The 144,179-nt window shown below is 34.3% G+C and overlaps 1 protein-coding gene across 1 annotated transcript; it reads right to left on the reverse strand.

Annotated features, from left to right (window-relative positions):
* Positions 1 to 45,390: 45,390 nt before the first annotated feature.
* LOC131855694 (uncharacterized) lies at positions 45,391 to 108,134 on the reverse strand. Its single transcript, XM_059206994.1, has 3 exons — positions 107,955 to 108,134; positions 59,403 to 59,460; positions 45,391 to 45,540 (listed from the first exon to the last, which is right to left on the reverse strand). Exons 1-3 carry the CDS (start codon positions 108,132 to 108,134, stop codon positions 45,425 to 45,427), a joined length of 354 nt encoding a protein of 117 aa, XP_059062977.1. The 3' UTR covers positions 45,391 to 45,424.
* Positions 108,135 to 144,179: the final 36,045 nt, after the last annotated feature.

The following is a 144,179-nucleotide window of genomic DNA, read 5'->3' on the forward strand; positions in this document are numbered from 1 at the left end:
CTGTGTGCTAAACCGCTAGACCACACAGGCTGTCACTAAGGAAATTACTACGCTTTCTATCTATGACACGTAGACCTTGTGTTTACGTGTACTTAATATGCCCAACTTATACTTGTATATCACTTCTATCTGGAAATAACATATCCGAATTTCACATATTTTCAATGACGTAGTAGTTATCCAGGAAATAGTCATCCTGATATGGATAGTCTGAAACAAAAATGCGGTTAATTTAATTTATTTTAGGCAATTTGTATTAGAAAGATATTTACCGTTTTATATATACTTTAAAACTCTCAATAATAAAATCAAACTTGTGTATTCCATGCATTTTATGAGATAAACGTTAATAATTAATTTAATTTACTTTTTATTCTTATTTATAATAATAATAATAATAATCTCAGGACAATTCATACAGCGCCATTTATACCCAGCTTGTGTTATGGGTACTAGATAACTGATACATATACATAGATATATTTTTTGTTTGTAAATACATACATATCATAAATAGAAAATACACAGACCGATACAAACAATCATACTCATGAATACAAAATGTTTGTGCCGTGCGTGGAATCGAACCCGCGACTATCGGTCGTAAAGCGGTGTGCTAGACCGCTAGACCACCGAGGTCGTCATTTATTTATTTATAACACTTTATTGCACCAACATATAAAGGACATGAACAAAATTAAAAAATATAAAAAAAAATAAAACTAAGTACAAAAGGCTGTCTTATCGCTGATGCAATCTCTTACAGACAACCTTTGGAAAGAGAGTGATTACCAAAAATAGAGTAGGTGGCGCATTAGTGGAAATAGTAGAGCAACACACAAGTTTCTAGCTCATTCTTCTTGTGATGAATCTGCATTCCGAATGAGTGGTAGAAACAAAATATGACCATTCAAAAGTGCTTGCAACGAGTTTATTTGAATAAAGATTATTTCTATATCTATTTCAATATAAAAATATATACACTTATGTAAATAAAATATATAACAGCGAACATACACAGAAATAGTTTTACTAGTTAAGTAAAGTAAATTAAATTAAATATAATAAAATAAATAAATAAAAAAGCCTTTTATTTTCCAAAATAATGATATTGCATTATACATGCATTTCTTTAATTATATTACTATTTAACTTATATTATTCTGATAATTTTTATTCACTTTATTTATATATTTTTGTTAACTCATTATTAGCATGCAATAATTATTAGAATTACACCAATTATCCGTTTCTCTTTTTTATTTGGGTATCCATTTAAGAATATAGGCCTCTTCCGACCTTTTCCATTTTACCATTGGCAATTTTTTTTTTTAATTTTAAGTTTAATAGTCGCACACAAGTGACTATAGACATAAAATTTTATATGTACAGACATTAAATCATTTGTTTTCATTTTTTTTTTCATATTATTATTATTATTATTACTATTTATTTAAGTTTTCTGTTCAATTTTTGCATATTGGGGTGCGTAAATATTTACAATTTATTATCTTAAATTAAATATACTAAATTAATATGTTACAATGATTTAAAATGTAATTTACAACAAACTAGCTGTACCGTGTTTTCACCCGCGTAAAATATATAGTCTATGTGTTATTCTGATGTATAAGTTATATTATTGTAAAGTTAATGTCAAAATTTATTAAGTAGTGTTTGCATGAAAGAGTAACAAACATCCATACTCATAAACTTCCGTTTTTATAATATTAGTAATGCAAATAGTGTGCAATCTTTTTTATCTTTTTTTTTCCACGGTAAACATTCGTGCATTTCCCACCATATTTGATTCAAGAATACATATTTTCAGTCGAAAATCTAAGAAGATTTATACAAACTTTCATCCCCTATTTTATCCCCTTAGGGGTGGAATTAATCAAACTCCTTTTTTAGGGAATGCCTACGTCATAGTAGCTTTATGCATGCAAAGTCTCAGCCCGATCGGTTTAAATTTGTTACAGTTTCATACAAACTTTCATCCCTTATTTTAGGGGTAGAATTAATCAAAATCCTTTCTTAGCGGATGCCTACATCATAACATCTACCTGCATGCCAAATTTCAGCCCTATCCGACTAGTGGTTTGGGCTGTGCGTTGATAGATCTCTATGTCAGTCACCTTTGAATTATATATATTTAAAAGAAGAAGATATGGCAACAGAATAATTATATACAGCCTAAACAAATAGCATCGAACCAGCGACCATAACAAAAAGTATTCTAAATCCCTACTCTACAGAGGTCATAAATATTCAATGCAAAGAAAAACAGAACATTGTTAAATGAAATTTTAAAACATTTATAATTTATAGTCTGAATTTTGATCGCCAACCTGCTACAGACAGGCTTCATACGCAAATATTTAAAACTAGCGACCCGCCCTGGCTTCGGGTGCAATGCTGATACTAAATATATCTACCTACTACAGAATATCCTCATAAATAACGTTTACAGCTTTTTTGTCGTTAGACAAACAAACATGTTTTGTTTAGCGCCGCCGGCCGGGCCGGTACCGCCGCACCGCTATGTCCCTGCATTTTAAATCTGTAATATCTTCAGAAATATTCATTTAAATTACATGCTGTAAAGGCCATATTGAACTATATTAAAAGGATAATGTATTTAAGGTACTCGATTGCATAAAAAATAATGCTGTATTGCTTAAAATTACTTCGTAAATAAGCCATTTTTTCCCGTAAAATGTAAAGGATAAATATGGTTATTGTGGGTTAGCCTTAAGAGATAGACATATACCATCACGGACCTTTTATTGACCTTTTTTCGGTGTATAATACTGTAGTACATTATTTTGATTTATCTAATGGGGTTCAGCCAGCGTTTGTAAGGTAAGCGTATAAAAATGTGTTTAATTACGACACACATTAGAAACTTCTAAATTTATCAGTGTTTCTCTACAATATTATGCATGTATTATACATATAAACCTTACTCTATCTATTAAAAAAACCGCTTCAAAATCGGTTGCGTAGTTTTAACAATTTACGCATACATAGGGACGTACAGACAGCGACAGCGACTTTATATTATACTATGTAGTGATAACCTCCCCATTTTTCCATTATGTGTTACCTCGGGGAGGAAAATGTGTTTCAACTTCAGTCAGCGTTTTGATTATATTTTGTCATGATTCAGGTAAAAATTGAATTAAAACAATATTACGATATACAATGTTGATTTTTCATTATAACAATACCAGTGCAGGATTTTTGAGATATTATTGTTATCAGAGCAAAAAGGTTAAGGTACCGAGGCAAAGTTTAACTGTTAGCGATAAAGGAAAACAGGGAAATGTCGTAAGATGTATATAATAATAATGATAATAATAATTGGAGATTTTTACCCGCAATGATCAGTCTATTACCCCATCAATGGGAGATATATAATACATATATAAAAAAATAATAATAATAATAGTGTGGCGAAAACCAGCAAAAGCTGAGAAAAAAATAAATAAATAATAATAAGATTAGATTAGATTCTGCCCGCATTGTACGCCGGTTTCTCTCCCTGGGTCCCTGAACCCCGACCGACTGTGCTTCTACCGGGGGTAAGTTACTATCTCCTCTCCTTAAGAGGGGAGATGATTATTAAAAAAAAAAAGAAACGAGAGAACACTTTCGTTTTACGAGCATGTAAATCCTTTAACCAAGTACCACATATTGACCTGTTTTGTTCCAGCACTGCCTCAGTTAGGAAACTCATATGTAACCAATTCTTTAATGGTACATAGCCGTACTTTATTTGTGTGTTCTGTGGATACATCGCTACTTGTGGGTATGTTAGTCTATTTACTTGTACTCTATAACTACAACTGAAACACTGTCACGTGATTACTTCGATATGTTAAAATTGGATAATGAAAAATATAATCTGGTAATACTATTGGCGAAGATTATTAATTGGCATAGGAATAGAATAGAATAGAATAGAATAGAAAATCATTTATTCAAATAAACTTACATTGAAGCACTTTTGAATAGTCATAACATTTTTTAGTCTACCGCTCGTTCGGAAAGCTGTCTCATCACAAGAAGAACGAGCAAGAAACTTGCGTGTTGCTCTTTTAAATAATTTTATTATTACTTTACATTTTTAAGTTTAAGTGTGTGAATACAAACCACCAATTAGCACAATTAATAAGAGGAAATCAGTCATAGTGATTAGAGCAGACCAGTCCCTACAAGCAGCACCCGTTCACGAGTATGACGGATGAGCCAGCCATCACTGCGCTCGACCATATTTTAGGGAGCCCAATGACCCGGCCCACCACGCCGCCACAAGTCTGGACATTTTAGTGAGCATGACTACTCAAAACACCAGACTAAGTCAAAGCTACTTACAATTGCTATCTGATAGTTATAGTATTCACATTTTACATAAGAATGCATGCGGCAATCAATACAAAAACCGCTACGCTTTCATATTTCTAAAATCAATCAATTAAATCAAGAAAGCAATGAGAAAATTAAATTAAATTAAGGACAATTTGATATGACAAGTAACGTGTAAAATTAGACAGTTAATCTTCCTAAATAAATAAACACTTATTTTATTTATCCACCTATACCTACCTATAGATTATTAAAACATATATAAAACACATATATAGGATTGACATATATGTAGAACCTTCTTTTTAAAGTCAGTTAACAAAAGCTTGCAGCAAAAACTGTAGAAAATTCCATATTTTTTACTCAGTTCTTTGTTTCATAAAAATCAAGTGAAAGCTATAAATTAAGAAATAAAAGAGTGCCACGACCAGAAGATAACTTTGTTAATAGAAAAAATCTAGATTAATTAAGTTCGCACTGTCCGGGACAGCGTCCGGGACAGCATCCGAGATGTCCAATGTTCTTTGTTGTTAACTCTAAACGTAATTTGGACAAATCAAAATTATTTTTTATATCTGGAATGCAAGCAAGTTGACACCACAACTGATGGTAGATGGCAGTTTTATTTTGCTTTTGACAGCGTCAGTGGTTTATTAGTTTAGCATACCGCTTTACTAGCGTTGGTCGCGGGTTCGATTCCTCGCACTGCACTAACATTTATATTCATGACTATGATTGTTTGTATCCGTCTGAGTGTTTTCTATGTATAATATGTATGTATGTACTATAAATCTAAAAATAATATATTCTTTTATTTCTTTAAATCTAGACTAAATAAAATTAAGCATTTCTATATAATTGGATTACAGCGTATAAATACTGAAATTTATTGCGAATTAATTTTAAAATACAGATGGGTGCTGTAAGAAAACTCTTCATTAATGTAATATTAATAACTGCTTCAAATCTTTGGGAGTTTTTCGCAAAAAATCTCCTTCGCATTGCCCGTTCGTAACTTCTTTTATTGAAATATTTTATTAAATTCCTATTTCGTACACTGTTCTAATTTGATTGTAAATTTTTTTACAGCAAAAAAAAAAAAAAAAGGAAAAGTCTAATGGGAATTTAAAATTACTTCTAATTGATTCTTTTTAAACGATAGATTTTTCCGTCCGTTTTTTATTACAAATTGAGTTTAAAAATATTGAAATAGATAAAACATACTATTCAAAGGGGGAACGAGACCAGTATCTTCGGAACTTTGCCTAAAGGGACTTCTTTTAACAATATATTTTAGTTATTTTATTATATTTTTTAAGGTTTTTAAATTTAGGTTCTTATTTGTACAATTAAGTTATGTAAATAAAGTAAAGTTTATGTAACTATTTAAAGAAAAAACTTGTGTGTATTAGAGCAATTCCCAACTCAATTAGGCGACGATTTCATGTTTTAGTGATCCATTTATACTTGCGGAAGTTGTTCAAGGTCGATTTAATGTTAGAGAATCGTATCAATAAGAGAATAGAATTGATAACGTCAGTAATTATTTATGAATGACTGATAAATGGTATGATGTTCTGGTATTATTTTATATGTTCCACCTACATGGACAAAAAATAAATAATCATACTTTATTTGTACAGGGAAAAAAAGTGCTATTGAGAAGGATATAAAAAGCGCCAAATTAACATATCAGACGACCCAGGATAGAACGTCCTGGCGAAGACTGACCAGACGGGCCGACCCCAAAAAATTGGGATCAAGGCCAGGCAAATGAAAGAAAGATACAATAAAGGAAAGACATAACAGACAGGATAAAGCATGAGTATGAATGTAAATTATGAATGGAGAATGACGTTGGACCCAACATATATATTATATCAGGACAATTCACACAGCGCCATCTAGTCCCAAGCTAAGCAGATCTTGTGTTGTAGGTAATAACAATTGATACTAATACATTGATCCTTTTTTATAAATGGATACATCATTACATAATCTGTACATCTATACATCTATACATATAAATAAAATTGGAGTGTCTGTTTGTAATATTGAAATAATAGTTTTTTACTACATGCATATGAATATATATACAGTACATATACCAAAATAACATTTTTTATAATTTTTGTCTGTCTGACTGTTTGTTCCGGCTAATCTCTGAAATGGCTGTACCGATTTTAACAGGAATTTTTTTAGCAGATAGCTGATGTAATAAGACTTAGGCTACTCTTTTTTAGAAAAAAAAAAAATTTTAGGAAACAAAAGTATAAAGATAAATTCAACGCGGACGAAGTCGCGGGAACAGCTAGTATAAAATAAAGTCGCTGTCGCTGTCTGTCCATCCCTATGAACCTATGCTTAAAACTTTAAAGCTAGGCAACAGATTTTGAAGCGGTATTTTTAATAGATAGAGTAAATCATGAGGAAGCTCTATATATAATACATGTGGGTGTACATTGTACGAAGCCGGGGCAAGTAACTAGTAATATATATTGAAGACACCCAGACTGATACAAACAATCATTGGGTATTGGGTATATAACAGTATATAATCTTTATTGTCTAAAAATTTTTCAAATCATACTCATGAATAAAATGTATGTACAGTACGTAGTATATAATAATGTACATGTATATATGTATAGAGAAATGAATACTTACGTTTGTAATCTGATGCATGTTTAATCGTATAACATTCTCCCATATGAAGTACTTGCCATACTAAAAAAAAACACATTTTTAATTTAAATTTTATATATCTCAAAATAAATTCTAGTATCTCGCTATTTCTAAAGTTCTGGTACTCTAACTGTAATTCCTACTTTCCAAGTTCCTTTACTTATTTATTTCACATTATTTCGTTCAGTTCATTTTAGTTTATAAAAAAAAAAATTAAATGCTACATTATTCACCCTCGAGGACATATCTGAAAATCAGTGTTTTGCTCCTTCAGTGATTCTCCACACTGAGCTATGTACCAGTTTTGTATTGCTGTAGCACACACGTGCAGGTTTACCTTTATTGAATTGTCATATTATACTTGTTATGTGATGTTATAATTAAGCCTATATGTGTGTACTAAGATACAGAAAAAAAACCTATTATCTATCTATCTAAATTGGTTGTATTAAACTTTGTTTAAATTTAAATATAAGATTATCTCTCTGCGGATATAATACAATAATAACAAATTAATTAATATGAGAGATGTAAAAATTTGGATGGATGTAAAGGGAGGGGACGCCCTGAGAAAAGATGGATGGATTGTGTGAAAGATGATATGAATAAAAGAAGAGTATGTTTAGATATGACGACCGATAGAGTGCAGTGGAAGAGAATGACATACTGCGCCGACCTCAAATAATGGGATAAAGGCAAGGCAATGATGATGAGAGATGTCAAAATTTGCTATCTATAGCCGAGTTTAATATTATGATATATGCCTTGATTGTTAACTTCTACGACAAAAGAGATTTAAATGGGTGCCAAGTTCAATGGTCAGTCCTGAAATATATTTATAACAATATAAAATATCATTTCTTCTTATAACTTAGGATAATATGCTGTAGCCTAAGGTCAACCTATCTGCTTGCCAAATTTGAACTTCCTAGGTCATCTGGAAGTGGGTTATAATTTTGATCTATAGTTGATCAGTGATAAAAATGGCGATATTTGGACGTTAATATCTAAATAACCGTTTGAGATATGTTTGTGAAATTTATCTCGCAAGTCTCAATATATGAACCAAATTTGACAGGTTTATGTGAAAGAGTTTTTGAGTTATGAGGGGGTCAAAAGTGACTCCAAATGGTTCGTGTAAATATACACACGGTGCTGCTCGCCAGTTACTTGAAACTCGGCTTGACACGCTACCGCGTATCTAGATAAAATAAAATATATACGTTTAGATTTGACATGGTAATAGGGTCATTAGTCCACATTACTAACAATCCCCCCCCCCTTCCCCAGGGTGTAGGTTTCCCATCATACGTCAACACTTACCTTCATCGCTCGTATTTCTCTCCGTGGTCATTAAATCTGGTAGGAGCCTGCTAGTGCAGTTTTAGATACACATTCTAGTATATAACTTACTGCTTCCACTCCCAAATATGATACCTATATATGTATTTACAAATACACATACAATGTTTGTATTTCTCTTAGTTGTTGGTTGTTGTAATAATAATAATAATAATAAACTCAGGACAATTCACACAGACCATCGCCATCTAGACCCAAGTTAAGCTAGCTAAAGCTTGTGGTATGGGTCCTAGACAACTGATACAAAAACATAGATAATTTTTTTTCGAAAATACATATTATACATAGAAAACACCCAGACCGATACAAACAATCATACTCATGAATACAAATGTTTGTGTCGTGCGAGGAATCGAACCCGCGACCATAGGACGTAAAGCGGTGTGCTAGACCGCTAGACCACCAAGGTCGTCAAATGTTGTGTTATGGTACAAGCTCTGCTTAGCTTGGGACTACATGACGTTATGTGAATTATCCAGGATTGTTATCAATTTATTTAATCCTAAAGCTAGTTAAAAATAATAAATAAAAATATATATTACGTTCATATCTCTCCATACAATTGACATAATCCAATAAACAGTAGTTCTTGAACGTACTGTATATGTAGTAAAGTGTTCGACCACATAATGTTCCGGTGCTGAAAACACAGGTACACTTAAATAGATAGATGAGATATATTTTTTTTAATTGATGATAATGGAATAGTCCAGTCTACGCTAACGGTACACGCTGGCTCGATACCAGTGGAGGATGATAAGATGAGCATGAGGTCAGGACAGTTATCTCATCGTGACAAATTCTACCTAACGACGATTTTACCTAAATGTCGTTTGGCTAAAGTTAGTAATTCGTTTTATGGCAATTGCGTAAGGTTTTACAATAAAATACCAGAGTCTGTTATAAATCTGCCTGAAAAAAGATTTAAATGTCAAATAAAACAGTTCCTTTGCAAAAAAGCTTACTATAAAATTGAAGAATTCGTTAACGATAATAATGTTTTTATAGAAAAACTTTAAATCTATAGCACTGACAATATTATCTGATTAGATTAATAATGAGTGCGTAGCGACTTCTATGTTGATTATCGCATGCCTCTTACTTGTTATACTGTAATTATTTATATAAAAAATACATCTATTAAAAAGAGCAACACACAAGTTTCTTGCTCATTGTTCTTGTGATGAATCTACGTTCCGAATGTGTGGTAGAATCAAAATATGACTATTCAAAAGTGCTTGTAATGAGTTTATTTGAATAAAGATTATTTCTATTTCTATTTCTATTTCTATTCAACAGCTCTATTAGTTTCGTTTTTAAATTAAATATCGACTGCAGTTGTACCTGTCTCAACGACAAGCAGACTCGTTCATTATTTTTGCTCAAATATTTTTGTCAAAACGGCACCGAAAATCTGTTAAGCTGTTTCAGAGATTAGCTCGCTCAAACGGACAAAATACTAACAATTGTTTGTTTTGTATTGGGTTCTAATATTTTGATAAAATCCCAAAATAGTTTTTCAAGCATTTCTCATGTAGAGACAGCATTCTATCGTATGAATAGACTAGCCGTTACTCGCGACGTGCGACGGGCGCGTGTGTAAGTACCGTATATATACGTTTTTGATATAAACACCATATATATATATATACCATATATATAGACACCATATACTTTCACATGCATTTAGTAAAAAGCTGTTAATTTGAGAACAGAAACACAACACATCAATTTTATTTATTCGTATATATTTGTCGAACGTACATAAAAGATTCTAGTCTGATTTGAATTCGTAACTAAATATTCAGGAACATGCCAATGCTCAGCGTCTACCAAAGGAAGTGGCAGATAGCCAAGGATATGTCTATTTCAATCCACTTATTCAGCTGAATAGAGGAAATCTGAACGAGCACATCAAGCCATAAATGCTGAATAGTCTCATCGATATCTTTCTCACTACATAATATAAAACAAATCGCTGTCGCTGTCTGTCCGTCCCTATATATGCTTAATTCTTTAAAAATACGCAACGGATTTTGATGCAGTTTTTTTAATAGATAGAGTGAATCAAGCGGAAGGTTTATATATATAATACATGTATACCCGTGAGAAGCCAAGTGTAAGTTAAGACAAGGGGTAAGGAGCTAGTCTATATATATATAAATGAATTGCTGTCGCTCGCTAAAACTAAGGAAGTAAGGATTATGTAAATATGTTTAATAAAAATTTATACTCGTATGCCTTCATGCAGTATTTGGCGAGGTAGTCGCAGTCTTCCCCAAACGAAATCCTTTCAGGCGTCGTTCTTTTCTTTTGCTTTATCATCGTTGTCTTCTTCGTAGTGAATCTAAGAAAATGCATATATATAAACAACTAGCAGACCCGGCCACGCGTTGCAGTTGCTAAGGTTCTTGAATAAAATAATATTGCGACTATAAATTGAGATGTAAGCTATCCTATCTTTCAAGTTGGATCAAATTGCACACAATGTGCAATTGAAATTTGCAATCGGTTCTGTAGTTTAGGAGTCCATCGCGGACAAACAACGTGACACGTTATATAAATATATATATAAATACTAGCTTTTACCCGCGGCTTCGCTCGCATTAATTTATCCCCTTAGGGTGGAATTTATCAAAATCCTTTCTTAGGGGATGCCTACGTCATAGTAGCTTTATGCATGCAAAGTCTCAGCCCGATCGGTTTAAAATTGACAAAGTTTCATACAAAATTTTGTCCCCTATTTTATCCCCTTGGGGGTAGAATTAATCATGCGCTGATGATATCATGACCAATGATTCGATTCTGAATGCGGTCAAATGGAAGAGTTATCAAAAGCGGTTCAGTACATCCAGAGATTACCTCTACAATCTCACAAACTTTACCTGTTTCGATATTAGTATATATATGTATATTGTAAAATAACACCTATTGTCAAAACGATTTATTACGTGATAATATTATAAATGTAAAATCAAAACAGATATTTCGAGTGCTGCCGCTGTAATCCCAATAATCCACAAATATCTAAATATCTGCGTAACAACTACACCAATATAGTGTTTTGGGAAAGAGATAGTAATGTGAACGGTACCTATGTACTAAGTAAGATTGACTTCCACGCGGTTTCCCCTGGAAACCGTCGTGATAAATTCAAATTCAAAATATCTTTATTCATGTATATCTATTACAGACTTTATGATGTTAAATCTACCGTCAGTTCGGAATGATTTCGAGATGAGAACTGACAAGAAATTCAGCTCGTATTCTTATATTGTATGAAGTGAAGTATATTAATTTACTTTTATGTCACTAATTGGATAATGATTTCCAAATTTTACTAAACAGAAGAGTGCCAACGTTCCAAGAAACTGCAATGTCTAGCACCCATAACACAAACCTGCTTAGTTTGGGACTAGCTGGCGCTGTGTAGATAGTTTAAAGTTATTATTAGTATTTTCTTATTAAATTATAGGGGATGGATTGTGTGAGAGATGATATGAATAAAAGAAGAGTATGCTCTCTAACACTCTTCTTTTTCCTGATCTCTATCTGTCCTATCTCTATAGGACAGATAGAGATCAGGAAAAAGAAACTCAGCTCATTGTGAATTTGTTACGATGAGCTAACCGATCTGACCTCATGATCATCCTATCATTCTCCACTGGTGCTCCACCAACGTATATCGTTAGCGCAGACGGATGCTCAAATCTATTATCATCCAATAAAAAAAAATGTGTTCTATTATTACCAGGGTATCAAGTCTGTTCATTAATATTTTCAGAATGTTGTTGGCGCTATCCCGCGTACTATGGTTTACACATGCAAGTTTTAACACATTCTATTGTATTGGTCGAAATCATTACTAATATTATAAATGAAATAAACGTAACTCTGTCTGTCTGTCTGTCTCGCTTTCACGCCAAAACTACTGAACCTGGCTACTTTTGAATAGGATAGAAGGGTTATAAGGTGTTGAAAGAGTTATGTATGGAAATGTCGTCATTTTTGAAGATGAAACAATGAAATTTTTTCATTTGGCTTTTATTGGGTTAGGTCATTAAATATTTTTTTCATTATTTGGTCAAGGTCACTATTTTCGCGGACGAAGTCGCGGGTACAGCTAGTATTATATAATGATTTTTAACTTTTATGATTGTCGTAATCATAGGTCTCGGTCTAGCGGTCTAACACACCGCTTTACGTCCGATGGTCGCGGGTTCGATTCCTCGCACGGCACAAATATTTGTATTCATAAGTATGATTGTTTGCATCGGTCTGGGTATTTTCTATTTATAATATGTATGTATTTACGAAAAAAAAAATTCGGGACAAATACACCAGCAATTTATCAGGATGGTTTCCAGCGGGAATCGTGTGGAGAGTAGAATAGAATAGAAAATCATTTATTCAAATAAACTTACATTGAAGCACTTTTGAATAGTCATAACATTTTTTTTTTGATCTACCGCTCATTCCGAATGCTGTCTCATCACAAGAAGAACAAGCAAGAAACTTGTGTGTTGCTCTTTTAAATAATTTATTCTTACTTACAATTTAAGTTTAAGTGTGTGAATACAAACCACCGATTAGCACTAATTCAATGAAATAATAAAATAGAAAAAACATTCAATGTACAACAACTGGTTAAACAATTAATAAGAGAAAATAAGTCATAGTGATTAGAGCAGACCAGTCCACACAAGCAGCACCCGTTCACGAGTATGACGGATGAGCCAGCCACCACTGCGCTCGACCATATTTTAGGGAGCCCAATGACCCGGCCCACCACGCCGCCACAAGTCTGGACATTTTAGTGAGCATGACTACTCAAAACACCAGACCACGTCATAGCTACTCACTATTGCCATCTGATGATTATAGTATTCACATTTCACATATGAATGCCTGCGGCAATCAATACAAAAACCGCTACGCTTTCATATTTCTAAAATAATTGAATCAAGAAAGCAATGAGATAAACAAATTATAACGTTGTATGCTAATAAACTAATTATTTACTTGATATGTTGTCGTCTATGAATTCGTCTATCCTGTAATAGGCTTTCTTACACAAAAATTGTTTAATATAAGATTTGAATTGCCTCTGTCAGATTTAGTGCAGATTCTGGCAGTTTATTACAAAATCTTACTCAATTACCATAGAATGAATAACTGACTTTGAATCAACCTGACATGGCACATTGCTAGTAAAATGGTTATTAGTCCACATTACTGACAATCCCATCATCATCTGCATCTTCCTTATCCCATTTATTTGTGGTCGGCGTAATATGTTTTTCGCTTCCATTCATCCCTGTTCGCAGTCATCGCGTTATTTACTTCCTTTCTTACCATATCATCTTTCACACAGTCCATCCATCTCTTTTTCGGCTTTCCTCTGCCCTTATAACCATCCACATTCATATGTAACACCTTTCTTAAAATATTATCCATTACTGACAACCTCATTCTATTTATATTGTGAGTTTACCTTTCAACCACGGCATCCTGTTCCTTTTGCTTCCTCGGTTTCCTGCTGCTCGTAGGTGTCCTGGATCCAGCATATTCCATGTACGGGTTGGTCTGGAGGACCTTCTGATTGGGGTTTGTGAGTAATAAAGCATAATCAATGCTCGCAGTACCTTTGTTCGATGCCGGTAATGTACATTTTACCGCGCACAGAAATATAACTGAAAATTTGTACTTAACTATAAACATGTACTAGCTGACCCCACAAATGTTGTTTTATATAAATTAAAATCGTTATTAAAAATAGGAGTTGGTGATAGAAGAGTGGAAATTTAATGTTGTATGTATTTTTTTAATGCCACATTATAAAAAAAAAAGTCAATTATTAAAAATAAATGTTAGGGGTGAACAACCCTTATCACTTTGGGTATGAAAAATAGATGAGATCTACTGAATCCTTGCTAATATTATAAATGCGAAACTAACTCTGTCTGTCTGGCTCGCTTTCACGGCAAAACCACTAGATCGATTTAAACGAAATTTGGTACACATATAGTCTATACCCTGAGAAAGGACATAGGCTACTTTTTTATGCCAAAAGGGTTGTAAGGGGTTGAAAGTGTAAATGAATAAGGTTTGTATGGAAAAATTGTCATATTAAAAGCTAGAAGCTTAAAACTTATTTTTTAAGCTATTGATTAAATATAAATAAATATGATATTCAGAATTTATAAAAAACTTACCCTTAAGGGGATACAATGAAATAGAGGATGAAAGTTAGTAGGTAAAATCGTTATTTTTGAAGCTAGAACGATGAAACTTTTTCCTTCCTTTTGGTTAGATTATTGAATATTATTTTTTTATTTCGTCAAGGTCACTATAACATGCGGACGAAGTCGCAGGCATAGCTAGTACGTATATAAAATTCCATAAAAATCGGTCAAGCTATTCCTAAGGACTATATCTGAATTGAGAGATTGATGTACTTACATAAAACACAATATATAAAGCGATCTCTCATAACCAACTTTATAATTAATAGAAGCTAATGAATATATCTCTCAAACGATTTCAAAGCATATTACAAACGATTTAATGATGAATTTCTTTTGTACTGTACGTACGTTGACTTTTATGAGAACTACACATCATGCGATTGATACATTGTGTCTGTAAGGATTCATCCACACTGAAAAATTATTAAAAAATAATGATGTATTTAAAATAAAAGTGTTTGTAATTAAAGTGATATGTAAAGTAATCTTTTAACCCAGTTAAGGTTTAAAAGAGACATATATCGTCTGATCAAATTCATATTTCGTGGTTAATATTTATTATTTAGCTGTTCCCGCGATATCGTCCGCGTGGAATGTAACTTTATTTTTCTAAAATAAAACATTTTTTTTAAATAATTGTAGCATAAGTTATTATATTAGACACTTATTACATTAGCTACCTACCAAAAAAAGTCCCATCAAAATCGGTCTAGCCATTTCAAAGATTAGCCGGAACAAAGAGACCGACAGATAGACAGACAAAAATTTGAAAAAAATGTTATTTTGGTGTATGCATCGTATTTATATTCATATGCATGTAGTAAAAGACGGTTATTTCAGTATTACAAACAGACACTCCAATTTTATTTATATGTATAGATATTTTTTACTAAATTTAGTGTTAATTTGAGAAAGTCAATTTTAACAAATTATTAATGATTGATTAAATTCAGCTATAATCAGGATGATACTGACCACCACTAGAATGGTTATAGTATCGTGCTTTCAGATTAATTTGACTTGTTATTGATTTTTCCATCACTGGAAAGTCAATCTGAAATATAAATTGAGACAAAAATTTTTTTCGGCCGGATTAAAACTTACAACCTCTCGGTATAAGTCGGGTTAGCAAACCACTAGACCATTAAGCCAAACTGAATATTTAGACATTATTATTTCAATAAATAATTTCAACAAACAGATGACATAATGTCGCGTTTTGTTCGCCGAAGAGTCAACACTAAGCTTCCAAGCTATATCCGAACTCTTTTCAACGCCTGATGCCTCGTTCAGAAGCGAAACACGTATCGCAATATGGGTGTAGATTCTATAACGGTCGGAATTTGATCGCCATTAGAGAAGGTCGTAACGGTAGGAAGTTTCCGCACCGAATATTTGTGGTCACATGCTAATTGTAGCGGAATTAAACAAAAGCGACAAGTGTAGATTCTATAACGATCGGAATTTGATCGCCATTAGAGAAGGTCGTAACGGTAGGAAGTTTCCGCACCGAATATTTGTGGTCACATGCTAATTGTAGCGGAATTAAACAAAAGCGACAAGTGTAGATTCTATAACGATCGGAATTTGATCGCCATTAGAGAAGGTCGTAACGGTAGGAAGTTTCCGCACCGAATATTTGTGGTCACATGCTAATTGTAGCGGAATTAAACAAAAGCGACAAGTGTAGATTCTATAACGATCGGAATTTGATCGCCATTAGAGAAGGTCGTAACGGTAGGAAGTTTCCATACTGAACATTTGTGGTCACATGCTAATTGTAGCGGAATTAAACAAAAGCGACAAGTGTAGATTCTGTAACGATCGGAATTTGATCACCATTAGAGAAGGTCGTAACGGTAGGAAGTTTCCGCACCGAATATTTGTGGTCACAAGCTAATTGTAGCGGAATTAAACAAAAGCGACAAGTGTAGATTCTATAACGGTCGGAATTTGATCGCCATTAGAGAAGGTCGTAACGGCAGTCAGGTATTTGTGATCTCAAATATGCTAATTGTAGCGGAATTAAACAAAAGCGACAAGTGTAGATTCTATAACGGTCGGAATTTGATCGCCATTAGAGAAGGTCGTAACGGTAGGAAGTTTCCGCACCGAATATTTGTGGTCACATGCTAATTGTAGCGGAATTAAACAAAAGCGACAAGTGTAGATTCTATAACGATCGGAATTTGATCGCCATTAGAGAAGGTCGTAACGGTAGGAAGTTTCCGCACCGAATATTTGTGGTCACATGCTAATTGTAGCGGAATTAAACAAAAGCGACAAGTGTAGATTCTATAACGGTCGGAATTTGATCGCAATTAGAGAAGGTCGTAACGGTAGGAAGTTTCCATACTGAACATTTGTGGTCACATGCTAATTGCAGCGGAATTAAACAAAAGCGACAAGTGTAGACTCAATAACGGTCGGAATTTGATCGCCATTAGAGAAGGTCGTAACGGTAAGAAGTTTCCACACCGAATATTTGTGGCCTCACACATGCTAATTGTAGCGGAATTAAACAAAATAGTATAAATCAGTCAAGTAGGCAACAACTCAACTATCGGTCACTGTGAATGGTCCCTAATACAATCTCATTGTAGGTAAGCCGACGTTATTATGATTTATCGTTAAACAATAAAGTTAACTAAGCTGAAAATTGAAAAATGCTTACTATTGCATATAAAGGATGCAGTATTAACTTATCTAATATATTGAAAAGACCGTTCATGAACAATGTTGCACGCTATAGCTGTTTCAGTTAAGTAACAGTTTAGGAGATTGACTTAAAAACAAACATACAAATAAAATCGCATTTTTGGAGTTAGTGGAACTAGAACATCTGTACGGCGCTTATATTGTCGTTAACAATGAGTCAAACGTATTTTTAAAATCGTTTAACTTTTTGTAATGGATCAATTAAAAACAAACATATGGTACATAAAAATAAATTATTATCTTATTATTACATTAGTGGTGTTAATAGAACTAGTGATCGCCCAGTAGTCGAAATTAGACCATGATAAAAATAAAAAATTTTTTCGGACTACTCTAATGCTGTTGGCCGCAGCTGGCCTTTACAGCTTCACGGACGATGGGGAGCGAGTGCAGATGGCACTCCAAACCCGCGGAAGGACTTATGGAGCGGCTGAAGGCCAACTCCCGCCTGACGGATACGACTTTAGTCTGAGGGCACCACTAGGGGTTCGAACCTCGGCTCAGGCCGTCGTAATATCAATCCCCGTTTGAATTGGACGAGAGATCGATCGGAGAGGTACAAAAGATCTGTGAATCAGCAAATATATTATAACAATAAACAAAAGTATATATATACATATATATGCATGGGTGTATCAAATACTTGGTAGTATATATAATGTATTTTTTATTGATTTTAAATAATTTAAAATTTATTGAAATATTTTTTTATAAAAAATATTATAATGTTTTTGTAGAAAATATCTAACTTAAAGTTCATAGCGCTGACAATGTTATCTGATTGAACAGAGATTAAGTGCGTAGCGGTTTCTATGTTGATTGACGCATGCCTAATCCTTGTTGTTAATTAAATATAAGTAAATCAATAGTTATTTAAAAGAGCAACACACAAGTTTCTTGCTTATTCTTCTGGTGATGAATCTGCATTCCGAATAAGCGGTAGAATAAAAAAACTTGACTATACAAAAGTGCTTATATTAAGTTTATTTGACTAAAGATTATTTCTATTTCTATTTCTAGCATTTTGCACTTCTCCTCTGTATAAACTATAAGTTTGCGAAATTTCATACTCTCCCGTACACGCAATTTCCGCAAAAAAGGGTACGAAGTTTTTGCTTCAGATATTAATATAATAAAATAGATTGTTAGTTTTAGATTACAAGTTTTTTTTAAGCTGGATGAAAATATTTTGAAGTGGAAGTCTACCATTGTAAATCTTTGTAATTCTTTTTTTAAGATCATTACATCTTTAGTTAATTGTTTTACTGCACAATAAAGTGTTACAAACAAACAATACAAATAAGAATCTCTAAAAGTCCATTGTATCCGAAATGCTATTTTTATTGTTGTTCAACCAAAAATTCATCTTCTCAATTCAGTCGTTTTATACGTTAAACATCGCAGATTGAGATTTCACTCTTATTCTCTCTGTTTAAAGGTTTAAAGTCGCACACTAATGGTTGTCACGTAGAATATAGACCAATTCGTCACGAGGTAAAACTGACTATAAGTCACCCCCGAAACCACGACCCCTCGACTCGTCTATAACACTCACAGAATATAATTTAATAGAATAGTTAAAATAATAATAATAATTATTAAATAAATACAATTTTTTTATGGATGATAATGGTACAGTTGCCTGCGCTAACGTTATAATACATGTACACCCATGCGAAGCCGGGGCGAGTAGCTGGTATAGTATAAAACAAAATGGCTGTCGCTGTCTGTCCGTCCCCATGTATGCTTAAATCTTTAATACTCGGATTTTGAAGCGTTTTTTTTAAATAGATAGAGTGATTCAAGAGGAAGGTTTATATGTATAATACATGTACTGTACTGTACTGTACTGTATTGACAGCCTCGGTGGTCTAGTGGTTTAGCATATCGCTTTACTATCCGATGGTCACAGGTTCGATTCTTTACAAGATACAAACATTTGTATTCATGAGTATCATTGTTTGTATCTGTCTGGGTGTTTTCTATGTATATTATGTATGTATTTACAAAAAAAATATCTAAGTATTTATATCAGTTATCTTAGTATTCATATCATAAGCTCTGCTTAGCTTGGGACTAGATGGCGTTGTGCGAATTGTCCTGTGATATTATTATGTACACCCGTGCGAATCCGGGGTGGGTAGCGAGTTCATGAACTAATTCCAATAGTTCCATATAGACTGGTGGTACGCGTTCAAGAGGGAAGGACACCGCTGAAGACGGAGAGCTGCCCGGCACCGAAGCCGTTTTTGTTTCGTCCGCTGCCCCAGAAGGGGGAGAATGCGAAAGAGGGGACAGGAGTAGAAATAATTTGTAGAGGTCAGATTCGGCCAGTATAACCGAGAGGTTGGAATGGCCATGGGTTGGTGGAGTTCCATATAGAGCTGGTCTAGGGCTGTTCTATTACAATGTATTCTGTACATATATGTCGCAGAATCAACAAAAATGAATCAAAGAAGAAAAGAGATTTAGAGAGACTGTGTGAATCAAAATAAAATTGTGTGACTTTGTTTTCATCATCATTACATGTCGGTCAGGAGGCCGAGCAAAGGACGTTTTACTTTCCGTGAATTCTTGTTTCAGATGCTTCACACGAGGACGTGTGAAATGTCAAGATGGCCGTGTCGCAGAATCAACAAAGAGGCTCAATTGATTAGTTTCTACTAGAATAGCGCCATCTATTATCGTTGTTGGAAACGTCAAGCGGTTTGCTTGGGGGAGGTCGGTACAGGGTAAAGCAGTTTTAACGGCAATTACGAAACGGCACTTTTGAATTGGGGGCGAGCGCGAGAGGTTGTTCTTCACTCTGTACCGAACTTGCCGCGTTTCCCTGACTTATTATCGGGTCGTCCGCTGATCCTTTATATGGACCGCTGGGTACGGGCCCCGAGCTTACGCTCCTTACCCGGGCATACTGCTGGGGTATACCACCCCAGCGTCGTTCGTTTACCGGCCGGCCTGCCGGCCGGCCGGAAGCCGGCTGCTTCCCATCAGCCGGCTGAGGGAGTCGTGTAAGAGGACTCTATAAGTCGCTCGCCGAGCCGGCTTAACGCCGCCACGTCACGTAAATGACGTGATCACTCGGTGGAGAGTAAGTCGCGCGGGAGCGCGCGAGTGGCGTCCGGTGGGCGCGCGTGGAGAGGGGCGAGGTCGCGCAGGTGTGCTTCGCGCCCGCTGTCCGCGCGCGAGAACATCGCGCGCGTCAACCGGACGACGAACTGCTCCACCGATGGGACCTTGAGGTCGCGGGCGATCACGTCATTACGGACGTACCGTCCGGCATTTGTGCACAGACGCTGTGAGGCCGAGCACAGTGCGTACCATGCGGGGGCGGCATATGTGAGCCGCGAACGAATGTAGGTCTTATAAATGCCTACTTTCGTCCGCAGCTGCAGCCTGGATTGCAAGACCGGTCGCAGCATAGCGCGCGCAGCCTTGGCTTGGGTAACAGCCCGGTCCACCTGCGGCGTCATACGCAGCGACCGGTCGATTTCCACCCCTAGGTAATGCACTGTGCGCTCCCACTGGATGGGCTGGCCTCTCAGTAAGAGGGGCGGCGGGCATTTGCACCCGGGGCGGGTAAGCAGCGCCACCGTTTTACCCACGTTAACGGTGGTACGCCACTTATCCAGCCACTCGGGGAGCAGGTCCAACAGCCGCTGCATTTTGCGAGCGGCTGCGTAGGCTCGGCGAGACGACGTAAGAAAGGCACTGTCGTCGGCGAAAAGAGCGAGGACGACATCCCTCTCTCCTCTCGGAGCTCATCCCTCAAGGTGGGGATGTCGTCTGTGTACGTCGCGTAGAGCGCTGGCGAAATGCAGCTGCCCTGCGGGACTCCGGCGGCAATTGGGCGTGTGGTAGAATCACAGTTCTCGACCGAAACATAGAAGCTCCGGCCCGAGAGGAACGAGTCCACTACTCGCACGTATGCTGACGGCGTGTTGGTGTCGAGCAACTTCGACACCAAACCGTCGTGCCACACACGGTCGAACGCCTTCTCTATATCGAGAAATACGCCGACCGTGTAGTGGCCGCGGTTGTGCTCGACAGCCATATGGTGGAGCACGCGCGTCAGCTGCAAAGTCGTCGAGTGTCCGCCTCTGAAACCGAACTGCTCGTCGCGAGGCGACAGAGTCGGTCTCAGGCGGCGGAGCAGGAGGCGCTCGAACGACTTTGCTACGTGCGAGAGCAGAGTGATGGGCCGGTAGCTTGCCGGCAGGCGCTTGTCCTTGCCGGGTTTCGGGAGGACTATGACTCTACCCAACTTCCAGTTGGTAGGGAAGTGGCCGGTCCGGAGTATGCCGTTGTAGAGCCTCGCTAGACACGCTAGGGCTCTACGGGGCAGCTGTGCGAGCGCTGCGGTGCTGATCCCGTCCGCTCCGGGCGCTTTGCGCTTCGGCAGGCGGCTGACGAGCCGCCTTACCTCGCCGGGCGAAACGAAGCTCACTTCGTTTACGTCCGGCGACGGAGCGGTACGGAAATCGCATACGCGACGTACGACTCGCTCGTGGTGCTCGACGACAGTGCTGGGTGCGTCGGCGGCTATTGGATTGGCCGTGAATTGCCCCTCCAAGTGCTGTGCCAGGATTTCTGCCCGGTCTTGGGCTGCGTAACGACGTCTGCCCGTCTCGTCAAGCAACGGGCAGACGGGGGATCGTGCATTGGTGAGCTGTCGATTGAGTTTGTGCAGGTCGGTATCGTGTTCGCCGGCCCGGGATATGACACCCTCCCAGGCGGCTCCACGCCAATCCCGCACTCCCTCCGACAGCTCTGCAGCCAGGCAGTTGAGCTCACGCTTGACCCGCGGGCAGCGGGTTCGGGCCCATAGGCGACGGAGGTTCTTTTTCCGGGCGAGTTTTTCGCGCAGATGGTGTGGCAATTCCTCTCGACGGCGAGAAGCCACGTTTATTGTGGTAGTTGCCGCCTCCACTGCGGTGCGAATTCGCTCCGTTATGAGTGTGGAGGCGGCTTCGACACCCGCTGGCGATGATAGTTCGCCGTCGAGGTGTAGATGCTCCAATTCTGCGCGAAAAACACGCCAATCCATCCGCCGCCTCGACGGTCTCGTCGGTGTGGTGGTGATGGAGAGGTCAAGCGTGGCTAGAACTGGGAGGTGCTGTGTGTCTAGATCATACAGCACCTCCAGTAAGACCGGGCAAGGCACAGCCTGCACTAGGGCAATGTCCAGAACGTCTGGGCTATGTGTGGGATTTGAGGGTACGTGGGTTGGGTGCGCTGGGCCCAACACCTCGTACCCGTGGATCTGCGAATCCTGGAGGAGTCTTCGACCTATCGGCGAGCACAGACGGGAACCCCAAGCCGTGTGCTTCGCGTTTAGGTCGCCCATAAGCAGGGTGGGACTCCTCCCATCCAGAACGTTCCGGACATCGGAGGGGCTGAATTCCAGTCCCGGGGGACGGTAAGCTGCCAGGACCTTCAGTTCCGCGCCGTCGACGTTGATGCTGACTCCTATGGAGCGCATGACGCGGAACTCGGGGCGCTCTAACTCCACGTGGACTACGTCCCGACGGACTAGTACCGCCGTACCGCGGTACGCAATGCCCGCCGGTGACGTTTCGTCGCGTCTATACACGTGGTAGTTAGGCACCCTCAACGTCTCCTTTTCTGTGAGCTTCGTTTCACCCAGGAGTATGATGTGCACATCCTGGGTGCGAGCTAGGAGAAGGTATCCCAAGTAGAGGAACTACCCTCGTTATATATATATGTACGATCCAGTCCTGTGCAAATAAATATTGAAAGGTTTTATTCTCTTTTGTTATCTTAACAAGTCATTCCAACTGAGTTGAGGGATGACATTCTTATACAAGTGTTTCATCAGAGTTGAAGGTGTAAGAAACTATTATATTGTAGGTTAAATTATTCAGGGTTCCACTGAAAATCAGCGTCGTGGCTTTTGTCATGGCATAATGCTGAGATGGGCCCCTTACACACACATCAGTACACAGTGACGCGGTGACGATGCTCCGCAGTGGTGGATAGGAAATGCATTTTTTACTTTATTATTATTATTTGTTTGTTACTATGTTGTTCTTTTATTTATTATTAATATTTTTTTTTCTTTGTATATAATGATTTCATCTCTAATTTAATGAATTGTTTTTATTTACGTTTATCTTATATAATAATTTATATGCAGCTGTCGGCATCGTTTTTATTGTGTTCAGATGTGTGATGTAATAAATGTAAATGTAATAAAATAAAAAAAATAAAAAATAAATTATCTACAATTTACGTTTTTTTTTCACGAGACTTTAAGCAAAGTCAGCTGTACAGACAGACCAGAACACAGACCAAAGCAGAGATAACCTATCTGAATGTACAGACATTCAGATAGGTTATCTCTGGTTATCTCTGCTTTGGTTAACGAGTGAGGTATAGCAGTCAAATTTCATGCTTGCGTTAATCCTAAAATCTTCAAATTTGTATGCATTCATGAGTACGATTGTTTGTATTGGTTTGGGTGTAGCCAATTTATAATATGTATGTATATTTACGAAAAGATATATCTATATCCTATATATACATAAATATATTATTACTAGCTTTTGCCCGTGGCTTCGCTCGTTTTAATTTATCCTTTTAGTGGTGGAATTAATCAAAATCCTTTCTTAGGAAATGCCTACGTCATAGTAACTTTGAGCATGCAAAGTCTCAGCCCGATCGGTTTAAAATTGACAAAGTTTCATACAAACTTTCATCCACTATTTTGTCCCCTTGGGGGTAGAATTAATCAAAATCCTACGTCATAACATCTACTTGCATGCCAAATTTCAGCCCGATCCGTCCAGCGGTTTGGGCTGTACGTTGATAGATCACTATGTCAGTCACCTTTGAGTTATATATATTTAAATATATAGACAAGACTCTTTAAACTTCCTATTATTGTGGGAACTTTGCAATGGAAAGTATATAAAAACACCTACTTACGTAATACAGAGTGTCCTAAAAAGTTATGTTTCCCCTTTGAGTTTTATATATTTAGATATATAGACAAGACTCTTTAAACTTCCCATTATTGTGGGAACTTTGCAATGGAAAGTATATAAAAACACCTACTTACGTAATACAGAGTGTCCCAAAAAGTTTTGTTTGAGAAATAATCTGTCGCATCTGAATTTGAATGTCGCCAAGATTTATGAACACTCGACAAAGCTTTTCATGTATAACTTTTTTCATTAAAACCGCAAGTCACCACGCAGATTTTCTGACGTATGCTTTTTAATTTATTAAGAAAAATTTAATAAACCTTTATTAAATTTTTCTCCATTTGCTTTGCTAGATGGCTTTTGTAGGGTCCTAAACTAAGGACTTTTAAATTAAAGGTTTTTGTTATGGACTGTAGATTAGATGTAAATATTTAAATATGAAATAGAAGGAATGGTAGAATATTGAGTGCGCGTGTCGTAATCGGTGGCAAGATCAGAAGTGAGGTCCGGTGCTATTCGCACCCCTACGAGCCGCGCCCCGCAGCACCCCTCGCGGACTGCAGTCCGGCGAGCCGACGATGTCCAAACAGGTTTATTTTAATAATTAATTAAATATTTTAAATACAGTGGACCCGCGGTAATCCGGCCCCTGTCTAATCCGGCCCCCTTGTAATCCGACATTGTCTATTATTTGTTATTGAATATTACTTTGACAATATACTTCAGAGTGCATATACATACATACATATATAACATAGAATCTTATCATTGGATCTGTAATTTGTCGGATTACAAGGTACTCTTTTGTAAAAAAATTCGGACTATAAGGGGTCTTAGGCAGTACTCTATAATCCGACAAATTCGATAGTCCGACACTGCCCTGCAAAATGATTGTCGGAGTACCAGGGGTCCACTGTATTATATTTAAATTGTGTTTATAATAAAAATATTAAATCAATATATAAATAATTATATATTCAATATTTTTTCTATTTGAGTATTTAATTGAATTAGTGCTAATTGGTGGTTTGTATTCACACACTTAAACTTAAAAATGTAAAGTAATAATAAAATTATTTAAAAGAGCAACACGCAAGTTTCTTGCTCGTTCTTCTTGTGATGAGACAGCTTTCCGAACGAGCGGTAGATTAAAAAAAATGTAATGACTATTCAAAATAAGTTCTAAGCTTCAATGTAAGTTTATTTGAATAAATGATTTTCAATTCTATTCTATTCAAAATATCTTCATTCCTGTAGGTCTATTACAGACTTATGATATGCCAAATCAACTGTCAGTTCGGAGTGGTTTCGAACGGAGAAGAACTGACAAGAAACTCGGCTCTTATACTTTTCAAATGAGTTTTCACAATTTCTGTAATCATGTACAAAACATGATTACAGAAATTCAATTAGGGAGAGTGACCGACTGACTGGCATATGTCACTGCATATTTATCAAGATAAGAAAACATATTTCCAAGGACTTTCGCTGATTATAAAAATAACATTAATTATTATAAATTCGCAAAAAATATCTTTATAATTGACTAGACTTGTTATTTTTGACTTGTATTTATTTGATGTATTATATTATATGTACTTTATATATATTACGTATTTGTACATAAGAATAATATATGTATAAGATATATATATAGCTGTGCTCGCAGTTACAGCGGCGTTAAATTTCAATGAATATAGCCTATGTGTTATTCTGATGCATAAGCTATATTACTGTAAATTTTCATCAAAATCCGTTCAGTAATTTTCGCGTGACAGAATAAGAAACATTCATACTCACAAACTTTCATGTTCGCTTCGCCCAGGGGTACATATATTATACATAAAAACCTTCCTCTTGAATCACTCTATCTATTAAAATAAACCGCTTCAAAATCCGTTGCGTAGTTTTAAAGATTTAAGCATACTTAGGGGCGGACAGACAGCGACAGCGACTTTGTTTTATACTATGTAATGATTTTTAAGATTAAGATTAGAATATATCTAGAACCGATAACAGAAACTCTTCTTAACTTAATACTGAACTGTTCAGCCTCAATATTATTATTACCACTAAAATGTGGCAATGGCCACAGTATCAATCAATTCGAACACAATCACACAGTGAGAGGTAAACTCTTGGTCGACACAAACTTAATCTGCGGTCCATCACTTAATGAACAGTATCGTCTCATCTTACTCCATTCAGATTCACTTACGAATCAGATAAATGTCGGTTGGTTTGAACATAATGGCGATAAATCTGTTTATTCATATCAAACCATTAACGACCCACGGGCGTCTGTATCAGAGTTTAAATTTACTATTATCACTGACTAATTTACAATCATCACGTTCGGGTATGGTTATCTGATTTTGTTAGTTAGTCGTAATATAATAAGGTCCTATTTACGTTTAGTGCAATGTATTTCTAATTACACCATGGACTAGCGCTCGACTTCGTCCAAACTAAAACTAGTAAACTTTACTTGTTAATGTAAAAATTTTTAATAATGTAAACCAATAAAAGCTACATATAAAAGTTTCATTACAAAAGAGGGCCATTCGCTCCATTTATGGTATGGGTTCCAGGGAGTCTTTGCGAGAGTGTTTTAAGGAATCAAATATCCTCACCGTTGCTTCTCAATATATTTATGAAAATATCATGTATGCCAGAAGGAATATAGACAGTTTCAAAAGAGTTAGTGATTGCACTAATAAAAGCTTACGTAACAATAACAAACTGATTTTACCTAAATGTCATTTGGCTATAGTTAGTAATTCGTTTTATGGCAATTGCGTAAGGTTTTACAATAAAATACCAGAGTCTATTATAAATCTGCCAGAAAAAAGATTTAAATGTCAAATAAAACAGTTCCTTTGCAAAAAAGCTTACTATAAAATTGAAGAATTCGTTAACGATAATAATGTTTTTATAGAAAAACTTTAAATCCATAGCACTGACAATATTATCTGATTACATTAATAATGAGTGCGTAGCGACTTCTATGTTGATTATCGCATGCCTCTTACTTGTTATACTGTAATTATTTATATAAAAAAATAACATCTATTAAAAAGAGCAACACACAAGTTTCTTGCTCATTCTTCTTGTGATGAATCTGCATTCCGAATGAGTGGTAGAATCAAAATATGACTATTCAAAAGTGCTTGTAATGAGTTTATTTGAATAAAGATTATTTCTATTTCTATTTCAATTTCATCATTCTTGCTTGCTTTAAAAAAGAGGAATGTTCATACAGAATTCCATACAAATTCCCGCATGACTTCATCTGCATGATATTTCCCCCGTTTTTAGTACATTTTTCATTGCAGCCAGCACCTATAGCTCGTAGCATAACGTTATATAGTCTTATAAAATTATTGTTTCATTGTTAGGAGGCATACTTCTCTGAATCAGCTTAACGGATTTTGATGTACTTTTATATCTATACTGGATAGTTCGTTATCGATACAACCGCCATGATTACGAAAGCGCGTCAAATTTAAAACAGTATATAATTTTATTTTCTCATTTATTTCAGATATAATATAAAACTGACACGAATAAATATTTTATCGGTTTAACTATTAGTTTTACTTAAATTTTAATATCAAGTGTGGTCATTACTATCAAAATATACTTACACAAAAGCTTCACCGCGACGCCATGTTTGCTTCATTCCACTCATTAACCTCGCTGCCGGCTGTCGCAGCAATTACCACCACCGTTACCACACTTAAATTATTTGTTAATTATTTTTAATTAGTTGGTAACAGTATTAAACGAAACATTTTATTCATTAACGGCCACGATGGTCTAGCGGTTTGAGTCACCGCTTTACTTCCTATGGTCGCGGGATAGATTCCCCGCACGGTACAAAAATTTGTATTCATGAGTATGATTGTTTGTAATGGTCTGGGTGTTTTCTATGTATATTATGTATGTATTTACCAAAAAAATATCTGAGTATTTATATAAGCTGTCTAGTACTCATAACACAAGCTCTGCTTACCGTGGGACTAGATGGCGCTGTGTTAATTGTCTTTGTTTATTTATTTCTAGCTGTACGTAATTTAACTTTATTTTTCTAAAATAAAAGTAGCCTAAATTACTCATTATCTGTTCTCTGAAATGGCTGGACCGATTTTAACGGGACTTTTTTTGACAGGCAGCTTACATCAGCTGAGAGATTAGCCGGAACAAACAGACAGATAGACAGACAAAAATTGTAATAAATGTTATTTTGGTGTATGTACCGTATTTATATTCGTATGCATTTAGTAAAAAACGTTTATTTCAATATTACAAACAGACACTCCAATATTATTTATGTGTATAGACTAATAACCCCTTTGCTAGCAGCGTACCATGTCGGGTTGACCTCCACGCGGTTCCTCTACTATTACGACGTTTAAAAATGAATCTGTATTTTTGTAAACATGTACAACAAGCATATTTGAAATGTAGATCTGAGTTTCTTGTAACCTCTTAACTCGATGCTCGATCCATAGCTTATACTCTGCGAACTGACGGTAATTTTTGACATATCATAAGAGTCAATAATAGAGCTATATGAATAAAGATATTTTGATTGGATTTATTATGATATATAGATAGATAATTCATTTATGTTTACATTATGTATGTACTAGCTTTTGCCCGCGGCTTCGCTCGCGTTAATTTATCCCCTTAGAGGTGGAAATTATCAAAATCCTTTCTTAGGGGATGCCTACGTCATAGTAGCTTTATCCATGCAAAGTCTCAGCCCGATCGGTTTAAAATTGACAAAGTTTCATACAAACATTCATCCCCTATTTTATCCCCTTGGGGGTAGAATTAATCAAAATCCTTTCTTAGCGGATGCCTACGTCATAATATCTAACTGTATGCCAAATTTCAATCCAATCTGTCTAGTGATTTGGGCTGTGCGATAATAGATCACTACGTCAGTCACCTTTGAGTTATATATATTTAGATTTACAGCAAAATATATCTAAATATTTACATCAGTTATCTTAGTACGAATAAAAACAAGTTATACGTAGCGTGGGACTAGATGGCGCTATATAAATTGTCCTGTAATATTATAAAAAATTAATCGCGTAGGGAAAGGTAAACATCTATTCGCATTCAACATCAATAAACTATAAGAAGATTTACCTAAGGACAGTATTAAAGGACCTTTCATAAATCTGTTGAGATTTATTACTGCGATGTTAGGAAAATATTTAGCCAAGTATGGCAGTAACGAGGGTCCAGCCCAGACGAGTATGAGTGGAATCCACTTGTATTCGAATGTCCAGAAAATTCGGTATCATTGCAAAAAATTGCTTATATCTATTGATTTATAATGACATATATATGAAGGTAATATTAGGTAAGAGAGTATAATAATAATAATCTCAGGACAATTCACACAGCGCCATCTAGTTCCAAGCTAAGCAGAGCTTGTGTTATGGGTACTAGACAACAGTTATAAATACATAGATGCATTTTTTTTTGTAAATAAATAATTTATTTGAATAAATATAACTTCTATTTTATTTGTGTTTCAAATTATAATTTTTTTCCTCAGTGCCGTATATAAACGTTACAACTGTAGACTCATATGTTACGACTACGTATTCCATTTTATTATACAATAAAGTACAGATATACACACAATGCACGAGTTATTGCGTAATAAATAAATTTATTACCGTTGTACTTGAAATTTCATATTGTCTCCTGGACTATTTGTTTCATTAATGGCCCAAGGCTTGTACAGCTAATTAATTATGATACATTATGATGTATTATTTATTATAGGAAAGATTACAGACTAATAACAGCAATGTTATTCAAGATAAAAATCAATGTTAACTAATCTTCTTCTAAATATATATAACTCAAAGGTGACTGACATAGTGATCTATCAACGCACAGCCCTAACTACTGGACGGATCGGGCTGAAATTGGGCATGCAGGTAGATGTTATGACGTAGGCATCCGATAAGAAAGGATTTTAATTAATTCTACCCACAAGGGGATAAAATAGGGGATGAAAGTATACATGAAACTTCGTCAATTTTAAACCGATCGGGCTGAGACTTTGCTTGCATAAAGCTACTATGACGTAGCCATCGCCTAAGAAAGGATTTTGATAAATTCCACTCCAAAAGTGACACTCGCGAAGCCGCGAGCAAAAGCTAGTCTATACATATAAATAAAATTGGAGTGTTTGCTTGTAATATTGAACTAACCGTTTTTTACTATATGCATATGAATGTAAATATGGTACATACACCAAAATAACATTTTTCACAATTTTTGTCTGTCTGTTTATTCTGGCTAATCTCTGAAATGGCTGAATCGATTTTGACGGGACTTTCATTGACAGGTAGCTGATGTAATAAGGAGTAACTTAGGCTATATTTATTTTAGAAAATACAAGATTTGTCAGTCTGCCTGTTTATTCTGGCTAATCTATGTAATAGCTGAACCGATTTTGACCGGACTTTCATTAGCAGGTAGCTGATGTAATAAGGATTAAGTTAGGCAACCTTTATTTTAGAAAAAGTTAAATTCACGCGGACGAAGTCGCGTGTACAGCTAGTAATGAATAAAACAATGTAATTATATAACTCAATTGTGACGGTAGTGAATTTATTTATGACGTTTTGAAGATAAAGAACGGGCTCCCTACAATAGCCCGGGAAAGATGTTATCTTAATATTCAAGAGTACATCAAAAGAATGTTTGCTTTCTTAATGTATTTCGTACAATAATGTTATAATATATTCATGTACAGGAAGGTCTTTGTGCACCGAATAGGTAATATAGCTTATTATAGTATATAAATAAAAAAAACATATTAAAGTTGATTGTAGATATATGTGACAAGAATGGATAAGATAAAGAATGAATACATTAGAGGAAGTATGAAAGTGGCACCGGTGTCAGAGAGGTTGAAGAGTAATCGTCTATCATGGTATGGACATGTAATGCGTAGGAACGAGGATAATATTTTAAGAAAGGTGTTACATATGAATGTGGATGGTTATAAGGGCAGAGGAAGGCCGAAAAAGAGATGGATGGACTGTGTGAAAGATGATATGGTAAGAAAGGAAGTAAATAACGCGATGACTGCGAACAGGGATGAATGGAAGCGAAAAACTTATTACGACGACCACAAATAAATGGGATAAGGAAGAAGCAGATGATGATGTAGATATAATATACGAGTACAATTTTATTTATATGTATAGATGAATTACAAAATACTTGCTACTCGCCCCGTGTTACACTTCGCTGGGTGTACATGTATTATATAAACCTTCCTCTTGAATCACTCTATCTATTAAAAAAAACCGCTTCAAAATCCGTGGTGTAGTTTTAAAGATTTAAGCATATATAGGGACGGACAGACAGCGACAGCGACTTTGTTTTATACTATGTAATGATGATGTGTACTACATACATGTAAATTTATTATTATCAAATTGGAATTTCTTTATTAGACATGTATTTATTTTAGACATATAATTAATTAATTAAAATTATTATACAAAATTCTACACAATGTAAATTGTTATGAATGAAATTATATTGAAATTAAATGAAATGAAAGAAAGAAAAAATATTTATTCAGTGCTTTTCAACAATGTTACAATATACGAAAAAAAAAGAATAAATAAAATGTATTATATATATAATTAAACTTAATTTACCATGTAGATAATTAAAAATAAACATAAAATAATCACTTTTACATACATATAGGCACTGAAATGGCTCCACTCAGCCTTAATGTATGTCCTATGTGAACATACAGCTGGTTTTCAGTGGCACCAAAAATATATATATAAAAGGGGGAGAGAGAGAGGGCACTATTTAAAATATTAATGATAATAATTAAAACAAAATTACAACTAATAAATACAAACCAATTACATATACTAGAAATAACAAAATAGAATAAAATGACATTAATAAAAATAAACATTAAACATATATATATATATACAACTTTGCCGTAAGATTTATAGGTTAAATAGTACACAGATAATTCTTGTATAGCTTTTTAATGTTGAATAGTGTTTTTGCGCCCCTAACTGGCGATGGAAGATTGTTCAAGCATTTTGTAGCAGCGTACTGGATGAAATGAAATGAAATGAAAATTAAAATTAAATATGGAATCCACGTGGCAGAGGACGACCCATTTTGTGCTTACGTAGGGCAAAATTGACCCTAAACAGCATAAAAACACAAAAATAAGAACGTGGCTGGGGACGACCTGTTTATGCTTAGGTAGGGGTAAGCAAAAATGACCCTAAAAACCATAAGGATAAAAAAACACCATTAGAGATAGTATTTTATAGCCGAGGGAGTTTGTTATCAATAAATTGCTTTTGCAACATCAAGACAAGTTTATAGGGGCACTTTTAGTTTTCATATAAATGGATATACTGATGAGATTTGTGTTGTATAGAATAGAAAATACTTTATTCAAATAAACTTAATTTAAGCACTTTTGAATATCATAGTTATCTTTCTTTTACATAATTTACTGATTACTTTCATTCGGAAAACTGTCTCATCACAAGAAGAATGAGCAAGATACTTGCGTGTTGCTCTTTTAAATAATCGTTGTAAGTTTACATTTTTAATCACGTGTGAATACAAACTATCAACTAACACTAATTTATTAGGGTCAAATATTACATACACAATAATATTAAATTAGTCGAAGTGATTAGAGCAGACCAGTCCCTACAAGCAGGACTTGTTCATGACCATATTCTAGGGAGCGCAATGACCCGGCCCACCACGCCGACACATGTCTGGACATTTTAGTGAGCATGACTACTCAATCCGCTCGACCATATCAAAGCTACTTAAAATTAACATATGGTAGTTATAGTATTCGCACTTTACATAAGAAAACAAACGACAATCTATACAAAACCGCTACCCTATCATATTTCAAGAAAGCAATAAGAAAAAGAAAGAATACTGTTGTACAAATGAGAGGTATTTCTATCTAGATTAATATTATAAATTCACATATCTAGTCGCCTTTTACGACTATACATTATACTCTGATTTCGGGATTTTTATTTCACCCTCTCACCCCCTTCTTGTCACAGCTACTTTCATTTGTTATACTCCCCCCTTCCTATTATTACATGTTTTGCAGTTTTTTACTACTAACTCGAATGTAGACTCGTCAATAAATAATGTCAGAAAAAATTTTGAGTTTTTCTTTAGTAGGCGAAATGTATGTTTTAATATTTTAAATGTGACATCACGAAATTCAGTACCCCTGTCATCACCATCTCTTGTCACACAGTCACACTTTATCTCTGAGCATGAGCTGACATCATCATCTTTGGGGGAGGCCTATGTCCAGCAGTGGACGTCTTCCGGGCTGCGATGATGATGATGAGCTGACATTTTCTGAGCCTCTAAACAACTAAAACTTGCTGTGGCAGTCAACGTTTTATAACTACATTACACATTGATTGTCACGGCAATTTTCAGTAATCATAAATGTATAATTATAATTTTTTTTTAATTTTCACTATAAAAAAAAAATCTGTTCACACGAGCCTACATTAATTTTATACACTGATATCTTACGAGTTTAATCGTTTTTTTTTCGGACTACTCTGAAGCTGTTAGTCGCAGCTGGCCTTTACAGCTTCACGGGACGATAGGGGGCGAGTGCAGATGGCACTCCAAACCCGCGGAAGGACTTATGGAGCGGCTGAAGGGCAACTCCTGCCTGACGGATATGACTTTAGTCTGAGGGCACCGCTAGGGGTTTGAATCTCGGCTCAGGCCGTCGTATTATCGATCCCCGTTTGAATTGGACGGGGGATCGATAGGAGGGGAGTTTAATCGTAGTTGCATAAAACTGGCAATCAAATACAGTACGAAACTACTCGTAGTTAGCAATGACTAGTCAATGAAATTTGCAGGCAGGAGTCGCGCAGGCAGCAGTAACGGCTGGTAGTACAATAAAGAAAACTATATAAATATTTGTGACTGATAAATTGGTCTTTATTTAGCTAGGAACAAATTGAAAACAACATTTAGTATATTATTTATAAAGTGTTACAATAATCGTAATATTGCTATTGTTGTACTTACAACTAAATAGTGTATTTCATGAAAATATTCAATATCAATTACTGGATATCGAATGCGCTCCTGGATACTTTTAATATAATATATTACATTTCTATACTTTAACGAGTATTTCCTTCGTGAAGGGACGTAATGTGAAAGGAAAGTTTCTGCGAAATGTATTTATTTCTTTAATTTGTGGATTATATTTCTTCCTACTAATTATATATTTCTAAGAGAATGTATTATACTGAGAAATATAAAAAAGTAATGTTGAAAATTATTTCCCATAGTAACAAATAATATAAGACTAAGAAAATAAATTAAGACATGATATAAAAACATACATGTATATTCTTGTAAATACATACATAATTAGCTGACCCTGCAAAAGGTTGTTTTACCATATAAATTAAAATCGCCATTGAAATATAGGGATTGGTGATAGAAGGGTGAAAATTTTTGTTTGTATGTATTTTTAAACCACATTATAAAAAATATAAATAAAATGTTAGGGGTGGACAACCCTTATCGCTTAGGGATGTGAAAAATAGATAGTAGCCGATTCTCAGATCTGCTGAATATGCATATAAAATTTCATAAAAATCAGTCAAGTCATTTTGGAGGAGTATGGTAAGTAACATTGTGACACAAGAATTTTATGTATAAAATATACATAGATAACACCCAGACTGATATCATACTCACGAATACAAATGTTTGTACCGTGCGAGGAATCGAACTCGCGTCCATCACAAAGTTAGGCGGTGAAACATTTATATTTATGTTATACATGTATATTTTGTTGTTATATTATACCTGCAGCTATTGTAAATTGACGGTTATTATTTTTCACAGAAATGTTAGTCATCTGTCAACTTGAACCGTAACCCGGATCGGAGCCGGTCCAATCTGTCATCCATATTTACGAAATACTAATGGATGATTCTATATTTACCGGAATCCGGGTACAACTGTCAACGGACAAAGTCAGAAGGACACATTTTTAACTTGACTCAGTTCAATTATATAAAATAATCATCAAAAAATAATAAAAATAAATATAAATAATATAAGAAGAATAGATAGTGTTTGATTGAGTTTGTTTTGTTATTAGATTACAAAACAAAATTAAAGTTATTTGCTTAATAGCTTAAGTTTTTTTATATTAACAAAAAATCCAGGACAATTCACACAGTCACCATCTGGTCCCAAGGTGAGCAGAGCATGTATTATATGTAACCTAAATAGATACATAATATACACAGACAAACAAGTACTAATAAGTACAAACAATAATTCATCATTAATACAAATATATGTATATATATACTAGCTGTCCCGGTAAACGTTATTTTGCCTTAAAATAAAAAAAAAATTAGGGGTTGACTACCCCTAACATTTAGGGGGATGAAAAATACATGTTGGCCGATTCTCAGACCTACTCAATACGTTCACAAAATTTCATGAGAATCGGTCTAGCCGTTTCGGAGGAGTATGGGAACGAAAACTGTGACACGAGAATTTTATATACAAGATGTATCCTGTGAGGAATCGAACCGAAGTAAGGTAGCTTGCATTAGACATGGTTAGACCATCGGTGGTCCCAGCCGTGAATTAAGGAAATCTTTATATATATATATTGTCTATAAATTGTATAAGCTGTACCTATACCTAAAATAAATAAATAAGTTGTCGTGTTTTGAATATTTCAAGCATAAAATATACACATTGATTAGGCTCCGATATAAAAAACCTATTTGAAAAATTCTATCACCATTAGAATCATACATTATCCCTGATGAAGATAGGGGATAGAATATTTTCAAAACTGTTAAGTATCCATATGAAAACTTCGATAATGTAACCCAACGTGTAAGAAATAAATCAAAAAGTCCTTATATCGCGTACCCTGCGGAAATTTTTCATTAAAGAGTAAAATTATGTGTTTTATAGAAGACATCAATACCAATATTTAAGCGTGTATGTGTATTAAAAATAGTAATTATTAAAACTTTTAAATAGGTTCGTTAGATTTTATAATAAAAATTAAAGAATTAAATACTTTCATGAAATACAGGTACATTTTTGTTATTTAACTTACACAACATAACTTCATATCAATTCAATGTGTCGCTATAAGTTTGTATAATAAAATACAACATAACATTATTATATACTTAACATAATATTTCAACATTTAAGTATAATATTGTAAAATTAATAATAATAACAAATTTATGCCAGAATAACTACATTTTGTAAATTCAGCTGTTATAAGTTAAAATATATTTACATAAATTTTTTTCGAATAATTCTTAGAATTCATCAAACGATAGGCGAGTGCAGGTGGACTTAGGAGCGGATGATGGCCAGTCGGGTGACGGATACTAGTCGGTACAGTTAGAAGTTCGAACCTCGGCTTAGGCAGTCGTAATTTCGATTCCCGCTTTTGATTGGACGGGAGATCGATCGGAGGAAATCGCTTCGCTTCTGTTTATATTCAGCATATGTTATAAGTGTCAACTAATAAATTAACTAAGTTGATGATTTGAACCCCATTACTGTTGATAACATTAAAACTCGTAATAAATCCAGACCGAATTCTTGATGAAACTGAGAAGTTAATGAATTGTTATGTAATGTAACATTACACTTAACACAATCTTAAATTAACAATTATTATAATCATTAAATTAAGGATACATGTATAATAATTTAACATTACAGCCTCGCAGTTTCTGCCTATTCGATTTTTTTTAGGAACATTTTACCACGCACAATCACATTATAGAATCACCTTCCAGCAATGCTACTTCCGAACCGATACGATATTGAAACCTTCAAGAAAACTCATTCCTTCTTAAAAGGCCAGCAACGCACTTGCAAGGTGCTCATGGACGGCGGTAATCACTTACCATCAGGTGAGTCGTATGCCGCTATGCTATAAAAAATATTGTGATAACTTCCCAGAAAAGGATTGTCAATATAATGTCACATGAATCATGTAATGTGAAGGAAAAAGAGCTAACGGAGAGCACGTGTAGTAAATAATTTATTGCTGTACACTTTTATATTCTGTTTTGCTTGCTGCTCTGTTCTGTTTGGTTGGAATATCGTATATTCGTAATGTAGCTACACTTTTTCGCTACACTACTAGAACATAATTTATCGAAATCATGCTTTTTATATAGAAGATAAGAAAATGAATTCACAAACGGACAATAATAGCCCTGGAGAATTCCCACAAGGCCATCTGGAGTCATCAGTTGTTTAGAACCCATAACACAAGCTAAGCAGAGCTTTTGTACTAGACAACTGATATAAGTACTTAGATTTTTTTGTAAATACATACATAATATATGGTTGAGTGCAATGATGGCTGGCTCATCCGTCATACTCGTGAACGGGTGCTGCTTGTGGGGACTGGTCTGTTTGGGTTACGAACACTGATTAGACTATTTGCTTTTGCGATATTCCGTAGTCATTCCATTCTCCCAAGTTCGAATTAAAAAATGAATCTGTATTATTATAAACATGTATATATAACATTAATTTGAAAAGAATACAAGCTGAGTTTCTTGTCAGTTCTTCTCATCTCGATATCATTCCGAACTGACGGTAGATTTGATATATCATAAAGATATTTTGAATTTTGAATAGAATACATCCAGATTTTTTAAGGAGGAGTAAATGACGCTGTGTTAATTGTCCAGATTTATTCATTTATTTATATATAGATGTAGTTAAAACCCAATTAAATTAAAACTATATAATAAATTAGTACCTACAGCGATATGCAGGTAGATTTCTTTAATCTATATTTTCATATCGCGCCACAAGCGATTCTTAAATGACATTCAATTTCCTTAACAAACACTGGGGGCTTACTTTTATAAAGTTCATTGTTAAAACAAAAAGCAACTTGGCTTTTACAAGTTCTTTAAATAAATTAATGCCCAGTATCTTTGTAGCGGCGTTATTCTGCTTCTTGTAAAATTATAATTAACTCTGAATCTGTTGCAAATTCTCATTCTTTGTACATTATTTCCGGGCTTATAATATTTTCATTCTGTATTTACTACATTGCTTTGTCTTAAAGAATGGATGGTTGTGTGAGAGATGGTATATATAAAGGAGTACAGTTTTTTGTAAATCAATATCTACACAATAACAACACCTACACATCTAAATAAACAGTGTTTTAAAAACAAAGAAATTCAGTTGGTTTTCTTGCCAGTTCCTCTCAACTGAACTGGACGGTAGGGAAAAATGATTATACAAAAAATTTGACGTTCATAAACTGCTAAAATGTCCTACGTGAATTGTTGATTTTGATTTGATTTTATTGTACATAGAAAACTCCCAAACCGATACAAATCTTGAATACAAAATTTTGGCCCGTGCAATCGAACCCGCAACCATCGGAAGACAATCGGCATGTTCAACCGCTAGACCACCGACGCTGCATCTAAAGTAATTAAATTTTAATGGGCTTTTAATTACGTTTAATTATTCTCCTCTCCTCTAACGTACGAATTCTTTCGTCGAAAGAGTCCTTCTTGAAGTCCTACATCTGTAATCCTATAATACTTACTGATTAAATTCATTATGAGATCTGAGACAGTAGATTTTCCTGTAAAACTTGCAAGGGTTTCATATTATTGTGAACAATTCACAGATGCGAGCACAAAAGGCGGGCTTATCGCTAGGCAATTTCAGAGAATCTCAAATATTAAGGAAAGAAATGGTTGCCGGCACTTATAACACGCACCCACACTCATATGTTATAATGAAAGTACATGAAATATAAACATACAATTGTGAGATGGATCGAGGGAAGTGTTCAAATTAAAAATATCTTTATTCATGTAGGTCTATTACAGACTCTTATGATATGTCAAATATACCGATAGAACAGACAAGAAACTCAGCTCGTAATTTTTTTTTCAAATAATAGTGGAACATGTTTATCTTAATATACAGTCATTAAAATTCAAATTTGGGAGAATAGAGTGACCACCAGCATATGCTATCGCAAAGAACAAAAAATTTAATCAGTGTTCACAACCTGAACAGACCTGTTCGAATACGAAAAATACATTTATGATAATTGAATGTAGTTGCTGGCTTGCTATTTATGTATTTTATGGAGTACTCAATGGATTTAAATTATTCTGATTAATTCCGTTACAATTAGCATGTATGGGACCACAAAAAATCTGAGCGGAAACCAATAGACGAAACAAAATATGCATATATATGTGTTCAAAATCTATCCTGTACCATCGTAAACACAGATTATTATATTAGAGTCCGTTAGTTTCTGTCCCCCCCCCCCCCCCCCCCCCCCCCCCCACCTATGACAGAACTGACCGTACCGTACGACCATGATGCACGCGCATTATTTGTATAATAAAATAAATTAAAACTGAGTTAAACCTACTGTGAAACTGGAAAGCTAGCGAAGATATCTTCGAGACCCTGAAGCCCAAGAAATTTGCAGAACCATACAGGTACGAGACAGACGCTTCCACATAACGTATTTTCCTTAAGAATATGAAATATATTTAATTTTGGTTAGGAAAGTTTGTTCGAAAATCGTATTGACCTCTCAAATGAACCACAAAAGTTTTATTTCATTTTTTTTTATTAATAATGGGATTGCGCTTGGTCTCACCTCATCTGATGGTAAGTGATGGCAAGACTTAGGATGTAGCGCGTTTACTCATTGATTTTGGCATAACTTTTATTTATACTGTTTTAAACTTGACGCGGTCATTTATACGTATAATTAGTAAAAATCACGGGATCTTACCACGTTTTATATTTCTTTGCTGAGTAAACTGAGTTTACCCGTGATCATGGTGGTTGAAACACTACCGAAATATCGGGAACTCAGCAAATAAATATAAAACGTGGTAAGATCCTGTGATTGTTACGCAAGAGTTTTATTTCATTTTTTTTTATTAATAATGGGATTGCGCTTGGTCTCACCTCATCTGATGGTAAGTGATGGCAAGACTTAGGATGTAGCGCTCTTACTCATTGAGTTTGTGGTAGTTATTCTGGCATAACTTTTATTCCAATAACTAATAATAATTCAACACAGAACTATATTATTCATAATTAAGATAAACATAATAATAAAGTATATATAGACTGTATTATATAAAGTACTATAAAAGCCAAAGTTAATATTGAGGTTTCACTTTAAACAACCGTTAATTGACTAGTTGTAAGCATAATGAAAGAAAAACTAAAACTAATCAAGATTATGAATAATTTAAATATTAATTTTAAAGATTTTAATTTTAAAATTAACAATATAAATATTAATTTATTAATTAAAGTTTATTTAAATTATATTAAACTAGCTATATTTATTATTTCGTTTCTTGTTGCACTATTTTCCGGTGTATTCATAAGCTTATATATTATTTTGTTAATACACACTAAGTGATTTCCCTATTATGTTCTTACTTACATTTTAACTATATCTATGTATAATTTATTATATAAATTTAAGATAATTTAGAATATTTCAGCTTTTAATAGCATTACGTGATAAAATTATAAAGCGTTTTAACAGTATAGCTTATTATTCGTTATTTTCTAAGCTTTCAGAATAAAAATATGCGAATTAGGTAAACTTCATAATCAATTTTATGATACTAATTATGCTATTTCGAGAAATAGAGAACCGTTGTACGGCAGGTTCGATACGCTACAGAACATCTACCACTCACTCCACTACATAATGCGTGGTCATTATGTAGTGGTGTGATAGGCAGATGTTCTGTAGCCTATCGAATAAGAAGAGGAATACAATAGAAAAGAATAGAAAGTAATATTCAATAGAACTTAATTTAAACACTTTTGAATCGTCATAGTTATCATACTTTTAATCTACCGCTCATTCAGAAAGCTGTCTCATCACTAGAAGAGCGAGAAAGAAACTTGCGTGTTGCTCTTTTAAATAATCGTTGTAACTTTACATTTTTAAGTCGAAAAATGTGATTACAAACTACCAACGTGCACTAATTCATTAGGGTCAGATATTAAAAAAACTATATAACAGCATAGGTATCAGTACCTCTTCAAGTTTCAATTTTACTCAAGTACAGTTCACAATGATTAAGAGTTTATAATGGAAAATATCGTAAATAGAAAAAAATACTAAAATTCTATAATAAATAACAGTTAGAGACTGTTAAAATATATTTTCTGCATATTTTCATTCTGAAAGTTCAGATTACAGTACTTAATTATATTAATATATGAATTTATGAGTAATGAATAATAATAAATAAAGTAACACTTTATAGTTTAAATTTCAATGTAATTTTACAGATCAGTATGATGCAACAAGAAATATACATCACTATAATTTATTTTCAATATGAAGATAATTTTTAATATAACAAGGTAATAGGTAATAATGAGCTGGGTTCACATTTTGAAGGGTGTATTTTGTTTCTAAAATCAGTGGCATATGATAATCATAGTAATTGCCCGGCATAGTAATCATAGTATTGTAAATTAAAATTGTAATAATCATAGTATTCCAGGATAAAACATGTTTGTTTAAAGATTTAAGCATACATAGGGATGGACAGACTGACTATGTATGATGATGTAATGATGATATATAATCATCATTACATAGTATAAAACAAAGTCGCTGTCGCTGTCTGTCCCTATGTATACTTAAATCTTTAAATCTACGCAACGGATTTTGAAGCGGTATTTTTAATAGATAGAGTGATTCAAGAGGAAGGTTTATATGTATAATACATGTACACCCGTGCGAAGCCGGGGCGAGTAGCTAGTATATTATATATACTTATTGAATAAAGCCTATCAGTTTGTAAATCATTATTTAGGAAGCAACCTTGTATTGAGTTAGTTATCAGGTTGTTTTTGTTTTAATTTAGTGACTAAATTATTAGAAATAGAAATAAGAAATCTTTATTCAAATAAACTTAATATAAATACTTTTAGTAGTACAATGTGTCGCGAGAATACTAACCATATCATTTATGGATAGATGGAAATAATTATATTAACGAATATACTCTTCAAATGGTATAATTTCGTGGGTATATCAAAAGATAAAATCCATTTGAAACAGCATGTTGTCTCAATAGATTCAATAGAGGAAAAATATTTCGCATATTTGGGTTACATTTGAATATAACCCATAACATTTCGAGCCTCGACACCAGATGTTCCTGTCGTTGTCGAGCTAGGGATGGTATTAAAGCCAGGCAATAAACATGACTATCTACCACTGCGTATTCTGTTATAGCCACGTAAACACCAAAACGTCCTCACGAAAACATCATTTATGTTCATTACGACTGGCATTAGACAGTATCTGTTCGGGCGACCACAAAAGCGAAACAATGAATGAACATTTTGAAAACCATACAGATATTTAATGAAACAACGATGAGTACGCAACAATGCTTTATATTCACAAAGTTCCGTCTCTGCGTAGAGTAAATACCTTTAAAATAATTTATATCACAAATGTTTTCATTGCATCAACGTTAAGAGAGAAAAATATTCATAGAATAGAATAGAATAGAATAGAAAATCATTTATTCAAATAAACTTAATTTAAGCACTTTTGAATAGTCATAACAATTTGTTTTTTATCTACCACTCGTTCGGAAAGCTGTCTCATCACAAGAAGAACGAGCAAGAAACTTGTGTGTTGCTCTTTTAAATAATCCTTGTAAGTTTACATTTACAAGTCGAAACGTGTGAATACAAACTACCAACAAGCACTAATTTTTTGGGTCAAATATAATCATGCAATAAGATTAAATCAGTCATCACATTAAATAATTGTTCATATTGTCTGTAACAAAGAGAGTAATTTATTATAACAAAAGGAATATTACTTGTTTTTTTATTAATATTAAACTGAATTAGGCATCATGAAGTTACTTGTTACTTGTTTAATAATCCACTTGGTAAACCAACAGTGTATGAATATGTAGATTACTATGTTCTAAATCTTAATTATATAACGATTACAACTATCTTTAGAAAGAATTTGACTGTGATAGTTAATAAAGCGTAAATTGTGAATTATATTCCCTATTTATAAACACTAGCTACGTTTATACAAACTGTAATTTAAATAAATTAAGTATAATGATTTATTCAAAATATTTTCATTGTTTATATTTAATGTTAATTAGTTTGATGAGTTTAACGATTTATTTAAATTACAGTTTGAAAATGGAAGCAAATTTCCGTGCACTAAACTTTTAATCATAATTATAAGTGTACATAAAAATAATGTATTTGACATTTTTAACATAATAGTATTCTATAATGTGACATTGAATGAATGTAACATTTTAATTATTAATATAACAAAGTGATACAATTAAAATAGAGTTAACAAACGCTTGTGAATTTCACATTTATGTAATTAAAAGATAATAACTGTGGTAAAAATCCACGGTCTCTTTAAACAGTTGTTTTAATTCAATTACTAACACATAAGAAATAATTCAATTCAAAATCATTATTACATATGTATAAAGAAAAATAAAATGAACTATCTGTCTTCTATATACTCATTACATATGAAGATAATACTTTTAAACAAAAGTTTATTCAACATAAAACCCATAATCAAATATTTGACTAATAGGCTTTATTTTAGTGCTCCACATAACAAATTAACTGAAATAGATTCTGTCCCTCAGTAATACAATTTATATTGTTGTACACAATTGTTTTATACCACATGTTAGCTTCAATGAGCCGACACTAATGGGTTTTCATTTATTTGAGTTGGTATCCACTTATTTCAATGAAACAGATTCGATACGTTTGTTTAACGTGTTTGTTATACAATTGGGAATTTAACAATTTATTTATATATATATTTATTTATTTGTATAAATTGTTAAATTAATTAAGTGTCATTGTTCAATCATAAACCGTTAGATACTATGAATAAATGCAATAAAAATATAGGTTTTATTGCATTTATTGAGAAAATAAATAAATAGTAAAATGTACAAATAATGCATTTGCCATCTATCGAAAAATTTAGCTAAATATAAATTAAATATTTGTTACAATAAAATTATTGAATTTATGAAGTACTTTTGATTAATTGTAAATCGTTAGATACTACGTATAATTGCAGTAAAATTTAAATAAAATGTCGTAACTATAATGCATTTACTATTTATTGAAATAATATAGTATAGTTAATAAAAAACATATAAATTAATCCAATACCATATTCTATTCTCAATTTAAAGTGAGTTAGAATAATGAAATCTTTATATTAATTTATTTCTTTAAATAAATATATTTAAATTAATTATTATTAAAAAAAAATTGTAATCACATTGATTTAATAAACATATTTATTTAAAAAAGATAATAAATATTAATGTTTGATTACACTAATCCACTTCAAATTGTGATTAGAATATATTATTTAATTAATTTCTATTTTTATATTAGCACATTACAGAATAAAATATACTTTACATAAATAAATGTTTATTTTAAATTATAAAACTCATTGACATATATTGTTTTTATTTATACTTTTTGTTGTATTTCAACAAGTTCGAAATGTAACCTTAAGTTTGTTAAATAACCAATTTATTTGTACATCATTAAAATTATTAATTAATAAATAACAATTTAACTATTGTAATTATAATAAAGTAACGCAAATAAATATATCAAAATCAACATTGTTTAAAAAGAACTATTATACAAAATTACAATTTTCTTCATGGAATGTTCAACTTAATAATTGTTTTATTTAATTTAAATTGAATAAAACCAAATACTTAACTACATTCTTCGGTTGCATCGTACTCGTCCATTTCTGTAAGTTCTCTTTTATTTTTTGAATTATTTAAATGTATAAAAAAATCATCTTTCCATCTACTTCCCCAGTCAAATTAGAGTAATTTACTCGCGCGGTCAGTGCGCGAGCAGAGCAGCTAGTGTGACCATGAGCAAACCCGTCGCAGGATATTGCGTGTACGCAGAGTTGCACTCGTCCGTGTCACAGCAGAAAGTACGGGCACCCCACCATTCTGTAAGAGAAGACCGATTTTAAATACTGAAAAAGGTTCTAATATAATAATATATGTAGTTATTAGTGAACTGAAGTGAAGCCTATCAGTGTCTTAGTATGACGTTTATATTGATTTTATTTAAGACTAGCTGTACTTGTAGAATTTAACAAAAAAGTTATGTAGAGAATTTTTCTAAAATAAATGTAGCCTAAGTTACTCCTTATTACATCAGCTACCGACCAATAAATGTTCCGTCAAAATCGGTCCAGCCATTTCAGAGATTAGCTGGAACAAACAGATAGACATACAGACAGACATACAAAAATTGCAAATTTTTTTTTATTTTAAAACAATTTTAATAGCCTTAAAATAAAAAAAATGTAGGGGTGGACTACCCCTAACATTTAGGGGGATGAAAAATAGATGTTGGCCGATTCTCAGACCTACTCAATACGCTCACAAAATTTCATAAGAATCGGTGAAGCCGTTTCGGAGGAGTATGGAAACGAAAACTGTGACACGAGAATTTTATATATAAGATATACAAAAACATACAAGTATATTTTTTTAATTTAACTACAAATTAATGTCATTATTCAGGTTAAAAGTACAGGTATGCTGAAAGATTCTGGCTTTTGCTGCACAGGTTTACTCAATTCGATATCCAGAGCTAAATGTAAAACTTTGTACTTAGAATAGAATAGAATAGATAATCATTTATTCAAATAAACTTACATTGAAGCACTTATGAATAGTCATTACATTTTTTTAATCTACCGCTCATTCGGAAAGCTGTCTCATCACAAGAAGAACGAGCAAGAAACTTACATGTTGCTCTTTTAAATAATTTTATTATTTCTTTTAAATTATTTTATTTTATTATTTTATTATTAGTACTGTGTTATTTATAAATAAAGATTAGTTCATTCTTAGTTCTTCTTATAGATTTGATATATCATAAGAATCTATAATAGACCTACATATATTGATTGATTATTATTTATTTATTAAAGGAAAACCAAGGCTATTTAAGTATACATATAAATAAAATTGGAGTGTCCGTTTGTAATATTGAAATAACCATTTTTTACTACATGCATATGAATATAAATACGGTATATACACCAAAATATTTTTTTACAATCTTTGTCGGTCTGTCTGTTTGTTCCGGCTAATCTCTGAAATGGTTGGACCGATTTTGACGGGACCTTTATTGGCAGGTAGCTGATGTAATAAGGAGTAAATTAGGCTATTTTGTTTTAGAAAAATTATTTTATTTTAGAAATATAAATTAAAAAATTTCTAAATAAAATATTAAGTTAAATTTCACGCGGACGAAGTCACGAGTACAGCTAGTATATAATATGTAAAGGTTTGTTTATATTTTAACGATCTCGGTGGTCTAGCGATTAAGCAGTCTTACTTTCAGATTATTGCGGGTTCAGTTAAATTAATAAAATGCTTTTTTTTCCCTTTTAATAGGATTATTAATTCTACAATAACAATAAATCAGGACAACTCACAGAGCGCCATCTAGTCCTAAACTAACTATTATAGATACTAGAGCACCAAATTCGAATCTTACCGCCCAGGAGCCTAAACCTTTTTTGAACGTATATAAATTCCCGTCAAATTTTAAGCAAGTATAAGAATAGTGACCGAAATATAAGACTTTTTCCCGTTTTTTTTCGTAGTCCGTTGACGGGTTAGTGGGACCCAACTAATGAACCGATTGATCTGACCTGTCGGCCCAACAGACAGAAAATTAGATTAGACCTCTGTGGAGAGAAAAAAAATATAGGTACAACTAAAAATATTTGTTTAGAGAGAGATAGCCTCGGTGGTCTAGTGTTTAACATGCCGCTTTACTATCCGATGATCGCGGGTTCGATTCTCCGCACGGTACAAACATTTGTATTCATGAGTATTATTGTTTGTATCGATCTGGGTGTTTTCTATGTATAATATGTATGTATTTACAAAAAAACTATTTATGTATTTCAGTTGTCTAGTACTTATAACACAAGCTTTAGCTAGCTTAACTTGGGTCTAGATGGCGCTATGTGAATTGTCCTGAGATTATTATTACTATTACTATACTACTATACAGTATTGTTTCAGTCAGTTTATTACAGTGCATGTTGTTTCTTTTCTGTACACGGAATATAGGTTAAGTATCACAATTGTTCTAGACTGAAATTTCTAACGAATTTCGCTGTAAAATTTGTATTGCACTATCTATATTTTATTACTACTATGTAATATTTTGTTATCTGTGTTACTAGCTATTACCCCTAAATTCGTCCTCGTGGCAATATCTATTACATATAAATAAAATTGGAGTGTCTGTTTGTAATATCGAAATAACCGTTTTTTACTACACGCATATATAAATACGGTACATACACCATAATAACATTTTTTACAATTTTTGTCTGTTTGTTCAGACTAATCTCTGAAATATCTGGACCGATTTTGACCGATGTAATAAGGAATAACTTAGGCTACTTTTATTTTAAAAAAATAACGTTAAATTCCACGCGGACAAAGTCCGGGCACAACCAGTAAATAATTAAAAAAAATCGGTTTCTATTTATAATATCAGCTTAGATATTTTATACAAGACGTATCTTTATTTTTGTATTTGCGCATTAAAGTTTTGATAAATAAATCAATATTTATAATAACATGTACATAGTCTGAAATAAATAAATATAATAAATCGGCTTGCTCTATAATATCAGTTAGTATACATTAGTTTTATATTTGTGTAGGTCCACTCTGAGATAGCAAATTCGATCTAATGGCATTAGTATTAAGGTATTAATTGTATTGAATATATCATATATAATGTTTAATATATGTGTATTATTCATGTATTTATACTTAGTCACATTAAAGTTATTATTATTTTTACATTTGTATTTAAAATATGGATTCTGGACACCCCACATGTTTTGCGCAATAATTTCTGGGTGAAAATGCCTCAAGGTGTTGAGTCCGCCACGTGCACCTTCATTTATATATACGTGCATGAAATGAAATGAAATGAAATTTATTTATTTGCGTATTATACAGTTAGATATTATAATATGTCCAGGTAATAATATTATTGGCAACTGTTTAATTGCCCCAATTTACGGGCATGCAAATTTTGGGTATATTAAAATGGAATAATCTATAATATTATAATTTAAAATTAATGTCTTATGTACCATTCTAATTATATAGTAATAAAAAAAAATTAAAGTTTTTAAAGTTAATAAATAAATAAATATTTATAATTATTTCAGATGCCGCCTTTCAGATTTTTTTATTTATTTCAGATGACATGTCATCTGAAATAAATAATAAATTCTGTTTGCCGTTTATAATATCAATTTAGATAATTTATGCTGGCCGGCGGGCGAGGTATATTGGTGTTGTAATAGCTTGCCTTGCTGTCGATAGACCTTGATTAACTTTATGATCAATTTCGATCAGCAAACGATGTAAAGGCATGACTCTGCCCTTTAGCGGTAGGTACAGGGAAATTAATTAGTTTTATGTTTGCGTAGGTCCGCTCTGAGATAGCAAATTCGATCTAATGTCATTAGTATTAAGGTATTAGTTGTATTCAATATATATCTAAATATATATAACTCAAAGGTGACTGACGTAGTGGTATATCAACGCACAGCCCAAACCACTGGTTTGATCGGGCTGAAATTTGGCATGCAGGTAGATGTTATGACGTAGGCATCCGCTAAGAAAGGATTTTGATTAATTCTACGCCTAAAGGGATGACAGTTTGTATGAAATGTTAATTTTAAACCGATCGGGCTGAGACTTTGCATGCATAAAGCTACTATGACATAGGCATCCCCTAAGAAAGGATTTTGATAAATTCCACCCCTAAGAAGATAAATTAACGCGAGCGAAGCCGCGGGCAAAAGCTTGTCATATATATAATAATCTCCTGCTGTATACTCCTTCTCATCTCTCTAATTTCTCATCTCAATCCTTCACTATTTCGGCCATTAATCTTTGGAATGCACTTCCTGTCGGCCTCAGAAGATGTCATACCAAATTCACCTTGAAGAGATCCTTACGTGAACATTATTCCAAATTTACTCAAGGTATAGACTATCTGTATAACAAATTTCACTGAAATCGGTACAATAGTTTGTGTGTTAATTTTTAGGGTACAATGGGACTGACATGTCTTTAGATGGTACAAAAGTACCTAAATTTAAGAAGTAATATAAAAAAAGTCCATGTTTCGCGTTAATTTTCATAGGTCGCGGGTTCGATTCCTCGCACGGCACATACATTTGTATTCATGAGTATGATTGTTTGTATAGGTCTGGGTGTTTTCTATGTATACTATGTATGTATTTACGAAAAAAAATTATCTATGTACTTGTATCAGTTATCTAGTACCCGTAACACAAGCTTTAGCTAGCTTAACTTGGGACTAGATGGCGCTGTGTGAATTGTCCTGAGATTATTATTATTATTTTGTAATAAGCTTTATTTAACAACATTTGTTTTAATAGGATAATAAATTTATTATTTCTATTCTCATTTTTTATAACATTAGGTATTGTATTGTATACTTTTATTGCCATGGAATAGGGACCAGAACTATGCATTTTTAATTTCGAAACGGGTTGTACTAAATCGTTTTTGTGACGTGATTCATAACGGCCGGGTATTTCACTAAATGTTTTGAAAAAATCTGGGTACTTTCTTACAAATTCGCTTTCCAAAATATACATACAGGGTACGTAAGGATTTTTAATGTTTTGAAATTTTCCATCCCTGAGAAAGGACATAGGCTACCATTTAATGCAAAAAAAGGGTGGAAAGGTTGTATGGAAGTATCGTCATTTTAAAATAAGTTTCAAGATTTTGAAATGACAACTTTTTAGACGCTTGATTACATATAAATAAATATGAAATTCGAAGTTTGAAAATATTTTGACCTTAAGAAGTTAAATAAAATAGGGGACGAAATTTTTTAAAGGTAAGGATAAGTAAAGAAAGTTAAGTTAAAGAATTTCGTCACTTTGAAAGTTAGAACGATTAAACTTTTTCTTTGGGTTAGATTTTTAAATATTTTATGCGATCCAAGGTCACTATACCACGCGGACGTAGTCGCGGGCACAGCTAGTATTATATACGTGATATCTATACATATAGATGAAATGGGAGTGTCTGTTTGTAATATAGAAATAACCGTTTTTTACTACACGCATATGAATATAAATACGGCACATTTTGTCTATCTGTCTGTTTGTTCCGGCTAATCTTTGAAATGGCTATACCGATCTTGACGGGACTTTTATTGGCAGATAGCTCATGTAATAAGGAGTAACTTAGGCTACTTTTATTTAAGAAAAATTAAATTAAATTCCACGCGGACGAAGTTGCTGGAACAGCTAGTCTAACATAAAAAAACTATACGACAGTTTAAATAAAACTTATTTCATACAGACCCGTATCATTTTAAGCTTCAGAATAAAAAAAAAACATAATACTGAACACAATGTATTACGTGCAAATACAACTTGGCCGACAAATCTGGGCGTAATTAAACAAGACTTAATATCCGTTTTAATAATCCCGGTTGACGAGTAACAGTACCAGTCTTGGGACTTTTGGGGTAATATTTTAATCCATATAAAGTCCACGTTAAAAAGGAAATATGTGTTAGGGAATAAAAGACCGGAAAAAACAAATTAAGTAATTGCAAGTTGGAGAAAATAACGAATTAAATAATTGTAATTTAAAAATAGAATTAAAAAAATAACACATATTGCAAGTTACAATTATTATATTATAATAATTGTAACTTGCGGCATTAGAACGTTAAATTTACAAATATTGTAAAATAATCATCCACGATAAAAAGGAAATATGTCTCAGGGAATATAAGAACAGAAAAAGGAATTATATAAATGCAAGTTAAATATTACAAATTACAATTATTCTATTGTAATTTGTAATGTCTATTTTTTTTAATTAGAACATTAATGTTACAAATATTGTGAAACAATCAATTTTTGTAGTCGCCAAAAGTCCACGATAAAAAGGAAATATGTGTTAGGGAATGAAAGAACGGAAAAAAACGAATTAAATAATTTACAAATATTGTAAAATAATCATCCACGATAAAAAGGAAATATGTCTCAGGGAATATAAGAACAGAAAAAAGAAATTATATAAATGCAAGTGAAATATTACAAAATACAATTATTCTATTGTAATTTGTAATATCTATTTTATTTTAATTAGAACATTAATGTTATAAATATTGTGAAACAATCAATTTTTGTAGTCGCCAAAAGTCCACGATAAAAAGGAAATATGTGTTAGGGAATGAAAGAACGGAAAAAACGAATTAAATAATTGTAAATTAAGTATAAAATAAAAAATAACGCATATAAGACATGCAAGTCTATATCGTGTGGTTCTAAGGATACCAATAGACATAATAGATACGTTAGGTGCTCGGCTGATTGATATTACAATTATTGCATTGTAATTTGTAATATCTTATTTTTTAACTATAGAACATTAAATTTACAAATATTGTAATATATTTTTTTTTTATTCTTAGACTTATTTAAGGACTTTTATCATAATATGATAAGGCCAGTCCCTTCGTATCTTATTACTGCTCTTGTCTTCTACTGTACAATGAAAACACCGACCGCATTCAGAACCGAGCAGCCAGAATCATTGGTAATCAACGTCTATGTGACAGACTCGACCCATTAGCTCTGCGGCGAGATATTGCATCTCTGTGCATTTTCTACCGCATATATCACGGAGAGTGTTCTGATGTATTGTTCGGATTAATACCAGCTGCTGAGTTTCACCACCGTACCACCCGCCAGAAACTAAAATACCATCCTGATCATCTGGATGAATGGCGGTCCTCCACAGTGCGGTTTTCTAGAAACTTTTTGCCACGTACAACCACATTATGGAATCACCTTCCAGCAATGGTATTTCCGAACCGATACGATATTGAAACCTTCAAAAAAAAAGCTTATTCCATTTTAAAAGGCCGACAACGTACTTTCAATTCCCCTGGTGTTGGGTGCTCATGGGCGGCGGTAATCACTTACCATCAGGTGAGCTGTATTCTCGTTTGTCCCGTATCATAATAAAGAACTAAAATTTTGCTGGCGTTGATACAGGATCAGATAATATACCGTGGTACCAACATCAAGTCGATTCAGTCCAAATTTTAAATACAATTCCCTTTTAAGAGCGTCTCGGACACATTCCATTAATGTGTAATGGAGATCTTCCATCGATTTTTCTAGTTGACAAAATTCCACCATGAAAAGAAAATGCGTTCTAGGGAATAAAAGATCGTGGAAGTTAATAATCGCTTTGCGATTTATTGTAATTGAGTGCGCGACGCCAGCTCGTGTTTATGTCACAATTTACGCGTCTACCGTATTTTCTGTGTTGCTGAATACAATTTACATCTGTGTAGATAATTTTCTATATATATACTGTAATTTAGTAATAAACCAAGTAGATTGTAGTAAGTTAATTGTAAACCAAGTAGATTGGGAAAATACATTTGAAAAAGCTTACTAACAGCATAATCAAATCAAAATATCTTTATTTATGTAGGTCTACTACTTTACTATTTTATTGTTGAAATTGGCTATCTTCTACAATTCTAAATGACAGTAAATTCTCTGTTTAACAGTATAATTAGATCCAGTCGTGAGAAGTAAGTGTTCTGAGAGTACACGCAAACTCAACTGTTAATCTTTTAAAATATAATAATTAATACATAATTATGACATACATAAAAAATAACATTACTAATAGATATAACGACAGCGTATAATGCCGTAATTCAGCCATTTGTTTTTTTAGAACGGAATAGAACGGAACAGAATGGAACAGAAAAGAACCGAACTGAACCAAATAGTACAGAACAGAACTGAACCGTACAGAACAGAACAGTACAAAACAGTACAGAACAGAATATAATAGAATAGAAAATAATTTATTCAAATAAACTTAATTTAAGCACTTTTGAATAGTCATAACAATTTTTTTTTAATCTACCGCTCATTCTAAAAGCTGTCTCATCACAAGAAGAACGAGTAAGAATATATTATATATGTATTTTGTTTATCATTTTATATAAAAAAATGTTATATGCTATTGTTATTCTTTTCTTAACTGTATTCTTTTGTATGTACAATTATATTATTTCCTAGAAACCGTCTTTCCTTAATTATATTTAGCAGCCCAATATATATATACAGCAGAGATGTTATGGTTATGAAATTTCGGATACGGATAGGTTTCGGATATAGGAATGATTATTAATAATAATAATCTCAGGACAATTCACACAGCGCCATCTAGACCCAAGTTAAACTAGCTAAAGCTTGTGTTATGGGTACTAGATAACTGATACAATTAAATAGATTTTTTTTTTAGATAATACATACATATTATACATAGAAAATACCCAGACCGATACAAACAATCATACTCATGAATACAAATGTTTGTGCTGTGCGAGGAATTGAACCCGCGACCATCGGACGTAAAGCGGTGTGCTAAACCGCTAGATCACCGAGGTCGTGAAATTATTATACCGGATACGGATACGGATGCGGATATGGAATTATTTCGAATTATCAGTTAGTTTCGGATAATTTCAGTTACGGATAATAATTTTTAAGGAATTTCAAAAGTAAAATACAAATAGCTAATAAAGCCTGTGTTATGGGTACTAGATAACTGATACATATACATAGATTTTTTTTGTAAATACATACATATTACATATAAAACACGCAGACCCATACAAATAATCATACTCATGAATACAAATGTTTGTGCCGTGCGAGGAATCGAACCCGCGACCATCGGTCGTAAAGCGGTGTGCTTGACCGCTAGACCACCGTGGTCTTATAGACGAAAAACACTAAAACAGATCGTTAGGTGCAAAAACGACCTAATTACTTCTCATAAAATATAATTTACCACTAGTTAATTTAGAATATTAGTAATATGTTCAGTTGCAAAGTTGCAATATTGTTTTCTATAGTAGATTTCTAATATATCTATTTCTAATCTAGATTTGATGTATTTGGTATATATAGGTATTTTTTTAATATATTATTTACATTTCCGTTTCTGGTTCCGCTAAGACACTTCCGTTGCATCACTAATAATTTTATGGTAATTAAACGTTTTTACCTCTCTCGACGTTGTCGAAACGTGGAGAGTGGTAACTACCTTCATTTACCATAATATTATTCGTGTTAAAACCCGTTTTACTACAACAATACTATGTACCTTAACAGATGACAAACAGTCCAAAGTTACGGCTGTCAATGTTAAAGTTAACTGGGAATACACATAAAATGTTTTACTGCAAAGTGTTGCGGTTTTAAACTGCAAGTATAAACGTATACTCAGGCCAGTAATAAACGTGATGTTTTATTTTAGGCAGTTTCTAGAGTTGTAACTAAAACTAAAGTTACCCTCAGTGACATAGTGAGAGATTATTCTTACTAATGTTATGAATGCGAAAGCAATAGAATTCCCTATTTTATTAATTTTCCCCCTGTTCCAACATTTTTCATTGTTGCTTCGTTTTCGTTGATTCGCTTCTACTAGTCGAGCGTAATATTATATAGTTTAAAGCCTTCCTCGACAAATAGACTATCCAAAACAAAACAAAAATCGTACCCGTAGTTCCTGAGATTAGCGCGTTGAAATAAATAAACAAACTCTTCAGCTTTATATGTATGTAATATTATGTTATCTGTGATATTAGTATAAGTTAAAAGAGAATTAATTCCTTACTAATATTGTAAATGCGAAAGTAGCTCTGTCTGTCTCGCTTTCACGGCGGTAAAACCGAACCGATTCAAATGAAATTTGGAACACAGGTTTTCTAGACCTGAGAAAGGACATAAGCTTTTTAATGCGAAAAACACAGTCGTAAAGGGGGATAAGAATTGTTAGAACTGTGGACCTCTTTACTAGCAAAGTACAATGTTAGATTGACCACGTGGTTCCCTCTGGAAACCATCATAACAAATTCGTATGAGATTGTTGGTTTTTTTATTGATGATAATGGAATGGTGCACCCGCCTGCGCTAACGGTTTATGCTGGCGGGGCACCAGTGGAAGATGATATGATGAGCAATAGGTCAGGTCAGTTAGCCCATCGTGACATATTCACCAAAAATTTATCACGATGGTTTCCAGAGGGAACCGCGTGGAGATCAACCGGACATTGTACATTGCTAGCAATAAGATCATCAGTCCACATTACTAACAATCCCCTTTCCCCCCCGAGATTGTAGGTTGAGATGATGTATATTATAGATGATAATTGACTGACAATATGTATACAAAAATATTGATCTTATATACTAAATGACAATTTTATTGACATTAAATGACATTACTACTAACCATTATTAAATGCAATTATTGTTTTGATGTATCTATGTAACTGTGTCTCATAATTCCCTAAGATTTTTTCATGATGGGCTAACTAACCTGACCTCATGCTCATTCTATCATCATACACTGATGCCCTGCCAGTATAAACTGTTAGCAGAAGAGGGTAGGGTAGATAAACAAAAGTAAATGCCTAATTGTAATATGTAAAATGTTCAACATTTATAGAACGTTTGAATTAATGAATAAAATATTTTATTTGTAGCAATTAAAACACCTCTAATTACAGAAAATTTCTCAGAAAACCTCTAAGTACAGTTTGAAGTTGATATTCCCAATTATACAATTTCTATTTAATATCTAGAGCTAACTTAGTTACGCTATAAAAGCTTTGCCAGTGGATAATCATTAGCACTGTAGTCTGCGGAGGGTTTACTTATTTCATTAAACTACATTACACAATATGGAGTACAAGAGCGTCTTAATGCATGCTAAAAGCATTCACTCCCAGCCAAACTTTGGGAAGTAACAGAACTTGAAAGCCGTAAATGTTGGCCAAGATGTAACGGAAAATGTGCCCAAATTGTGGAATCGCCATCAAACCACGGAACGTCTATGTGTGGTAATCATAATGTTATTAATATTCTAAACACGAAAGTTTGTAAACATCGTTGGATCTTTGTTACTGAACGGTGGAACAGATTTGAATAACCAGATTAATGCTTAAGATGTTTACGTTTTCGCGCAGTTCAGTGAGCAAAGGTTCAGGTTGTAGTTAAATTTTATAAATAACCTTTCATGTACACCGTGCAGTTCTATGATTATCGCGAATACGAAAGTTGCTAGAAATTGTTTTCATATTTCGAATATGTTGTAACTGTATTTTCTTATACGTATATTGAGTAATAGCTACGTCGATTTTGCTTTTGCAATCTGTAGACTTTACTTCCGCTGTTTTGATAGTTTATTTATATATGTTTGAATTTTATATTTTGACGCTCTGATTTTATATACCGATTGTTTTCTAATGCCATATTCTTTGTCTTCACGTTTTTGCCAGCGAGGTGAATATATATATTTTACCTCACCTAGGAACGTGGCTCATTTTAAACCAGTTTAATACAGCCCTTCCGTCATATCCGGGTTAATATACATCTACTAATATACTAATTTGAAATAAAAATAATCTTTTTTTAAATAAACTCAATACAAGCATTTTTGAATAGTCATATTTTTTATTCTATCATTCATTCGGAAAGCAGATTCCTCACAAGAAGAATGAGCAAGATTTGTGATTGTGTGTTGCTCTTTTGAATAAATGTTTTCTTTATAATAAATAAATACACAATAACAAGTACAAGCTTTCGATTATCAACATAGAAAATGCTACGCACTCATTCTTAGTGCAATCAGATAATATTAATTAATGATAATTTCAATTATGAAAATAAATCTTTTAGTTTTAGTTTTGTTTGATATTACAGAACAATAGTATAAAATATGAATATATTAATGGAAAACAAATGTTATAGGTCAACAGGAAATATTAATCACATTAATAACTGAAGAGTGTCCCGGTATCGTGATCGGTATCGTATTGAATTACGCCCAAGAGGTTGTAATTTCTAAATTAATAATTACCAAAAAATATTTTTTGAGTTAATCGTTACTTTTTACTAATACTCTGGTGAAGGCAACACCTATATCAAATCAACGAGTAGTTGTGTGACGACACGTTGATTTAAAAATATACCGAGAGAAATACGAGCATGTAAAAAACTACAATATTCACAGTTGACAATGTCTCTGAATACCCCGTCTATGACATATCTGGATGACATGCCGTGCCGTATTTCAAATAATTATATATAGATCTCGATTCTTTTATAAATCCTCAAGCTGGATTATGTATATTAAACACTTTGTCTTTACACTTTGTTTACAGAATACAAAGAGCCCATTTGGCAATTATTCATAGGCCGTACGTTTCTGTAACGTGACATTCGCTCCTTTAATATTTCTCAAGGATTGCAATTATGTCGAAAACGTGTACGTCAAGTTACCAGCCCTTCAGATCCATAATGTATTACTAACTACAAACTAAAGTAGGTCACGTCTGGTTGGTGTTTACGACCAGCTGTGAAGAGCTCTCGTGTAATGATTCCGTCGGAAACGCATGGTTCTACTTTAATAAGGTGTAATTTAGCGAAGCGCAAACACGTATCGGGGAGGCAAATGTCTCGGTATAGATCTACCAAATTATGTATAAGTAAGGATATTTGGCATTTGTTTCTATATTATTTAGAATACTCAGAAAATATTCAAATGAAAGCACAGAATATTTCGTAGAAACTGCCGCTTTAGATGTATCTTTAGATTTATTTTTATAAATAACTTATCCAAGTATTTCTATCAGTTGTTTAGTACCCATAATACAAGGTCTGCTTAGCTTTCTTCTTCTTTCTTTCTAGCAATCTTGAAATATTATATTATTATCTGATAAAATTTTCTTAAAATTTTCTTGTATACTTTGATAAAGTTTATAAATCCTGGCTTGAGCGTCACCTATAGTGACAGATATTATCAAAAACCTACCAATGTTCAATTTTTAGTTTTAGTTTTTTTTTTTTTTTTTTATCGTGTGGAAAAATCTTCAACAAGACCGTCACCCCGCCGGAGGGATGGCGAGGTGGTGTGTGGGACTCGTACCCACTAAAAAACCACACGGTATACCTCGAGGTGCCGCGGGCCGAAGTCCTGGGATCGCACTTGGCACTCAACCCAGACTTCGGCGGCTTGGCCTGTCCTGTAGATGTTGTAGGACAGGCCCCCTCTCTCCGGTTAGGGTGCTATGGCTTGCACCCTACCTTCTCGTGGAGGCGCGTGGGTACACGCGCGCGCCTCCAGGGGCCTGGTTGTGGGGTGGTGCCTCAGGATGTACATAACCTAATATAAAACACAGCCTAGTACAAAATGACCTGATGATTAAATTGACTGCAAATTAGCTATATATATATATATGTATTGCAAAACGTATATATATATGTTTCGCAATATGAAAGAATATTGTATTATATATTATCTTTAAGTAAATTTACTCCCCTACATCTTTGTATATATTTTTTAACGCTTTTAAAATCATTTGTTACTACCATTCTTGGATCAATTTTCATTTCGTCTTATAATTTTACAATAGTTTTATCGACTCCTTATTTGCTATAACATCATTAGTGCTGAAATTTTCTTGAAGAATCTTCTTAGCTTTCAAGAACTGTTGGCGGTTATTATTTTAGTCACTCGCAATCCACTGTTGAACATTACCCTCCCTATGTTCAAAACTATGGAGTCCATCAAGGGTCAATACTAGGACCCTTGCTAAATTGTCTGATCGAAGCTAATTTATACAAAAACTCTGTAGTGACACTTACCTTTTTCGCTGCAAGTTGGCACGCAGTCCCGTACAATTGTTAGTTCGCTAACGTATTTCTGAAACAAGCAAATAGAAATTGTTGTATGCCTTTATCGATTCTCTCAATTCTTTCTAATAATTATACATTACTATATAATTGAGTAAATTTATTAAAGAAAAATTTGTAAATTAGAATAATATATATTCAAAAACTGATATATATATATGGTAATGGTAGCGGATTCAAACAAAGTAATACAAATACATTAAGTAATTATAGTAGATCAAAAGATGTAATAAAATATAGACAGATGTATAAAAAATCACTGAATTGCTTTAATCTGTAGCACATATAATACAATACCTCTGGACAATTCACGCAACGCTATCTATTTCTGTGTGGTTCTGGGTAGTAACTGGTGCAAAAAAAAAAACTAGAAAAAAAGACTAAAGACTATCGGAATTAAAGCGGTGTGCTAATCTGCTAGACCACCGACGCCATCAAATATCGATATATCGAAATATCGATATATAAATACTATAAACTAACGAGGATCTACCTTGGTAAAGTTTATGGATCCTCGCGATCCACCTATTGGCTGCGAATCATCATCGAAATTGATCATCATCATCATTGAAGCATCATCCCTGGTGACTGATATTATCAAAAACCTACCTATGTTCAGTATAGGATGCATATAACCTAACATAAATCAGTGCGTTATTATATAATCGACATAAGTTTAACTGATTTGTGTCGTTATACATATATATGTATATAATATATTTTAAGCTATATAAACTTCACCGAGCATTATCACCATCTATTTAATGGATAAACTACATGTCATTGTGACTATAGGTACGTTGTGCGCTGTAATTGAATAAAACAGATATTCCATTACGTGACTTCAATAATGAACCTAGTCAGCAAGAACAAGAGTCTAAAATTAACTGCCGACAATTCCAGACCCGAATGTTCACAATGAGAAATTAGACTCACATACTTAGTAATGCAGCCGTTAACGTCTGAAACAAGCCTCTTGTGAGTCTGCGATCTTAAATCTATGTGGAGACGATGTAGTAGGTTGGGATTAGCAGCGAGCAATTAGTTTGAAGTATTCGTAAGTCAGAAATATTGTCAACTGCCGATGGTGTGGTAAACGTAGTTGATATTCACATCCTAGATAGGGTAGTAGAGGCATTGTCAACTGCCGATGGTAAACGTACTGGACATGTCCAACATTCGATCGGTATAGTTGAAACCAAAGTGACGTCTGAAAGAAGTCTCTTGTGAGTGCACTATTTTAAATATATGTGAAGACGACGTAGGTTGGGAGTTGCAGTGAGCAATTAGTTTGAACAAACATTACGATATCCTAGATAGGGTAGTCAGAGGCATTGACAACTACCGATGGTGTGGTAAACGCACTCGACATGTCCACAATTCGATCAGTATACTTGAAACCAACGAGACGCCTGTGAGTTCACCATCTTAAATATATGTGAATACGATGTGTTGGAATTAGCAGCGAGCAATTAGATTGAACATCCATTACGACTGTCGTCCTGGATAGTCATAGGGTAGTCAGAAATATTGTCAACTGCCGATAGTGTGGTAAACGCAGTTGACTTGTCGACAATTCGATCACTATATTTGAAATCAACCTGACGTCTAAAACAAGCCTCTTGTGAGTCTACGACCTTAAATCTGCTTAGTGACAATGTAGTAGGTTATGATTAGTAGCGAGCAACTCGTCTGAACTACCATTACGACTGTCATTCTGGATAGGGTAGTCAGAAACATTGTCAACTACCGATAGTGTGGTAAACGCAATTGCTATTCACATCCTAGATAGGGTAGTCAGAGGCATTGTCAACCGATGGTGTGGTAAACGTACTCGGTATGTCCACAAATCGATCGCCATATTTGAAATCACCGTGATATAGCATTGATCCCGCCGAAACGTCTAATAGAAGCCTCTTGTGAGTCCACCATCTTAAATCTATGTGGAGACGTTATAGTAGGCTGTGATTAGCAGCGAGAAATTAGTCTGAACTACCATTACGACTGTCATTCTGGATAGTCATAGGGTAGTCAGAAATATTGTCAACTGCCGATAGCGCCGATAATATATATTTATATATAATATAAATATACGACGTCTAAAACAAGCCTCTTGTGAGTCTACGACCTTAAATCTAAGTGGAGACGTTATAGTAGGTTGTGATTAGCAACGAGCAATTAGTTTGAACAACCATTACGACTGTCATTCTGGATAGTCATAGGGTAGCCAGAAATATTGTCAACTACCGATAGTGTGGTAAACGCAGTTGCTATTACATCAGCACATCCAAGATAGGGTAGTCAGACGCATTGCCAAGTGCCGATGGTGTGGTAAACGCACTCGGCATGTCCTCAATTCGATCAGTATATTTGAAATCAACCTGACGTCTAAAACAAGCCTCTTGTGAGTCTACGCCCTTAAATCTACGTAGAGACGATGTAGTAGGTTGGGATTAGCAGCGAGAAATTAGTTTGAACAACCATTACGACTGTCATTCTGGACAGTCAGAAATATTGTCAACTGCCGATAGTGTGGTAAACGCAGTTGACAAGTCCACATCCTAGATAAGGTAACAATGCCTCTTGTCAACTACCGATGGTATGGTAAAAGCAGTCGACACGTCCACAATTCGATCGGTATATTTGAAACCAGCATAGCATGGTATTAATCCCGCCGACTCGACGCTCGGATTAATTTTTAGTTTGATAATAGTCTCACAGAAGAGTCAGAAATATAAATAGACACGAAGTTTTTTTATCGACCAGGATTGGACCCTAGGATGTAAGTCAATGTAAGTCGGTGTGCTAAACCGCTAGATCACCGAAACCGTCGTTAGTTTGTTACTAAAGATATAGCGTTAAATATCCCACTTTGAATATGATCTCAATATTATAATTATTAACAATTTGTTAATTGTAGTAATGTAAATATAACTGTTTAGTTTTGTTCCGTTGCCTGTAGTCCATATTAAAAAAGTGAAATAACTTTGGCGCCAAAATTCTGACAGAAAATAATAGAGTAATAATATTGTACAGAGACTTAAGAGTACAAGAGAGATATATATTTAATATATTGTCATATTATTTAAATGTAAAAATAGTGATGTATGTACAATTGTTTTGAATTTGAGGACTTAAAAGATTCTGTAATAAAAGAAAAAGAATTAAACACATTTCATTACTATAGTGAGTTATGCTGGTACATACTGTTAAAATAATATACCTTAATAAAGACAGTAATACTTTTTTTGTCACAGATAACCTTTATAAATCCTGTGAACTATTAAATCTATATACTTATAGTAGTTTTTTTTCAATTTTAATTTTCTTTGCTTGCTTGTTCTTCTTGTGATGAGACAGCACTCCGAATGAGCGGTAGATTAAAAAAAAATGTTATGACTATTCAAAAGTGCTTCAATGTAAGTTTATTTGAATAAATGATTTTTTATTCTATTCTATTCTTTAACATCTCATCAGGCATTTCTTTACCGCTGTAAACCGATCCCAACCTTACCCTCCCCGTTGCTCCCCCACTTTCCCCTAAGATTCAGGTCCATTAACGTAACGATCCCAGTACTAATGTATTCACCCAGTTCGATTCAGGTGTTCATTCACGTAAACGGGAGATTTTCTATTCGGCTAAACTAATATTATACAGAGTACAAAATGTTTTTTAGATGTCTATACAGATAAACTAAAAAATACTGAACTAATTCAAAAGTTCTTATAGAAAATTATATTATTACTTACCGTAACATGGGCTGCATTGTAATTAAATAAATTGTATTGTATATTCTATTGAAAAAATAGGCAACCCAAATATTTACTCTCCATCTTAACTGCCTCCGTTGATCAGTATAAATTAATGAGATCATTAATCGCAGTCATACATTGGATGGGTGACCATGTACTGATAATATTTTTTTTTTATAACACAGGGGACAAACGAGCATGCGGCTCACCTGAAGGTAAGTGATTACCGCCGCCCATGAGCACCCGCAACACCAGGGGAAGTGCAAGTACGTTATCGGCCTTTTAAAAAGGAATAAGCTCTTTTCTTGAAGGTTTCAATATCGTATCGGTTCGGAAATACCATTGCTGGAGGGTGATTCCACAATGTGGTTGTGCGAGGCAAAAAGTTTCTAGAAAACCGCACTGTGGAAGACCGCCATTCATCCAGATAATCAGAATGGTATTTCAGTTTCTGGCGGGTGGTACGGTGGTGAAACTCAGCAGCTGGTATTAATCCGAACAATTCCTCAGAACACTCCCCGTAATATATGCGGTAGAAAATGCACAGAGATGCAATATCACGCCGCAAAGTCAATGGGTCGAGTCTGTCACATAGACGTTGATTAAAAACCTAATTTTTATTACATATTTGAAATTTTTGGCACATTTATCAAGGTTACTTTTGCCGATAAATAAAAAATCCTTCCTAGTAGTATAAAGGTAAGAAGATCTCGGCAATTTAACAGCTCAAATATTAGTCATAAAATTTAACACACTTGTACGAAAATCTAGTTTCAATATCGACTACAATTTATCGAAGATAAATAAACAAAAGTGTGCCTTTGGGGAAAGGGGATTGTTAGTAATAGATATTATATTATCTGTGGTAATAGGGACTAATAACACTATTATCATATAACACCACCACCATTATAACACAATGTACCATGTCAGGTTGACCTCCACGTGGTTCCCCCTGGAACTATCATTATAAATTCATAATGAATTTACCACGATGGGCTAACTGACCTGACCTCATGCTCATCTTATCATCCATCACTGGTGCCACGCCAGCGTATACCGTTAGTTTTGTAAGTTTTACTTTACTTAATTAGTTTAAAATATTTAACAAAAATTAAATCATAATACCGAACGAGATAAAACCTTCTTTCTTTATTAAAAGTGTACCTTTACCTTAGTTTATAATATTTAAATTCAAATTAGAAAATCATTTATTCATGTAGGACATTTTAGCCGCTTATGAACGTAAATTTTTATATTATATTTGTTTGCGATCGCAAATAGCCCTTTACTTTATTTAAAAATCAAATTTCAAATTTCGAACGTCAGGCACAGAACATCGATGATATCATCAAACCGAGTTTCAAGTAAGACAACTGGCGAGCAGCACCGTGTGTATATTAACACGAACCATTTGGAGCCACTTTTGACCCCCTCATAACTCAAAAACTCTTTCACATAAACCTGTCAAATTTGGTTCATATATTGAGACTTGCGAGATAAATATGTGTTCAAAATTTCATAAACATATCTCAAACGGTTATTTAGATATTAACGTCCAAATATCGTTATTTTTATCACTGATCAACTATAGATCAAAATTATAACCCACTTCCAGATGACCTAGGAAGTTCAAATTTGGCATGCAGATAGGTAATTAGGTGAATATAAAGGAAAAAATTGAAACTGGTAAATTGTTATCATTTTATATACAATTTTGCACTCCTTCTCGAACATTTCGTGGCGTCATTATTAAAATCTGTGTACAATATATTCTAAATATTCTTTTTATTTCAATTTAAAACAAATCAACCACTGCAATATTCCTCCAGCAAACAATATTCTTTTCCTACCATCCAGTTCAGTAGATATATAGATCCGATTAAGAAGCCACTTTACAATTTATTTACAATGTATATTTATATAGATATCAATGTCTAACATTAAATGAAAATCCCGTGCATGAACAACTATTGCCATGCACGCTCGTCATTCATGTAATCGTTTAGTGAGTAATAGACTTTGCTCAGTAAATATGAGAATTTATTTAATAATTTAATAGTAAATATCAGAATTTATTTAAGAGTAATTCCAGTATATCCTTTGGTATCTTATTATGAATTTTTCAACCTATTCCCATAAAAGACCTGTCCCCAAGTATCGTTTAGAAAAAGACAATACTTTTTCTAAACGATACTTGGGGACAGCAAGAATGTTATTACCATACTCAATAAAATCAATTAATCAATTAGTTTTACTAATTAAAAATTAATTGAAATAAAACCCCATTATTGAAAAGTTAAGACCTACCAATTATTAGATCTCAGTTAATTTTTAACTTCACAAAGCAATTGATCTCAAACATTCCAAGTCTTATAGTCCGTTTAAGTTTAAGTGGCCGTTAAACTGTAATAGAATCTGTATAACCGTGGAATCACTTAACTCTAAGCCAGGTAAACATACCAATAGCTGTCACTTTGAAAGACAAACGGCTGGATTTAACTGTAACGGTTTAATTACGGTAAGTACGATGATTAAGAATTTTATCTTAACTCGGATCAGGTTTAATGCAATAATAAGGTTAAATTATTCTTAGGGATTAGTTAGTTGTTTATTACGCGTACAGTTATTTTATATCATACTATCAAACGTTTTACCATATAAATTAAAATCGCTATTTAAAAATAGGGGTTGGTGGTATAAGGGTAAAAGAAAATTTAAGTTTGTATGTATTTTTTAATGAAAAAAGATTTTTTTAGGTCACCTTTAACACTTAGGTATATGAAAAGTAGTTATGAACCTATTCTCAGACCTACTGAATATCCATATAAAATTTCATCAAAATCGGTCAAGCCATTTCGGAGGAGTATAAACACGAAACCTGTGATTCGAGAATTTTATTTTATATCATATTAATAACTTTATACAAAAAAATCTCGTATCAGAATGTTAGTTACCCTACTCCTCCGAAACGGCTTGACCTATATTTATGAAATTTTATATGGATATTCAATAAATTTGAGAATAGCCGACTCTAAAATAAAATTTAATTCTCATAGAAGTTTTTTTTAGCGTCCGGCTAGATTTGACTTGACAACGTTTCAGCATAAATGTGTAAATGTAAATAAAAAAACGTAATATCTAAATGAAAACTTACAAGGATTATTTAAAAGAGCAACACACAAGTTTCTTGCTCGTTCTTCTTGTGATGAGACACCTTCCGAACGAGCGGTAGATAAAAAACAAATTGTTATGACTATTCATACGTGCTTAAATTAAGTGTATTTGAATAAATGATTTTCTATTCTATAAATCTGAGTAGCCCTATCTGTTTTCTTATACAACTTAGGTGGCATCTTAATACATAACTATAAAAATATATTACAGCATAAGTAGATACACTTTCTATGGCTATAAGTACAAACAATTTGAAGAATAATAGATGTGATCAAACACAGTCAGTAACACTCAACGTGAATTGATGGGCCAGATATAGCCCGAGTAGCTATCATTGGCTGCGACAAATGGCGTCCAATAACTGCTCTATCTACAGTACCACCCCACTACTTTAGGGTTAGCAATTTGGACCAATTTCAATCAAGTAAATATTCTTTATATATATTACAAAAAATCTATTTACTAGAGTGGTCGGCCAGTGGTCGAAATTCAACCATAACAAAAATAGTATCTGTAGTATCTCCCCACTACTTTAGGTTTAACAATTTGGACCAATTTCAGTCAAGTAATTCTATTTAGTAGTGGACCACTACTAAATAGAATTACTTGACTGAAACTGACCCCGTGGTAGAAATTTCGGTCGAAAATTCGATCATAATAAAAAATACTAAATGAGCTTTGAATATTTTGAATTGAATTTCAACCACTGGTCGAAATTCAACTATAATAAAAAATACAAAAATATCTTTGAACCAGTACAATCAAGTAATTCTATTTACTAATGGTCACCAGTGGTCGAAATTCGACTACAATAAAAAATACAAAAATATAATAAATAGTCTAGACCCTGAAAAATAAATATACAGGTTACTTTTTAATGGGAGATGAACGGTTGTAAGGAAATATCGTCATTTCATCCCCTATTCTGTCCCCGTGGAGGTAGAATTAGCGGATGCCTACGTCATAACATCTACCTGCATGCCAAATTTCAGCCCGATCCGTCCAGTGGTTTGGGCTGTGATTTGATAGGTCACTATGTCAGTCACCTTTGAGTTATATATATTTAGATTTGCTTTTCTGAATAATTTAAAAAATATATTAATATTCTGCAACATCATTGGTATAAAACAAAGTCGCTGTCGCTGTTTGTCCGTACCTATGTATGCGTAAATTTTTAAAACTACGCAACAGATTTTGATTTTTTTTAATAGATAGAGTGATCAGGAGGACGGTTTATATTATATTTATATAATACATGTAGACCCGTGCGAAGCCGGGGCAAGTAACTAGTTAACATTAAAACCCGATGTCAAAATCAAACAATCTCAAACGTAACCTAAGTTGAAACCTAAAACAATCCGTTGCAATCAGGGCTTGTATAGTTGTATGTGCTTGACGAACCCGCGACCCTTTCTCCACTGTTCAATTATTTTAGTCCCTCTAAAAGGTTTGAAGGTTGACATATGTTCTGATACCTCTTGCAATATAGACGAGCTCGGTTGGTCTAGCGGTTTAGCACACCCATTTACTTCGGACGGTCGCAGGTTTGATTTTTTTGTATATGGTAATGAAATGGTACACCCGCCTGCGCTAACGGTTTACGCTGGCGGGGCACCAGTGGAAGATGATAAGAATTTATCACGATGGTTTCCAGGGTGAACCCCGTGGAGGTCAATGCTAGCAGGTGGGAGCAGCGGATCGGGAGGGATCGAGAGTCCACATTACTAACTATCCCTTTCCCCACCCGCGGGTTCGATTCCTCGCACGACGCAAACATTTGTATTCATCAATATAATTGTTTGTATCGGACTTGGTGTTTTCTATGTATATATTTATAAAAAAATCTATGTAATTGTATCAGTTGTCTTGTACCTATAATACAAACTTTGTCACCTATCAAAAAAAATCCCGTCAAAATCGGTCCAGCCATTTCAGAGATTAGCTGAAACGAACAGACAGACAGATAAAAATTGTAAAAAATGTTATTTTGGTGTATGTACCGTATTTATATTCATATGCATGTAGTAAAAAACGGTTATTTCAATATTACAAACAGACACTCCAATTTTATTTATATGTATGGATAGTAAAGTATTGGAGTATACTTAAAGTATGCTATACCACTAGAGTACTGAGGCTGTCACATCTAGTTACTATGTGTACATATATGTATGTATATACCTACATCAAATAACCTCAAAACATGTTTCATTATAATAATTAAGAAAATAAAATTAATTAATTAATTTGTTATTTGATAACCCTAACACAGGTCAACGAGTTCCCCAAGTAACTATTCAGTTTTGCCACAAACAGATGCTATGTAACATCCGACACAACAAGTTTGTTATAGGGATGTCCAAAACAACACGTAGAGTTTGCCAAAGTCGCCTGTGCAGACTTCCGATCTATGCCCCGTCCAATTCAAACGGGGATCGAAATTACGACGGCCTGAGCCGAGCTTCGAACCCCTAGTGGTGCCCTCAGACTAAGGTCGTACCCGTCAGGCGGGAGCTGGCCTTTAGCCGATCCATACGTCATTCCGCGGGTTTGGAGTGCCATCTGCACTCGCCTTGTATCGTCCGTTGAAGCTGTAAAGAACAGCTGCGGCCAACAGCATGAGAGTAGTCCGAAAAAAAAAACGACTTTGTTTTATACTATGTAAAGGTACTTACTCCTCATGCGGTTCTCTACCTCAAAATTGAGTTGATTTTACTTCCATAACCTGTAATAGCCCTTATAGTGTGAAAGAGAATTGTTAGTAATGTGGACTAATGAACCCATTGCTAGCAAAGTAATGTCAGGAAGACCTTCATGCGGAGGGGCTTCCTCTGGAAATCATCGTGGTAAATTTCTTGTGAATTAGCCACGATGGTCTAACCAACCAAACTTGACCTAATATACTTCTACGCCGACGTAAATCGCCGACGGCCACCGCCTGACGGATACGACTTTAGTCTGAGGGCACCACTAGGGGTTCGAACCTCGGCTCAGGCCGTCGTAACATCGATCCCCGTTGAATTGGACGGGGATCGATCGGAGGGGAAAACAAAGTCGCTGTATCTGGTCGCTTATATCTGATAAATTGTAGACGGATTTTAATACAGTTTCAGCAATAGATAGAGTGATTCAAGAGGAAGATTTATATGTATAATACATGCATGTTATAGTATAGAACAAGCCGAGAAAAACAAAGATTTATAATGTATCCGTGAGAAGCCGGGACGTAGTATTTTATATAGCTATTTGTCTATAGGCAACGGTTAACGCTTTCTATCAGACAGAATCGTAAACTAACTGATGAAAAAGTCCTCTAGTGGCGACCGCAGACCGGAAGACGCAGCGTGGGAAGGCCTCCAGCAAGGTGGGCAGACGATCTGGTCAAGATCGCTGGAAGGCATTGGATGCGAGCAGCGCAGGACCAATCGTCGTGGAGATCTTTGAGAGAAGCCTATGTCCAGCAGTGGACGTCTTCCGTGCTGCGATGATGATGATGATGATCAATTGTCTAGTAACCAAAAATTGTTATTATTTTGGGGATAGATGGCGCTGTGTGAATTATCCTGGGTTATTATTATTCACACCTACGTACTTTCGTAGTCGTATTTCCTTTGTGAGCAATTTAGTGGAAGAATTTTTAGCGCACGAAATAAGTCTATGTATTTTGTTATTCAGACAAATTGTCAGTAATTGACATTTGGTTAGGTCACTATCTTTATTTATAAGCTTCGTCGGTGTTTCTGCCATGAATTTTTTATACCTTTGGCATCTTTCTATTTACAGGAAAATGCTGGAAGGTATAAACATTAAAAGGACGTAAATCTCCATCGCAAACAAGGCTCAAAGAAAAAAAACCATGCATTAGATAGAAAATAATATAAGGTGTAAAATAAAAGCAAAACTACATTAAATGAAGTTACATAATGTACAAGGAAAAGAAATAATATCTATCCTAATAAAACTTTTAAAGGATCCTACTTTTGATTCTACAGCTCATTCGGAACGTGTCAGAAATTTGCGTGTTGCTCTTTTAAGTATATCGCACTTACTATAATACTGGCTTAACTCTGAAGTTACAAATTTTGGAAGGTCCACTCTAAGTCTTTGTATTTAAAGTTTAATTTCATAAATTTGAAATTTCCGAATAACACTCGTATAGTACGAGATATGCGATGTTCAGAATTTAATTTTTATCAATTTTGTCTGAATACAAACAAACCTCAAAGTTGTAAATTTTTTGAGTATATCATCTGCCAAACTAGTATTAATGAATATTAAATGCACTAATAGTAGTAATTTTATTCGAGTTCATTGTACGTTCTTTTTGAAAAATACATCCATATTTATATGATAAAATAAAGGACAATAGCAAATTTACACAAACAGACCCAACTAAACTGAGAATGCCAACTAACTTGAATAAAATTAACTCCCTAAATTAACTCCATACAAATCTTATTAATATTATAATCGAGAAAGTTTGTGAGTATGTATGGATGTTTATTACACTACATGCAAAAACTACTGAAAGGATTTTGAAGAAACTTTACAGTGACATAGCTTATACAGATTAACATATAGGCTATAAATTTACCGCAAGTAATTCGAGAGATGCTATTAAATAGTTTTAAAATAGAACTACACAAATGGCTCGTATTAAAATGCTTTTTCTATTTGATTATTTAATTGAATTAGTGCTAATCGGTAGTTTGGATGCATACACTTCAACTTAAAAATGTAAAGTAATAATAAAATTACTTAAAAGAGCAACACGCAAGTTTCTTCCTCGTTCTTCTTGTGATGAGACAGCTTTCCGAATGAGCGGTAGATTAAAACAAATGTGATGACTATTCAAAAGTACTTCAATGTAAGTTTATTTGAATAAATGATTTTCTATTCTATTCTTATTCTTGCTGATACTCTTTGCGAGAATTGGTTTATCATTTAATAATTTGTAATGGTATTTGTTTGTAAATCATTAGAAACTGTAATTTGCATGTCTCCTGAGTATGAGACAAACATTTGTATCTAAACACTTGTAAAACCTACACTGTAAATGTTCAAGCAAATAAATGTTGTTATCTTTTCTTATCTCTAACTAAACTTTAAGGCAGATCTATACATATCAATAAAATTGGAGTGTCTGTTTGTAATATTGAAATAACCGTTTTTTACTACATGCATATGAATATAAATATACCAAATACACCAAAATAACATTTTTTACAGTTTTCGTCTGTCTGTCTGTTTGCTCCAGCTAATCTGATTGAGCTGATTTTGACGGGACTTTTTTAGGCAGGTAGCTGATGTAGTAAGAAGTAACTTAAGCTACTTTTATTTTAGAAAAATAAAGTTAAATTCCACTCGGACGAAGTAGCGGGGTCAGCTAGTAAAAGATTACAAATTTAAAGGTATATTTAACTAAAACTATTATGCATGAAATTTTTGAATTTTACCCTATTACTTACTAGTGCATACTTCCATCCAGCTATAAAATTTTCGGCTATAAATTCGCGTAAAAAAATGAAGTCCACTAAAAATATATACGTAGCATTAAAAATTAATTATCTGCCGTCGCTGCAACTCTGGCATAAAATGATAAAGGCAGCTCTTTCCGTATCAAAGTGGAACTAACTCACATATCAGGTCTGGATCGTAGTGCTTTTTCCTGTACGGCTGTTTGCGGGAAGCCACCGCCTTTCCGCTGTGAGCTCACCGTATTTTTTTATTCCATCTATTAAAAAAATAAAAGCGTTCGTTGCACAGTGATCTAGTACTCCAATGCAGACCTACTTTTTAGAACCTAACAGATACTAAAATAACTATTTTGAAACGTAATGATTTTTTTTATCATCCACATTGATTTTTAAATTCATTCAAAGTCCAAAGTATTTTCTAGAAATGAAATATAAATTTAGAAAAAAAAATATTTAAATGAAACGAAAATATATGTATTATTGGAATTACAGTTCTAAAGGTAAATGAAATTACTTTTATATGAAGAAATGAGCTTAATACTAGAATTAACTATTAGTGTATCTTAATTTGTTTTTTCTTTAGCTAATGTTACGGACTACTCTAATGATGTTGACAGCAGCTGGTCTTTACAGCTTCACTAGAGTACAGGAGTACAGATGGCACTCCAAACCCGCGGAAGGACTCATGGAGCTGAAGGCCAACTCCCACCTGACGGATACGACTTTAGTCTGAGGCCACCGCTTGAGGTTCGAACCTCAGCTCAGGCCGTCGTAATTTCGATCCCCGTTTGAATTGGATGGGGGCTCGATCGGAGGGGATTTTTCTTTAACAAACTGAATGTATAAAAGATCGGCTGCTCCCTGAACCCTTCAAGTCATGAATATGAACCCGTACGGACCTCTTGTTCATTTCACGAAGAATGGCCCATTAGGTAACCTTTGCACGGACCCTTTTTATAATGGCCTCCTGAGGATGCTTATTAAGATTTTAGCAATTCTAAATCGAGTATTTTTTCTTATTTGTAGCAGTTAAAGTTTATAATGTACTATACGACCTTTATCGCCTGTCGTTGTCTGCGTGGAATTCTTATTTAATGTTATAAATGCGAAAGTAACACTGTTTTGTCTCTCCGCGATTTCACGCCGAAACTACTGAACCGATTTACATGAAATGTGTATACAGACATAGATAAAATATAAATCTAAGAAAGGTCATGGGCTACTTTTTAATAAAAAAAAATTGTAAGGGGCTGAAAGAAGAGATGAAAGGTTGTATGGAAATACCGTCTATTTAAATTATTTTTCAAGATTTTTTTAAAGTTTGAATATGAGGCCGTTGATTTAAATATAAATAAATATTACATTCAATGTTTGTTAAAATTTTACATAAGGATGTAAAATAAAATATGACTTAAGAAGTTTGTATGGAAATTCGTTAGGTATTTTTGAGGCTAGAACGATGACAAGATCAATATTATACGCGGACGAAGTTCGTGGGCACAGCTAGTTTAATAATATACTCCTGTGTGATGGGCCCATGAATTCATTCTTGGGATACAGCTTATCTGACAGTCAAATTTCATCGGTATCTCGTTAATAGGCGACCTGTTAAAGTAATTATTTTATATATGAACCCAAATGAATCTGCTGAGCAACTTACAATACCTGAAAACATGTGTCGATTAAAGAAAAGGCGTGATATATTTGACCAAGATAGACATACAGGGCTGAGTTTTTAAGAACGAGGAGCTGCTCTACTGCTAGGGGTTCTACCTGTTTTATACGGAACACCATATCTGCTTATGGTCCACGTGACTGATTGCAAGATATCTAATAGGAAAAATATATATATATGTCAAATTTTATCAGTATCTCTTTAATAGGTAAACTATTAAAATAAACTTCCATAATATTGAACTTTCGATGATATTCTGGAGCGTTTTAAAAATGCCAATTTCATACCACCGTTTCCCGGCAACCTCATAAATATCTTTATGAGTAATGTTTTAAACCCATAAGCGTTAATTGCTACCCATAATTCTGCGATAAACCATATTCTGGTTACTAATAAATATTCGATGGGAGTTGTCGTTGTATTTCCATGTAATGATGGTGTGACACGGAATAGCAATAATAACTGTATGTCTATTACCTATGTATGTATGTATATATAGACATACTATAGTCCACTATGCAATTACCCACATGCATACTCGTGTGACTGAAATGCAATTATCTATACATATAAATACAATTGGAGTGTCTGTTTGTAATATTGAAATAACCATTTTTTACTACATGATGAATATAAATACGGTACATACACCAAAATATTTTTTTATATTTTTTGTCGTTTGTCTGTCTGTCTGTTTGTTCTAGCTAATCTCTGGAATGGCTGGACCGATTTTGACGGGACTTTTTTTGGTAAATAGCTGATCTAATAAGGGGTAACTTAGGCTACTTTTATTTTAGAAAAGTTAATTTCCACCCGAACGAAGACGCAAGTACAGCCAGTAAAATATATGTTTGTATTAAATTCAAATTCAAAAATGATTTATTCATGTAGCACATTTTAGCCGCTTATGTACGACATTTTTTTATTTATAATTTTTTCCCTACCATCTAGTTCAGTACACAGCAGATTCAATAATAATAATAATAATCTCAGGACAATTCACACAGCGCCATCTAGACCCAAGTTAAGCTAGATAAAGCTTATGATATAGGTACTAGATAACTTATACAAATACGTAGATTTCGTAAATATATACATATTATATATAGAAAACATCCTGCTCGCATCCAATGCCTTCCAGCGATCTTGACCAGATCGTCGGTCCACCTTGCTGGAGGCCTTCTCACCCTTTTATTTTGTACAAAGTAATTATATTTAATTAAAACAAAATTATATATGTACATTAAACTAAACACGAAAGTTTAAAAATAAAAATTATTTACTCTCAGTTTTATTATAAATTATACCACAGTTTAATTTCTAACAAATAGAATAGAATAGGAAATCATTTATTCAAATAAACTTAATTTAAACATTTTTAAATACTCAACTTTTTTTTTAAATCTACCGCTTATTCGGAAAGCTGTCTCATCTCAAGAAGAATAAACCAGAAACTAGGTAACTCTTTTAAACAATCCTTGTAAGTTCACATTTTACAAGTCGAATCATGTGAATACAAACTACCAACCAGCACTAATTTATTTAGGCTCAAATATAAAAACACAATAAGATTAAATTTCGTCGTAGTGATAAGAGCAGACCAGTCCCTACAACTCGAATTTAAAAGTCAATAATTTTCCAGAATAAAGTCCCTACATCAGCACTCGGATTTTAGAAGTCAATAATTTTCCAGAATAAAGTAAATAATTGATTTATACAAAATTATTTACTTTCCGCATGAATATAATTACACCACAATTTAATTTCACCCGAATTCACAAAGCTAATATATGTTAACTTTGTCATAAAATATTACGCATTAATTTAAAACATAAAACACTAGATGTGCCCGCGACATCGTCTGCTTAAAATGACATTACTTCCATATAATCTTTCATCTGCCCTTTCAACCCTCTACATCCTGTTTTTCGCATTCAAACGTAGCCTATGACCTTTCTCAGGGTGTAGACTATCTGTGTACTAAATTTAATTTAAATCGATTCAGTTTTTAACGTTAAAGCAAGACAGACAGACAGAATTACTTTCACATTTATAATATTAGTAAGGAAGTAAGGATTTCATACCGCCTGTCGGGCTTTCATTATGTCTACAAATTTTGCGAATCGTGCCAAATATCTAATTAAACCTTATTTATAACATGCCTTCATGGGGATGAACTCGTTCGGAAACCAAGTTACGGACCCTTTTCTAAGTATAATCCCAAGTGTCTACGAACGTCCCATAAATGTCGCAGTTGTCTTGTTTTAGCAACTTCGTTGGGATTACACGAGGAAATATATACAGCATCTCTTGATACCCATATATCAGTGATAATGATTGTCATGATAATATAGCAGCTTATGAACACATATAAACATATATGTAGAATTATAGGTTTAGCGTAGTGTAGTGAACTGAAGACCTTATTTTTAAGTGATTACTGCTAGTTTAAACTTGAGTAATTATAGATTATGTGACATTTTAAAATTAATGTTGTTGCCTATTCAATTCCTAGTCAATAAATAAAAAATACGGGAACGAAGTCATGAAATAGAAATAGAAACAGAAATAAAAATAGAAATAGAAATAATCTTTATTCAAATAAACTATTAAATTTATTCATAAAAAAAATGTGACTATTCAAAAGTGCTTATATTATTATATTAATAAGCACTTTTGAATAGTCACATGTTTTTTATTCTACCGCTCATTCGGAACATAGCATAGACTCATCACAAGAAGAATAAGCAAGAAACTTGTGTGTTGCTCGTTTAAATAAATATTGATTTAATTATATTTAATTAACAATAAGGATTAGGCATGCGACAATCAACATAGAAACCGCTATGCACTTAATCTCTGTTCAATCAGACAACATTGTCAACGCTATGAATTTTCATGTTTTTTCATTCATGTCAAAATCATATCCGGCTCGAAGGACCATTTTATGTTTGGGATCGTGCCCCTGTCTCTCAACGTCACTTCGCCCCCGCTAGCAGTGTTCGCGGGAACAACCCTGATATCCTAAACTAGGTATTACACGTGTGCTATAGGTATCAGTGCTCTCTTGTAACATATACAATACATATATTACATTTATTACCTGCAGATTTAATGGTATATATAACAGCTAATGCCCAATTTACACTCAGCCCAAGTGGGCAGGGAAGTGAGCAGCGCGAGAGTGTAAACACGAGTGGAAATACTTCCCATGCCATTGGCGCTGCCACTCGCGCTGCCCGGCGCTCCCTCGATTGTCGGTTTTTCGTGCGCGAGTCAAAGGACTGGCAGCGCGAGTGGCAGCGTGTTTTTAGATTCAGCCCTCTCGCTCAGTTGTCGCCCGGCAATATTTCCGGCAGCGCGAGTGCAGGGGAAGCGGCTGAATGTAAACGTAGGTATAAGGTTCCTGTCAGTTCCTCTTAGCTCCAAACCATATTTGACATATCATAAGAGTCTATAATATACGTACATGAATAAAGATATTTTAATTCTACATTTTGATAAAATTTAAAAGTGCAACACATAAGTTTCTTGCTCATACTTATTGTGATGAATCTGCGTTCAAAATGAGTGATAGAATAAAAAAAAATTGTCACATTTTTTTTTATTCTATCACTCATTCAAAAGTGCTTATATTAAGTTTATTTGAATAAAGATTATTTCTGTTTTTTTTTGTATCGATCAACTTGCCTTCGTGGTTCGTATGAAAGTTTTGAAAATGATACAAATTGAATCCACTTTGCATCTTTGCTTTATGGATTTTTTTTCCAGTTTCATGAATATTACTAATGGCTTACGGTTTTGTATGACATGAAATGAAATTTATATGTTATAAAAGTAGTACATAATGTATGTACTTTTACAACTAACCTCTATATATATCTTGTATATAAAATTCTCGTGTCACAATGTTAGTTACCATACTCCTCTGAAACGGCTTGACCGATTTTTATGAAATTTTATATGCATATGTAGTAGGTCTGAGAATCGGCTACTATCTATTTTTCATACCCCTAAGTGATAAAAGTTGTCCACCCCTAACATTATTTTTTGGGCAAAAATTAATATTTATATTTTTTTTATTATGTGTCATTACAAAATAAATACAACCCTAAATTTTCACCATTCTATCACCAACCCCTATTTTTTTATAGCGCTATAATTTATATGGCAAAACAACGATTGCCAGGACAGCTAGTATGTCTATAACTACATAGCGTGTGTATGTTGGTTACAACAGTGTCTCCGTAACAATACTGCACGCGTTTGTTCTCCACACTCATTGACCTCATTCGTGTTCTTTGTTTACACGTGTATAACCAAAATGGCGTTGCAATATCCGTCTTGGTTTGTACTCTGCAGATTTGAAGGAAATGCAAAAAAACTGGTTTCTAACGACGTTATATTTATGGTACAGATTACAGACCCAAAATGTGACTTTTGTGGAAGTAATAATGTACATTATTAACCGGGTCTTAATACGAACTAATTTTATGGTAAATAAAGGTATTTACCACTCTCGACGTTTCGACTAGGTTGCACTAGCCGTGGTCACGAGCTGACTCAAAATGTTAAGACCCGGTTAATAATATAAATAATGTATATTAAACACGAAAGTTTAAAAATAATTATAAAGTACAGTTTTGCAAATTCAAATACAAAATTCTTTTATGATATTCTAATCACTAATGAATGTCGAATTATTATATATATATATATATATATATAATATTTTTTCCTACGGGTCCGTTCATAGTCCATGTAATGGTTGGAACATTAAAACACGGACTTATTTTCGCAGTGTTTTTTTTTTTTGGGACTACTCTAATGATGTTGGCCGCAGCTGGCCTTTACAGCTTCACCGGACGATAGGGGGCGAGTGCAGATGGCACTCCAAACTCGCAGGACTTATGGAGCGGCTGAAGACCAACTCCCGCCTGACGGATACGACTTTAGTCTGAGGGCACCACTAGGGGTTCGAACCTCGGCTCAGGCCGTCGTAACATCGATCCCCATTGAATTGGACGGGGGTGAAAGCACGCACTTACTTTATATGTGACAATGAGCATCACCACGATCGTCTTAGTCCGATTACAATATTGTATAGAAACGGGTAGTATCATATTAATTATAATGTACGCACCTCATATGTATTTATAAAAAACTAGCCATTCCCGCGACTTCGTCCGCGTGGAATTTAACATTATTTTTCTAAAATAAAAGTAGCCTAAGTTACTCCTTATTACATCAGCTACCTACCAATAAAAGTTCCGTCAAAATCGGCCCAGCCATTTCAGAGATTAGCCTGAAAAAACAGACCGACAGAAATTGACAGAAAAAATATTATTTTGGTGTAGGTTTATATGCATGTAGTAAAAACCGGTTATTTCAATATTACAAACAGACACTCCAATTTTATTTATATGTATAGATTAGATTAAGACCCGGTTAATAATACCACATACCACAGATATAACAAGAATAGCCATGGCAAAAAAAGCATTTAACAACAAAAAATACCTTTTACGCGCTAAAATATCAAAGACCTCACGGAAACGATTTATTAAAACCTATATCTGGAGTATAGCCTTGTATGCGTGTGAGACGTGGACATTAAATCAAAAGGAAAGAGACAAACTGGAGGCTTCTGAAATGTGGTGTTGGAGGAGGATGGAAAGAATTAGCTGGAAGGATAAAGTAAGAAACGAAGAAGTACACAGGGTAAAAGAAAAAAGGCAAATATTGAACACCATAGAAAATAGACGAGGAAATATGTTAGGACACTTGATACGGCGCGATGATTTCATGAAAATTATTATTGAGGGGAAAATAGAAGGAAAGAGGGGGAGGGGAAGACCAAGGAATAACTACATCAAACAAATTGAGGACAAAATGGGAGTCGTGTCGTATCAAGAATTAAAGAGCATGATGGAAGATCGCGGAAAGTGGCAAGAGCTCCACCGACAAGAGCGTAGCTCTTAAATTATGAATGAATGAATGAACGGTTAATAATATAAGTAATGTCAGCTTATTAACGTTTGATCTCACCGAAATTTAGGTTAGCCATGATTTATTTGTTACAATTCGAGGTGATACATTATTTCACCCCATTTCCCCTACATCCCAGGACGTGCCAAAAACCCTGGTTTAGCAAAAGATCAACGGAAATTACGTGTCTGTTATCAATGACTAGAATTATGACGGATGATGGGGATCAATGGGGAAGGAAATATTCATTATTGGATGTCTATATGTGAGATATGGACACCTGGTCCCGTACATCTATACATATAAGTAAAATTGGAGAGTCTATTTGTAATATTGAAATAACCGTTTGTAACATACATATGAATATAAATACGTTACATACACCAAAATAACATTTTTTACAATTTTTGTCTGTCTGTTTGTTACGGCGAATCCCTGTAATGGCTGGACCGATTTTGACGGGACTCTTTTTGGCAGGTAGCTAATGTTATAAGGGGTAACTTAGTCTACTATTTATTTTAGAAAAATAAAGTTAACATTCACGCAGCATTCAGCATCAATATATAGAGACGGTGTCTGTTGTTGGTGAAACTCCAACAAAAATATGTATTAGAACTTTTTTAATAATATACATATTTCATAATATTTAAATACGCTGTGTTCTCTATAATACGACTGTAATGGATCGGTGGACTGTATGGGTGTCTAAATGATGAAAACACGTAGTTTGTAATAATATAATATATTAATATGCACTTGCGAACTATACGAAAGACATTAATAGAATGATACAATAAATTGAAGTATATCAAATAACATGACATATAAAAAAGAAATCTCAAAAATATAAATTTAAAAATAATAAAAAATCAAAAGAGCTCTGCGGTCGGTCGCCAACAACGACTGTCATTTGTTTTTCTGTTCTTCAATATTTTTGTTACACCGCTAACTATATAGACATCTTAATAAATATATACATATATATATATATAACTAGCTACTCGGCCCGGTTCGCACGTGTTCGCAGAACAGAACAGAACAGAATAGAATAGAATAACATTTTTTTTAATATTCATTTTTCTTTTGAATAGTCATAACATTTTTTTTTTGATCTACCGCTCATTCGGAATGCTGTCTCATCACAAGAAGTACAAGCAAGAAACTTGTGTGTTGCTCTTTTAAATAATTTATTCTTACTTACAATTTAAGTTTAAGTGTGTGAATACAAACCACCGATTAGCACTAATTCAATGAAATAATAAAATAGAAAAAAAACATTCAATATACTACAACTGGTTAAACAATTAATAAGAGAAAATAAGTCATAGTGATTAGAGCAGACCAGTCCACACAAGCAGCACCCGTTCACGAGTATGACGGATGAGCCAGCCACCACTGCGCTCAACCTTATTTTAGGGAGCCCAATGACCCGGCCCACCACGCCGCCACAAGTCTAGACATTTTAGTGAGATGACTACACAAAACACCAGACCACGTCATAGCTACTCACAATTGCCATCTGATGGTTATAGTATTCACATTTCACAGAAGATTGCATGCGGCAATCAATACAAAAACCGCTACGCTTTCATATTTCTAAAATAATTGAATCAAGAAAGCAGTGAGATAAACAAATTATAACGTTGTATGCTATACATATTAAAATATAATATTATAATTAATATTGCACGTACATTGTATTAACAAACTATAAATAATTACTTCATTTCGAGAATTTGTTAATAACAAGTTATCGATCAGATTAGTTTAGAATAGAATAGAATAGAATAGAAAATCATTTATTCAAATAAACTTAATTTAAGCACTTTTGAATAGTCATAACAATTTGTTTTTTATCTACCACTCGTTCGGAAAGCTGTCTCATCACAAGAAGAACGAGCAAGAAACTTGTGTGTTGCTCTTTTAAATAATCATTGTAAGTTTACATTTACAAGTCGAAACGTGTGAATACAAACTACCAACAAGCACTAATTTTTTGGGTCAAATATAATCATGCAATAAGATTAAATCAGTCGTAGTGATAAGAGCAGACCAGTCCCTACAAGCAGCACTCGTTCACGAGTATGACGGATGAGCCAGCCATCACTGCGCTCGACCATATTTTTTTTTTTTAGTTAAATTTACATTGGTGTTTAAAAATTACAGGTCACAATGGATACTAAATTACTATAGTCTTACATAGGAGGGGGGAGGGATTGTTAGTAATGGGGAATAATAACCATATTGCGTAATATTATATATTATATATGTATATATGTATATATAATATTACGCAATATATAATATATAAATATTGTGTTAGGTCGATCTCCACGCGGCCCCTCTTAGAAACCATCGTGGTTAATTCTTGGTGAATTTATCACGATGGGCGAACTGGCCTAACTTCATGCTCATCCTATCATCCTCCACTGGTGCCCCGCCAGCGTATACCGTTAGCGCAGGCGGGTGCGCCATTCCATTTTTCTTTTAAAAAGACAGTTGAATTGGAACGATTTTTCTCTCATCGTTTATTTTCAATTCCATTAACGTAAAAGGAAACTTTACCGGTTTTTTATATTAACCGTATTTCAGTTTATCTCGTCGGACATTATCCTAAACAAATATTTGCAAAACCACCCTTCTAATTACGAAAGGTATGTTTACATTTCTGTTTATTCAAATCAATTGAAAACAAAAAAGACAATCTGACAATGCTCTGGAAATTCAAAACCGTCCGGTTATCTGTGTTTGCGCTAATATCAAATAATGGGACAAAGGCGAATGGATGATTGTAACTGAATTCAATTTTATACAAACAAGTTATTCTATTTTTTAACGTCCGTCGTAAAAAAGTTTTAATGTACTCCTGTAAAACCTATAATAATAATAATAATAATGTAAAAACCAGCAAAATCTGAGAAAAAGAGGCAAAATTGATAATAATAATAACGATAGCTGAAAAAATAATAAAATATAAAGAATTACAAAAAAAAATAACCCAACTGTGTTACAAAAAGTAACAATAGTCCCAATCGTTCTCTCAACTACAGGTGTCATAACGAAACAGATGCATCAGTCAATAAATATCCTGAACTTAGGGGTGAAATTTATCAAAGTCCTTTCTTAGGGGATGCCTACGTCATAGTAGCTTTGTGTATGCAAAGTCTCAGTCGGATCGGTTTAAAATTGACAAAGTTTCATACAAACTTTCATCCCCTATTTTATCTCCTTGGGGGTAGAATTAATCAAAATCCTTTTTTAGTGGATGCCTACGTCATAACATCTACCTGCATGCCAAATTTCAGCCCGATTGGATCTAGTGGTATGGGCTGTGCGTTGATAGATCACTATGTCAGTCTGACTGACTGACATAGTGATCTATCAACGCTGTCAGTCAGTCACCTTTGAGTTATATATATTTAGTCTTGAGTTTGAATTCAATTAGATATATCTTGAGAAGCAACGGTGAGAAGATTTGCCCATGTAGATATCTGTGTCTAATAGTAATTGCAAATTCCGTGCATGAACAACTATTGCCATGCACGTTTATCATCTATAGATTAAATATAAGCTAAGAATAACAAAATTATTCTTATATATACAAATTTATCTCAAGTCCTACATACTTAGAGAACGCATTAAAATAAATTATGTATTCTTAACTGTATTACCACTTGACGCAAGGAAGTTGTGATATTTCAGTGAAACGGTCTACAGCTAGCGTGAATCGGAGTCTGTATAATTTGAAGAGATAACAACTGCCTGCCAACATTGATGCAGTTATCTTTAATTGTGCGCAGATAATGCCATTCAAGGGCCACAGATAACGTCATGAGACTATCGAGTCTTCAGTTTCAGTGACACGGGGATGAAACTTAAGTTTTCAACCCAATTATATAGGATACTGAGCCCGCAGTTACATCCGCGTTAAATTTCGTATAAAAAATATAGCTTATATGTTACTCTGATGCATAAGCTATATTATTGTAAAGTTTCATCAAAATCCGTTCAGTAGTTTTTCTGTGAAAGAGTAATAAACATCCATACTCACAAACTTTCTCGTTTATAATTTTACTAGCTAATCCCCCCGGCTTCGTACGGGTGTACATGTATTATACATATAAACCTTCTTCTTGAATCACTCTATCTATTAAAAAAAAACCGCTTCAAAATCCGTTGCGTAGTTTTAAAGATTTAAGCATAAATAGAGACTGACAGCGACTTTGTTTTATACTATGTAATGATTAAGATTATTATTTACATGATGTCAGATAGCCCTTCGTGACAAATTCACCAAGAGTTTATCAGGATGTCTCCAGGGGGAACCGCGTGGAGGTCAACCTGACAGGGTACATTGCTAGCAATAAAGTCATCGATGCATACTAATAATGAGTGCGTAGCGATATCTATGTTGATTATCGCATGCCTCTTACTTGTTATACTGTAATTGTTTATATAAAAAAACATCTATTAAAAAGAGCAACACACAAGTTTCTTGCTCATTCTTCTTGTGATGAATCTGCATTCCGAATGAGTGGTAGAATCAAAATATGACTATTCAAAAGTGCTTGTAATTGAGTTTATTTGAATAAAGATTATTTCTATTTCCACGTTACTAGCAATCTCCTTTTACCGCCTGAGTATACTTATTAGTATGTGTCAGTTTCTACGACACTACAACTAGTTTAAAAAAATGTTAAATTTCCTTATGCTACGTCTACATTCAGCCGCTTCCCCTGCCACTGAGCGAGAGGGCTGAATGTTTTTTTATAACACAGGGGTGTTATAAAAAAAAAGAAAAAAAGAATTGAGATAGAGGGCTGAATGTAAAAACACGACGCTCCGACGATTGTCGGTTTTTCGTGCGCGAGTCAAAGGACTGGCAGCGCGAGTGGCAGCGACAAAAGCATGGGAAGCGTTTCCACTCGTGTTTACACTCTCGCGCTGCTCACTTCCCTGCTCACTCGGGCTGAGTGTAAATTGGGCATAAAGATATGTGTTCGCGCCTACAAAGTTCCATACAGCAATTTATTTTTTTGGTTATTGTTTAATTATTCATAAAGGCGCTTATAAATAAAGGGTAGACAAATTATTACTTTGAAATTGAAGAGCAATGTCATTCAAACACTTTCTACTAGACAGCCATTACATTCGCATCCATCCATACAGTTATACACATTTTTATACATTCTTTAAAGCAAGTAAATTGTACATGAAGCAATAAATCTTATATTCAACAAAAAAAGAGTTTCTCTATATAACCATAAGAAGCTCCAGATGTCATCCTAGACAATATGACAAATGAGAACAGGAAAGGAAAATTATAATATTTTATGAATATTTGCTATACGTGCCCAACATTATATTAAATTAGAACATAAATATTTGATGTCGAAGCCATCTTGCGACATCGTATTGTATGCGCAGATTAAATCTGTCACATTCTAAAACCAATTTGCAAAGTATGACGTCACGTATGACGTCACAAACTCGAAATTTACTCTGCTAATCAAGCATCTCCTGATAATGAATAATTCATAAATACCTTTAAGAGTTGTCAGAATAAATTTAATGGTACTATGGAATGTGAAAGACAAGTGGGATGTTCATATATGCGCGTGGAAATTAGAAGAGTTTTAGGATTATGTGATGCTGCGATGAAATGATATGTTGAATGGTAAACAAGGTGTTTATTACGGAATCTTCTATACTAACAATGAAAAGTGTAATCACTAGACATATATCTTTAATTTTTAGCCTTAAATATATTTGTACTGTACTTCCAACCATAACATCACTTTGAAAACTGTTATAATGTATTTAAGTAATAAATATGACAATATATATATTTTCTCTACCGTTTCCTTCTGGTCTCTATAGAATAGAATAGAATAGAAAATCATTTATTCAATAATACGTTATGTCTATAAAAAATAAAAATAAAAATATAAAATAAAATTTTGTTTTTTAAAATTATGTGTTTTTAAAAATTTGGTTTTTACATTTTGGCGCCAAAGTTATTTCACCTTTTTAAAATGGACTACAGGCAACGGAACAAACCCAAACAGCTATAATATTAAGACAATACACAAAGTGGAATATTTAACACAAGGTGTATGAGGAAGAGTTGTGTTTTTATAGACCACTAGCTGTACGACTAAAATAATAAAACATAGAGTAATAAAAACATACGACTGGACAATTTACTAGTCCCACAATAAGCAGAGCTTGTGTTATTGGTACTGAACAACAGAATTTAGCTGCTATGGCGCTATTATTTAAGTACTAGCGGCCGCGACTTCCTCCGCGTGGAATTTAACTTTATTTTTGAAAAATGAAATAGTTTTTCTAAAATAAAAGTAGCATAAGTTACTCCTTATTACATTAGCTACCTGCCAAAAAAAGTCCCGTCAAAATCGCTTCAGAGATTAGTCGGAACAAACAGACAGACAGACAAAAATTGCAAAAAATGTTATTTTGGTGTATGTACCGTATTTATATTCAACGACCTTGGTGGTATAGCGGTCCAGCACACCGCTTTATGTCCAATGGTCGCGGGTTCGATTCCTCGCACGGCACAAACATTTGTATTCACGAGTATGATTGTTTGTATCGGTCTGGGTATTTTCTATGTATAATATGCATGTATTTACGAAAAAAAAAACGATGTATTTATATCAGTTATCTAGTACCCATAACACAAGCTTTAGCTAGCTTAACTTGGGACTAGATGGCGCTGTGTGAATTGTCCTGAGATTATTATTATTATTATTATATGTATGTAGTAAAAAACGGTTATTTCAATATTACAAACAGACACTACAATTTTATTTATATGTATAGATTATTATTATAACATTTCAAGTAGATTAGAATAGGCTTTTATTCTCATATATTAATTACGTGGCCGACAGAAATCCTTGTTTTCAGGCATCTAAACCTTACGGTAACCGTTTAACATGAAATGAACCGCTTGTTTGTCACCATTGCTCTAATGCTTTAATTTTATTTGTGGGTTAACATGAAATGAACCGCTTGTTTGCCATCATAACCCAAATGCCCAAATTTTGTTTGTGGGTAACCAATAACCAATACCCACGAAAAAAATTTGAGTAATACTATGTAATATTATATTATCTGTGGTAATACTAACTCTTAGAATGTACTTAACATTAATTTTCATTTCAGAATCAAATCAATGAGTTGATTTTATTCATTAATGAAAATTCTCTAGACTCGTTTAAAAAATTACGCAATCTATAATTGTTATGTATTAATATTGATGGTAGTAGATAAATATATTTTTTCTGTACACCGTCACATACAGTTCTTTGCATCGGCCATTAATAAATCTCATTCCGTGATCGTCTGTCTTTCATTGAATACATTACATTGGCGCAGTCGGGTATTTTTAATAACCATACGTTTATTTTACATTCAAAATGCCGATAGGAAAAATTGAGACTTTTGAAATTGGTGTTCATAACTGGGATGCATATTGTCGTCGTGTGAAACAGTTTATAACCCTAAATAGTATACCAGTGAATCTACATGTGGCTACTTTGGTGACCCACGTGGGTGTAACCTGTTACGAGTTAATGTGCGATCTCTGCGCACCGGAACTACCGGAAAACAAAAGTTTCGATGAATTGGTGAGAGTAGTGAGAAAACACTTAGAACCACAGCGGTCGGAGATTGCGGAACGACATATCTTTCGGCAAAGAAAGCAAAAGCAAGATGAGACAGTGTGTGATTATTTGCAAAATTTAAAGCGTCTGGCTAAAACTTGCAATTTCACGGAGACCGTTACGAACCCACTGGAGGTTAACTTGCGGGATCAATTCGTATCTGGTCTTTACAATGAGGACATGAGGTCCAGGCTGTTTGCCGAAAAGGATTTAAGTTACAATCGCGCCGTGGAACTGGCGCTTTCTCTGGAGGCAGCGGACAGGCACGCTATACAGGCGGGGTCCGGCGGCGGCGAAAGCAGAGGCGCAGCTGAGTCACTGCACAGCATAGCGGCGAGACGAGAGCGGCGCAGCGCGGTGTCGCCGGCATCGGGGCAGCCAGCGGTAGTACATCAGGCAGCCCGATGCTGGCGTTGCGGCCGCAACGGTCATTCAGCAGCGAGATGTCGTTACAAAAATTATTCTTGTGATCAGTGCGGTCAAAAAGGACATTTAAAAGTGGTGTGCCGTAAAAATACGCGTAAAAGTGACGGAAGTGACCCAAAGGAAATTAAGGAGCAACATTTTTTAGATGATTCAGGTGACAGCGAACTAGATTTTTATAATATAATTTGTAGCAATAATGACAGTCCTTATTACATTGATTTAAAGATTAATGATATAACAGTCAAGTTTGAAATAGACACGGGCAGTAAAATCTCTGTAATATCAAAAAATAATTATAATGAATTATTTTCTCACATTCCTATTCATAAAAAAGCTTTACGTTTAAAGTCATACGTAGGTAATATAATACAACCTATGGGCTATATACCGGTCGAGGTAACTTTTGACTCTAAGACTGAACTACTTGAATTATATATTATTGAAAACGGAGGCCCGCCTTTAATGGGTCGTACCTGGCTCCGTTGTTTACAATTGCAAAATGTTGTACAATGTTTTCACATAGCTGAGGAGACTTTAGTCAATAGTTTACATAAAGAATTCTCTGACGTATTTGCTGATGGTCTTGGGACATTTAAAACGCTAATTAATTTACAACTAAGTGATAAAACGCCAGTTTTTGTTAAGGCGCGCCCCCTTCCACTCGCTTTGAGGACGCCGGTCGAAAACGAACTTAAGCGGTTGTTACATGAAGGGGTTATTTATAAAGTGGACCGATCGGATTACGGTACACCGATCGTACCGGTTATAAAAAAAAACGGTAACATCCGTATATGCGGAGATTATAAAATTACAATCAATCCTTTAATTAAAGACTTTCATTATCCATTGCCTCGCATAGAAGACATATTTGCTACACTGGCAGGGGGTGAACAGTTTACAAAATTGGATTTGTCCCATGCCTATCAGCAAATGGTACTTACAGAAGACTCACAGCCGATGACGGCTATCACCACACACATAGGGACATTTGTATATAAACGCGTTCCATTTGGTATTAAATGTATACCCGAAAATTTTCAAAAATCGATGGAGGAAACGTTGTGTGGCTTGCCGTGTACGGTTGTCTTTCAAGATGATATTTGCGTGACGGGTAAAGATAAAAATGACCATTTAAAAAACTTAAAAGCTGTCTTATTGTGTTTAAGAGACGCGGGATTACGAGTTAATCTATCAAAATGTGAATTTTTTAAAAATAGTGTGACATATCTTGGGTATAAAATCGATAAAAACGGGCTACACACAGATAACAAAAAAGTGGAATCTATTGTGACCGCCCCCACCCCTACAAATGTAACGCAATTGAAAAGTTTTTTGGGGCTCGTTAATTTTTATTCTAAATTTTGTATAAATATTAGTCAAACTCTGAATCCCCTCTATAATCTATTAAAAAAAAACGTAAAATGGAATTGGACTAGGGAGTGTGAGCGCGCATTCGAAAATATAAAACAAAAACTGTGCAAAGCACCGGTATTAGCGCATTACGACGCTCGTTTGCCATTGATATTGTCTGTAGACAGCAGCGCGTATGGACTGGGCGCCGTGCTTACTCACCGCTTCGCGGACGGCTCGGAGCGGTTAGTCAGCTGTGCATCGCGTACGCTCAATGCGGCCGAATCTAATTACTCACAGCTAGATAAAGAAGCCCTCGCTATCGTGTTCGGAGTCACTAAACATCATCAGTATCTTTACGGAAGACATTTTATATTACGTAGTGATCATAAGGCGTTAAGTTATATTTTCGGAAAAAATAAGGGTATTCCACAAACGGCCGCTAGCCGATTACAGAGGTATGCGGTAAAGCTTGCCGCTTACAACTTTAATATAGAATTTGTGACTTCTACAAAAAATATTTTTGCTGACTGTTTGTCAAGACTGCCAGTAAAATTGATAAAAGAAAAACATAGTTCACAAATTAATAATCAAAAGAATAACTGTTACTTTTATTTTATTGAAGATCAATTACCTATTACTTTTCATGAAATAAAAGAGGCAACGAAAAAGGATTTTTTGTTAAACAAAATAATCGGTTATATTAAATTCGGGTGGCCAGATCGACTACAAAATGAAAACGAAAAACCATATTTTAATCGTAAAGAAAATTTATTTGTCGAACACGATTGTCTCGTTTGGGGTTATCGGGTAGTGATACCAGTCACTCTCCAATCACAGATGTTACAAGAGTTGCACAGCGGGCATATAGGCGTAGTTAAAATGAAACAATTATCACGTAATTACTTATGGTGGGATGGAATAGATGCTCACATAGAAAGCACCTGTCGCGACTGTGCCGCTTGTGCCGCACACCGCGACGCGCCGCTGGCAGCTCCTTTGCATTGTTGGAACTGGCCTGATCAACCGTGGGTTCGTCTTAATCTGGATTTCTTAGGTCCATATCGTAACAGTCACTACTTAGTCATAGTAGATGCTCACTCCAAGTGGATCGAAGTAGAAAAGGTAACGACTACTTCCGCACCAGTAGTAATATCAGTTTTGAGAAGACTATTTGCACGCTTCGGAATACCAAAATGCTTGGTCAGTGACAACGGCCCCCCGTTTTCTTCTGCGGAGTACCTAAATTATCTACAAAAAAACGGTATCAAACGTATTCTAGTAGCGCCATATCACCCATCCAGCAATGGAGCGGCAGAAAATGCGGTTCGTTCGGTTAAGAGAGTGCTCAAAAAAGCGACAGTAGAAAACAAAGATTATGACAGGGCATTGTCTGAATTTCTATTTACATACAGAAATACCGAACACTGTACCACAAAAAAAGAGCCGTCGGTGGCGCTCTTCGGGCGCAGGTTACGCGGCCGCCTGGACTTGCTGCGCCCCGACACGGGCGCCCTCGTGCGCGCCGCGCAGCACGCACAACAGGAACGCCGCGGCGGCACCGCGCGGGAAGCCAGCCCCGGCGACGCCGTCTACGTCAGGGACTACTCCACGCCGAGCGTCAAGTGGAAGGAGGGGGTGGTTACGGAGCGAACGGGCCCGGTGTCATATGTAGTCAAAACGAACAACAACGATCGTCCTATCAGGAGACATATAGATCAGATCATAAATAAACAACAACCTTTAAGAAAATCACGACATTCTTTAGGCGCAGCGTCGGACATGTCGAGACCGCAGGTAACGAAGGGAAACGAAGACACCGCTAACGAGTGTCGAAACGATTCGTTCGCGACGGGAATGGACCCCGAGCCGGTCATTAGGTCAGGCGATCAGTCGCAAGGTTCGCAGTCGGCAGCGACGTGTATGGATACCCGGACGGCAGACAACGGCAATGGCAAAGAGCGTATCGGTAATCAAAACGATAAAAACAATGTTATAAATAATGTCACTAAGCCCACTACTCCCTATGCCATGAAATTGAGACCCCGTAAATAACGAATAACTTTATATTGTTTGTTATTCAGTGTACCTATACTTTATAGTTTTTATTAGTAACTTTTACACAGTGTAGTAAGCCGTAATAAGTCATTTGTAATAAAAGTACATCTTTATAATTGTTCTATATGTATTATATGCAACCGGTTTTTGTATAATATCCACCTTTCATTTATTTTATATAATTATTTAATATTGCACATGTCCGCCATGTTTGTCATGAGTCATCAGTGTGTAGGTGTGTGCACTAATATTTAAATTATTATAAAAGAATTATGCCCGTAAAAAGTTGTGCATGCATGGTATGTTTTCACACCTAGTTATTTAAATTATTATACACTACATAAAAATATATCGCTGAATGTGTTGGTAAGCGCAAATCTCAAGAACAGCTGAACCGATTTCGCTAATTCTATTTTTAGAATATTCCTTAAAGCACGAGAATGCTTCTTACGAAGAGATTTTTTTTTAAATTGCCCAAAAAGCCTAAAAACAACACATTTCTTTACTCCCATATAAACGATTCGTTATAATACTTAAAAGTCATTTTGGACTTTAATACCGTACCATAAAGTTCAAGTGTTAATAGAGAGGTTCCGGGATTATATGATTAGAAAGATTTTTTTTGAGGAATTTAAACATTTGTTATCCACCCATACGAAGCTGGGGTGGATTGCTAGTTCAATATAAAAACTGAGTAATGTCATCTTTACATAGTATAAAATAAAGTTGCAATCACTGTCTGTCCGTCCCTATGTATGCTTAAATCTTTAAAACTACGCAACGGATTTTGATGCGGTTTTTTAATAGATAGAGTGAATCAAGAGGAAGGTTTATATATATAATACATGTACATCCGGCCGAAGTCGGGGCGAGTAGCTAGTTGAGAATAAACAATCAATGACTCTTCAAATAATTGACTAATATTTCTCCTTTCAGATCGGGCCGGAGTGCTTCCGAGGACAAAGGGCGCCTTACTGGCGTTTTGATTCGCCTTATACATGTACTAGCTTTTGCCCGCGGCTTCGCTCGCGTTAATTTACCCCGTTAGGGGTGGAATTTATCAAAATCCTTTCTTAGGGGATGCCTACGTCATAGTAGCTTTATGCATACAAAGCTCTCAGCTCGATCGGTTTAAAATTGACAAAGTTTCATACAAACTTTCATCCCCTATTTTATCCCCTTGGAGGTAGAATTAATCAAAAATCATTCTTAGCGGATGCCTACGTCATAACATCTACCTGCATGCCAAATTTCTGCCCGATCCGTCCAGTGGTTTGGGCTGTGCTTTGATTTACGAAAAAAAAAATATCTATGTATTTATATCAGTTGTATAGTACCCATAACACAAGCTTTAACTAGCTTAACTTGGGACTAGATAGCGCTGTGTGAATTGTCCTGTGATTATTATTGTTATTATTATATGTTTTCTTTTTGTTAAGGTGCATTAAATAATTATAAATAAATAAAAATAAAAAAATAAACTTTACGCGACTTACGTGACGTTAGTAAAGTACCTTATCTATCGTTCATTCACGGGTTCAAGGGGTTTAGCACACCGCTTTACTTCCGATGGTCGCGGGTTCAATTCTTCGCACGGTACAGTTGTGTTCATGAATATGATTGTTTGTATCGGTCTGAGTATTTTCTACGTATATTGCGTAAATTTACATGAATGTTTCCTATGTACTAATATATTATGTATGTATTTACAAAAAAAAAGTATTTATATCAGTCATCTAGTACCCATAACACAAGCTCTGCTTACAGTTGCACTAGATGGCGCTGTGTTTACTGTTTAAAGTTACTTATTTATATCAGTTGTCTAGTACCCATAACACAAGCTCTGCTTACAGTTGCACTAGATGGCGCTGTGTTTACTGTTTAAAGTTATTTATTTATATCAGTTGTCTAGTACCCATAACACAAGCTCTGCTTACAGTGGGACTAGATGGCGCTGTGCTAATTCTCCAGAGTTATTGATTTATTATTTTATCGTGCGTGTTCTACAACCATATCACAATAGTAAGTTTATTTGAATAAAAATCACTTCTATTTCTAATGTTACTTGTGGAAAACTTTAAAACTAAATCAAGAAACACCGACCTAATCTAATCACTACATCAAAGCAATTCTAGTTGAAAGAACTCCAGCCCGAACCCATTCACCCAAAATGGCTGAACATTACCAGATTGACCCACCACTTATCTTAATATCGCAGTCGGCCACAAACCCCGAAATATTCGCTCATAGACAATAGCTATACAGATAAATAAAATTGGAGTGTCTGTTTGTAATATTGAAATAATCGTTCTGCATATAAATATAAATACGGTTATTGGTGTATGCTTACTAATAACATTTGTTACAGTTTTTGTCTGTCTGTTTGTTACGGCTAATCTCTGAAATGGCTGGGCCGATCTTGACGGGACTTTTTTTGACAGGCAGCCGATGTAATAAGGAGTAACTTAGGCTACATTTATTTTAGTCAAATTCCACGCGGACGAAGTCGCGGGCACAGCTAGTCTATACATATAAATAAAATTGGAGTGTCTGTTTGTAATATTGAAATAACCCTTTTTTACTACATGCATATGAATATAAATACGGTACACACACCAAAATAACATTTTTTACAATTTTTGTCTGTCTGTCTGTTTGTTCCAGCTAATTTCTGAAATGGCTGGACCGATTTTGACGGGACTTTTTTTCATGTAATAAGGAGTAACTTAGGATATATTTATTTTAGAAAAATAAAGTTAAATTCCACGCGGACGAAGGCGCGGGGCCAGCTAGTATATTATACAATCAAATTGATTCCCGCCCAAAATAGTTGACAACTTTAAATTAATCTTGGAGCTTAATTATTTAAGGCAGTTGCTTAACAATTCCCATTTGAAATAGATTAAAGCTTACAGTTTTGGAGTTACATACGAATGTATAAACATACATTTGAATGTTGCAGTTACTAGCTCAGTTTATAATTGCATTTGTAAAGTCATCGCAAAATTACGATCTCGGTAGTTTAACGGTTTAACAACACTGGCTTGATTCCGATGTTTGCGGGTTCGATTACTCGCATGATACAAATTTTTGTATTCATGAGTATGATCGTTTGTATACTTTGTGTAGGTGTGGGTGGTCTAATGGTTTAGCAACACTGGCTTACTACCTATGGTCGGGGGTTCGATTCCTAGCACGGTCAAAATTTTTGTATTCATGAGTATGATTGTTTGTATAGGTCTGGGTATTATCTATGTATAATATGTATGTGTTTACAAAAAAATACATATGTATGTATTAATGTTAGTTGTCTAGTACCTATAAGACAAGTTCTACTTAGCTTGGCACTAGATGGCGCTGTGTACATTCCCGTGAGATATGATTATATTACTATTAATTGTTGATTAAAATCTTTTTTAAATTTTCTTATATAATACCAATGTTTTCAAATATGGTAAGGCATTGTATCACAGGTAAACATGATAACGTGATGACGTGATCCGTAGTGCGTATTACTTAACGATAATATAATACATAAATAAATATATATTTGTATATACAGTCAGGTCAGTTAGCGCATCGTGACAAATTCACGAAGAATTTATCACGATGGTTTCCAGGGGGAACCGCGTGGAGGTCAACCTGACACGGTACATTACTAGCGATATGATCATCAGTCCACATTACTAACAATCCCCTATTTCCCCCTATATATGTATATATATATGATAACATATACACATGTATATGATATACCTAACACTTATTGCGCACTGAAAAATAAAGTGCAAAAAGTGTAAATGTGCTTACAAAAGGTGGTCGTATCGCTTAAAGCAATCTTTTACTGATAATCTGCAACAAAATCCAACATGTAAAACGGTATAGACGACTTTGTATAAAGTCGCTCACTAGAGATTTTTTTTTTTCGGACTACTCTAATGCTGTTGGCCGCAGCTGGCCTTTACAGCTTCACCGGACGTTAGGGGGCGAGTGCAGATGGCACTCCAAACCCGCGGAAGGACTTATGGAGCGGCTGAAGGCCAACTCCCGCCTGACGGATACGACTTTAGTCTGAGGACACCACTAGGGGTTCGAACCTCGGCTCAGACCGTCGTAATATCGATCCCCGTTTGAATTGGACGGGGGATCAATCGGAGGGGCGCCCGGGGGCGGCGGTGTAGAGCGCCCGGGCGCGTGAAGGCGCCTGGTTGAATGCGCGATATTGTGTGTTTGAGGTCGTCGTCTTCGCCGGCGAGGACAGTGTCGTGTGTGTGTGTAAAAGTGTGGTCGGGGTGGAACGAGTGCGCGCGTGGGGAGGTTTCCTGCCGTTATGGGGTCGGCGGCGTCAATGAGAACGTGCCTCGGGTCGAGTCGAAGTAGGCCCACTAGAGATACGAATTTCTCTCTTATATAGTAACTAGCTATCCAGGCAAACGTTGTTTTGCCATATAAATTAATAACGCTATAAAAAAAATAGGGGTTCGTGATATAAGGGTGAAAATTTAGGGTTGTATGAATTTTTTAATGACACATAATAATAATATATAACTAAAAAAATTTGCCCAAAAAATAAAAAAAATAATATTAGGGGTGGACTACCCTTATCACTTACGGGTATGAAAAATAGATAGTAGCCGATTCTCAGACCTACTGAATATGCATATAAAATTTCATAAAAATCGATTAAGCCGTTTCAAAGGTAACTAATATTGTGACACGAGAATTTTATATATAAGATTGTTTTTGTTAGTATAGTAGTTAGCAACTACGGTACATAATTGTGAGCTAGAACCCATGATAATACAGAAGGGCTCGATTTTCGCCACGATTTCGCTATCGAAACAACGATAAACGTTATGTGGCCAATTTCCGACCGAGTTCGTCTTGTCCGGTCGTCCTTATCGTGACGTCACTTGACCATTGTTAAGGCGCGTTCACATGACACTGCGGTAGAGTCGTAATTGTCATAATTTTAATGTTAGGATATAAAGACACACTTAATAAAGACACTTATATAGTTTATTTTAAATCTTTCTGATGACTTAATCACTATAGGGAGATAAGATTAAAAAAAAAATACAAGTTTATAATCCATGAACGAAAGTAAATTGAAATAAAAATAAAAGTACGTTTAAGTTATTTAATTATACTGCATCTGTTGTTTATCATCTGCATTTATTGACATTTATCATTAAATTTCGTCGAATTTGCATAACATTTTTTAAAATTATAGCCTATGTGTTACCTCGGTGGTCTAGCGGTTTACCACACCGCTTTACTTCCGGTCGCGGCTTCGATTCCTCGCACGGTGCAAACATTTATATTCATGACTATGATTGTTTGTTTCGGTCTAGGATTTCATAGAAATCCTATATTATTTACAAAAAAAGTATCTAACTATTTGATTAACGGATCCAAAAAATGATGTCACTTTTTTATCCACTAGTGTTTAATATTCAGTAACTAGCTAATCGCCTCGGCTTCACACGGGTGTACATGTATTATATATATAAACCTTCTTTTCAATCACTCTATCTACCTATTAAAAAAACACTTCAAAATCCATTGCGTAGTTGAAGATTTAAGCATACATAGGGACGTACAGACAGAGACAGCGACGTAAGTTATACTATGTAATGATGTATAAAATAAACATGAAATTCTTAATACGTCATGTTATGGTATCAAACTTTTGTAATTTTGAAACATTATGTATTTAAAAAGTAAAATATAGGTACATAGATGGCCAAGAAAGTTTTATATTTATACTTGATCACTATTTACATCAGTTGTCTAGTACCCGTAACACAAGCTTTGATTGAGATGAATGAATTCCAATTCTCCTTTTCATAAGTCGTTTAAACAGAAATTTTGGTCAGTATTGACACAAGTATAAAGTTATTAAAACAAACAGAAGTTTCAGCGTGTTCTGATGCGCAGATTAATAACTTCAATGTTATTTCCAATAATGTTAAGTAAACAATTTCGTTTTTATTCCGGATATTAAATCTAGCTTTGCTTTGTGAGCGGATTTGTATGTAAATAACTTCAAAGTTTCATCATCATCATCATCATCATCATTATCATCATCCTGTGTCTATCCACTGTTGGATATAGGCCTTTCCCAAAGACTTCCACCATGTTCGCTCTTCCGCCTTACGCATCCACTCCTGGTTACCTTCGTAATGTCGTCGATCCATCTTGCAGGAGGGCGCCCGACACTCCGTCGACCCTTACGCGGCCTCCACTCTATAACCTTTCTTCCCCATCTATCATCGCTGACTCTGCTGATATACCCAGTCCAATAACACTTCAGCTGATATACCTTGAGAGCTATGTCGTCCACTTTGGTCCACCGCCGAATTTCCTCGTTTCGGATCATGTCCATTAGAGGAACTCCGAGCATAACTCTCTTCATCGCTCGCTGTGCGACTTTTAATTTATGAATTAGGTCTACGGTTAGTGTCAATGTTTCTTAATAAGTCATTACAAGTCAAAGTTTGGTAGCACCAGTCAATAAGAGTACGGAGTGAGTGCTGTGTGTCGCGATCTTTTGCAATCTAGTCTTCTTCTTTCGTATCATCGGGTACTAAATGTACTTTCTCCAGAATGTTGCGACGAATTTTTGCGTATGCTGGCGCATTTTTAGGTCTTCCTTTGTACAATATGATTGGCATAGGACCATAGATGAGCCATAGTTAGGGATGACGCTTCGCAGTCGCAAACCTTCCTTGAAGCGATTTAATATATTATTACAGTATAAAGATATTTATTTTGTTAATCTGTTAATTCATTATAATTCCAATATTTAGCATATTTTTTTAATTTTATTTTTTACCTACACGGTCTTGGAGTTTTCATGCTATTAACTAAATATAAGTGCGAAGTTTGTCTAAAACAAACTTGTTAAAGAAAATCTGACTACACTAGTCAGATTTTTATTTAACTTATCACTACGACTGATTTAATCTTATTGTGTTTTTATATTTGAGCCTAAATAAATTAGTGCTGGTTGGTGGTTTGTATTCACACGTTTCGACTTGTAAAATGTGAACTTACAAGGATTATTTAAAAGAGCAACACACAAGTTTCTTGCTTATTCTTCTTGTGATGAGACAGCTTTCCGAATAAGCGGTAGATTTAAAAAATGTTGACTATTCAAAAGTGCTTAAATTAAGTTTATTTGAATAAATGATTTTCTATTCTATTCTATTCTATTCTGTTCTATTCAAGTTTCGTGCTTTGATATTTGGTGCCTTATCCTGTGGACAAAATTTCATCGAGTTTAATTAGTTATTGTAGAAAATATTCATAGTATCGTTCTGTATGGAGAGAAGTAAAGGACATAGAATAAAAAAAATCAAAAATCAAAATTAAATATATTCATTCATGTAGGTCTTTTACAGACTCTTATGATATGTCAAATCTACGGTCAGTTCGGAATGATTTCGCAATGAGAAGAACTGACATGAAACTCAGCTCGTATATTTTCAAATAAATATTGTATATGTTTACAATAATAAAGCCTTAAGCTAATAAACATGCCACAAAATAAATAAACAGAAGCAATCAAAGCAAGTGGAAATTGTCTAAATAAAATATACACATTCATTGTGCATAAACCCTTACATCTGCGCTAAACCCATCCACGAGAGAGTACCCTTAATAGCATTGGGTTTTGTTTTTATCTCGAAAAGGACTCCTAAACGTTTGATTTTATTATAATAACTAGTGCCCCGATTCGGCTTTGCTTGCGTTTAACGATGTACGTGTAGATATGCGTACGCAATACCAGTTTAATAATATTATTATTTACGTCTTATATAATTTCGACATTTTGCTTTCGTTCTACCACCTTCTGTCTTCTCTCTTCTCATACGAAGAAATTGAAATTGCTTTTTTTTATTGGATTGTTTGGGTTATTATCATATGTACTAAGACCTGTAACACTGCGACCTGTATAGATATTGCTATTGCTCGCCCTTTTTCAGAGTTCGCTACCTAGACCCGTCAGGTATAAGAATTGAAGGATATTCTTAGGAGCGATGGTTCTTATCTCCTCAGGATTTAGTACTTACGTGCCAATATGAGTACGCAATAATAACATATTATCAGTTACGTCTAATTTAATTTCAAATTTTATTTTCGTTATACCACCTTCTGCCTTCTCTCTTCTCATGAAGAGATTGCTTAAGACCGCCTTTTGTATCTTCATTTTCTATTAAGTATGCTCATTGTATTTCATTTCAGAAGCAATAAAAAGTAGTTAATCTAAATATATATAACTCAAAGGTGACTGACATAGTGATCTATCAACGCACAGCCCGAACCACTGGACGGATCGGGCTGAAATTTGGCATGCAGGTAGATGTTATGACGTAGCTAAGAAAGGATTTTGATAAATTCCACACCTAAGGGGACAAATTAACCCGAGCGAAGCCGCGGGCAAAAGCTAGTAATATAATAAATATACTAGCTGAGACTGCGACTCCGTCCCCGTATGGATATTCTATTTGTAAAGGGATTGGACTAATCCCAACACGCTACAACCTAGATGGTCTCGGACGGCGGTTTCAGAGGAGCATCCTCTCGCGTACACTTAGATTATGGAATGAAATCACTGCCGAGGGTTTCTCGAGAGACTACAGCATGGGGTTTTTCAAGAATAAGAAAGAAAATTGTATTAGGTTTCTTAAGGGTTGGCAACGCACGTGACACCTTTGGTGTCTTAGGCGTCTACAAGCTATGGTAACAATTTACCATCATATGTTTGTTTGGAACCATAGTATAGACCAAATAGTGTAATAGAAATTTAAAATTATAATTTGATACTCAAAGTTTTTTTTTATGTTGGTAAAACTACAAACTTAGGACCTTTCGCCCATAGGCTGCGGTAACCGCTTACTAACGATGGGCCGTATGTTTTCTTGCCACCATAGAGGTATAAAAGTTATAGCGTGATGTTAATTTTAAATTTTAAATTGACACTCAAGTTAAGTGTTTTTTTGTGTTAGTTAAATTCAAACTTACTAACCTTCTGTCTAAGTATCAGTAGTAATAATACTAATCTCAGGACAATTCACACAGCGCCATCTAGACCCAAGTTAACCTAGCTAAAGCCTGTGTTATGGGTACTAGACAACTGATACAAATACATAGATTTTTTTTTGTAAATACATACATATTATACATAGAAAACACCCAGACCGATACAGACAATCATACTCATGAATACAAATGTTTGTGCCGTGCGAGGAATCGAACCCGTGACCATCGGACTTAAAGCGGTGTGCTAGACCGCTAAACCACCGAGGTGTTCGAAGTAAACCAATACTCAATAAGATGTGGTAATTATTTGCAAACTATTTAATTATTATTATTATTCCATTTATTTCGGATATTTATCCATCCATATTATGTTAGTAAACTATGTTAGTAAATTACAATTTTATACATTTAATTCATATATTTATATTTATGTCTTTGTCCAGAAGCCCTAAGTCCGCAGCAATGCAGCGATATCCAGTTTAAATTCAAAATATCTTTATTCATGTAGGTCTATTACAGACTCTTATGATATGTCAAATCTACCGTCAGTTCGGAATGATTTCGAGATGAGAAGAACTGACAAGAAACTCAGCTCGTTATTTTTTTTAATGTTGTACATATTTACAATAATACTATTTCATTTAAATTCAAATTTGGGAGAATAGGGTGACCACCAGCATATGCTATATAAAAATATATCAAAAAATCTAATCAGTGTTCGCAACCTGAACAGACCAGTCCCCACAAGCAGTGCCCCTGAAGTGGACAATCCGACATATTGGAGGCTGTTTAAAGTAAGTACTTGTTAACAAGACCGGGACACAACTGGTTAGTATGAAACACTTTGAATACAGCCATTTATCTAAATTAGAGGGAATCCCGTTTCCAATCCTATCGTATTAAAGTCTTATTCGTCCCTTCCTTAATCATTAGTCATTCAATAATCTTAAGTAAGTAGAAGCATCGTATGTATATACTAGCTTTTGCCGGCGGCTTCGTTCGCTTTTATTTATCCCCTTAGGTGTGGAATTTATCAAAATCCTTTCTTAGGGGATGCCTACGTCATAGTAGCTTTATGCATGCAAAGTCTCAGCCCGATTGGTTTAAAACTGACAATGTTTCATACAAACTTTCATTCCCTATTTTATTCCCTTGGAGGTAGAATTAATCAAAATCCTTTCTTAGCGGATGCCTACGTCATACCATCTCTGCATGCCAAATTTCAGCCAGATCCGTCCAGTGGTTTGGGCTGTGCGTTGATAGATCACTATGTCAGTCAGTCACCTTGCACGCTCGCAAAGAAAGGATTTTAATTAATTCTACCCTCAAAGTGATAAAATAGGGTATGAAACTTTGTATGAAACTTTGTCAATTTTAAACCGACCGGGGTGAGACTGTGCGTGCATAAAGCTACTATAACATAGGCATCCCCTAAGAAAGGATTTTGATAAATTCCACCCCTAAGAGGATAAATTAACGCGAGCGAAGCCGCGACAAAAGCTAGTGTTATATATAACGTTACGAGATAAAATCTTATGTTACAACAACACCTTTACATGTCGAAAGTGGGATGTCAATGGCGATAAACCTTAATAGACTTTTAGATAAAACGGTTTCCTTATAGCATAAGGGTATATCTAATGTAGCTATTAGGGTTATATGTTATATGTGTATCGCATCAAATTTTCTAATGGACTGTCGTTTGAGGTTTTAGGCTTGAGGAGTTCAGAATATTACTGTAGTTTCAACTCAGCCATATCATTATATACTATAAAACAAAGTCGCCCTCGCTCTGTCCCTATGCATGCTTAAATCTTTAAAACTACGCAACGGATTTTGAAGCGTTTTCTTTTAATAGATAGAGTGATTCAAGAGAAAGGTTTATACTATATATATATATACTAGTTGTTTCCGCGTGTAATAACTTTATTTCTCTAAAATAAAAGTAGCCTAAGTTACTCCTTATTACATCAGTTACCTGCCAAAAAAAGTCCCGTCAAATTCGCCCAGCCATTTCAGAGATTAGCCAGAACATACAGCCGACAGACAGACAGACAAAAATTACAGAAAATGTTATTTTGGTGTATGCCCCGTATTTATATTAATATGCAAGTAGTAAAAAACGGTTATTTCAATATTACAAACAGACACTCTAATTTTATTTATAAGTGTAGATGTATAGATAATATATGTACAGCCGTGCGAAGCCGGGAGGGGCCACTAGTTAATATATACATGTATTTAAGTATGACACTATTTACCTCCATAGAGTAAACATTCCGTCGTATTTCTCTTACCGTTGCTACCCACCTGCCATATATTAAGAAATGGCGTGAGTACACACAGTTCTAGTTCTATCTCTGGCTGCTCAATATACCAGCAATTTCAAATTAATTACCTACCAGCTGCGAATTCACGTTAATTTATTATTACCTATCTATGTTACACTCCTCCGCATAATTTATAGCTGGGATCATAAGAGTTTCGCCCTAACCGTAAACGAGATGGGCCTGCCCTAAAACCTACAGGGCGGGCCGTCGCCGTCGGAGCTGGGGTCGAAAATCGAAATGCACATGCGAATCCCCTAGCTCCGGCGTAGGCGCTCGTAGGTACACCGCGTGGTTTTTAGTGAGTAGAAATCTCATACACCGCCCCGCCCTCTCTCCGGGGAGTACAGGAAGGACAGTCTTTTGAAGGTTTTCCACACGTTAAAAAAAAAAAAGATCATAAAAGTTAATCTGAGAATGCTATTAATACCTTTGATCTGATTGACTACATCCATAAGAGGGATTAATAAATGATTGGGAAAGATATAGAAATATGCCTAGATAAGGGGAGATGATAGGGTTACTGATAAAAGAATATGAAGTGTACAAGAGGCTGAAATGAAATGAAATCATTTATTTGCGAAATATTGGTACAGTACTGCAATTTAATTTTGTTTGCATACTAAATGCAAATAAAACTAATTGTGTCAAATTTACGCGCCCCAATGTAAGGCAGGTAGATTCACAAATCGTATTGGACAATAAACCTATTAATTTTGTTGACGATACTGTATTACTAGGTATCACTTTAGATTCCAAGTTGCAATGGGGTGCAGATATTACTAAATTGGCGAGTCGACTTAGGTCTACCGCTTATGCGGTAAGAAGAATTAGACAATTAACTGATTACACTAAAAATGAATGCGTAGCAATTTCAATGTTGATCATCGCATGCCTCTTACTTGTTGTACTGTAATTATTTATAAAAAAAAAACATCTATTCAAAAGAGCAACACACAAATTTCTTGTGATGAATGTACATTCCGAATGAGTGGTAGAATGAATATATGACTATTCAAAAGTGCTTGTAATGTGTATATTTGAATAAAGATTATTTCTATTTCTATTTCATAATTACATAAGTATGATAAACAATATATGTTAAAAATATTATTTTAAAAATTTTAATGTATATAACTCATAGGTGACTGACATAGTGATCTATCAATGCACAGCCCAAACCACTGGACGGATCTGAATGAAATTTGGCATGCAGGTAGATGTTATGACGTACGCATCACCTAAGAACGGATTTTGATTAATTCTACCCCCAAGGGGATAAAATAGGGAATGAAAGTTTGTATAAAACTTTGTCAATTTAAACCGATCGGGCTTGAGATTTTGCATGCATAAAGCTACTATGACGTAGGCATCCCCAAAGAAAGGATTTTGATAAACTCCACCCCTAAGGGGATAAAATAACGCGAGCGAAGCCGCGGGTAAAAGCTAGTAAATCATAAATTTACTCACGCAAGTAAAACTTTAGTCGTATAATAAAAGATAGTAAACAAAACAAATATAACAAGAATAAAGGTTAACACAGTAATTATGATTTATCAATTCCACCAGCGTCCCACCGCTACATGAACATAAATATTATTATACTAGCAGAGAGCCGAAAAATCACGGAAACTATTCCTCAACTATTTCCCTGAAAATCCTATCTGATTCTGAATTCAGGTCGCACCTCGAATCAAACACTCGGTTCCAATCTATGTACGCTCGGATGCAAGGCGCGGGCGATATTTTCAGAGGAGGAGAATGATATGGACCACAAAAAGATCGTGTTGTCTTTCCACGAGCTTAACACTTTCCGATCTCTGCACGGCAAGTGGAACAATTTCTCTGTTTTATTTTTTAAATTGTTGTATAACCCAGGAATGGTCTTGAGTTATAGAATATAATCCAGGAATTATCTTGGGTTATAGAATATAACCCAGGAATTATCTTGGGTTATAGAATATAACCCAGGAATTATGTTGGGTTATAGAATATAACCCAGGTTATTATAACCCATGTTGTGTAATAGAAAAAATAAACAATAGACGCTGTGTGAATTATCATACAGCGTCTAATAGTCTCAAATGAAGCAGAGTATTTTTGAAGGGATGATAGTGGAATTGTTTAAGCTGGCGCACCAGTGGATAATGATAAGCTGTGCAGGAGGTCAGGTACATGTCTTTCCACACGCTTAACACTTTCCAAATCTTTTATATTTACACGGCAAGTGGAACAATTTCTCTGTTGTATTTTTTCTATAACCCAGGAATTATGTTTTGCACGGCAAGTTGAAATATTTCTCTGTTTATTTTTTATTTTTTTCTGTAACCCAGGAATTATCTTGAGTTATAGAAAAAATAATAAATAGAGGCTGTTTGAATTATCATATAGCGTAAGTTATAGATATAGTCCCAAATTAGGCAGAGGTTTTTGAAGAGATGTGTGGACAATGATATATAATATACCTCGTGCTCAAGATGAGCACGAGGTTAGGTCAGAGTGTATATCGTGACAAATTCACTAGGAATATATCACGAAGCTTTCCAGGGCGAGCTACGTGGAGGTTGACCTAACCAACATGCTATATTGCCAGCTATGTGGTCTCTAGTCTCACCACTAACAATATTCTTCACCTCAATAAAGCAGAATTTGAAATTGTAAAAATTTATGAGTACTAAAATTCTTCTAATTTTATTTTATCTTAAGTCAGAGAGGATTTTTTGATATCAACTCAGCCATATCATTATATATTTTGCATATTTTGCTGTAGAAACTCATAGCTACATATGGGCTAAAACGTTTTGCAAAAATTGTATGTACAATAGGCAGGGGTATCTGAAAGACTTTAATAGGTTTCCACAGTTAGTGGAATTCAGTACAACTTTACGAGTGACTGAAATCACTTTTATCAAAAATAGTTTCCTAACACTAAGGTACTTTGCATTCCTCATATAACTCAGTTGTAGAATACCCATATGTTACGGAGCGGTAGCAGCAATGAGATACTATTATATATATTTTTTTTTTTACTTATATGTACTTTTCACTTCGAGCGTTGGTCTGTGCCCACAATATAGTGGTTCTGTTTAAAGTCAGTAGGTAGGTGGGACTGTTATGGTCAAATCAGAACTTATATCTTGTACTCAATAATAAACATGATTATATCAAACTTCTAGGTTCTAGACCATACATTTTATGTCATAATTATAATTAGATTTAGTCTTTATCTGTTTACAGCGACCTCGGTGGTCTAGCACACCGCTTTAAGACCGATGGTCGTGGGTTCGATTCCTCGCACGGCACAAACATTTATATTCATGAATATGATTGTTTGTATCGGTCTGGGTGTTTTCTATGTATAATATGCATGTATTTACAAAAAAAACTGTGTATATATATTACTCATAACACAAGCTTTAGCTAGCTAAACTTGGGTCCAGATGACGCTGTGTGAACTGTCCTGAGATTAATATTATTATTATAATTATATATTTACTTAACAGTTTATAAGCATAAATAATATTAATTAAATAAAAATATATTGTGGTGGTTATCTCATTCAAACCAGATGGCGTTGTAGTCGCTGAAATCTGCTTTAGCGGGGCAAGATGGCGATCGGTTGCCGTTGGCGGTAACACATATCTTTTCAACAATCACAAATGTATATATTTTGAACACAACGTAGCGGAGTTCGAGTATACTCGACTCTCGTATTTTTTGTATTGATATCAGCATTTCCTTCACCGCTGTTTATTCAAATAAACTTAAGATATATAGAATAGTAATTTTTCATCCGCTCGAGCGCTCATTCGGAATGCAGATTCAACCGAGAGCATTCCTCTTGATTGAATCGAGCGTGCATGGCAATAGTTGTTCATGCACGGGATTTTCATTTAATGTTAGACATAGACACCTATCTTATATATAAAATTCTCGTGTCACAGTTTTCGTTCCCATACTCCTCCGAAACAGCTTTTTTTTTATTTTAAGGCAAAACAACGTTTGCCCGGCAAACGTTGTTTTGCCTTAAAATAATAAAAACAGCTAGTATAAATATATATTGAAAATAAACTGGCTTTTAAAAAAAGTCATTCAATTGAGATTCTTGCCAGTTCTTCTCGATTGGATTGGATCTATATACTGAACTGGACGGTAGGGAAAAAATTATAATATAAAAAAATTTGTCGTTCATAAGCGGCTCATAAATGTCCTGTATGAATAAATGATTTTTGAATTTGAAACATATTTTTTCTTGGGATAATCAAAGTTCATATTATTGCTACTATTTTAAAATTTAGAAATTTATACACTCTTAGTCAATTATAATAACCAATGATATAATTAGAAATATTTTGCACTGAACTTAAAAAATATTCTTATTATTTTACAAAGAATATTTATTTATTTATTTAAAACTTTATTAAGCAATAAATTATGGTACAACAGGCGGACTTAATGCTATACGTATTCTTTATCTGTCAACCTTCGGGAATATGTATGTTAGACTTTACTTCATTCACAAGTTTGTAATCTATATATCTATACATATAAATGAAATTAGAGGTCTGTTTATAATTTTGAAATATCCGTTTTTTACATGTTTTTTATACCGTTTGTTTTATACCGTTTTTTATATATGCATGTACATAGGAATATATCTAGGGTACATATACTAAAATAACATTTTTTACAATTTTTGTCTATCTGTCTGTCGGTCTGTTTGTTCCAGCTAATCTCTGAAATGGCTGGACCGATTTTGACGGGACTTTTTTTGGCAGGTAACTGATGTAATAAGGAGTAACTTACGTTACTTTTATTTTTGAAAAAAAAAAATATTTTGGATAAATAAAGTAATGTTGCAAAATTCCACACGGACGAAGTCGCGGGTACAGCTGGTATTAAATATACGTGTCGTTTAAGAATCGAACTTACGCCTATTAATTTTAAGCAAATGTGCTAAACCACTAGACCACAAAAGCCGTTAGCTCAAGAGCCCACGACTGCCAGACTTACGTCATTTTAGTAAACGTGAAAGATGTTGTATGTGTGTCCCCAACACAGGTAAGAACGATCCCCAAACATGAAACCTGGATCGTGGTTCCTTTGGCAGGTACCAGGTAACAAAGGTGTAAAAAAAATCATATCAAATTCGTTATTTTAAGAAACTCCATATTTTCATATATTGTTCGTAGCATTATTATAACTTGCGCTGCTCATTGCCAGACACTTAGTGTGGTTCCAACCTCCCGCCGGACCCCCCTAAACTATACTCTTATACTTTTATAAATAAACTTACGTCATTTTAATAGAGCTGAACTTTATATATATCATTGAGAGAACTTTAAAACTGAGTTTCCTAAATTGCCAGACAGTTTTCTTAGTTCCTTATCCTACCAGACTCATTGAAACCGTATATTGGGTAACAACGGTGTATATAATTTCATATCAGATTCGTTATTTTAAGATGCTATAAGAAAATTTTGATAAAATTTAAAAAATAAATTGAAAATTTTGATATTATGATGATAAGTACTTACAATGCAATATTTTGCGTTGCTTGGACAGTCTTCCAGTTGAGTGGCGCTTCTGTTATTGCAAGGCGTAATGGAGCCTACTCCGTCGCTGTACTGGCCGCACTTCCAGCACCTGATGCTGGTGGTAATAGCCACCAGGGCCAGGAGAATGCACACTGTTAATACCCGACTGGCACTCGTCATTATCTGAAACAAAAGTTATTTATTTATCCTCTTGAAAAAAAATCATAATCGATAAATCTGTTTGTAAATTATAATATATGTGGGAAAGAGAAGCATTATGTCATCTCTATTGCACACTGCTGGCGTCATGCGAGCATTACGCTGTAAGCGGCGAGTGAGTAAAGTTATGTGTGCCTGTGAAACGGTAATTAAGGAGACAAACAGTACATAAATCTTTTGTAATGCTTGTTATAATATTGGAGTGTCTGTTTGTAATATTGAAATAACCGTTTTTTACTACATGCATATGAATATAAATACGGCAAATACACCAAAATAACATTGTTTACAATTTTTGTCTATCTGTTTGTCTATCAGTTTGTTCCGGCTAATAAAAATATGGTTTTGTTTTTGTGTTAACAAATTACAATGTAATGGAAACGTCGAGTTAAGTACTTATAAATATTTAATATTTAACTATAGTAATAAAGTGTACTAATCACGTAAATTGAAAAATAACTAATTAAAAAGAAATATTTTTTTGAAAAGCCTCGTCCATTTATGTATACATGATACAGTATAATAATAATAATAATAATAATAATAAATTTTATTAAGCCACAATCATGTACAGGTATAAATTCATTTTTAGTATATTAGAGTATTTGATCTTTCAGAAACAAAAATCTACTTTTTTTTACCTTTTGCAACATAATCACAAAATCTAGAAGATTATTTATTCAATAAATAAAATACTTCTGTTGTTTTTTTTAATTTTTCCTGTTTTTTTATACTACGTAGTTGGCCAAATAAGTAAATGATGGTAAACGGTTACCGTAGCTTATGGACGCCTGAAACACCAGAGATGTCACGTGCGTTATCGATCCTTAAGAAACCTTAATATACCCTTTTTAAAAAACCCCATTCTGTAGTCCAGTGATTCCCAAAGTGGTATATATCGACCCCCATGGGTCTATGATATACTACAAGGGGTCTACGACAGCGGTCATCTTGTTGTTTTTACTTTATATTTTTAACACTAAAGTTTACTATCGTTAGAAATTTACAAAAAATAAATACCAGGTAAGAATGGGGGGTCTACCCAAAACCGAAAAATATGGCAAAGGGTCTACGATACAAAAAAGTTTGGTAACCGCTGCTGTAGTCGCTCGAGAAAACCTCGGCAGGTAGGTCTTTCCACAATTAGTTTGCGGAAGCTGAAACCGCACTGTCCGAGACCACTTAGTTTCCAGCGTGTGAAGATAAATTCCATGTCGATGGCGAGCGGTGCGATGGTAAATGGTAGCCGTGGGCATTCTATAGTGTGTACTGAGAATGCAACTAAAATAATTATCTATGTATAGGTTATCCATATGTAGCAAAGCCTATTACTCACTAAACGATTACTTGAATGACGAGCGTGCATAGCAATAGTTGTTCATGCACGGGATTTCCAGTCAAAGTTAGACATATACATCTATATAAATATACATTGTATATTAACTGGCTTAAAAAAAAAGAAATACAATTGAGTTTCTTGCAAGTTCTTCTCAATTGGATCTATATGCTGAACTGGAGGTAGCCAAAAATTTAGCGTTCATAAGCGGCTAAAATCCTTACTAAAATTATAAATGCGAAAGTAACTCTGTCTGTCTGTCTCACTTTCACGCCAAAACTACTGAACCGATTTAAATGAAATTTGGTACACAGATAGTATAGAACTTGAGAAAGGACATAGGCAATTTTTTAATCCAAAAAAACGCTTGTAAGGAGTTGAACGGGAGATGAAAGGTTATATGGAAATATCAACAATTATTATATTATACTTATATGAATAAATGATTTTTTAATTTGAATGTATAATAATCGTAGACGTGGGAATCCAGGGCGAGTCACTAGTTATTAATATTCGTGTTCCTTACATTGTTTACAGTGAAACAGTATGTATGTATGGACGTATATTGAATGCCGACCCTTCTACAATATGGCGCAATATTTTATGAGCGGCACACACGCCAATCAATCTTCGCGTACAACATCCAATGAACATGTATTAACAAGATATATGTCTATATTCACGCTAGGATTTCACTGGGTAGACAGAAACCGAGATAGAAAATTTTTAGATTAACTAACTTTTACATATATTTTTACATCATCATCATCTGAGCCCAGAAGACGTCCACTGCTGAACATAGGCCTCCCCCAAAGATCTCCACGATGATCGATCCTGCGATGCTCGCATCCAATGCCTTCCAGCGACCTTGATCAGATCGTCGGTCCACCTTGCTGGAGGCCTTCCCACGCGCGTCTTCCGGTCCGTGGTCGCCACTCGTGGACTTTACTGCCCCACCGGCCATCTGTCCTACGAGCTATGTGCCCTGCCCATTGCCACTTCAGTTTTGCAATTCTTCGGGCTATGTCAGTCACTCTGGTTCTTCTGCGGATCTCCTCATTTCTGATTCGATCACGCAGAGAAACTCCGAGCATAGCCCTCACCATTGTCCTCTGAATAACTTTGAGCTTATTCATAAGGCCCATAGTTAGCGACCACGTCTCTGTTCCGTATATCATTTTTACACATACTAGCTGTTATTTTCAACTTCAGTTTTGCAATTCTTCGGGCTATGTCGGTCACTCTGGTTCTTCTGCGGATCTCCTCATTTCTGATTCGATCATGCAGAGAAACTCCGAGCATAGCCCTCACCATTGTCCTCTGAATAACTTTGAGCTTATTCATAAGGCCCATAGTTAGCGACCACGTCTCTGTTCCGTATATCATTTTTACACATACTAGCTGTTATTTTCAACTTCAGTTTTGCAATTCTTCGGGCTATGTCGGTCACTCTGGTTCTTCTGCGGATCTCCTCATTTCTGATTCGATCATGCAGAGAAACTCCGAGCATAGCCCTCACCATTGCCCTCTGAGTGACTCTGAGCTTATTCATGAGGCCCATAGTTAGCGACCACGTCTCTGTTCCGTATGTCTTTTTTTACATATACAAGCTATTATTCTCATAATCCGTTAATTATTCTCAGGGTACAATCTATCTGCAAGTTTATTAAAATCGGCCTCGGTAGTCTAGCAGTTTAGCTCACCACTTTACTTCCGATGATGTTGAACTTTAAATTTTCTTTTTATTCTATTTTCTGTTTATTTTGTTTCATTTTTTATATAGTCAACAATTGTATTTTTTATGAAATTAATCTAAATAATCTTAATTAGTCTGATACGTCAAACTCACTGATCAGTAATAGTAAATAATTATTTGGCAATTCTTTTGTGGACTCCCGCGATACAGGTTCGCCAAGTGCGGGGTCCAATGTATAATCAATTTTGTAATATTTGTACGTTATTTGAATAAGAATAAAGAATAGAATAAGATGGTCATAGGTACGATTCCTCGCACGGTACAAACATCTCTACAATACAGGCCTGCGAGCCTAGTGTAGAACTACAGTAAATTAAAATATGTATCATGAATAAATATTATTATTATTACTAATTGTATTCATCAGAATGATTATTTGTATTGGTCTGGGTGTTTTCTATGTATTTTTAAAGGACCAATAAAACAAGCTCTGCTTAGCTTGGGACTAGATGGCGCTGTGTGAATTGTCCTGATATATTATTATAGTATAATTTACTTATTGATTAAATTTGCACCGCCTACAGTTTCTCTGCACAACCTGTGGTTGACTGGTAGAAAATGCCGTAAGGCGTTAAGTCCGCCATATGTACTTTTACCTTGGTATTTTGTGCATTGAAGTTATATAAATAAATAAATAAATTATTGTATTATATAATTCGTATTGTTTTTTGGTATAAATAGGAGAATGTGCTGAACTAACAGACAGACAGGCAGTCAGTTTTTAGTATTTATATTTATAATATCAGTGCGAATATGGAGGTTTCGATTTGAAATTATCATATTCTTCCAATGATATAAGCTTTTTAAATTCTTTTCTTTTATTTAATTAATTTTAATGCAAGTCATACACAAGTAAAAAGTACATATGGCGTACTTAACTAACTTTCTACCAGGCAACCATGAGCTGTGCAGAGATAAATTGTTGACGGTGCAAATAATATTATATTTTCATAAAAAAACCACAAAATTTTCCTAAGAAGAAAATTCTGTGAAGATAATAAGTAAATTCCTTGATTGAAAATACAGTTTCTTAGGTATAATTCTAAATTGAAATCGTTAAAAGAAAAACTGACCGACAAATCATCGAGTTTAATTAGTTGTAAAAAATGTTCAAAAAGTTCGTTTTACATCGACCTGCTCCCAGGCAGAATCCTCTTAAAATATTATGATATTTGAACAAAGAAAATATGAAATAATATTTACTCCACAAACATTCAACAAACTCGAAACACAGAAACAAGAGACTTATCAGACAACGAGCAATTATAATACGTATAAATTATAGAATAAAATTCAAAACACAACACCAAAAATTATAAAATCATAAAATAATTTAAGAACAAAATGCAGCAAAAAGAATACAAGAATGATAAATCGATAAAAACAATAAATATACATGCTATGATATACCAGATTTTTTAGAGTACTCTATACCTTTTTTTATAACACCCCCTGTGTTAAAACGAGCATGCGGCTCACCTGATGGTAATTGATTACCGCCGCCCATGAACACCCGAAACACCAAGGGTATTGCAAGAGCGTTGTCGGCCTTTTAAAAAGGATTAACCTCTTTTCTTAAAGGTTTCAATATCGTATCGGTTCGGAAATACCATTGCTGGAAGGTGATTCCACAATATGGTTGTGCGTGGCAAAAAGTTTCTAGAAAACCGCAATGTGGAAGACCGCCATTCATCCAGATGATCAGGATGGTATTTTAGTTTCTAGCGGGTGGTACGGTGGTGAAACTCAGCAGCTGGTATTAATCCGAACAATTCCTCAGAACGCTCACTGTAATATATGCGGTAGAAAATGCACAGAGATGCAATATCTCGCAGAGCCAATGGGTCGAGTCTATCACGAAGACGTTTTTCAGAGTTTCCATTAGAGTACAATATATAAACATATACCTACTCCATTCATTCACAGAGATCGATTGATAAAAACGCGGGATTGAACACGCCGACTCTGTCACGTCGATACCGTATCACGTCTGATATATTGCGGTAGAGTTTAGCACGCTGTAATGATGAAATAATTTGTTTTCGAAGAACATTCTAGATTATAATCTTTAACTTGACTAAGTAAAGTTTTTCATTCTTGAATGTCGTTGTAGAGCCTATATAAGACTATTTACATATATACAGTTCTTTCTTATAACTTCATGTAACTCTATGAATACTAAAGTGACGACCTCGGTGGTCTAGCGGTCTAGCACACCGCTTTACGTCCGATGGTTGCGGACTCGATTCCTCGCACATCACAAACATTTGTATTCATGAGTATGATTGTTTGTATCGGTCTGGATGTTTTCTATTTATAATATGTATGTATTTACGAAAAAAAATCTATGTACTTATATCAGTTATCTAGTACCAATAACACAAACTTTAGATAGCTTAACTTGGGACTAGATGGCGCTGTGTGAATTGACTTGAGATTATTATTATTATTATAAAGTGATTTACGCATAGGTCCGGCCGCATACGGAATACAATTCTCATCTCTGCATGAAAGCACCGCAATATGAGTTACTTCCAATTTACTACATACAAAGCCGAGCAGCCAGAATCACTCGTAATCAACGTCTTTATGACCGACTCCACCCATTGACCTGGCATCGCGCTTGCATTTCATAGCATTATCTACTGCATCACGGAGAATATTCTAATAAATTGTTCGGATTGCTAAATTTCAACATCACACTACTGGGCAGAAACTATAATGCATCCTGATCATCTGGATGAATAGCGGTCCTACAGAGTATATTTTTTAAGTTTATTTAACCTATTGCACATTGTGGAATCAAACCCAACAATCATATCTTCAAACCGATAGGATATAAGTCTGGCAGAGGACCTCCAATTCCCCTGATGTTGCGGGAGCTCTTAGGCGGCGGTAATCACTTACCATCAGGAAATAGAAATAGAAATAATCTTTATTCAAATAAACTTGTTATAAGCACTTTTGAATAGTCAAGTTTTTTTATTCTACCGCTTATTCGGAATTCGGAATGCAGATTCATCACAAGAAGAATAAGCAAGAAATTTGTGTGTTGCTTTTTTAAATAAATATTGAATTAATTATATTTAATTAACAACATGGATAAGGCATACAACAATCAACATAGAAACCGCTACGCACTTAATCTCTGTTCAATCAGATAACATTGTCAGCGCTATGAATTTTAAGTTAGATATTTTCTACAAAAACATTTTTATCATTTATAAATTCTTCAATTTTATAATAAGCTTTTTTTACAATTTCTTTCTGGCAGTTTGTTGTAAAACCTTACGCAATTTCCATAAAACGAATTACTAACTTTCGTCAAACGGTGAGCCACATTCTATCAGTGTCCTATGCTATAAAAAAGTGACAGACATACCTAAATACAATTGAAGTTTTTTTTTTATGCTACTATGGTGGCAATCAAGCATACGGCCCATCTGATGGTAAATGGTTACCGTAGCCTATGAACGCCTGAAACACCAGTAAAATTACTCTGTACATTCTTTCTATTAAACGTAAAATTCCATTCAAATACGGAGATCAATTGATAAAAACGGCTGGATTGAACACGCCAACAATGTCACGTCGTACCGTATCACGTGTGATATATTGCGGTTGGGTTTAACACGCTGTATTGATGGAATTAATTTATTGAGATCAGTATCTTTATTTTTCAGACTGTAATAAGTTAAGGTGTATCAATGAGAAGCAGTATGTTTGTAATAGTTGCATAAAAAATTACAAGTCAAATTCGGGCCGTTCATTAATCACGTGATCTTTTTTTAGCATTTTTTAAACATCATCATCATCATCATCGCAGCCCGGAAGACGTCCACTGCTGGACATAGGCCTCTCCCAAAGATCTCCACGACGATCGGTCCTGCGCTGCTCGCATCCAATGCCTTCCAGCGATCTTGACCAGATCGTCGGTCCACCTTGCTGGAGGCCTTCCCACGCTGCGTCTTCCGGTCCGTGGTCGCCACTCGAGGACTTTATTGCCCCAACGGCCATCTGTCCTACGAGCTATGTGCCCTGCCCATTGCCACTTCAAAGTCGCAATTCTTCGGGCTATGTTGGTCACTCTGGTTCTTCTGCGGATCTCCTCATTTCTGATTCGATCACGCAGAGTAACTCCGAGCATAGACCTCTCCATTGCCCTCTGAGTGACTCTGAGCTTGTTGATGGGGCCCATAGTTAGCGACCACGTCTCTGTTCCGTAAGTCATCACTGGCAACACACATTGGTCGTAAACCTTCGTCTTGAGACACTGCGTTTTAAACAGTTTGTAATTATTGCATATAAAATTACAAGTATTTGATTTGTAATTTGACATTTCTAAATAATGGATGGCTGGATAAAAATGCAAATTAGGGGCCGTCCACTAATCACGTGATCTTTTTTAGCATTTTTAAAACAGTTTGTAATTATTGCATATAAAATTACAAGTATTTGATTTGTAATTTGACATTTCTAAATAATGGATGGCTGGATAAAAATGCAAATTAGGGGCCGTCCACTAATCACGTGATCTTTTTTAGCATTTTTAAAACAGTTTGTAATTATTGCATATAAAATTACAAGTATTTGATTTGTAATTTGACATTTCTAAATAATGGATGGCTGGATAAAAATGCAAATTAGGGGCCGTCCACTAATCACGTGATCTTTTTTAGCATTTTTAAAACAGTTTGTAATTATTGCATATAAAATTACACGGCAAATCACTTGTCTACCGTCGCAATATTGATACTTACGTTGGTGTTAAATATATGTCAGTGTTTGTTTTATTCTTTTTTTCATATTAGTTTTTACTATTATACATATGTAAAATTGGTGTTAAATATATATATTTTTTTTTAATAGATTTTTTTTTACAATTGTACGCAATTTATATATGGTATATATATACCATGACATCATTATTTATATTACATTTTATATTTATCATCATATGTATATTATATTGAATAGTAATAATTTATAATAATAAACTAGGATAATTCGCACAGCGCCATCTAGGCCCAAGCCAAGCAGAGTTTATGTTATGGGTACTAGACTACTGTAATACAATACAATACAATACAAATACCTAAATACATTTTGTTTATAAATGCATACATAGAAAAAATCTAGACCGGTATAAATAATCATACTCATGAGTACAAATTTTCGTGAACCAAACCATATGAAGAATTGAACCCATGACCATCGGAGGTAAGGCACACCGCTAAACCACTGACACCGAGGTGGATACTAAATATACTAAACGTCACGTCAGACAAATATAAATGCACCTTTAAGATGAATTTACGAGAAACTGTCATACTACCAATGCGTATGGCTTCTGTTTTGTCTCATCAGAAACTATTCTTGTTGAGTCAGAGGGGTGGGTTTATGGGGCGTCGTAACACGCAGACAAACGTACAGGCGCCAGTGTTGTGTTATGACGCGACGGATTTTCACCTGTCCTAGAGCTACGGCTGTATTGATTCAAAATAATATCCGAAAGCGTCAGAACATGCCTCGTCACAACACGACATATCAGAATATATTTAATCAAATTAGGTGTTATTTTACGGAAGTCCATTTCACTACTCAATGGATTTATATTATTTTGTTTAATTCCGCTACAATTAACATGTGTGAGACTACGAATATTCGGTGTGGAAACCTGACCAGCGCTACGACCTTCTCCAGTGGCGATCAAATTCCGACCGTTATTGAGTCTACACCCATATCGCGACACGTGTTTCGCCTCTGAACGAGGCATCATCAGGCGTTACAGTTCGGGTACAGCTCGGAAGCCTAGTGTTGACTCATCGGCGACCAAACCGTGACTTGGTCGTGGTTTTGCCGGCGGGGCTCGTAGCGCTGGTCAGGTTTCCACGCCGAATATTCGTAGTCGCACACATGTTAATTGTAGCGGAATTAAACAAAGTAATATAAATACATCAAGTACAACAGAAAATATCCATCCACCTTTATGTACACGACAATATGTTACTATAAAAAAAATGCATTTTGTTCAAAATCAGCTATTAAGCAATATTAACGCAGGATATTTCACACAGCGCCATCTAGGCCCAAGCTAAGCAGAGATTATGTTATGGGTACTAGACAACTGAACAAATATTTAAATACATTTTTATACATATAAAACACCCAGACAACCAAATAATCTCTCAAAATCATGAACTCATGAATACATACGTTTGTGAACCAAACCAGGAATAGAACCCCTGACCATCGGAGGTAAGGTACATAAACAACCATGGAATGAAATATGAGAGATTTATGTAATAACTACAAAATATTGTAAGAAAATATCTTTTAAAATCTGCTATTAATAACTTTTTCGTTTTCTTTACATTAAAAAATATACAAATAAATATATATCCAGCGAACTATGTATTATATTTAGGGTTGCCAACACCAAATTTAAAAAAACTATAATTTGAAGGATGTACCAGGACAATTTAGTTTAAAACCAGGACTCTGTAATATACTTGTTACAATTATCTAAATATATATAACTCAAAGGTGACTGACATAGTGATCTATCAACACACAGCCCAAACCACTGGACGGATCGGGCTGAAATTTAGCATGCAGGTATTATGACATAGGCATCCGCTAAGAAAGGATTTTCATTAATTCTACCCCCAAGGGGATAAAATAGGGGATGAAAGTTTGTATGAAACTTTATCAATTTTAAACCGATCGGGCTGAGACTTTGCATGCATAAAGCTACTATGACGTAGGTATCTCCTAAGAAAGAATTTTGATAAATTCCACCCCTAAGGGGATAAATTAACGCGAGTGAAGCCGCGAGCAAAAGCTAGTATTATTATATAATGTCAATAGCCTAAATTAATAAAATACAAGTAATGATAGTAATCAGTCCTTAATACTTAAAAGTATTAAAACAAACTCTACAATTCGAGCAGGAATTGTAAAAATGGCGCGTGAATTTTGAAAATACATGATCTTATCAGAGCGTTTTAAAAACCCAGAACGCTGTTTAAAAACTATCAAGGACGCCCCAGGACACTACAAAAAATAGATGTCCTGGAAAAACAGGACAGGTTGGCAACTCTAACCATACAACATATTCTGAAAGCAAAGCAAAATACCTTTGATCTTGTACAATTTAGAAGTGAACCTATATTAGAGTTATTTGGTTGGAAGCATTATTGATAATTATTATTGGCTCGTTATTTTTAAAGATGAATACACATACAGATATATACTATATGTATGTAGACGCCCCTCCGATCGATCCCCCGTCCAATTCAATGGGGATCTATGTTACGACGACCTGAGCCGAGGTTCGAACCCCTAGTGGTGCCCTCAGACTAAAATCGTATCCGTCAGGCGGGAGTTGGCCTTCAGCCGCTCCATAAGTCCTTCCGCGGGTTTGGAGTGCCATCTGCACTCGCCTCCTAACTGTCCGGTGAAGCTGTAAAGGCCAGCTGCGGCCAACAGCATTAGAGTAGTCCGAAAAAAAAACAAGTGAGTGCAGTGTGTTTGTGTGGTGTGTGTGTGTGTGTGTGTGTGTGTGTGTGTGTGTGTGTGTGTGTGTGTGTGTGTGTGTGTGTGTGTGTGTGTGTGTGTGTGTGTACTAATTAAAATTTGTATCTATCTATCTATCTACTTATTGTGTGCCAGGTGTGACTGATGTCATATCCATTTCATCTATTTCGAGAAAATTTCGGACAGTACGACAGGTACTTAAGATGGCACCCTTTTGAAGGGTGATATAGAGTGTTTTTTTTTAATATTTAAATGTTTCAGGCTATGACGTAGGTGTTTGGGTATGATACCTGTAGATAAGAGGACTATCATTATATAAACTTTTTCCTGTTTCCAAATTCTTGTTCCTTCTTCTTTTAGCTCTGCATATTTGTTTATTATTATTATTTTTATTACTATACTAAGGTTCATGAGTCTTACTGAAATAAATAAAAAATATATCAAGTAGTCTTGGTATTATAAATACATTTTTAAGTAGACCTTCAACTCATCTTGGTATTAAAAATACATCCGTTCTGAAAACCCGATATTCCGTATCGGAACTTATCAGGTGTTGACATATTTACCCGTTTCTGCGCAGTTAAAAGCCTTCATGACATGTCGACATATGAAACAACCATTCCGTGCAAATGGTATCTCTTTGAAGACTAAAGTTTTTCGCAAGCAAAATTGAAATTATATATATTACGAGCTGTACCCGCGACTTCGTCCGCGTGGAATTTAACTTTATTTTTCTAAAACAAAAGTAGCCTAAGTTATACCTTATTATATCAGCTACCTGCCAAAAAAAATCCCGTCAAAATCGGTCCAGCCATTTTAAACAGATAGACAGAAATTGTAAAAAATTATATTTTGATGTATGTACGAGTAGCGTATTTATATTCATATGCATGTGGTAATAAACGGTTACTTCAATGTTACAGACACCCCAATTTTATTTATATGTATAGATGATAATGTGCGTAGTAAGCTAGTATACTTGTTGTGATTATTTTCGCAGATTTGCTTTCCAGATCACACTGTGATGATATAGATATCATCACAGTGTGATATTTTAATATCACACTGTGATGTTTAATTAATTTGCAATAATGTGATTTAGTAATAACACTATTCTTATCTTATCTACCTATTGTAATTTAGCATGGAAAAAAAATACAAAAGTAAATGTATGTGTTCAATATTTAAAGTAATTTTATTTGTTTTTTTTTATTCAAATTTTATTTATATTTAATCAACAGCCTAAAAAATAACTTTCAAGCTTTCATATCTATTAAAATGACAATACTTCCATACGATCTTTCATATCCCCTTTCAACCCCTTACAACCCTTTTTCGCATTAAAAAGTTCTTTCTCAGACAATTCACACAGCGCCATCTAGACCCAAGTTAAGCTAGCTAAAGCTTGTGTTATGGGTACTAGATAACTGATACAAATACATAGATATTTTTTTTTATAAATACATACATATTATACATAGAAAACACCCAGACCGATATAAACAATCATACTCATGAATACAAATGTTTGTGCCGTGCGAGGAATCGAACCCGCGACCATCGGTCGTAAAGCGGTGTGCTTGTCCGCTAGACCAGCGAGGTCGTCTTCGAAACTACAGTGTTAATTTTTAGCGGAGGCTTTAGGGTAAGTAAAAGCACCATTAAATTCTGTTTAATAATTAGTAAACCGATTTATCGTATCTGTAATAGACCAGAGAGAATAAAGAAGTTTCTTTATGCTTTGGTTTCATGAAGATAAGGAAGATAAGGTTTCCTGGAAGAGATAGCTTTTTAGCGATAAGGCAGCCTATTGTTACCTCTTTGTCTTATTTATTGTATTATATATTTTTTTTATCATTTTATACATAATTGTATTTTCTGTGAGAGTGACAACAAAGAGTTTCATTCATTCATTCATGTTTCATTAAAATCAGCAGCCAGCAGTTTACTGCTGGCTGCTGATTGATTGATTGATGACTGATGTTTCAGTAATCATAACTGAATGATTACTGAAACATGTGATTTTAATGAAACATGTGTGAAAGAATTCACAGAGCGAACGTGTCATAATCGGCAGTTCGATAGATACAATCATTATTTTGGTAACGATCAATTAAAAACTTGTTGCAGACTTGCTGAATAATGCTCCACTTAAAACTTCGGCACTCGAAAATCATTTAATGCCAAAATACTTGGCGTTTCTGAATCCTTTTCAAGTTCTCAAAACTCACTCGAGCCTACAAATTACAATAAATCTTGGCATTGGAAAGTCGGAAGAAATACATTGTTGTAAGAGTACATCACTAGCGTGATTATTGATTGTTGAGACAACACTAGTGATAGATGTCAGTAGTAGTAAGAATGGAAACTAATTGTAATGGCTACTCAATAAAGTATAATTAAATAAATAACAATGGTTTAAGTGAATAAGTAAGAACAACATAACATGGCGCTGCGTAATAAATAAAAAGATAAAATAAAGTAAATTCAGTGATTCGTCTGCAGAAAATACAAAAACAAGTAAGTTGCATCATCCATTGTCAGAACAAAGGAAAAAATGGAGGATAGTTTTATGGGCTTAAAACCCCCAGAAACTCTTCAAAAATTAGAGGCGGAGGAATTTACGAAATGGAAAACAAGATTCGAAATTTACCGGAAAGCGACTGGTATGAATAATAAACCGGGAGATATCCAAATAGCAATTATGTTACATTGCATGGGTGACTTAGGTATAGACATCCATAGTACTTTTGATTTAAATGAGGAACAAATTAATAACTATGAAGTGGTTATGAGAAAATTTGTTGACCATTTCATGCCATTGAGAAATGAAAGCGTATACTCTCATATATTTATGAACAGAAATCAAAATGAAAATGAGTCATTCGACTGCTACGTCACAGATTTAAAAAAACTGGCTCAGCAATGCAATTTCGGTGAACTAAGAGATAGAATGATTAAAGATAGAATAATAGCCGGAATAAAAGATACGAAATTAAGAAATAGATTATTAAGCGAAGGGGACATTGATCTAAATAAAACACTAAAAATTTGCAAAATAGCGGAAATTACAAATAAAAACATAAGACAAATGGAGAATCAGATAGGAAACAGCCAGGAAATAAATTTAATCAAGAAAAATATAAGAAGTAATAACTCATCAGGAAACTCATCATTTAACAAACAAGTATATAATAATAATCAAAATAAAATTTACCACAAAGGAAATAATTATCAAAACCAGAAAAACAGAAATATGATACAAAATAATCAAGAAAATTACAGTAACAGACATAAGATTAATTATAATTTTATATGTCAGCGGTGTGGATACAAACATGAAAGAAATAATTGTCCAGCATATGAGAAAACATGTTCAAATTGCAACAAAACAGGGCATTTTAAGAAGATGTGCTATTGCAGAGGAAAAATCAGAACTGTAATGGCAAGACAAGAAGAAAAGAGTGATAGTGAAAAAAGTGTTAAATTGTTTTCAGTTGATGTTCACAGCGATGAGGCAAGCTGGTTTGAAATGGTACATTTTGTGCAACAAGGACAAAGTACAAAATTTAAATTGGACACTGGTGCACAATGTAATGTAATTTCATTGAAAATTTGTAATAATATGAAACTGTTTAAGTTTGAAAAAAGTAGTCTAACATTAACTAATTTTAATGGAGGAAAAATTCCTACTATTGGACAAATTGATTTAAAATGTAAACTTAATGGAAGGGAACAGATTGTTAACTTTCAGGTATGCTATGATAACTTTACACCAATTTTAGGGTTGCCAACTATTCAAAAATTTAATTTACTAAATAGAAATATTAGTATGGATAAAATTAATGTTGTAAAAGGGATATATGAATGGGAGTTATACAATAAATACAAAGATATATTTAAGGGTATAGGAGAAATTAAAGATTTCAAATACAAAATTGAATTGAAAGAAGGAGCGCAAGGTAAAATTGAACCGTGTAGACATGTTCCATTTAAATTAATGCAAAAGTTGAAAAATGAGTTAGATACATTGGAAAGTAGAAATATCATTTCAAAGATAGAAAAACCTACTACATTTGTTAGTTCATTAGTTATCACTACAAAACCTGATGGTTCATTAAGAATTTGTTTAGATCCACAATATCTTAACTCTCAAATAAAACGTCAACAAATATTAATTCCTACATTAGATGAAATTGCTTCAAAGTTAAAGGGTAGTCGCATATTTAGTACATTAGATGCAAATTCAGGTTTTTTTATGATTAAGCTTTCTGAGGACTCTAAGGAGCTCACTACATTCAATACTCCCTATGGCAGATATTTTTATAACAGATTACCGTTTGGTTTGTCATCTAGTCCAGAAGTATTTCATGGTGTGTTCAGTAAAATATTTGAGGATATACAAGGAGTAGAGATTTATATTGATGATTTACTTATTCACTCCGTAATAGAAAAAGAGCATGATCAAATTTTTGAAAAAGTACTTAAGAGAACTCAGGAATTTGGTATTAAATTTAATATTAATAAATGTAATTTTAAAAAGTCTCATGTGAAATATTTAGGACATATTTTTACAGAAAAAGGTATAAAGGTAGATAAGGATAGAGTTAAGGCAATAGAAGAAATGGAAGTGCCAAAAACACAAACTGAATTATTAAGATTTTTAGGTGTAATCAATTATGTTTCAAGATTCATTCCGAATATGTCAGAATTAACAGCTCCATTGCGTAAATTAATTAAAAAACAAGTTCCATTTATATGGTCTGTTGATCAGCAAACTGCATATGATAAATTGAAAAAAATGTTAGTTGAACCACCAATATTGTCTTATTTTGATATTAATAAAAAGATTGTTTTAAGTGTGGATGCTTCTAAAGATGGTTTAGGTGCAGTTATCTTACAGGATAGAAAACCAATAGGATATAGTTCAAGGTCTATGACAGAAACTGAAAAGTCATATAGTCAAATTGAGAAAGAAAGTCTTGCTATTTTAAATGGTTGTAAGAAATTTCATCAGTATTTATTTGGGCAAAAATTTGTGGTAGAATCTGACCATAAACCTTTAGTTTCAATGTTTTCAAAACCGTTAAATAAATGTCCTGCTCGATTACAAAGAATAAAAATGGCATTACAACCATATGATTTTGAAGTTCAATACAAACCGGGTAAGGAATTATTTTTAGCTGATCATTTGAGTAGATCCTACATTAAGGAAGAAAATAGTAATGATATGATAGATTCAGATATAAAAGCACATGTTGCTATGATAGTAGAAAGTAAAAGGATTACAGATGAGAAAATGAAAAAGTTAGTTGAAGAAACAGATAAAGACAGAGTACTTAATTGTGTTAGGAAATATATAAGAGAGGGTTGGCCTCATAATAAATGTAATATTGATAGTGATGCAAAAATTTATAATACTTATAAGGATGAGTTAAGTGAATGTGATGGTTTAGTATTTAAGGGTACGCAAATTGTAATACCTAAGACAATGAAACAGGAAGTTCTTGAAAAATTCATTATTCACATTTAGGAATGGAAAAATGTAAGGCAATAGCTCGTAAGTCAGTATTTTGGCCGAATATGGGAAAAGAAATTGAAGATCTTATTCAAAATTGTGATACATGTAAAACTTTTCAAAATAGAAATTGTATAGAACCAATGATATGTAAAGAGATACCTAACAATCCATGGCAGATTGTAGCCACGGATATATTTTTTCTTTATAATAAACCTTATTTGCTTTTAGTAGATACATATAGTAAATTTGTTAAGATTCAGCAGTTATCAAATTTATCAACAGAAAGTGTGATTGTGGGTATTAAAGAAATATTTTCTAGATATGGGATACCTAATATAGTATATTCTGATTCAGGTAGTCAGTTTACAAGTGAAGACTTTAAAATATTTAGTAAAAAATGGAATTTTGATCACAAGATCATAAGCCCAAAACATCACCAAGGAAATGGTCTTGCTGAAAGATATATACAAACTATTAAAAACATATTGAAAAAATTAATTTATGAGAAAAAAGATATACATTTAGGTTTGTTATTGTATAGGAATACACCTGTATCTCAAGATGGTACAACTCCAGCAGAAATGTTATTCAATAGAAGTATTAGGAATATATTACCATACATACATAATGATAATTTTGTTAAGAAAGATTTTACTAAGGAATTGAGGGAAAGACAGTATAAACAGAAAATGTATCAGGATAGGAGAAGTAGAAAATTAAATATATTAAATGAAAATGATTATGTAAAGATTAAAAATGAAAATTCTGCAGGTTGGTATAAAAGAGGAATAGTGATAGGGAAAGGTAAAGGACCAAGATCTTACATTGTAAAAAGAGAGGATGGTAGGATAATAACAAGAAATAGGAAGGATTTAAATAAATGTGGAAAATTTGAAGTAAATGATAGTTATAGTGATGTGAGTGTGAAAAATGATAATGATATGGAAAATGAAAAGGTTTCAATGTATAATGAAAATAATGTATCAATGTATAATGAAAATAATGTATCAATGAATCATAATGAGAATAATGTAATTGATGATGAAAGTAGTAATATAACTAATCATAATAATTTAAATGAAAATTGTTCTCGTTCTGGTAGATTAATAAGAAAACCTGTATCTGAAGATTTTATATATTATTAAAGTTTTGTTTTGTAAAAGAAAGGGGGATGTTGTAAGAGTACATCACTAGCGTGATTATTGATTGTTGAGACAACACTAGTGATAGATGTCAGTAGTAGTAAGAATGGAAACTAATTGTAATGGCTACTCAATAAAGTATAATTAAATAAATAACAATGGTTTAAGTGAATAAGTAAGAACAACATAACATACATAGGTACTAGGTACTATTAGGTACTGCTAGGTACATAATAATAATAATAATAATAATAATAATAATAATCTCAGGACAATTCACACAGCGCCATCTAGACCCAAGTTAAGCTAGCTAAAGCTTGTGTTATGGGTACTAGATAACTGATACAAATACATAGATATATTTTTTTTTTGTAAATACATACATACTATACATAGAAAACACCCAGACCGATACAAACAATCATACTCATGAATACAAATGTTTGTGCCGTGCGAGGAATCGAACCCGCGACCATCGGTCGTAAAGCGGTGTGCTAGACCACTAGACCACCGAGGTCGTCTACGTAGGTACTATACTATAAATATGACAGTGATTTTTTTTTATTCTCCTATACTAGCTGTGCCCTCGGTTGCACTGATTTTTATTCTCTTACATTATTATACTAGCTGTTCCCACGGTATCAGCGCTTGAAATTTATTGCTTATATGTTATTCTGATATATTTATATGTATATATTAGAATAGAATAGAATAGAATAGAATTTTTTTATTAACTCGTTTTTACAGTAATAACATAAGAAATACAAGAATAATTTACACATTAAAAAACGGAGTCAATGTGGGCCACAACTCAGCATAATGCTGGAAATAGTTTCCAGCGCTGATTTTCAGTTGGACCACCCCCCCCCCCCCCACGGACCCCAGTACGGACGCGCAAATATTACAATTAAAAAATACTTATACATTAACTTAATAAATCAGATACTATGCAATTAAAATAAACATAATAATATCAAGAGAAAAGTATATAAATAATAAAAAGTAAAATTATATATTAATAATCTTAAATAATAATCCTAAAACATTATATACGTAATGGATAAAAGAAAAAATAAACAATTACAAAGAAATAAAATTAAAAAAAAAAATATATATATATATATACATGTACCCACAGTGATGCGTACGGTGCATTTTACGTATTCTAATAACGGTATCGCAGTATTAAAATAAAAATATCCATAACACTTGCTCTCTGGTACCAGCAAATAGTTTCAGCCAAGGTAAATGTTGCCACCCACGCGCCTTTAATGAATCCTTTATCTTTATTATCAATTATTTTTTTGAACTTGTAGCAAATGTTCTTTAAAATGCTTTCGGAAAGTATATTTTGTTTTCACTTCACGCATAGGTGGTGGGAGAACATTCCATGTTTTTGAGGCCGCTATTTTAAATGATCCCCGGCAAAGAGTAGTTTTATGAATTGGCGTTACAAGAAGAAATGGCGAAGCCCTTGTATGATATCTATTATAACCACTAGCCCACGATAGCTTCTCATACAGATAATCAGGAGATTTCGACTTTATAACGCCAAAAAGTAAAACAGCAAAATGCAACTGCATTCGTGACTTCATTTTAAGAAGATTACTCTTATTCAGATATGGGGTTACGTGCGACCGCGGAGGGATGTTGAAGCAAAAACGCGCGCATGCGTTTTGTACGCGTTGAATAATCCGTAATATTACTGTAAAGTTTCATCAAAATCCGTTTAGTAGTTCTTTGCGTGAAAGAGGAACAAACATCCATTCAAACTCACAAATTTTCGCTTTTATAATATTAATAATATGATTTACAGGACTTATTGTTAAAAAAATTGTGAATATTATTGAATAATTAAATTTTAAAAAAATCGATAATAAAACCTGCAACCTTCAAAGATGGTGTAGTTAATCACTAAACTACCGAGGCGTCTAACAAAATATTAATTATTAATGGTTTAGTTGGAATTGTTACCATAGATGTTACATTGCAAAATCATGGTAGTTTGTCATACGTTATATATATATATTAGTATGTATACATTACGTAAGGGTTCACTATTAAAACATAACTAAAATTACTTAGTGTTATTTAGTTATAAACTTAAAATATTTTGGAAAATATAACATTTATGTGGACAATAAATATAACCTCATACTTCTGTCTGTTTGTCTGCCTGTTTTTTATCTCTCACGACTAACGGCTGAATGGATTTTAGTGAAAGTAGATCGTATTACGAGATGCTATCTTTTACCTTAATAAAGAGCAAACGACGTCTCTGGAATCAGCTTGTAGTAAATATTTCAAAATAGCTGCACACGCGACCACGTCCGCGTGGAATTTAACTTTATTTTTCTAAAATAAAAGTAGCCTAAGTTACTCGTTATATCAGGTACCTGCGTCCGTCCGTCCCGTCAAAATCGGTCCAGTCATTTCAGAGATTAACCGGAACAAACAAACGGATGTAACGTAAAAAATGTTATTTTGGTGTATGTGCCGTATTTTATATTCATATTCAAGTAATTAAAAATGGTTATTTCAATATTACAAACACCAATTTTATTTATATGTATATATTTATTTTTTCTCCACAAAAACATCCAAAATACAAAGTTACAAAGGGTAACATAAGGCATTCTTTACCAGTCAATTGTTCATATAAATTAATGTAAAAATCAATAACATTTAAAATTCTTAATTATCATCACTCAATCTCTCTGGATCCTATTTATTTATTCATTTCGTTACGTCAAATTTTCTTAAAGAAAATCGCTACCTATTTTGAATGTTCCGAGATGTCCCGCGTACATCTCGGAACATTCAATGTAATAATCTTTTTTTTATTCCCAAGAGTGCCCGAGGGCAGCATCAGACAGATTCGTTAGAACTGTTTCTAAAATGAACTCAAAAGAAAATATGATGTATACAAACATTGCTCGTTTAACAATTTCCGATATTAAATACTAGCTGTTCCCAAGACTTCGTCCGCATGGAATTTAACTTTATTTTTCTAAAATAAAAGTAGTTCAAGTTACTCTTTATTACATCAGCCACCTGCCAAAAAAAGTCCCGTCAAAATCGGTCCAGACATTTCAGAGATTAGCCGGAAGAAACTGACAGGTAAAAAAAATTGTAAAAAATGTTATTAAATATGTGTATTTATTTATTCATTTCGTTACATCAAATTTTCTTAAAGAAAATCGCTACCTACATATTTAAACGCGGGACATCTCGGAACATTCAATGTAATAATCTTTTTTTTATTCCCAAGAGTGCCCGAGGGCAGCATCAGACAGATTCGTTAGAACTGTTTCTAAAATGAACTCAAAAGAAAATATGATTTATACAAACATTGCTCGTTTAACAATTTCCGATATTAAATATATCTTTATATAAACTATTCCCACGATTTCTTCCGCATGGAATTTAACTTTATTTTTCTAAAATATAAGTTGTCTAAGTTAGAGTAACTTAAACTGCGATGATGATGATATGAATAAAAATACGGTACATACATCAAAATAACATTTTTTAAAATTGTTGTCTGTCTATCTGTTCCGGCTAATCTCTGAAATGGCTGGACCGATCCTAACGGAACTTTTCTTGGTAGGTAACTGATGTAATAAGTAGTAACTTAGGCTACTTCTATTTTAGAAAAATTCTTTTATTTTATAAAAATAAAGTTAAATTCCACGCGGACAAAGTCGCGGCAACAGCTAGTAAAGAATATAGAAAGTAGGTTTCATCACAAACGGACAGAAATAGTGACATTACTACAAGAGTATAACTATCTAGACCAGTGGTTCCCAAACTTTTTTTTGTCGTAGACCCCTTGCCATATTATTCGGTTTTGGGTAGACCCCCCATTCTTACCTGGTGCTGATTTTTTGTAAATTTCTTTAGTAAAGTTTAGTGTTAAAAACATAAAGGAAAAGCAACAAGATGACCGCTGTCGTAGACCCCTTGCAGTTTGTCATAGACCCCTGGGGTCGATATAGACCACTTTGGGAATCACTGGACTGGAGATAAGCTTTTCGTGTTTATTTTTCAATCTTACCAGCGAGGGTCATAACTGGCGTTGTTACACCGATATCGCGAAATAGCTATTTGCTATTTATTGCTATTGAAGATTTGGATATGTTATTCGAGAGTGTTGATGCTACAGAGTCGTATATTTGTTATCTGTGGTCTATAAAAGTGTTATGTACCATTTAAATTATTTATTATTCTACTTTCGTAAGTTCATTGTTGTTCTGTGGTTGCTGTGAAGCTAGTTTTAGTATAGTCGTAATATATGTATTTTAGTATCACTATCACTACATAGTATAAAACAAAGTCTCTGTCGCTGTCTGTCCGTCCCTATGTTAGCTTAAATCTTTAAAACTACACAACGGATTTTGAAACTTCACAACTGATTCTGAAGCGGTTTTTTCTGTCACTTTAATAGATCCGTCCCTATGTTGATTCAACGGAGGAAGGTTTTTTTTATATATCATAATATATACATAATATTTCAAAACTACACAACGGATTTTGATAAAATTTAGGAAGGTTTTTATTCTCATACATGATGTCGTGATGTCGTAAATAAACACACTTTTTGTGCTTACATGGCAAACGCTGGCTGAACCCCACGAGATATATCAAAATAATGTACTACAGTTTTTTTTTGTGGATGATAATGGAACGGTGCACCCGCTTGCGCTAACGGTTTACGCTGGCGGGGCACCAGTGGAGGATGATAAGATGAACATGAGGTCAGGTCAGTTAGCACATCGTGACAAATTCACCAGGAATTTATCATGATGGTTTCCAGGGGGAACCGCGTGGAGGTCAAACTGACATGGTTGCTAGTAATGAGGTCATGAGTCCACATTACTAACAGTCTCCTTCCCCCCCAACCAGCCCTATTTTATTATCATTAATAGTAAAAAAAAATACAGTATACTCTACATGTACTTATAAACTATTTTGCATGACAGCCTCGGTGGTGTAGTGGTTTAGCACACCGCTTTAATATCCGATGGTCGTGGGTTCGATTCCTCGCACGGTACAAACATTTGTATTCATAAGTGTGATTGTTTGTATCGGTCTGGGTGTTTTCTATGTATAATATGTATTTATTTACAAAAAACATTACTTAGAAACCCTTTTTCCCCCTCTACTACAGTATTGTACACCTTAAAAAGGTCAACAAAAAAGTCCGCGATGGTATATTATTTTATTATTATGTATTTTATTTAATCACGTGATAATTGGGATAAGTCTTTTAGTTTTTAATTTAATAGGTACCATCGACTACAAAATATATAACAACAACCTGGTGCGAAGCCGGGGTGGGTACCTAGTTGTAATAATAATAAACAACCCTAGACTATTAACACAGCGCCATCCTCCACCCCGACCACACTTTTACACACACACACGACAGCGTCCTCGCCGGCGAAGACGACGACCTCGAACACACAATATCGCGCATTCAACCGGGCGCTCCGCACCGCACCTTACCTATAAACGAGGTAAAACACTATTTTATTGAGGATTTTTTACACTACTGGCAATTTTATTCCCGATGAGTTCAAACTAAAAGCGATCGGCTTCCTGGTGAAATCCAGCCTATGTCCCCTGGAATGACATTGTAGGTGTCACTTGATAATGTGATGGCCGAGTGCTGTTTATGTGTATAGGCTACTGTTACCATTTACAGTTAGGTGTACCACCAGACTGATTGGCATTCTTTCATAGAAAAATTAACAGTAAGGTATATTACCTTAATAATTTATTACATACATTGACATGTCGTCATAGTGACGTATTTACATTTTTTGACACTAATAATTTTATTAGTGATTTTTATTTGACAAAAGATACAATGTATCTTTCTAAATCATCTAAGAATAAAATAGCCACTTTAGTGGCTTATAATATTGACTATATGAACAGTTACATGGTAAACTTCAAAATAAAAATTGTGACATAACAAATGATTCTATTAATTTTTGTCTAAATCTAAATATATATAACTCAAAGGTGACTGACTCACATAGTGATCTATCAATGCACAGCCCAAACCACTGGACGGATCGGGCTGAAATTTGGCATGCAGGTAGATGTTATGACGTAGGCACCCGCTATGAAAGGATTTTCATTAATTCTACCCCCAAGGGGATAAAATAGGGGATGAAATTTTGTATGAAACTGTCAATTTTAAACCGATCGGGCTGAGATTTTGTATGCATAAATCTCCTATAACGTAGGCAACCCCTAAGAAAGGATTTTGATAAATTCCATCCCTAAGAGGATAAATTTACGCGAGCGAAGCCGCGGGCAAAAACTAGTAGTGACATAAGTAATTTGACTGCAGATTTAAACTGCTAACAAAGACAAAGGGAAAGCAATTAGAATTGGTAATTGTTCATCAGAACATACAAAGTTTTCCAGTGAGTTAATTATACAATTATTTTTAGAAAAGTATTTTTATATTATATTGATATTATTTTTTCACAGAACATTGGCTTAAAGAAAGCAATATGATGTTCAGTTTAAATAAATATAATGTTGTCAGCTGCTTCAATAGAAAGTCAGTTAACATAGGTGGGTCTATGATAATTGCAAGAAATAATATTCCAATAAAAAAAAAGTGTAGAATTTCTATAAGATTTTGTAACTTAAGATTTAACATTCTCGTACAAATTTCGCACTCTTCCACTTCATCTTGGCATCTAGAATAGCTGTATAATTGAGTAACCACATCCCATCAATCTGCGTGTTGAACAAAATTACTGCTTACCCATAAGTCATAAATCTTATAGGTTACCCTTTTGTATAGGGGTTGGATAATAATTACAGTTAACGAGAACCGATAATCGGCTTCCTAATGAGGTATGTAACAGTATACAAGTAGGGAGGCTCAAATGATGTTATAAGATATTACACTATCATATATCATAGTAGCGAGATAATTAAATTAACAATATATAAATAGACTAACTAATTATTAAATTGAGAAAATGGTTTTGTTTGTCTGATACATTTTAACGCCTCAACTTTTTTTAACATCATTTTCCATCAGTGCTTACTCCTGTGATGATCTTACGAGCGCCTACACGTCGCTGTTCTTAACACTAATATATTTATCTACTGCAAATAAATGTGCACCGATTTTTTTTTGTAATATTTATTTTATTATATATATATTAGCTGTCCCGGTAAAGGTTGTTTTGCCTTCAAATAAATTAAAAAATTAGGGGTGGACTACCCTTAACATTTAGGGGGATGAAAAATAGATGTTGGCCGATTCTCAGACCTACTCAATACGCTCACAAAATTTCATGAGAATCGGTCAAGCCGTTTCGGAGGAGTATGGGAACGAAAACTGTGACACGAGAATTTGATATATAAGATATGTGTATATATTGTGAATGTAAAATACTTAAAATGTTCCCATACTGGGAACTTTTTTTTTCGGACTATTATAATGCTGTTGGCCGCAGCTGGCCTTTATAGCTTCACCAGATGATAGGGGGCGAGTGCAGATGGCACTCCAAATCCGCGGAAGGACTTATGGAATAGAAAGAATAGAATAGAAAATCATTTATTCAAATAAACTTACATTGAAGCACTTTTGAATAGTCATAACATTTTTTTTTAATCTACCGCTCATTCGGAAAGCTGTAATTCATCACAAGAAGAACGAGCAAGAAACTTGTGTGTTGCTCTTTTAAATAATTTAACGTACAATTTAAGTTTAAGTGTGTGAATACAAACCACCGATTAGCACTAATTCAATGAAATAATAAAATAGAAAAAACATTCAATATACAACAATTGGTTTAACAATTAATAAGAGAAAATAAGTCATAGTGATTAAAGCAGACGAGTCCACACAAGCAGCACCCGTTCACGAGTATGACGGATGAGCCAGCCACCACTGCGCTCGACCATATTTTACGGAGCCCAATGACCCGGCCCTTGACGCCGCTACAAGTCTTTTTTTCAGTGAGCATGATTTTTTAAAATTTTTAGACCACGTCATAGCTCTGTTACAATTGCCATCTGATGGTTATATTATTCACATTTCACATAAGAATGCATGCGGCAATCAATACAAAAACCGCTACGCTTTCATATTTCTAAAATAATTGAATCAAGATAGCAATGTGAAACAACCACCGCATGCATCAATTAAACAAAAGGAGCTCCTTACATATTAAAACAAACTGTATTTGTGTCGCGAGTGTGGTGTATTGTTATTGATAACCTCAAGTGCTTCAAGTCACCGACGCTCTATAAACTATAATTTGTGTAATTTGGGTGAGTTCCTTTATTTCCCTTTTCCTACGATCACTTAAGTGTGGCTAAAAAATACATCACTGCGTACTATTTTTGTTTAATTGATAACTAAGGCGACCTAATGTAACGATAGGGACTCGTGCAAACCACTATTTAAAAAACATAGTAGATTAATGACCTTAACTGGAATGTACATTAAACAAATAGTGTTATTTCTAATTTAAAATCCAGATATATTTCCTAAAAATAAAGATATGAGCCAAAGAAGTGAAAGATCGAGAGTAGGAACGAAGCTGTACATACATGGAACGAAATTAAGTATGGTCAAAAATAATGTCTTCCATATGGCGATAAAAATTTATAATAAAATACCAGATGATATAAAGACACTTCCACGAGGACGATTGACATATAAATTAAATAGTTGGTTACTCGACAAATGTTTTTACTCCGTAAACGAGTTTTTAAATTAATAATAGTGTAATAATAATAATATGTATTTATAATTCTCTGATGACAATTGATTTAATAATTAAATAATATTTAATATTTATATATTTTGCATGCCTAATGAGGCAAAACATAATGGGACATTATATTACAATAACAACCAATGTAAACCTATGTTTAGTGCAAATAAATTTGATTTGATTTGATTTGATTTGATAGCTATATTGATATATGCAAGTGAAATTACAGGATGCAACCTAATATATCCTTTAAAAGCTTAAACTTAATGAAGAATATGCTTTAAGCCTCGATGAAATAACAAACAAACAAGTACATTTTCATATAACGACCTCATTAGGGATATAAAAAACTTACTCGATATGTCATATTTATTCAAATATTATTTTTCATTCACATGTCAGAGATGAGTGATTATTAATCAACTCCGTTCTCAATGACGAGTGCTCTTGTATTCTCAATTGATTTTCGACAGTTTTCCCTTATGGTGTAGCGGTTTAGCACACTGCTTCACTTGCGATGGTCTTGTGTTCAATTCCTCGCACAGTGCAAACATTTGTATTCAAGAGTATTGTTAGGGTCTGATTGTCTTCTATTTATATTATGTATGTATTTACAAAAAAAAGTATCTAAGTCTTTGTATCAGTTGTCTAATATCCATAACACAAGCTCTGTTTACCTTAGTACTAGATGGCGCTTTTTTTCGGACTACTCTAATGCTGTTGGCTGCAGCTGGCCTTTAGAGCTTCACCGGACGATAGGGGGCGAGTGCAGATGGCACTTCAAACCCGCGGAAGGACTTATGGAGCGGCTGAAGGCCAACTCCTGCCTGACGGATACGACTTTAGTCTGAGGGCACCAATAGGGGTTCGAACCTCGGCTCAGGCCGTCGTAACTTCGATCCCCGTTTGAATTGGACGGGGGATCGATCGGAGTGGCGCCCGGGGGCGCCGGTGTGGAGCGCCCGGTTGAATGCGCGATATTGTGTGTTTGAGGTCGTCGTCTTCGCCGACGAGGACGGTGTCGTGTGTGTGTGTAAAAGTGTGGTCGGGGTGGAGGATGGCGTTGTGTTAATAGTCTAGTGCTGTTTATTATTATTATAACTAGGTACCCACCCCGGCTTTGCGCCGGGATCGTATTATGTATTCAAGAGTAAAATCTCCATCCGTGTTATAGTCTAAAAAAACCGTGATATTCAAAGATTTATAATGCATCCGTGCGAAGTTGGGACCGCTAGTTTTATATAGATAAATGATTCGATACCACCTAAAATCGATATCGCCCAAACCTACCTTTCCCTATATCGATAAATTATAGAATAGACAAGCAACTCGTATCCATACAACCGCATGAAATTCCGCCCGCTGCCTCAATTTACATATACATGAAGAGGCCAAACTTTAATTAAAACAGCAGATAATTGCTAAATATACTCGTAAATAGTGAGGGAACTTAATGAGAGCCCTTGTAATGAGATGGGTCGCAAACACCATTGGCTGGGCTGTATGTTAGATTCCCTCGAGCCCTCCTATTCGTTAGCTTAGGACAGATCATGTTCTTTCAGTTTAAAACTCAAAAGGTATACTGATTGACGCTAGAAAACTTTCGAGTTTATATCTGACTCTATACTTATGAAGATACTAATAACAATATGATATTCAATTATCATTACATAGTATAAAACAAAGTCGCTGTCGCTATCTGTCCATATGAAAGCTTAAATCTTTAAAACTACGCAACGCATTTTGAAGCGGTTTCTTTTTACAAATAGTGATTGAGACGAAGGTTTAGAATAGAATAGAATAGAAAATCATTTATTCAAATAAACTTACATTGAAGCACTTTTGAATAGTCATTACATTTTTTAATCTACCGCTCGTTCGGAAAGCTGTCTCATCACAAGAAGAACGAGCAAGAAACTTGCGTGTTGGTCTTTTAAATAATTTTATTATTACTTTACATTTTTAAGTTTAAGTGTGTGAATACAAACCACCAATTAGCACTAATTCTATTAAATACTCAAATAGAAAAAATATTGAATATATAACCAACTGGTTAAACAATTAATAAGAGGAAATCAGTCATAGTGATTAGAGCAGACCAGTCCCTACAAGCAGCACACGTTCACGAGTATGACGGATGAGCCAGCAATCACTGCGCTCGACCATATTTTAGGGAGCCCAATGACCCGGCCCACCACGCCGCCACAAGTCTGGACATTTTAGTGAGCATGACTACTCAAAACACTAGATTTATTCTATATTATATAATGCATGTACACCCGTGCGAAGGTATATAATAAATGAATAAATAGCACATTGTTTTATACTATGTAATGATAAATATATACTTTTAAAAGAATACTGTCGTATCTTTGTCATCTCGTCCTCTTTTAGAAGTGATTTTGTATGATTTTGCATCAAAACACCCCAGAATCCGGGACAATTTATGTCCAAATTAAATATTCACGGGACTCCCTTCTTTCTGCTCCCCGGAAGTAAAACAAGAGGCTATTTGAATGACAAAGTTGGAAATGTATTTTGCGCAGTTACATTTTTGCAGATAACTAATATGAACTGGTGACTCGTCCCGACTATGTTCGTGTGCAAATATATAATTTCAGTTCAATCAGTCGAAAATCTAAGATGTATATAAACTTTCATTCCCTATTTTATCTCCTTAAGGGTGGAATTTATCAAAATACTTTCTTAGGGGATGCCTACGTCATAGTAGCTTTATGCATGCAAAGTCTCAGCCCGATCCGTTTAGAATTGACAAAGTTTCATACAATGTTTCATACAATATTTTGTTGAAATATCTACTTTTATTTTGGAAAAACAAAGTTAAATGCCACGCGGACGAAGTCGCGGGTGCAGCTAGTAATATTAATAAGATTATATTATACTTATATATTACATATTTATATTAGTAGTTTTTAGTCATTGATCAGTTCCTTCAAATTATTTTCCTAACTTGAAGTGACATAGCACTCCAATATTTTAGTAAGAAGGGTTTGTAGGTATAGTTTTATGAATAATGGGGTTACCGAGTTTGTTTCCCATAACTCCATAACTGTATACCTTCCAATGTCACAATAACAATATTTGTAAAAGCACGGTTCAGAATTTTTTTTTCTTTCGTAATTCTGGTTGACCCGGAAAACGTTGTTTTGATATATTAATATCGCCATTAAAAACAATAGGGGTTGATGGTTGAAGGGTAAAAAATTAAGGTTGTATTTTTAATGCGTAATTATAAAAAAAAATTTACCAAAAAAACCACATTTGACCATTCTTCTTGTGATGAAACATACATCAAAGTGCTTAAATTAAGTTTATCTGAAAAAAGGATTTTCTATTCTATTCTATTCTAAACACAGACCCACGTATTTCGGACTCATCACTTGTAACCGAGTTTTCAAGAGGATAAAAAGATATCGAATGGGATTCTTTTATCGTCATGGGAACAATCGATTGCTACCGATATGTGAATAAAATCGTTCTCGATACCCAATTCGATTTAACTTTTTGCCGGCCCGTGGGGTATTCATAATTTTCGCATTTACTCATCGTGTATATTTGTTATGGAGATTGTTATGGGGTTTTTGCTCTTTCACAAACGATCATGGCTAACCTAATTTTCGTTACGGAAACTAGCTAAAATTTTAAAGCTAGAGTTTTATTAGTTTAGTGAAATTTTTTTAATGTATGATAACAGAATGGTGCACCCGCCTGCACTAACGGTTTACGCTGGCGGGACACCAGTGGATCATAATGAGCATGAGGCCAGGTTAGTTAGTCAATCGTGGCAGAAATCAACAGAAATTTTACATTATGGTCTCCAGGGGGAACTGCCTAGAAGTCACCTTATATGGTCTTAGGGTATTAGGGTATTTTTTAATGGATGTTAATGAATTGGTGCACCCGCCTGCACTAATGGTTTACGCTGGCGGGACACCAGTGGATCATAATGAGCATGAGGTCAAGTTAATTAGCCAATCGTGGCAGAAATCAACAGAAATTTTACATTATGGTCTCCAGGGGGAACTGCCTAGAAGTCACCTTACATGCTCCCCTAGGACCTATTGGGGTATATTTTAATGGATGTTAATGAATTGGTGCACCCGCCTTCATTAACGGTTTCCCCCTCCGATCGATCCCCCGTCCAATTCAAACGGGGATCGAAATTACGACGGCCTGAGCCGAGGTTCGAACCCCTAGTGGTGCCCTCAGACTAAAGTCGTATCCGTCGGGCAGGAGTTGGCCTTCAGCCGCTCCATAAGTCCTTCCGCGGGTTTGGAGTGCCATCTGCACTCGCCCTATAACGTCCGGTGAAGCTGTAAAGGCCAGCTACGGCTAACAGCATTAGAGTAGTCCGAAAAAAAATAAATAACGGTTTACAATGGCGGGACACCAGTGAATCAGATGAGCATGAGGTCAAGTTAGACAGGGGGTTTTCCAGAGGGAACTGCCTAGATGTCAACCTTACATGGTACTAGGGAAATAGGTTGAGATGGGGCCAACCCTACAATATCTTCAGGGCGGGTCATCGCCGTCGGAGTCAGGGTGGAATGCACATGTGAAACGCCCAGATCCGGCATAGGCGCTTGCAGGTACATCCTGTGGCTTTTAGTGAGTAAAAATCCACACACCATCCCGCCATCCCTCCGGCGGGGTGACGGTCTTTTGAAAAGGTATTAGGGTTATTAACTCGTGTCACTAATAATCCCCATCCACTTTTTCTACTTAGTTTTCAATCACTATGACTTATTTCCTCTTATTAATTGTTTAACCAATTGTTGTGTATTTAATGTTTTTTCTATTTTATTATTTCATTGAATTAGTGCTAATCGGTAGTTTGTATTCACACACTTAAACTTAAATTGTTAATAAGAATAAATTATTTAAAAGAGCAACACACAAGTTTCTTGCTTGTTCTTCTTGTGATGAGCGAGCATTCCGAATGAGCTGTAGATTAAAAAAAAAATGTTATGACTATTCAAAAATGCTTCAATGTAAGTTTATTTAAATAAATGATTATCCATTCTATTCTATTCTTTATTACTGACTTTAAATAGTATTATTAAATTATTAATTATTAAATCAATAAAGATACAGCTTTTTAATTAAACTCTATATGCGTTGGATATAACAAAACTGCATTAAGCTATACAATACAATTTTGTTCAGCAATAAAATTTGATAGCATAGAAAATTAATTTTAATATGCAAATGTGTTTTTAGTGTCAAAGCTTCTGAAACTGGCACTATACAACAACTATTTGAATCAATTATTAGGGGAAATAGACCAGGGAAAGTGGTGAAAAATGCATTGAATGCTAGTCCTAAGTAATTTTTTAAAACACTTCACATGATTCTAGAAGCCATCTTCATCTTCATTCAATTCATCATCATTCATCTTCATCAAGAATTCAAAAAAAAAGGATATCTGGCATTCTTATTTTTTTGTATTCTTTCCCTTACTGTTCTGATTACAATTTTCGTGCGTCAGAGGAGGTTTCTTTTTTTTTTTATCCCAGGTAGGTGGCAAACAAGCTTACGGCCCAGATGGTAAACGGTTACCGCAGCCTATGGACGCCTGAAACAACACAGGTACATGCGCGTTGCCGACCCTTAAGAAACCTTAATATACCCATCTTGAAAAACCCCATGCTGTAGTCTCTCGAGAAAACCTCGGCAGGTAGTTCATTCCACAATAGCCCAGTACACAAACATTCGACTAATACCAAGTGAATAGAGTTTCAAAAATTGTACTTGGTTCCATACCTACTTTTTCATCGAACTGCTCTAATGCTGTTGGCCGCAGCTGGCCTTTACAGCTTCACCGGACGATAGGGGGCGAGTACAGATAGCACTCCAAACTCGCGGAAGGACTTATGGATTGGCTGAAAGCCAACTCCCGGGTACGACTTTAGTCTGAGGGCACAGCTAGGGTTTCGGACCTCGGCTCAGGCCATAGTAATATCGATCCCCGTTTGAATTGGACGTTGCGTTATGCAATCAGAGCGATTTTTTTCTCTTTATCACCGACTCCATTTTAATATCACAAAAATAACAACCGATTGGCGCGAAAATGAGACAACACAATGAACATAAAAAAAATTACAGATTCCAAATTCAAATATAATACTTTATTTATTTTTACTTGTAACAGTATTTATGGCCAGACTATGTATGTATAATAATGCCCACAAATACAGATATATAATATACAATTCCAAATTCAAAAATAATATTTTATTTACTTTTAATTGTAACAGTATTTATGGCCAGACTATGTATAATAGTGCCAACAAATACAGGTTAGAAAGAGACTTTAGAAATATAAAGTGTAAGACATAGCACTTAAAAAGTTGAAAAATGTTCCCAGGTCGGATATTAGAAAAAGTTTTAACAATTTGCAGCCGCCCTCAAATCGGTGAAGTTCGAATGGGAATAAAAACAAAATGGCCGACGCGCTTATTATAACTATGATTATTTCCGTTCGGGGACCTCTCAGCGGAATTGAATAGAATAGAATTGGAAATATTTTTATTCACTCGTCTTGACACTACGGTAATGACAAAAAAATATAAACAACAATTTATAAACATTACAAAACAGAGTCAGTGTGGACCACAACTCAACATAATGCTGGAAACATAGTTTCCAGCGCTGATTTTCATTTGGGCCCACAGTACGAATACACACAAATTACAATTAATGAAATATAAATATATAACAGATATAATAAAATATATGAATATGAAAACATAGAATAGAATAGAATATAGAATAGAAAATCATATATTCAAATGAACTTAATTTGAGCAGTTATCATTCTTTTAATCTACCGCTCATTCGGAAAGCTGTCTCATATATATATATATATATATATAAATATATATATATAAACACCTCTTTGGGCACTTTGTTGATCACGCCACAACCTAAACACTTGCCGATTCCACCTTTTGCACTGAATAACTTGACCTCTATCGCGTATATCTCAGGCGGTATGGCAACGTCGCATTCTATTTTGCGATGTGGCCATATATATTCGTCGATAGTACGATATACTCGACACATTTTTTACTAATAATTCGTGCATGACTGGCTCCGAACGGCTAAATTTTTGGTATACACAAAGACTTTTTGGCTCTGAATATATTTCAAAAATCAATTAATTATGTTGATCACTTTATATACTCGTCCTTACTGCGATACTTATTTTCATCCGAATATATATAGATACCGTAACGGTCTATCAATTATGAATTTATTAATTTACTAATGTAGATATTTTATATTCGCAATGCTCCATACATGCAAGCTCCAGCAACGGTGGAGGCAGGGTCCCCCTGCACCGTACACCGCACCCCGCGCACACAAACAAATTAGATATTTTTTGAATACACAAAGACTTTTTGGCTCCGTATATATATTTCAAAAATCAATTAATTGTGTTGATCACTTTATATACTGGTCCTTACTGCGATACTTATTTTAATCCGAATATATATAGATACCGTAACGGTCTATCAATTATGAATTTACTAATCTAGATATTTTATATTCGCAATGCTCCATACATGCAAGCTCCAGCAACGGTGGAGGCAGGGGGAGCACCGTACACCGCACCCCGCGCACATAAACAAATTAGAATAAATTAAATTCATAAGATTATTTATATATTTCGACTGCCTCGGTGGTCACACCGCTTTACATCCGATGGCCGCGGGTTCGATTTCTCGCACGATGCAAACATTTGTACTCATCGGTCATCGATTGTTTTCATCGGTCTGGGTGTTTTATATGTATATTATATATGTATTTACAAAATAAAAATATCTATTTATATCAGTTCAGTATCAGTCTGTGTTAATTGTCCAGGGTTATTTATTATATTTTTATAAACGGTTATCTTTTTCCATCGCACCGCTCGCTATCGACAGTGAATTCATAGAAATGTCACTCTAAAAACAAAAATAGTTTTGTGTTTTGTATTTCAAATACTAAATGCAAAATAGGTATTTTCAAAATACTTTTTAAAAATTAAGTACCTTTTGAATTTTTGTCCAAACCTCAGATATTTTATTTATTTTAGGTATATCAATCATTACATAGTAATATAAAAACAAAGTCGCTGTCGCATCTAACAGTACATAAACAAAGAAAGAAGACTTTGGCTCTGATACCGTAACGGCCTATGAATTATGAATTTATTATACCTAATCTAGATATTTTATATTCGCAATGCTACGTACATTGTAATATCCGCCTCCATTCATTGTAACGGTGGAGGGACTAAATAGTTGAATAAAACTGAATAAGCAGTTGCTCCACTCTATAGGTACTGCGTCGTCGTCGTATGCTGTTCATTTTTTCACTCGTTTTGGCGCCAAGAGAGGGTCACATAGTCGTGGTCAAGTTAAGAACTTATAATTTAATTTTGATAACAATAGATACAAGTAAAAAGTAGGTATTATATTAATGTACGTAAGTACTGTACTTAAAAATATTTATTCTTTACTGTATGTACATTTGAAAAACTTAACACTTAAGGACTTGTACATATACACGTACATACTGCCATTTTCTCTTAAAGACATCCAGAGAAGCACTATTTATCAAATACGCGGGGTGCACCGACCTTTGACCTTATAACACCTGATTCGCGCGTAACGAATTACATTGCTACTTTTTGGTATTTTATAGTGGATATGTCACTATAAAATATTATTATTTCTTTAGATTATGACATAATAACATAGTTTACATGATTTTAAGGGAAACATACGATAAAAAAAAATCCCGTAAAATGTAAAAGATAAAAAATGGTTATTGTTGGTTATCCTTAAGAGATAGACATATACCATCACGGACTTTTTTGTTGACCTTATTTTGATACATCTCAAAGCACTAGACAACACGCATTTTCATTAAACAGTATTGTATTTTTTTATTTCTTTAACTTTAATGCACAAAAAAATTTGTACATGTGGCGGACTTAATATTTTGCCGCGTTATTTACCAGGCAACCATGAGTGGTGCAGCGAAAGATTATTGGCGGTGCACTAATATAAATAAGAAATGTCAAAAAAAGATTTATAAAGATAATAAAGATAAGCAAAATATACATTTCTATAAAAAAATAACAATATACATACATAAATATATATCTAAATATAACCCATAAATGTATAAATATTATATATAAGTAAATACATAATGATCCGATAATCAAATTATAAGTACAGTCTCAAATTGAAAGTAAGAAAATCAGAAAATATAGAGAGAACTATATGGATATAACAGAAAGATGTGAAAAAAGGAGAAGGACAGTAAAAAAGTTACAAATTTAAATAATGTTCCCGCAATTTCTGTTTAAATGAATTTATTACATTATTATATATATTAGGCATACGACTAGCCTTATGACTGTTACTTTTTTTTTAATCTATACATCTATACATGTAAATAAAATTGGAGTGTCTGTTTGTAATATTGAAATAAGCGTTTTTTACTACTTGCATATGAATATAAATACGGTACATACACCAAAATAACATATTTTACAAGTTTTGTCTGTCTGTCTGTCTGTTTGTTCCGGCTAATCTCTGAAATAGCTGGACCGATTTTGACGGGACTTTTTTTGGCAAGTAGCTGATGTAATAAGGAGTAACTTACGCTACTGTTATTTTAGAAAAATAAAATAAAATTTCACGCGGACGAAGTCGCTGGGGCCAGTTAGTCTATAGATATACCGAGATTTAATGTTTAAGTTGCTATTATGTTGTTGACAAAATTTTACTGTAATGTTACTATTACGTTATCCTACACAATTTGTATTATTTTGGATGAATAAATAAATAAATAAATAATAATCTATACATCTATACATTTAATAAAAATTGGAGTGTCTGTTTGTAATATAGAAAAAACCGTTTTTT

Source organism: Achroia grisella, unplaced genomic scaffold, assembly GCF_030625045.1.
Source record: "Achroia grisella isolate CSIRO2021 unplaced genomic scaffold, CSIRO_AGI_Agris_v1 utg1462, whole genome shotgun sequence".
Taxonomy (NCBI): domain Eukaryota; kingdom Metazoa; phylum Arthropoda; class Insecta; order Lepidoptera; family Pyralidae; genus Achroia; species Achroia grisella.

What these genes read in the sequence shown, in the direction of transcription:
- LOC131855694 (XM_059206994.1), bottom strand. Translation starts at nt 108,134, where the DNA reads ATGACGAGTGCCAGTCGGGTATTAACAGTGTGCATTCTCCTGGCCCTG. An exon ending in GCAACGCAAAATATTGCATT is followed by an intron (nt 59,461 to 107,954) that starts GTAAGTACTTAT and finishes TGCTTGTTTCAG; the next exon opens with AAATACGTTAGCGAACTAAC. An exon ending in GCCAACTTGCAGCGAAAAAG is followed by an intron (nt 45,541 to 59,402) that starts GTAAGTGTCACT and finishes CTTCTCTTACAG; the next exon opens with AATGGTGGGGTGCCCGTACT.